The 126,509-nt window shown below is 47.2% G+C and overlaps 2 protein-coding genes across 2 annotated transcripts; both read right to left on the reverse strand.

Moving 5' to 3' along the window:
• Positions 1-25,348: 25,348 nt before the first annotated feature.
• On the reverse strand, positions 25,349-28,260 carry LOC120921630 (protein ANTAGONIST OF LIKE HETEROCHROMATIN PROTEIN 1-like). The gene is made up of 3 exons (XM_040334144.1): positions 28,064-28,260; positions 27,877-27,978; positions 25,349-26,225 (listed from the first exon to the last, which is right to left on the reverse strand). Exons 1-3 carry the CDS (start codon positions 28,258-28,260, stop codon positions 25,349-25,351), a joined length of 1,176 nt encoding a protein of 391 aa, XP_040190078.1.
• Positions 28,261-54,690: 26,430 nt separating this feature from the next.
• Positions 54,691-98,017, reverse strand: LOC120921618. Its single transcript, XM_040334126.1, has 10 exons — positions 97,970-98,017; positions 95,781-95,825; positions 93,377-93,422; positions 85,049-85,285; positions 79,578-79,673; positions 76,380-76,463; positions 71,535-71,588; positions 69,606-69,677; positions 63,551-63,613; positions 54,691-55,407 (listed from the first exon to the last, which is right to left on the reverse strand). Exons 2-9 carry the CDS (start codon positions 95,793-95,795, stop codon positions 63,582-63,584), a joined length of 636 nt encoding a protein of 211 aa, XP_040190060.1. The 5' UTR covers positions 95,796-95,825; positions 97,970-98,017; the 3' UTR covers positions 54,691-55,407; positions 63,551-63,581.
• Between the last annotated feature and the right edge of the window lie 28,492 nt (positions 98,018-126,509).

Consider the following 126,509-nt stretch of genomic DNA (forward strand, 5'->3'; position numbering starts at 1 on the left):
GACCTGGGACTTTGCTACTAAGGATGAGCCGAACGTCCCAGGGTTCCGTTCGCACCAGAACTTGCGAACAGGCAAAAAATGTGTTCGAACACGCAAACACCGTTAAAGTCTATGGGACACAAACATGAAAAATCAAAAGTGCTATTTTTAAAGGCTTATATGCAAGTTATTGTCATAAAAAGTGTTTGGGGACCTGGGTCCTGCCCCAGGGGACATGTATCAATGCAATTTTTTTTTTTTAAACTGACATTTTTCGGGAGCAGTGATTTTAATAATGCTTAAAGTGAAACAATAAAAGTGAAATATTCCTTTAAATTCCGTCTATCGTATGCCTGTAAAGTGGCGCATGTTTCCCGTGTTTAGAACTGTCCCTGCACAAAATGTAATTTCTAAAGGAAAAAAAGTAATTTAAAACTACTTGCGGTTGTAAACGTTATGGGTTCCCCCCAGTCCATTACCAGGGCCTTTGGGTCTGGTATAGATTTTAAAATAAAAAAAATGGCGTAGGGGTCCCCCCAAAAATCCATACCAAACCCTTAACCGAGCATGCAACCTGGCCGGCCACAGCAAAAGAGAGGGGGACGAGAGAGCTCCCCCTCCAGAACTGTACCAGGCCACATGCCCTGAACATCAGAATCTGGAAGCCCCCTTTAACAAGAGGACCCCTAGATGCTGGCCCCCCCATGTGAATTGGTAGCGGGGTACATTGTACCCCTACCATTTCACCCAAAATGTCAAAAATTTAAAAAAATACCAGCTTGGGACAAGTCCTTTATTAAAAAAAAAAAAAAAAGTCCAGCAATGTAATCTATTCTCGACCCGATACCGAAAAAAAAAGACACTACTGATGCCTCCATAGGAACCTCCCCATGGAGTGACCCTACTCCCGGTCTGACATCTCTTATATAGCTGAGGGCGGGGCCACCTGTGACGTACACGGGTGACCCTGCCCCATCTGACCCCACAGTAAAACCGCAGGAAACCCCTGTGGCATCAGAGGGGGGCAGGGTCACCCACGTACATAACCGGGTGCCCCGCCCTCAGCTATATAAGAGCTGTCACGCAATGGTGTGAAATGGTATGAGGACTATGTACACCGTTACCAATTCAAATAGGGGGTGGGATCTGGGTATCCCCTTGCTAAAGGGGGCTTCCAGATTCCGATAAGCCCCCCGCCTGCATACAACCACAACCACTGGGCAAGGGTTGTGGGGATGAGGCCCTTGTTCCTATCAACATGGGGACATGGTGCTTTGGGGTCCAGACCCCATGCATCCACCCCATGCTGAGGGCATGTGGCCTGGTACAGTTCAGGAGGGAGTGCGCTCTCTCATCCCCTCTCTTTTCCGCCAGGTTGCATGCTTGGATAAGGGTCTGGTATAGATTTTGGGGGGACCCCTATGCCAATTAAAAAAAAATGGTGCAGGGTTCCCCTTAATATCCATACCAGACCTGAAGGGTCTGGTATGGAAATTGGGGGGACCCCCATGCAATTTTTATTTTGGTTTGGGGGTTCCCTTAATATTCATACCAGACCTAAGGGGCCTGGTAATGGACTGGGGGGACCCATGCCATTTGTTTTCAATGAATTGTATCTGTATTGCCCCGGACCCGACAATTCATTATATCCGCGAGTAGTTTTAAATTACCTTTTTTCCTTTAGAAATGTCATTTTGTGCAGAGACTTTTCTAAACACAGAAAAAATGCGCCACTTTACAGGCATACTATAGAAATACGAAATTTAAAGGAATATTTCACTTTAAGCATTATTAAAATTAATGCTCCCCAAAAAAATGCAGTTTTTAAAACTTTTTTGCATTATACATGTCCCCTGGGGCAGGACCCGGGTCCCCAAACACTTTTTATCACAATAACTTGCATAGTTTCACAATAACTTCTATAGTGTCCCATAGATTTTAACGGGGTTCTTCGGCTTAAACATTTTCCCCAAACTCAGCAAATTGTTCAGTGTTTGACAGAACATCCGAACAACCAAAGTTCGGCCCGAACCTATGCTCCATGTCCATACTGGGTAGCATTTCCTGCTCTGATCCAGCATTCAGGGCACAGTCATCAGCAAAAAGGAACTCTCAGGCCTCGTACACACGGCAGAGGAACTCGACGTGCCAAACACATCGAGTTCCTTGGCCAGTTCAGCCCTGAAGCCGCCAAGGAGCTCGGCGGGCCGAGAGCTCCCATAGAACAACGAGAAAATAGAGAACATGTTCTCTATTTTCTCGACGAGTTCCTCGGCGGCTCCATCGGGCTGAAAGTGTACACACGACAGAGTTTCTCGGCAGAATCAGGCTCTGACCGAGTTTCTCGCCGAATTCTGCCGAGAAACTCTGTCGTGTGTACGAGGCCTCATAGCACAATCTCCTTTATCTTGGTGACATCTTGGAGTCTTCGCAGGTTGAACAGTTTCCCATCAGTTCTGTATCTCAGGTAGGGATGAGCTTCGAGTTCGAGTCAAACTCATGTTTGACTTTGGGGTGTTAGCGGCAAATTCAAAAAGCCGCGGAACACCCTGTTAAAGTCTATGGGAGAAATCTAAAGTGCTAATTTTAAAGGCTAATATGCAAGTTATTGTCCTAAAAAGTGTTTGGGGAACCGGGTCCTGTCCCAGGGGACAAGTATCAATGCAAAAAAAGTTTTAAAAACTGATGTTTTTTCGGGAGCAGTGATTTTAATAATGCCAAAAGTGAAACAATAAAAGTGAAATATTCCTTTAAATTTCGTACCTAGGGGGGGTGTAAAGTATGCCTGTGAAAAAGCGCATGTTTCCTGTACTTAGAACTGTCCCTGCACAAAGTGTCATTTCTGAAAGAAAAAAATACATTTGAAACCGGACTTGCGGCAATAATGAATTGCCGGCTCTGGCAATTCAGAGCGAATTCATTCATAAATAAAATAAAAATAGCGTGGGGGTCCCCCCAAATTTAATTACCAGGCCCTTCAGGTCTGGAATGGATATTAAGGGGAACCCCATCGTCAATTTAAAAAAAAATTACGTGGGGTTCCCCTCAAATATCCATTCCAAACCCTTTAGGTCTGGTGTGGATTTTAAGGGGAACTCCACCCCAAATTTAAAAAACAAATGGCGTGGAGTTCCCCCAAAAATCCACACCAGACCCCTTATCTGAGCACGTTAACCTGGCCGGCCGCAGAAAAGAGGGGGGGACAGAGTGCGGCCCCCCCTCTCCTGAACCATACCAGGCCACATGCCCTCAACATGGGGAGGATGTCCCCATGTTAATGGGGACAAGGGCCTCATCCCCACAACCTTTGCCCGGTGGTTGTGGGGGTCTGCGGGCGGGGGCTTATCAGAATCTGGAAGACCCCTTTAACAAAGGGGACCCCCAGATCCTGCCCCCCATGTGAATTGGTAATGGGGTACATTGTACCCCTACCATTTCACGAAGGAAGTGTAAATAGTTGGAAAAAACACACACACCGTAGAAAAAAGTCCTTTATTAATAAAAAGAAATAAAAAAAATACAGCGGTGGTAATCCACTCTCGGTCCGGCTTCCTGCTCCAACGTTGTCTGTATCCAGCGACGGGTGATCTCCTCTCCGGTCCAGTGATGAGAAGATCTTCCAGCATCCAGAGCTCCAGAGCACAGCATCGGAGGCCACCTCTCTCCGCCGGACACAGCCCCGCGGAATGACACGGCTGGAGCTTTGACATTTCTTATATAGGGGAGGCTGGGCCACCCGTCACGTGACTCTGCCACCTCTGACGCAAGGGGGAAGACTGGGCTTTCCCAGTGACGTAGCAGAGGTTGCATCAGAGGGTGCAGGGTCACGTGACAGGTGGCCCCGCCTCCCCTATATAAGAAATGTCAAAGCTCCAGCCGCGTCATTCCGCTGGGCTGTGTCCAGCGGAGAGAGAAGGTTGGCGTGGCTGCGCTCTGGATGGATGGATCTTCTCATCGCTGGACCGAAGATCACCCGTCGCTGGATACAGACAATGTTGGAGCAGGAAGCCAGGACCGAGTGGATTACCACCGCTGGATTTTTTTTCTTTTTTTTGTATTAATAAAGGACTTTTTTCTACGGTGTGTGTGTGTTTTTTAACTATTTACACTTCCTTCGTGAAATGGTAGGGGTACAATGTACCTCATTACCAATTCGCATAGGGGGGGCCAGGATCTGAGGGTCCCCTTTGTTAAAGGGGTCTTCCAGATTCTGATAAGCCCCCCACCTGCAGACCCCCACAACCACCGGGCAAGGGTTGTGGGGATGAGGCCCTTGTTCCCATCAACAGGAAAGGATTAAAGGCTAATATGCAAGTTATTGTCCTAAAAAGTGTTTGGGGACCCGGGTCCTGTCCCAGGGGACATGTATCAGTTGTACCATCCTCACCATGTTGAGGGCATGTGGCTAAGGTTAACGTGCTCGGATAAGGGGTCTGGTGTGGATTTTTGGGGGAACTCCACGCCATTTTTTTTTACATTTGGGGTGGAGTTCCCCTTAAAATCCACGGGAAACATGCAATATTTCACATGCTAACTTTACCCCCCCCCCCCCCCCAGGTACGAAATTTAAAGGAATATTTCACTTTTATTGTTTCACTTTTAGCATTATTAAATTCACTGCTCCCGAAAAAACATCAGTTTTTAAAACTTTTTTTTGCATTGATACATGTCCCCTGGGACAGGACCCGGGTCCCCAAACACTTTTTAGGACAATAACTTGCATATTAGCCTTTAAAATTAGCACTTTAGATTTCAAACGTTCGAGTCCCATAGACTTTAATAGGGTTCTAAAGTTCACACGAACATTTGGTGTGTTCGCAAGTTCTGGTGCGAACCGAACAGCGGGGTGTTTGGCTCATCCCTAATCTCAGGCTGACTCCCAAGGAACTGTTCTTAAAGGTGTCTGACAGCATGGCTGAAAACATTATGCTGAACAGGGTCGGTGCTCGCACACACTCTTGCTTGACACCGTTTGTGACGGGAAAGGCCTCTAAAGCTTCTCCGGATGAATCTGTCAGGGCGCTCAAACTTCGACTTGATACGCCACAGACTTTCGCAACTGACAGTGACTTGTGAAAGCCACATTGTGTCTTGGGCAGTAGACCCTGTTCCAGGTGGTCAATCAGGCGATTCAGCAACATTCGTGCAAGGATCTTGCCTGCGGTGGAAAGCAGTGATATTCCTCTATTCCTCTATGATTATCGCAGTGAGCATACCTCCCAACATTTAAAAAGTCCACTGCGGGACAGTTGTTGAGGGGGGGGATAGAAGTTGTTGAGCGGGGGGCGGTCGAAGTTGTTGAGTGAGGAGGGGGTCGAAGTTGTTGAGCGGGGGGGGGGTCGAGGTTGTTGAGCGGGGGGGTCTAGGTTGTTGAGCGGGGGGGACTTGTTGTTGAGCGGAGGGTACGAAGTGGATGCCTCTCACCTTTGCACAGAATGTCTCCTCCCTCAGCAGTCATCGATGCGCCGCTACGGTTCCTCCTCCAGCAGTACTGCCCATTCAGCCCGCCTCCTCCAATAGTACGGCTGCCGTTCAGCTCCGCCTGCCTCCTCCTATAGTACGGCTGCCATTCAGCTCCGCCCGCCTCCTCCTATAGGCTGCCATTCAGCTCCACCCGCCTCCTCCAGCAGTACTGCCCATTCAGCTCCGCCCACCTCCTCCTACAGTACTGAGCGGGGGGAGCTCTGATCCTCTCAGTGCGGGAAATTTAACCCTTTTGCGGGACTGCAGGAATATGCAGTCAGTGCGGGAAAATCACGCAGAATCTGTGCTTCTTGGGAGGTATGCAGGGAGTAACTTATATAGCGCTAACAAATGCGAACTAAATCGCCTCAAGGCGATTGTATCCAGAGTCGTCCTTGTCTATGATTATTGCAGACTTGTCGATTTCCTTTCATCTTGTAGAGATGTACAATAGACGCGTCTTTTAGTTCCTGAGGAGTGGATCCTTGATTCCAGAATGACTGGAACAGCTGAGTAAGTTTGTCGACAATCACTGCGCCTCCAGCCTTATAGATTAACTCTGCAATCACATCAGATCGTGGGGCCTTGCCTCTGGACAGCTGGCTGATGGCCTGTAAGGTGATGGTGGGATTTCCAGGCTGTAGTTGATATCCGCCTGGGGAATTCTGTCAATCGCCTCATAATTGGTGGAGAATAGGCGGGTCAGTGCGGATTGAAGGTGCTCAACCCAACTCTGTAGAATCAGAGTCTTCTCAGTAAGGAGAGTTGCACCATCTAAGTCCGATAGAGGGGAGCTCCTTGAGGGCTGAGGTCCATACAAGGATCTGAGGGCTTTCTAGAACCATTTGGCAGTGTTTCCATCAGCAAACCTCTGGATTTCATCTGCTTTGCAATTCATCCAGGAGTCCTGCATCCTGCGAAGCTTGCTCTGTATGATCCTGCGTAGCTACGAGTAAGCATCAGACGATGTGAAACATGTCAGCCACCTTTTTCCTTTTGTTCACTTTATTTTGACTGCATTTGCAATAAAGACATCGTTTTAAGCAGTGTGGCAGTCCAGGACCTTTTTCTATCCACTGATTGCTGTATAAATGTCAATGGTCCCAAAAATGTGTCAAAAGTGTCCAATGAGTCCGCCATAATGTCGCAGTACCGCTAAAAATCGCAGATCACTGCCATTACTGGTAAAAAATTCCATAAACCTATGCCCTATTTTGTAGACTCTATGGCCCAGATACACAGAGAGCAGGGCGCACATTATGCCACCGTAGGGCAAACAATGTACGCTACGCCAACGCAGCGCAGATAGGCAAGCACTGCATTCAGCAAGCCAGTGCTCCTAGCTGTGCGCCAGCGTGGCGTGGGTTTTGAAGGCGTATATCGGCGTAGGTGGAAGTGGGCATGAACCCATGCAAATAAGGCGTGACCCCATGCAAATGATGGGCCGAGCGCCAGACAGGTACGTATTACGAACTGCGCATGCTCTGTGACGACAGCACCCCCCCATGCGCCTGCTCACAACCACGCCGGCACAACTGCCTAAGCTACGCCGGATCACTGCGTACGCCGTGAACATAAAGTACCCCCAGCCAGACACACGTCTAACGCAAAATACGTCGGCTTGTGTTCCCTGGTGCAGACCTGTGCATGTCTGCTGCCGGGTTGCACCTCCTTTGGGGCATAACTTTACGCCGGACGTACAACTTACGCGCATCTCGCGTAGCATGCGCCGGGCACATGCACGTTCGTGAAACGCTGTATTTCCCTCATTTGCATATTTGAATGCCTGATCAATGGGAGCGCCACCATGCGTCCAGCCTAAATGTGCGCCCACCCTACGCCGGCGTAGGGAAGTTACGTTGGCGGGGTGAAGCCTGTTTTTAGGCGCATATTAGTTTGTGGGTCTGGCGCACAGATATGACGGCGCACATTTGCACTTGTGTCGGCGTAACTTGTTATACGTCGGCGTAAGTGCTTTGTGAATCTGGGCCTATAACTTTTGCCCAAACCAATCAACAGTTTTATTACCAAAAATATGTAGAAGAATACATATCGGCCTAAACTGAGAAAAAAACTTGCTTTTGTAAAAAACAAAATTGGGGCTATTTATTATAGCAAAAAGTACATGTTGGTATATTTATATCACCCTTGATAGGGATGTTGGTACCTCTTGTATCAGACAGTCAGATCCCCTCCTGAGGTCTTAATCTCTTACAATAGAAAATAACAGATCAGATTTGAGATGTTCAGAGCTGTGAGAAGCCGAGAACTCAACTCTTCAGTATCTACCAGACAGAGAAGTATTGGTTGTGGGTGTACAGTATTGACACATCAATATGCGTGTAAAGAAAAGGAAACACAAGTCATACAATGCAGAATCTTCTTCCTCTTTTATTATTTTCTACAAATTCTCAGTCTTCCTCCACACAGACCAGACACCCCGACTGCAGCGATGGGCCCCCTCCATGTCCTCCTCCTGTGTCCCCTCCGTGTCCTCCTCCTGTGTCCCCTCCGTGTCCTCCTCCTGTGGACTCTTCTCTGTCCATGCACAGGTATGTAAGAACATTATACAGAGGTAATGACAGAGTATTATTTTCTTTTTTTCTTTTATTTCACTATTAATACGTGGCCTTTTTCCATTATTTGTATAATATTCTATAAGTTGAAACATTCTCCTTTATCATTGATACAAATATAAATATCTTGGCCAGAGTACATATTCAAGATACCCCCGACTACAGCAATGTGTCCCCTCTGTGTCCTCCTCCTGTGTCCCCTCCGTGTCCTCCTCCTGTGTCCCCTCTGTGTCCTCCTCCTGTGTCCCCTCCGTGTCCTCCTCCTGTGTCCCCTCCGTGTCCTCCTCATGTGTCCCCTCTGTGTCCTCCTCCTGTGTCCCCTCCGTGTCCTCCTCCTGTATCCCCTCCGTGTCCCCCTCCTGTGTTACCTCCTTGTCCTCCTCCTGTGTCCCCTCCGTGTTCTCCTCCTGTGTCCCCTCCGTGTTCTCCTCCTGTGTCCCCTCCGTGTCCTCCTCCTGTGTCCCCTCCGTGTCCCCCTCCTGTGTACCCTCCTTGTCCTCCTCCTGTGTCCCCTCCGTGTCCTCCTCCTGTGTCCCCTCCGTGTCCTCCTCCTGTATCCCCTCCGTGTCCCCCTCCTGTGTCCCCTCAGTGTCCTCCTCCTGTATCCCCTCCGTGTCCCCCTCCTGTGTCCCCTCCTTGTCCTCCTCCTGTGTCCCCTCCGTGTCCTCCTCCTGTGTCCCCTCCGTGTCCTCCTCCTGTATCCTCCTCCTGTGTCCCCTCCGTGTCCTCCTCCTGTATCCCCTCCGTGTCCTCCTCCTGTGTCCTCCTCCTGTGTCCCCTCCTTGTCCTCCTCCTGTGTCCCCTCCGTGTCCTCCTCCTGTGTCCCCTCCGTGTCCTCCTCCTGTGTCCCCTTCGTGTCCTCCTCCTGTGTCCCCTCCGTGTCCTCCTCCTGTATCCCCTCCGTGTCCTCCTCCTGTGTCCTCCTCCTGTGTCCCCTCCTTGTCCTCCTCCTGTGTCCCCTCCGTGTCCTCCTCCTGTGTCCCCTCCGTGTCCTCCTCCTGTGTCCCCTCCGTGTCCTCCTCCTGTATCCCCTCTGTGTCCTCCTCCTGTGTCCCCTCCGTGTCCTCCTCCTGTGTCCCCTCTGTGTCCTCCTCCTGTGGATTCATTATAAAGAGGTGATGATGGTGTATTGTTATCTACAGTATTTTTATTTCTCCATCATTTCATTAATAATAGTTTAGACTTTTCCATGTTTGTAGTGTAATCTTGGGAATCTTCTTATAGCCTAGGTCAGGGATATGCAATTAGCGGACCTCCAGCTGTTGCAAAACTACAAGTCCCATCATGCCTCTGCCTCTGGATGTCATGCTCGTGGCTGTCAGAGTCTTGCTATGCCTCATGGGATTTGTAGTTCTGCAACAGCTGGAGGTCCGCTAATTGCATATCACTGGCCTAGGCTATCTTTATGTAGAGCAACAATTCTTCTTTTTGAGATCCTGTTAGCCCTGCTATATGAGGCGTACTCAATGTTAAGTATGGACGCGGGATTTGCGTAGAATGACGTCACCGTCGTAAGCATTGGCTTGTTCCGGTTTAATTTCGAGCATGCCGTTCAAAAAAAACGTCATTTACGTCGGGTCACGACGAATTTACATAAAACACGCCCCAATCACATCGATTTGAATTGTGCGCCCTTACGCCGCCAAAATTACACTACGCCGCCGTAACTTACGGCGCAACTTCTTTGAGGATAAGGAAAATACGCTGTAAGTTACAGCGGCGTAGTGTATCAGAGATACGCTACGCCGGACGTAGGAATGCGCTGCGCTACGAGGATCTGGCCCTCAATGTGCACCTCCATCCCTGTTCATTGAGATACAATGGGAGAGGTTGGGACTTTAAATGATGCAAGTAATAACCAAATAGGTGAAAAGTATGAATGTATTTATTAGTATAAACAATGGAAAGACATTGCGTTGGGTACATAAATAACGGTCATTTCTTGTATGTAAGACGCGTCATAAAAGGTTGTTACCTGAATATAGAAAATACACATTGCAATTGGCCGTATGGTAAGACATAAAATAAATAGGGATGTGAACAGACAAAGAATTTGTTCAAACACACAAACACCATTAAAGTCTATGGGACTCGAACATGAAAAATCAAAAGTGCTAATTTTAAAGATTAATATGCAAATTATTGTCATAAAAAGGGTCTGGGGACCCGGGTCCTGCCCCAGGGGACATGTATCAATGCAAAAAAAGTTTTTTCGGGAGCAGTGAATTTAAAAATGCTTAATGTGAAAAAATAAAAGTGAAATATTAATTTAAATTTCATACCTGCTGGGTGTCTATAGTATGCCTTAAAGTAGTACATGTTTCCTGTGGTTAGAACTGTCCCTGCACAAAATGACATTTCTAAAGGAAAAAAAGTAATTCAAAACTACTTGCAGCTATAATGAATTGTCGGGTCCCGGCAATACAGATCAAAGTCATTGAAAAAAACAGCAGGGGTCCCCCCCCCAGTCCATTACAAGGCCCTTTTGGTCTGGTATGATTATTAAGGGGAACCCCGAGCCAAAATACGCGTGGGGGTACCCCTCAAATTCCATATCAGGCCATTCAGGTCTGGTATAGATTTTAAAGGGCACCCTGCACCAAAAAAGGGAAAAAAATGGCATGGGGTCCTTCCCAAAAATCCATACCAGACCCTTATCCGAGCACGCAACCTGGCAGGCCTCAGGAAAAGAGAGAGGGGGAAGAGAGAGCGCCCCCTCCTGAACCGCACCAGGCCACATGCCCTCACACATGGGGAGGATGTCACCATGTTGATGGGGACAAGGGCCTCATCCCCACAACCCTTGCCCGGTGGTGGCGGGGGTCTGCGGGCGGGGGGGCTTATCGGAATCTGGAAGCCCCCTTTAACAACCAGCATCATCCCCCGGGTAGACCTGTGCGCTTCGTTTCATTCCAAATTTAAATTTGGATGAATTTACATTTTTCAGAAATTCGGATGTATCTGAATTTCCGGATTACAATTGTACCGAATTTAACCACTTAAGACCAGAAGAATTTTCCCCCTTCATGACCAGAGCATTTTTTGCGATTCGGCACTGTGTCAATTTAACTGACAATTGCGCGGTCGTGCGACGTGGCTCCCAAACAAAATTGACGTCCTTTTTTTCCCACACAAATAGAGCTTTCTTTTGGTGGTATTTGATCACCTCTGCGTTTTTTATTATTTGCGCTATAAACAAAAATAGAGCGACAATTTTGAAAAAAATTCAATATTTTTTGCTTTTTGCTATAATAAATATCCCCTCCCCCAAAAAAAATATTTCCCCAGTTTAGGTCGATACGTGTTCTTGTTCATATTTTTGATAACAAATCGCAATAAGCGTTTATTGATTGGTTTGCGAAAAAGTTATAGCGTCTACCAAATAGGGGATAGTTTTATGGCATTTTTTTTATTATTGTTATTTTTTTACTAGTAATGGCGGCGATCAGCGATTCTTAGTGGGATTGCGACATTGCGGCGGTCACATCGGACACTTTTGACACTTTTTTTTGGGACCGTTGTCATTTATACAGCGATCAGAGCTAAAAATATCCACAGATTACTGTATAAATGTCACTGGCAGGGAAGGGGATAACACTAGGGGGCGATCAAGGGGTTAAATGTGTGTCCTAGGGAGTGATTCTAACTGTGGGGGGAGGGGACTGCCTGAGGGAGGAGACCGATCATTGTTCATACTTAGTATGAACAACAGATCTGTCTCCTCTCTCCTGACAAAAAGAGATCTGTCTGTTTACATTGACCGATCTCCGCTCTGTCTCTCTCAGGAGCGATCGCGGGTGCCCTGCGGACATCGTGGCTGCCGTGCACGCGCATCGGCTCTGTTGTCATTCCGCGGTTGTGCGCACGCGGTTGGTCTTAAAGCGTCCGCCGTATAGCTACGCTGGTTTGCCCAAGAGAGCCAATCCGCCGCAGAATAACTAGTGGTTAAACAAATCCGAAATAACAAAAAAATTCGAATTGTAATCATTTTCAAATTCAAAATGTTTTCACATTTCCAAAGAGAATAAAATTGAATAGAAAATAAAGGAATAAAGTAGAAAAAAAGAATAGAATAGAAAATGTTATAACAGAAAGTAAAATAATAGATTATAATAGTGTAAAATAGAAAAAAATAAAATACAAAAAAAAAACAAAAAACAGAACAGAATAGACTTGAATATCATAGCTACAAATAGAATAGAAAATAACCTTCTGAATTTCAATTTTAAATAGAATAAATGTAAATAAGAGAAGAATATAGCCATGATTAAGCACTAGCTCAGTGCGAAACGCGTCGGCTATCTACCTGTTCATTTGTTGCACCTTGTGAAGTGATGTACTTGCTGTGTTTATTTTAATAAAAGACAACCGTTTGGTCATTGGAGTGCGGCTATCCATCCTCTTTCTTTGTATCTTATGCAAGAGAAGAATATTATAGAATAAAAAATAGAATGGAAAAAATAATAGAATAGACTACAATAGAATAGTAAAGGAAATTATTAAAAAAACAAAACAATAGAATAGAATGATTATAACCATTTCCCAAAATTTAAAGAGAATCAATTTTGAATTTGAATATAAAAAAATAGATTAGAATAGAATAGAAAATAACAGAATAGTATAGAAAAAAACAACAGAATAGAAATAATATAACCATCTTCCAAAATTTGAATTGTAAATAAAATTTGAACGTAAAATAATAAAATAGACTACAATAGAATAGTAAAGGAAATTATTAAAAAAACAAAACAATAGAATAGAATGAATATAACTATTTCCCAAAATTTAAAGAGAATCAATTTTGAATTTCAATAGAAAAGATTAGATTAGAATAGAATAGAAAATAACAGAATAGTATAGAAAAACAACAGAATAGAAAGAATATAACCATCTTCCAAAAGTTGAATTGTAAATAAAATTTGAACGTAAAATAATAAAATAGAATATTAAAAAAAAGAATAGCATAGCAAAGAATAGAATAAACAAATAGAAAAACAATACAATTAAAAAAAACAATAAAATCGAAAGAATATAACTATTTCCAAAAATGTAAATAGAAAATAATAGATTAGAATAGGAAGATGGTTATATTCATTCTATTCTATTATGTTATTTTTCTTTACTATTGTGTTATGTTCTATTCTACTCTACTCTACTCTATTCTTTTCTATTCTATTCAAATTGATTATATTTGAATTTTGTAAAATGGTTATATTATGTCTATTCTATTTTATTCTATGCTATTGTTTTTTTTTTATTATTATTTTCTTTTTTATTCTCTTCGAATTTCAAAAGAAGACTATAATCTTTCTATTTAATTCTATTTTTTATTCTATTCTATTCCATTCTGTTCTTTTATTTTCTATCCTATTATATTCTGTTTCACTCTATTATATTCTATGTTATTTTCTATTATATTCTATTTTTTTAATCATATTCCTTTATTTTCTATGCCATTTTATTCTCTTTGGAAATTGGAAAAAATTTGAATCGTATCAAAGTGAGTTTTGAAAACGGATTAAACAATCTAAACAAAACTATTTTATGTAAACAACAAATCAAAACAAAAACAAAACACAACAAATATGTTAGTTCTTCACATGTCTACCCCCCCCCGGGCCTCTCCCAGCGTCACGCCGGCATGATAAATAGTGGCAGGCGTCTGGCGCCAAGGAATTGGCGCCAAAACCTCCCCCCACACATGAATCAGCCAAGATGGCAGAAAGCGCGCCAGCACAGTGACGCTGAAGAATGATGTCACACGTGCGCCCTCATGTGTGGCACCGATGTGCATGAGGACGCCAGCCCGCCCGATCCCCCCCCACGCCAAGAGGGCGGACAAGGAGGGATAGGGGGCGGGGTCTGGTGCCCATCGCAGCTCCTGGGTTCTAGACAACAAGCCCCTCCCACTGATCCAGATGTTGGATTTTTTATTGATTAGTCTCCTGGGATTCCAGATGGTTCTTCATCAATGTGTGTTATATGAGGGGGGAGGGGAGTACACTGTGACCTGACTGGGATCTGTATTCTGTCTGTACAGGAGATGTCTGGAGTGTTCAGGAGGAAATATTCACCGGGCCGGGATCTGATCTTCTCCTCCCCATCAGACTCAATCTCACCCTCAACCATCCAGATACAAGGAGATGTGACGGGATTGAATGGAGATTTACAGGCCCAACCAGACATGATTACACCAGAATATTTATACACAGGAGCTGTACATTGCGTAAATATGAGAACGCACTCTTCCCCAATATGAAGATATCAGAGAATGGAAGTCTCATCATATCCAATGTGACTCCGGAGAATGACGGGAGATACAGGGTGTATATAGAGAACTCTGCAGGATACATTATACAGAGATATGATTACAGCGTCCATGTAGAAGGTAAGTCCTCCCAACCCCCACCTCCAGTCCTAGCAGTGTCCTCCCCGGTCTGTGTCTTTATATCCATACATTATATAGGAGAAGATCTGGGAGAGACGTATGTACAATGTCCTCTGATTACTGCCCCATCCTCACCATTCCCTGTGGATTCAGATCTGCAGTGCTCAGCCCTCCTGAAGTTGCTGTGATCTGAACTGTGCTGTGCCTTCTGCTCGGGGTCCCCATGTGGTAGATGTGACCATTGATGGGGTGTGACAGATCCCCAATACACACACTGACAATGGAGGGCGGAGCTTCTGCCAACAGCAACCAATCAGGAAAGAGAAGTTTCTAATAGGAGTTTCTGTCATATTTCAGGTTGTCAGTAATATAATGGGCTTCTTCAGTAAATTCTAAATGTTTTGTCAGTAGAAAAAAAGTCATGTGGGGGTGACAACCCTGATGGGGGTCACATGACTGAAGAAAATGGGTGTAATGTTAGTGGGGGAGGGGATTTAGTGTGTGGGGGAGGGGTGCACACAATCTATCTCCTCCAGTCTCCAGGAAGATGTCTGCACACCTGTTTATAGGTAAGGATGGGGGAGGGGCATGCTGTGTATATATTGGACCTTATCAATGGAAATGATTGTCTCTCTCAGTTCCAGTATCGGTTCCGCTCCTCCATGTCTCATGTCTCCGGAATGGCAGCGCTGAGATCTCCTGCAGGGTGGAGGCGGGGACTAAGCCGAATATCAGCCTATCTGTGATTGGAGGATCCCAGGAGAGATATTCCGCATCTGCCAGTAACATTACAGCCATTGTGGGGTCACCGGGGCCCTGGAACATCACCTGTACTGTGGAGAATGGGGTCAGCCGGTCGGAGGAGAGCAGAGCCGGGGTCACCTGTCCAGGTGAGGAGACATCAGAAGTGGGTGAGAAATGTCTGTAGATGACAATATAAAAGGATGTTTTTTATCTAAGAGACACAGGTGCAGATACCCCCCTCCAAGTCACCCATTGTCTCCACCACCTACCCACCTTGGGGCGCCATGTAATTTGTATCAGTGGCGTCACTAGGGGTTGTGTCACCTAGTGCGGTAAAACATGGTGTCAATCCCCACGCCCTGAGGTACTGAGTAGGCTATTGCATCAATGGGGCCTTCCCCCCAGCCTGCCACAGTGGATGGAGCCAGAAATATGATTGGGGCTGTGGATGAAGCTGGTGGGATCGGGGGTTGGATGGGGCTGGGATGGGATCAGGGTGGTGAATTGAGCTGAGATGGGATTAAGGTAGTGGATGGAGCTGAGATGGGATGGGATCATGGGGGGAGGATGGAGCTGAGATGGGATCAGGGGAGGGGGGGAAAGGTACCAGGATAGGATTTTTTTGTAGTGGATGGAATCGGAATAGAATCAGGGGGAGGGGGGTGGATGGGGCCGGGATGGGATTGGGGTAGTGGCTAGAGCTGGGATGGGATCGGGGTGGTGGATGGAGCTGAGATTGGATCGGGGAGGTGGGTGAAACTAAGATGGAATGGTATCAGGGGGGGAAGGATGGAGCTGGGATGGAATCAGGGTGGTGGATGGACCCGGGATGGGATTGGGGGCAGGGATGGGATTGGGGTAGTGGATGGAGCCAGGATGGGATCAGGGTGGTGGATGGAGCTGAGATGGGTTTGGGGTGGTGAATGGAGCCGGGATGGGATGGGATCAGGGGGAGGGGGTGGATGGGGAAGAGATGGGATTGTGGTAGTGGATGTAGCCGGGACGGGATCAGTGTGGTGGATGCAGAAGGGATGGGATCGGATCAGAGTGAAGGATGGAGCAGGGATGGTATCGGAGTGGAAATAGAGTCGGGATAGGATCTTTTTTCTAGGAGGTGCTTTGGGAGGAGAGAGGAATTGTGCTGGGGGAGGTGGAAGGTTCAAATCTGCCCCCCTCCTTCCAGCGCAAGTCATCTCTAAACCAAAACAAAGCACCCCTAGCACATATCTTCTTGATCCTGTGGAAGGATCAATACCTTCCTTACTGGCAGAACGGCAATCTGCCTTGTCTACATGGCTGGTGTTTTTCTTCATCTTTAGCTCACATAACTGAAAATAAAGGGGCTCCCCAACTACCATTTTCGCTCCGGAGTCTGCTGTATCTACAAAATTGTGTAATCCAAAAAATAAATATGAAAACAGCAGTAGAGACTGCCCCAGAGAATCCAGTACAAAAACATATCACTTATCCAAAAATAATTATATACAATTATCACACAGCCATATAAATAGAAAAAAAAAACTTACATAGAAAACTAAAGAACATACCATGGTATCAGAAAACCCAATAAAACATAACCCACCATGCCGTATGTGGGACCCGGCTATAGCTTAGAACATACAGTATACTATTGGTAGTGTTTGGTGAATTTGATGGCCGGTGACTCTCTCACATGGTCATCTCCTCACCAGTTTAATTTCATCCTGTAAAGGGTCACATGTCTGTCAATTCCCCCCCCCCCCCCTTCTCGTAAAGTCACTCTTTCCTGCAATATCCAATCCAATATCTTAAAGTGCCCCTCCTCATCAACTTCAACTATAAGGCCCCGTACTCACGACCAAACATGTCTGCTGAAACTGGTCCGCGGACCAGTTTCAGCAGACATGTTTGGCCGTGTGTAGGCCCGAGCGGACCATTTTCGGGCGGATCGGACAGGTTTCCAGCGGACAACTGTTTCCTAGACTTGCTTTAAAACAGTCCACTGGAAACCTGTCCACCCGGACATGTACGGTCGTCTGTACAGACCTACCGTACATGTCCTGCCGCCCGCCATCCCTCGCATGCGTCGAATGACTTCGACGCATGCGTGGAAGCCTTTTAAAGGCAGGCCGCCCACGTCGCCGCGTCATTGTCATTGTCATCGACGCGTATTGTTTACGCGCGGACCTCTGTTCGATGGTGTGTACGGCCATCGAACAGAAGTCCCCGGGCAGTCCCCGGGCAGACATGTCTGATGAAAACGGTCCGCGGACCGGTTTCATCGGACATGTTTGATCGTGAGTACTCGGCATTAAAGAGAATCATTCTATTCACCATTTTCAAAAGTGATGGCACCTTTTCACTACACACCAACACAAGGGCCCCAACTAAGGGTTCATATACTATTGGCAGTGTTTGTTGGGGTGATGTGATGGCTGGCTGGTGACTCTCTCACATGGTCATGTCTTCACCCAACCCGCTGTCATTGTGTGATGATAATCTGACCTTCTTCTATTCTCCATGTTTACTGGAAAAGTTATTAAATGGCCGGCTACGTTCTTATCAAGACAACCAGAATCTCTGCCCTGTTACCAGAGTGACTGTCCTGTTATGCTGACACTGCTGAACTGAAGATCTGACTGGGTTTGATATATAATATTACTCTTCTGTACAACTCTCTCATTGTTTTCCCATATTTTCTCTCTACTTAGAAGACAGTCGGTCTGGGATGTGGTCAGGTTGGGGTCACCTCCTGTCCCATGGTGTGATGTGTGTCCTCAACACTGCGCTCCTCATCTATATAGTCACTGACCTGTGGAAGATGAAGAATGAGAAGAAACGGAGTGTGAGAAAGACGAGGAGAAGGGATCAGAAGAAGATGAAAATGGAACCAACTTACTACAATTAAAGTGAAACATTCCCGAGATTGTCAGCCTGGAAATTGTAAGAGAATAATAACATGGAGTATGTAAAGAAAATCAAAAATAGGCTGCAACCATGGTCTGATCTGATTCAGTCAACCATGTTCTGCCATCTTCAGCTTTAGCTTTGAGCAGGCAGGTTTCTCTGTCTCAGCTACTGGAACACAAGGAAAAAATTGCACCTTCAGTCACCCTTATGCCCCCTATCTCAATACCACCTTGGTAAAATTGCTGGCTTTACGGCTTCTGACATTTCAGCAGGTGGATATAGCTCTCTTCTATCAATTTGTAGCTTTTGCTGTACCACAGGGCCAGGTAAGCTCAACCCATAAAGGCATCGCTATCCTCCACCAATATGTTGAAGGTAATTTTTCCATGTCGCTGGACCATGTGGTTAGCTGCAGGGGGACCACATAACCACAGACAGGGACATTGCTATTTGCCCATATTTGGTCAGTAATGTCATTCACACCTTTGTTTACATGTTTGGGGATTACAGGGTGGCGTCATTGGTTGTTAAGGACATGGCAGGTGCCAACACCTACCACTTCCTCAGTCACAACTGACAGATATGGAGTTTTGATATATATTAGCAGGCCCGTCGGAACCCGACAGGCAAAGCAGGCATTTGCCTGGGGCCCCCGAGCTGGCCAGGGGCCCCAGCAACGAGGGCCCTTGCCGCACCGCTGCGTCCTCCTGCAGTCCGGTCGGCCGTGTACCATAACCGCGCGGTACAGGAGAATCAGGTTCCTGTTCCCGGCCGGACTGACAGGAAGTGCACACACGGAGTGTTCACTTCCTTTCAGTCCGGCCCCGGGAACAGCAAACTGAAACTCCTGTACTGCGTGGTTATGGTACACGGCCGACCGGACTGCAGGAGGACGCAGCAATGCCCTCCCTGCTGGGGCCCTTGTGCGGACACCAACATATGCCGGCGTGTGCGTGTGAGGCGGGGCGGAGGATAGAGGTAAGACAAACCCCCACCCCCCGCTTCTCAACCTGAAATGTTATTTTTTTTTTGCTTGGGGCCCCCAAATGTCTTCGAACGGCCCTGTATATTAGTGGTAGAAATACAACTACTATATAGGATGTTCATCTCCCACCAAACGGCTAAAAGATGAGAACCCCAACAGCCAAAGTTTGTTATTGCAAAAAAATACTCCAAACCAAATTTTTCTGTTGCCGTTTCACAGTGTTAAAATTGGTTCTATTTGTTTTGCTGGGTAAATTATGCATGGACCATTCATGTTTGTGTTGCTTATTACAGTGCATTGTCATTAAAATTGGACAACACTCTTTGCTTCCTCATGCTGCTTCTGAGTTGGCAACATTTTTTTTTGCTTTGATACAAGTTACATCATGATTTTAATATTTTCCGTTGGTCCTATTTGAGTGCACTGGCCTCCTGAACTGTTTTGGATACAGACGTAGTAGTGCAGACTAATATTGATCTCTTAAATAGAAATTGCCTGATTTCACTCTGTACCTGTACAAGTTATGGCCTATGAAAAATCTATGCTGGTACTTTGTATGCCATTTGTCACAAAAGAAAAAAAAACAGAGTCTGCCTGCTCTCTGCCTCTTGAATTGCCTCCTATATAAAGGAATTCAATCTTGTGTGTCCTTTGTGTGATGGCTGAAATAAAACTTCTCCCTGCTTCTACAGTTAAATCCTATTTGAAAGGATGAGATTATGTGTATGAAACAGTTTTATGCTTTTATATTCTCTCAGAAAAATGACGTATATACATGTTTCTGGCTGAAACATACCCAACCTCTGCCTCTAAAATTGCCTCCTATTATAACAGATGAGCTTCTGTGTAGCAAAGTAGTATACTTTTAATATAGTGTCTGAGACAAACATCAGTCTCAATGATTCTTAGTGGCCGAGATATGACTTCACCCTACTTCTCATCTTGCCTTCTATTAAAAAACATTCAACTTTTTTAAATCTGTTAAATTTGTATATAGCGTCTCGGCACAAATACATTTTCATTTAATATTTTAGGCTATTCAATATGTATACCTAATTAAAAAACGTGATGCTGAATTAAGCTTTCATTCGAGATCTTCCCATTTATTTTCTCAATGTCTATACCACCAAGAGCAGGAACAGGTCCTTTTCAAAGCATCAATGGCCCAGTGACCAAGATATGGATGACATATCTGTTTGTTAAACTTTGAAGGAAATGATCTTACAAATTGATGCCCTTGGGACTCTACCCTTTACAAACCTCCCAGGGCACTTCCTCAGACAGTCGTAAGGTACTTACTTCCATAGTCTCAGTCATGGACTACCTTTATTTTCCATTTTCAGTGCCACCAGCATTCAGTTTTATTAGATGACTTGATATGGGTGCATTTTCATGCATTTTTGTTGTTACGGTTTACTTTTCCTTTCTCTTTTTCTTAGCAAGAGGTTAATAAATCAGCTTGTCATGTCTCCAAATCCTCCCTTCTCAAAGAGCTTTAAAACAACAAACTTTCTGTGTTTTCGAAATGTGATTACAAAAGCTCTGCTATTTGAATTCATGTATAATGAACAGCGATGAATGTTTTTTTTCACCACCTCTATTTTATTTTGTCTAAATGTGAGCCTGATCACATCTTATTTTTCTCTTGAACTATGACAATGTTTATATGTAAAAATTGTTTCAATAAAATATGATTTGAAAAAATAATTCTGAAAAATATGTTTCTTCTCTCTGTCTCCACAATTGCTTTACCTCAAAAAGGATGAGATTCTGTTCAACAAATCTTAACAATTTTTTTTATGTCTTTGAAAAAATACAGCTTAATTTGATATTTCTGGCTACAGAAAAGCTGTCCCTGTGCTTCCAAATGTTCCTGTTAATAAAAAGAATGATATTTTTTTCAGAAAATCTTTTTATAATCTGTGTTTGAAAAATATAGTTTAATTTAATATTTTTAGCTGTAATAGGCCTACTGTCTGCCTACAAATTTGCCTCTTATTAATAATTGGGATCAGATTCTTGGTAACAAATCAGTATTGTTGTTCTGTCTCTGCAAAAATACAGTCTAATTTCATATCTGTTGATGAAATCTGCCTGCTCTCCTTTAGAAATTGTGGCCTATCCAAATAGGTTTAACGCAAGGAATGCAATTCTGTAAATTTAGCCTGTATAAAATGTAAAATAACAAAAAAAAATAGTTAGGTATAGATGCAATCTGCCTGTTATCCAAAAGGCTTAAAGTAACATTAAACCTTCCTTTTTTTTAAATGACAATAACAAACATGGAATACGTACGTGCTCTGCAAAGAGCAGCCCTGATCCTCCTCTTCTTAGATCCCTGTCAGCACTCCCGTTCCCTCCACTTCAGCAAGTGCCCCCCTGGAAAGCTGCTTTCCATTGGGGCATGTGTGTGGGCTCACTCCTGAGCCACCCTCCTTACATTTTTTGACACGGACTGGACAACTAGACCCCACCCCTGCTCCCTCATCATAGCATTTTTTTGAGAGCAGCAGGAACCAATGGCTCCCGCTGTTATCAATCTGCCCAATGAGGAGGGAGACAGTGGTAAGAGCTTCTGCTCTCTTGCTTGTCACTGGATCGGTTTGTCCTCAGGTAAGTATACGGGGAGGGGGGGGATCCTGCAGCAGAAAAGCTTTTTTTTACCAGAAAAGGTAAACCACTTTGAGGCTTTAAACCAACTTTAAAAGGTACACTCTCTAAAAAAAATTCTATTACAGTTAAAATACAAATAAGGTCTAAGAAGGCTGAGGCCTGGTACACACGAGAGGATTTATCCGCGGATACGGTCCACCGGACCGTTTCCGCGGGTAAATCCTCACGAGGATTTGCGAGGATTTTGATCCGATGGAGTGTACTCACCATCGGATCGAAATCCGCGCCGAAATCCCATCGCGATGACGTGTCGCGCCGTCGCCGTGATGATGACGCGGCGACGTGCGCGACGCTGTCATATAAGGAATTCCACGCATGCGTCGAATCATTACGACGCATGCGGGGGATTGATTCGGACGGATTGATCCGGTGAGTCTGTACAGACCAGCGGATCAATCCGTTGGGATGGATTCAAGCGGATAGATTTTAAAGCATGTCTTCAAATTTTTATCCGCTGGAAATCCATCCCAGGGGATAAAAATCCGCGGAAACAGATCCGCTGGATTGAACACACCAGGGGATCTATCCGCTGGAGCCGGTCCGCGGATCAATTCCAGTGGATGGATCCTCTCGTGTGTACGGGGCCTTAGAAGCTGTGGTGCAAATGTGTGAAACTTTTCCATCTTCAGTCTCTGAAAAAAGACACTGGGCCGGATTCAGATAGGAGATACGACGGCGTATCTCTGAGTGCCGGCCATCGTATCTATGCGCCTGATTCAGAGATTCAGTTACGCATAGATATCCCTAAGATCCGACTGGTGTAAGTGTCTTACACCGATGCATCTTAGGCTGCATATTCACGCTGGCCGCTAGGTGGCGCTTCCATATAGTTACGCGAGGATAATGCTAATTAGGTATTTACGCCGATTCAGAAACGTACGTCCGGCCGGCGCTTTTTTTAACATCGTTTGCGTTAGGCTTTTTCCGGCGTAAAGTTACCCCTGCTATATGAGGGGTATGTGCGGCGTATCCTATGTTAAGTATAGCCGTCGTTCCCGTGTCGAATTTTGAAAAGTAAGTAAGTAAGTCGTTCGCGAATAGGGCTTTGCGTAAGTTACGTTCACGTCGAAACCAATGAGGCTTTGCGGCGTAATTTCGAGCATGCGCACTGGGATTCTTTCATGAACAGCGCATGCGCCGTTCACAAAAAGCGTAAAATACGCGGGGTCAAGTGTAATTTAAATATAACACACCCACAACATCCCCATTTGAATTACGCAGGCTTACGCCGGACGAGATACGTTACGCCGCCGTAACTAAGGGCGCAAGTTCTTTCTGAATACGGAACTTGCGCCCAAAATTACGGCGGCGTAACGTTACGCCCGCACATGGATAGAGGAATCTATCTGAATCCAGCCCACTCAATTTCCAGGAGCAATCCGTTTGCTCTCTCCTTCAGAAATTGCAGCCTATCCAATCAATTTTTCAAAGTCATGCTGCAAATCTCTACTTTTTTTTTCTCTTTTTAATCTAATATATAAAAAAAAAAACATTTGCAATATGTCCACTCAGTCACTCGGAACTTGCAGCCTGTCTTTGTAGGTTTAATAGTTGTCGTGCAAATGTGTGACATTTTCTATCTGCAGTCTGCAAGACAAGACACTCATTTCTCATTTCCAGAAGCAATATGACCGCTCAATTGCTGAGAAAAAAAGGAACTAATAGCTGTGGTACAAATGTGTGAGTTCTTTTATGTTTCCAAATTTAATTCAATAAAATGCACATTTTTCATTTCCAGATGTACAGTAATATGTATGAAACTGTGAAATTCGGAAATTGTGGCCGGATAATTTTCTCATAATAATATGAAGATCATAATTCAGAGCTTAACTATGATGGGATTCTGGTTTCTATTTGAAAAAAACAAAAAAACAAAAAAGTGAAAAAACAAAAAGCAAAATACCTCTTTCTTGCTATGCATTGTACTGAAGCGAAACTCATATCTGCAATATGCTCCTGAACAAAATGTTTTGCAAAATTGTTGAGTTTATTTTTTCAATATCTTTTAAATGGTCCCCTATCCTTTTTGTTGAGACTTCTAGATGTTCTATCAACATAATAAATTCCACATGCTTTACACGTCATAAGATAAACAATATTTCTTATTTTACAATTTAGCCAAACTTCCAAATTTTTGTCCTGAGGAGGTGGAAATAATTCATCTCCTCTACTCAGAAATATTAATTTCAAGTCTTTTACCTGCAAGTTAAAGTTAGATGGTTTAATACAGGGTTTGACAAACTTGCTTGGAATCTAGAAGCCAGCTAAAAAAGTTAGGAGCCAGAAGCGCGCCCCGTCCCACCGAGCTTGTGCGCAGAAGCGAATGCATACGTGAGTAGCGCCCGAATATGTTCAAAACACACATGTGAGGTATTCCCACGATTGGTAGAGCGAGAGAAATACTTCTAGCCCTAGACCTCCTCTGTAACTCAAAACATGAAACCTGTAGAATTTTTAAAACGTCCCCTATGGAGATTTTGAGGCTAGGTTCACACCTAAGCGAATTGAGTGCGGTTTCAACCACATCCAAATCGCAGGACATTTTAAAATACATTGTTTTCAATGAGGCTGGTTCACATATGTGCGATGCATCCGCACTGCGCATTGCCTCCAAACCGCGTGCGGTTTTTATGTCTTGCGGTGCGGCTCAGGTGCGAATTCAGTCCCATTATCTTCTATGGGTACGCATCTAAATCGCAGGTGTGTTGCGGTTTGAACGGAAGTTTTTTTTCCTCCTCCACCACCTCCCCCTTTTCCTAGTTCCTCCTCTGTCTGTTTCATGCTGCTGAGGTAGCCATGTCCAAAAAACGGAGCAAAAAAGTCACTGCTAAGGTGAAGGACTGTGTGGATTCCGAGGAGCTTATCCGCCTTGTCAGGGAGAACCCACAAATCTATGACACCCGGCATCCTAAATATAAGGACAATGTTTTGAAAAAAACTACCTGGGTTGAAATTACCAAAAGCCTTTTGCCAGAGTGGAGCATGTGCTCATCCCAAGTTCAAGCTGACAAAGGTAAGTTTGATTTATTTTTTCATTCCCTAACTTCTTAAATTAGAATTATAAGTAGACCCCAATAACTACAGTGCGTACCGCCCACAAATCCAGAGCAGGCCTTTATCCAAGCATGCATTCTGTGTGGACATGTAAAGTCTGCTAACCCATACCATGCCACATGTTTTCTATCTTGGCATGGTGTTCCTAATGCACCCTGTCCCCGTGTTGCTGGTGGCACGTGACTAATTCCCACACCCTTGGTCATTGTTTGTATGAGTCTGCGTGTGTGTCTATCACCAAAATATGTAAACTCACTTTACCAAGTATGTTTGCAGATCTTTGGGGGAGTGACTATCTGTATTTGTCATCCTATTGTGACGTTATTGGCCATGGTGGTCTTACAAAGACATCATCCTCTGTACAATGACACCCAGCAGAACACACATAACAGTGTCACCAAGCCAATTTTTGGTGTTTTTGTCCAATTTCAGGTAGAGAATAACTTCGGAGTCCTTAATATTCTGCCAAAAAATAACTTTAATATTTTTTTTTCAAGCTGCATTCAAATTACACATAGTGACATTTTTAGCTTAGTATTTTATGTTTTAATATTTAAAGGGCCATATATTTTGATGACAACACCACATTTTTTGGTTTTAAATTGCCTGCAGCTGCCAAGGTAACTCGCCAGCTGGCGATAGAAAGTAATTAAGAAATTGATCTCGAATCAATTTCCCACTGCTAGTGCCCCTAGTCAAACTCCACTGTGCCGCCTCCATGTTATGCATCATGGAATCCTCATAATCAATTCCATCACGTTCTCGCACATAGTTGTGCAGTGCACACGCAGTTTTGACAGCAGAGACAGCATGCTCCAAACTGAGATTGATGGCGGTGTGTAATATTCTCCATTTATTGGCAAGAATTCCAAATGCACACTCTACTACTCGACGTGCCCTAGTGAGCCGATAATTAAATATTCTTTTATCATTGCTCAGCGCTCTACTTGAGAATGGTCGAAGATTTTTACCAAGGGCAAACGCTTCGTCCCCTACAAAAACAAATGGGAGGGCTGGCTCATTTGTTCCGGGCAAGGAGGAATCGTTAGGTAAATCCAGACTATTCGCCCTTATCATTCTCCCAAATGTGGAATGATTAAATACACCAGAATCAGAGCTGCTACCATAAGCACCCACATCAATATAAATGAAATTATATTTGGCATCTACCACTGCCATTAATACAAACGAAAAATATTTTTTATAATTAAAAAACTGACTCCCACTATCAAATGGCCTCAGGATGCGTATGTGCTTGCCATCGATGGCTCCCACACAGTTTGGAAAATTACATCTCTCCCAGAATTCATCTGATATCTTCAACCAATCTTCTTTTGTAGGCTTTTTGAAGACCAATGGTTTTAGTACATTCCATAAAACAAGGCATGTTTCATGTACAATGCCAGATATAGTTGATTTTCCAACCTTGAACTCATAGTGGAGACTTCCAAATGAATTTCCTGTAGCTAGGTACCTTCAACAAATAAGAAATATTAAATAATTAGTATCTTCTCTTTTTTTCAGTGGTATACATCAAGAATCGTTGGCGAAGCATGCGTGATGCCTTCAAGAAATACAACAAACATCTAAGAGAAGTGAGGAGTGGCTCGGGGGCACCAGCTAGAGTACCCTATATGTATGCAGAGGACCTTGCCTTCTTGAAACCACTCATAGAGATGAGAGAGTAAGTTATCCTCTACATCATCTATGTATCGTGACTATATATTTTGCATTAGTAATGTTTCTCTTTTTTAATAAAAACAGGACCGAAGCAAGTTGGGACGAACAGGATGTCCTGGAGGATCAACCAGAGAGCCAATCTGAGGCCCAATCCGTGCCAGCAGTTTTCATTGATCCAAATGAGGAAATACCTGAAATGCCACTTGGGTCAGATCTATGGGTCACAAACCCAGAGACTGATTCTGGATTGCCTGAGCCTATGCCTGGACCCTCCTCAGCTCCGACAACCATTGCGCGGCCTGCCAAAGTGGCACGTAAGCGAACGCCAGTATCGCAGATGGACATAAGCGAGCGTCTTCTAGAGATGTTACAACAAATGGCTGGAAAGGTGGATGCTTTCTTATGTCCAGCTACAATACTGGCGCTTAATTTTGTACCATTGATCAAAAAAGTTCTACCTGAGAGATATTTAGAAATGCAAACCACAGTAGAACACGTTCTGCAGTCATTTACAGTGCCAAGCGAGCAACCAACATTGGAAAGGCCATATGTAACAAAAGAAACAATACACTTACCAATGTCAGGCCAGGACCCAGGAAACCAACCTTACCCCTATGTTCCTCCATCCTACACTTCAAGCTTTCAGGAGCCAACTTCAATATATGAGGTACAACAGAGGCGAACTCCATATCACATCCCCAATCCCTTCAATTATGCCACAAACACAAATGCAGGGGATGTATGTGCCACAGCAACATTGGCCACAGCACCATGGGCCTCAGACACATGGGCCACATCAACATGGGCCTCAGACACATGGGCCACAGCAACATGGGCCTCAGACACATGGGCCACAGCACCATGGGCCTCAGACACATGGGCCACAGCAACATGGGCCTCAGACACATGGGCCACAGCAACATGGGCCTCAGACACATGGGCCACAGCACCATGGGCCTCAGACACATGGGCCACAGCAACATGGCCCACAGCACCATGGCCCACAGCACCATGGCCCACAGCACCATGGCCCACAGCACCATGGCCCACAGCACCATGGCGAGTCTAGCCATGCTTCAAGCACCGAGATTGATGAATCTACTTCAGCAAGTCAATACTCCTCAGACACACCATTATTTCCCAAAACATATCAACATCTCTAAAGTTTACGTTATGCCCACAGTAAACAAGCATGTGTGCATATTTTGAATCAAAGTTTAATCCAGAGGTAAACTTGAAGGCAAAATTTTTATTTTTTATATTAGTCCAAGCAAATATATGTTGTCTATTTCTTTATTTTGGGCAGAAAAGTAAAAAATAAATATATTTTTGGGCATCTTATGTCTGGTTGTTCATTTCTAAGTACAGATGTTGGATAGTTGAACCCAAAAAAGAATACATGCTTCAACATCAATTTGAAAATGCACATAGGTGTGGAAAAGTACCTTAATGTGATTAATAATCTTTGTGCAGGCTGGATGCTTGCTCTGAAGCATGTGTTCTGGCGCTCCAAACTATGGTACGTTAGTCCTAACAATTCATCAAAACTTCAAAAAAAAAAAAAATTATTAAAAAATTTAATATGGAACAATGGAGAAAGAAAATGTTTAGCAAAATTAAATAAAAAATCACCTGGTTATTGACATGCGTGTATAATTAAAAAACTTGTCCTCATGCCCACGGAGATCTTCATATAATATCATGAACTGCCCTCTTTCATCCCTATTTGCAATGATAGGATGAACCCAGTATCTTCTTCTTCTCCTCCTCCTTCTCCTCCTCTGAACTTCCAGCAAGATTGCTGCTGTTGCAGCAACAACTGTAGGCATGATCATGGGCAGGGCAGCACACATTTCCTCTGAAATCCAAATCCAATTCCACACTATACTGAATGCTCGTGAAAAAGGAAGAGTCCAAGAAAGGTCACTCCCTTTTATTACCTACATCATCACACAGCTAACAATGATTGGCCCTCACCAAAAACGCAGCTCAGATAATTATTTCTTCTAAATCGCACCCGATCCGCAGCTAAACCGCAGTTGATCCGCAGAACACCCTCTAGAGAAATTCGCAACGGGAACGCAGCTCAAAAACGCAACGCACTAGTGTGATTCCGGCCTAAAGGGTAAAAGTTTGTCGCCATTCCACGACCCTGGGAGCTTACAATTTCCTGGTGCTGGACAACATGTTGCTGAGGCTTCGTTCAGTCAGAGAAAGAGCGGTGGAGAAGGTGTCCGGCTGACCGATGCCTTCAGACAATTTTTCAGTTCTCAGCGCCAAAGTTTGATCGGTTCAAGCAACCATCGCCAGCATCTGCATTACATGGTGCAGGAATATCTAGAGACAAGAGCAGACCTGGAGACCTTTACAGCAGAGCATCCACTGGGTCTTGAGGATGGACCACTGGCCAGAGCTTGCTCAATATGCAATTGAGTTACTGGCCTGTCCTGCATCCCGCGTTCTTTCTGAATGCACATTCAGTGCTGCTGGATGGTTTGTAACGGATCATAGAGTGCGCCTGTCCACAGACTCCAGTGATAGGCTCACATTCATAAAAATTAATCAGTCTTGGATCAGCAGCTATCAAGCACCTGATGCTGATGTAACCAATTGAATTTTCTATGCTGAGTGACTATCCTATTCCTCCTCAATCTTCATGATGCTAGCTAATAACAATATTTTTGGTTTAGGACACCACCACCACTGCCCAAGGCCCAATTTTTCTGCCCCCGTTTAACAGTGGCATGTAATTACAATTTTTGATCTAATATTCACAGCAGGGCCCATTCCTGCACTCAACAAAAGTATCTGTGAGACGTTACAGTGTTGTGGCACCACCACAACCACCACCAAAAGCCCAATTTATTTGCCTCTGTTTAACAGTGGCATATTATTAAAATTTTTGATCTAATAATTCACAACAGGGCCCGTTCCTGCATCCAACAAGATTAACTGTGAGGACTTACAGTGTTCTGGCACCACAAAAACCAAAGGCCCAATTATTCTGCCCCTGTTTAACAGAGCCATGAAATAAAATGTTTTGATCTAATATTTCACAGCAGGGCCCATTCCTATGCCCAACAAGAGTATCTGTGAGGGGTTACAGTGTTCTGGTACCACCAACACCTAAGGCCCAATTTTCTGCAGAGTATATAGGGCAGGCCATATAGTATATATACTGCTGTTCAGTATATATAGGACCTGGGGGACCCCCACGCCTTTTTTTATTTGAGTGATGGGTTAATATCCAAACTAGACACAAGGGGGCAGATTCACATGGAATTAGATAGGCGCAGCATATCAGAGATACGCTACGCCGCTGTAACTTACTTTTGGCTGTTTCAAATCCACAACGAATTTGCGCCGTAAGTTACGGCGGCGTAGTGTATCTCTGGCGGCGGAATTCAAATCGGTGATTAGGGGGCGTGATTCATTTAAATGAAGCGCGTCCCCGCGCCAAATGAACTGTGCATGCTCCATTTAGAAATTTCCCGCCGTGCTTTGCGCTTTGAACAGCAATGTAATTAGATGATCAATATAAAAATGAAATAAATAATTTTTATTATTATAATGATAATGACATATTCAGATTAAAACAGAAAGTACTGGCTATATTATGAGACACAATGTTCAATGGTGTGAGGTGAAGACACCAACGTAAACAGTATTACAGAAATTGTTGTAACCATGAAAAATCACTGACCCGTTTCGACCATATGTGGTCATCTTCAGGGGGAAGGTTAACTGTAAATATATATGAAAATATTTATGTAACTTGAAACATTTCAAAGCATACATAATGTGTGGCTCCTTGTAAGCCCACTCCATTGTCGGGTCCCCTGTCCCTTTGGGGAGCTGGGAATCTCAGAATTCTCCTGATCCTGCACCTGGCCTACCTTCCTGGCTATGAGATTATCCATCTCTTTCTTCAGTGGTAATTATCAGTGTTTCTATTTTACAAACTTACCCGATGTATGCTTTGAAATGTTTCAAGTTACATAAATCTTTTCATATATATTTACAGTTAACCTTCCCCCTGAAGATGACCGCATATGGTCGAAACTCGTCAGAGATTTTTCATGGTTACAACAATTTCTGTAATAATGTTTACGTTGGTGTCTTCACCTCACACCATTGAACATTGGGCCTGATTTACTATGCTCTGTGCGCTGCGCTGGTTCATGCGTTAATTAGTACTCCGGGTGGAGGCTTAATTGGGCGCATGAACCAGCGTAGCAGCCAGCGCATTGAAAGTAATATGTAAAGCCGCGCCAAACTCCCTATAGAAGTCTATGGGAGAAATCAAAAGTGTTAATTTTAAAGGCTAATCTGCAAGTTTTGTCCTAAAAAGTGTTTGGGGACCTCAGTCCTGTCCCAGGGAACATGTATCAATGATTTTTTTATTTTTTAAAACGGCCGTTTTTTCGGGAGCAGTGAAATTAATAATTCTTAAAGTGAAACAATAAAAGTGAAATATTCCTTTAAATTTCGTACCTAGGGGGGGTGTAATGTCAGCATGTGAAATAGCGCATTTTTCCCGCACTTATAACTGCCCCTGCACAAAGTGACATTCAGAAGGAAAAAAGTCATTTAAAAAATCACACGCGGCTATAATGAATTGTCGGCTCTGACAATTCTAAAGGGATTCATTCATAAAACAAAAAAAATGTGTAGGGGTTCCCCCAAATTAAATTACCAGGCCCTTCAGGTCTGGAATGGATATTAAGGGGAACCCCGCCGTAAAAACCCCAAAAAAAAAGACGTGCGGTTCCCGGCAAATATCCATTCCAGGCCCTTCAGGTCTGGTGTGGATTTTAAGGGGAACTCCACCCCAAATTGAAAAAAAAAAATGGCGTGGAGTCCCCCTAAAAATCCACACCAGACCCTTATCTGAGCACGTTGACCTGGCCGGCCGCAGAAAAGAGGGGGGGACAGAGTGCGGCCCCCCCCTCTCCTGAACCGCACCAGGCCACATGCCCTCAACATGGGGAGGATGTCCCCATGTTGATGGGGACAAGGGCCTCATCCCCACAACCCTTGCCCGGTGGTTGTGGGGGTCTGCGGGCGGGGGGCTTATCAGAATCTGGAAGACCCCTTTAACAAAGGGGACCCCCAGATCCTGGCCCCCCCCCTATGTGAAATGGTAATGGGGTACATTGTACCTCTACCATTTCACCCCAAAAAAATGTCAAAAGTGTTAAAAATGACAGTAGCCGGTTTTTGACAAATCTTTTAATAAAATCTTCTTTTCTTCTTTCCTTCGGGTTTCTTCCGCTGCTTCTTTCTTGGGTCTTCTCGTCCACATCTTGCTCGACGTGTTCTTCTATCTTCTCCATCCGTCCTTCAGCCTTCTGGTCCCGCATCTTGCCCGTTGTCTTCTCCTGTTTTCTTCTCCGTCCGTCCGCCAGCCTCAATGGCTCTTCCTGTTTACATCGTGATCAGCCATGATTGGACACGGCTGATCACGTGGTAAAGAGTCTCCGTCTCCGTGAGAGACTCTTTACCGAGATCGGAGATGCAGGGTGTCAGACTGACACCCCGCATCACCGATCGCCGCGCTGCGTGCCCCCACAGGCGCGCGCGGCATGAAATCCTGCAGGACGTCCTGTCAGGATTGTGTAACCACTTCCCGGACGTAAATCGGCCATAGGCTGGGCGGGAAGTGGTTAATTTGCATAGTTTTTCTCTCACTTCCTGTTTGGCTATGGGGCAGGAAGTGAAGGTAAATCTCCCCAATTGGACACAGATAATACAAAATAAACTGACTATAACCCTCCCTCACTCTATCCAAAATTAAAGAAAATAAAAAGTGTTGATTATAGTTCTAGTCAGGGGCGGACTGACCATTGAGTCACTCGGGCACTGCCCGAGGGCCCAATGCCACTAGGGGGCCCCATCCGGGTTGCCAGGATCAGTAAAACCAGGGACAGTATGTAAAAATCTGTGTTTTTTTTAGATCTGTCCCCAAAATGTCCGAAAATGACATGCTTTTAATGTGAATATCCCAAGATTTTAGCTGCCCGCCTCTGCACTACCTCCTGGCGTGGTGGCCATCTGTAAGCCAGAGGGGCCCCATAATATTCTATTGCCCGGGGGCCCCATGAGTTGTCAGTCCGCCCCTGGTTCTAGTTTAAGCACAAATTTCATAGAGTTTTATTTTTTTTTTTTTCACAAAGAGTCTTTATTGGGTGAATAATAAAGCATAATACATTGTACATTTACAGAAGCACAATAAATGTGAAGGATTGTATACATCGAAAAAAAATGAACAATCATAAAGAAGATGCAGATAATCAGTTTCATATAAGCATATATGTTGCAAAAGTGCCTTCATTTTAGAACTAAGATGAGAGAATATGATTGCTTGGTCAAGCAAAGTTGTGAAAGGGGGGGGGGGAATGGGGACAGGAGGGGGAGGGGGGGAGGGAAAGAGAAAAGAAAAAAAAAAAAAAAAAAATTATCAGTCCTGAAATATGTCAATATCAGCTCCTATCTATACCTTTATTTTATAATAGATTTGTAGTGATGAGAGTCTTTGAATGTTGACCAGCTAGACCAGGTCGCAAAGAATTTAGTAATTCTTTCTTGGGAAATACTAATGAGTTCCTCAACTTTTTCCATGCTATTTATTCTCCTAAACCACTCAGCCTTCGTTGGAGTATTAGAAGACCGCCAGTGACAAGGGATACAGTGCCGCGCTGCATTAATCATGAACATGGGGAGTGTTTTCAAATACTGATTTTTAGGTAAAGAACTGAAATGTAATAGATACTGGGCAGGGGTAAAGCTTAGGTTTAACGATGTAACTAATTTAACTGTTTCATGTACCGATACCCAGAAGGACTGAATTAGAGGACAAGACCACCAAACGTGTAACATAGAGCCCTCCTCTCTTTTACATCTCCAACATCTGTCGGACATCAGGGGTGAAATTTTATGAAGAATTGTAGGGGTTCTATACCATCTGGTGATGATCTTGAAGCCACTTTCTTGTGTGGCCACATTTAGTGAACCCTTGTGTGCGTAAAGATAAATTGTCTCCCAGTCATCTTCAGTCAATTCTATGTCTAGATCTCTTTCCCATGCTTTACAGGATGAGCTGGAGAAATCATTGTCGTCTTCAAACAGCGAGTTGTATACAGTCGAAATAATATGTCTGTGTGGGGATGTTTTAGTGCAGAGATTTTCTAACGAAGTGAGGGGCCTTTTCCAGTGGAGGACGTTATCGTTATTGGTTAAAAAGTGTCTAATTTGTATATAGTTCCAGTGAGATAGGAGGCACGGTTTGATTTCTTTTAGGATGTCCTCTCTAGAGAGGAATTTCCCATTTTTAATGAAGTGTTTTGCCAGGATCTCTTTGTGTGGCCATTGATGTGTTGGAAACGATTTTTCCATGCCTGGGGGGAAGTCAGGGTTGTGTCGTAGCGGTGTAAGAGGGCTGAGCCATGGAGACTGATTTTTGACTTTAAAGGTATTACGGAAGCTTTCGAGTGTAGGTCCTATAAGGGGATGTGTTTTTATGAAGTTTGGGTGATACTTAGGATTGATCCATGGTAGAGTTTTTAGCTCATGAGGGTATTGCGCTTGTTCTAGGGAGACCCAGTCTTTCACTGTGTGATGTATATTCCAGTCTACAATTCTCGTCAGTAGGGCAGCTTGATGGTACTTCCTAAGGTCGGGAAGGGCTATTCCACCTCTGCTCTTGGGTAAAATTAGTCGCGAGAATTTGATTCTAGGGGGTTTACCCCTCCAGATTAATGAGGAGCAAGCTTTTCTGAAAGCAGCGAAAAATGATAAGGGGATTTTGATTGGGATTGTCTGCATAATATAGAGAAACCGTGGTAGGATGGTCATTTTAATCAGGGAGGCTCGACCGAACCAGGATACATTTAGGGCGTTCCATCTCTTCAAATCTTCCTGTGTTTCTCTCAGAACGGATTCGAAATTGAGACGGAAGAGATCTTTCAGGTTTGATGAGATTTCAATTCCTAAGTATGTGATACTGTGGTTGGCCCATTTAAATGGGAAGTTTTTCTTGCATAGTTCTACCTTATCGTTGGGTAAGGAGATGTTGAGGGCGTTGGATTTGGAGTGATTGATTTTGAAATTTGACAGTAAATGGAAGTGTTCTAGATCTTTTAGAAGGTTGGGTATGGAAATATGAGGATTCGAGAGAAAAAGAAGCATATCGTCAGCGAAGGCTGCTATTTTATATGTTTTGTCATGAATCTCGATTCCCACAATGTCTCTATTTGATCTAATTTTATTGAGCAGGGGTTCAAGTGTCAGAACAAATAATAGCGGGGATAGGGGACAACCCTGTCTGGTTCCATTTCGAAGGTTGAAGGCGCTCGATAGGTGACCATTAACTCTGACTCTTGCTGTTGGATTTGAATACAGGGCCTTAATATATGATCTCATTTGGGGCAAAAAGCCTATATGTTTTAGTACTGCATCGATAAAGTCCCAGGCCACTCTATCGAACGCCTTTTCGGCGTCTAGGGACAAGAAGAAGCCTTGTTTCCGCTTAGAGGTTAGCCAATGGTTTATGTTAAGAGCTTTTATTGTATTGTCACGCCCCTCCCTACCCGGGATAAATCCCACTTGATCTAGGGAAACCAAAGAAGTTAATAAGGGGAGGATCCTATTTGCCAGGATTTTAGCGTAAATTTTCACGTCTACGTTTATTAAGGAGATCGGCCTGTAATTGGTAACCTGGGTCGCGTCTTTACCCTCTTTGGGTATCACCGTAATATGGGCTTCTAAAAGTTGTTTGGGGGGGTGTTGTTCTGAGTGAAGGGACCGGAATGTCTTCAAGAACCTTGGTTTCAGTATTTCGGTGAAAGTCTTATAATATTGTAGGGGTAGGCCGTCCGGGCCTGGGGCCTTGCCTATCTTCATTTCTTTGATAGCTCTGTCGAATTCGGGGCCTGAGATGGGATTTTCCAGTTCTTTAGCAGCGTTCCCTGAAATTTGGGGTGGGCCGTATTGTTCTAGGAAGTCTTATATAAGTTTCGCTCTTTTATCTGAGTTCTGTGGGCATTTAGGATTGGAAGGAATGTTATAGAGGTTTTGGTAATAAAGTTCGAACTGTTTTGCAATCTCATCATTCGAGGAATGCATCTCGCCTTGCTTGTCCCCTATCTGATGAATGGTGTGAGCGGTTTTCTTGTTTTGAACTGCTTTTGCAAGTAATCTGCCACATTTATTTCCTTGCTCGTAGTATATCCTATGTCTCAATATATACTGTCTTTTAATTTTCATGTTTAGCTCATCAGATAGGAGTGCCCTAGTGTGCGTTAGCTCATCGAGTGTAGAGATTGCCAAAGTTCGTTTGTGTGAAAGTTCTAACTGGTGGATGCGTTCTAACAGGGATTTTATTTTGGATTGTTGTTCTTTTTTTATGCTGGTCAGTTTTTTAATAAACTCTCCCCTTATGACACATTTGTGAGCTTCCCATTGCGTAGTCAGTGAAGTATCGTCATTTTCGTTGCGCAAAAAATAATCGTTTAATGTCTCCTTAAACTCTAATGTGTCAGAGGGGTTTTTCAGTACCGCCGTGTTGAGTCTCCAGGTCTTAGTTATGTTGTTCTTTTCTGGGAAAGTCAAAGTCATGGTTACTGGATGATGGTCCGAAAGAGTCATAGGTTCAATTTTTGAGTCCGTCAGGAGTGGAAGGTCAGGCTGTGAGAGGAGGAGGTAGTCAATTCTGGAATATTTTTGGTGTATATTGGAGAAGTATGTGTAATCCTTAGTCTGAGGGTTCAGGATTCTCCATGCGTCATGAAGCATGAGGTCCTGGAATTGAATCTTGATTTGTTTTAGGGCCCTAAATGGTAAGCTCGATGAACCATTCGAGGTATCTATAAGAGGATTCAAAGGAGTGTTAAAATCCCCTCCAAAAATGAGGGTTCCTGAGGCAAACGTTGTTAAGAGATCTTTGATTTTGCGGAAGAAGGCTACCTGTCTCACGTTTGGGGCATAGACATTGACAATAGTAATGGGGTGTTGATTCAACTTCCCTTTCAGAAAGATATATCGACCTTCGGGGTCAATCAAAGTGTCCACAATTTGAAATGGGGTCTGTCTGGATATCAATACCGAAACGCCTTTTGTCTTGCCTATTGGATTGGTAGCATGAAATGAAGTTGGAAATCTTTTATCTCTTATTATTGGAATCTTATCAGATTTGAAGTGGGTTTCCTGTATAAGAATGATGTTGGTTTTTCGTCTGGAAAATTCGTTGATAAGTTTAGTTCTTTTTTCAGGGATGTTGAGCCCTTTTGCATTTATGGATGATATTTTAAGCGATAAAGGAACAGAGTGAGCTTTGTCAGGAGGCATTTTGTTGACTTATGAATAACTAGCTAGGTTGTCTGAGAGACAGACAAAAAAAAAAAGAAAAAAAAAAAAAAAAAAAAAAAAAAAAAGGGGAGAGGGGGGGGAAGGGGATAAAAGCAGAGGGGTAAGAAGTGGAGGGGGAAGAACCGGGGATAGATGTAGTCTCACTAATCTATCCTAATTTTGAGGGTCCGGTTGGATCAAAGGGTGAAGTGGTAGTCACCCTTTGTGTGGGTGCGAGGGCTGTACAGAACCCGATGGAGCTATATTAAAGATCGTTTGTAGTTTGTTTTTATCCTTTCCTCTCTTTTTCTCTCTACCTTTTCTTCTCAAATTATATTTTCCTTTCCTTTTCTATAATTCCTGAGTAGTCTGGTAGTAAATACAGGCACTTTGGAGCTGCAAGCATATATAAAGCAATTGGCCGTTAAGTAAACATCTGGGGCACATATAAAGAAGATGTATTAGTAAATATTCCCGTAACCTATTTATATTCTTTATCTGCGTTTTTAATTGCAGGTCCTGGCGGAAACTCATGTTTAAGGTGTGAGGTACATATGTATCCTATTATTGTGCAAACATTTCAATAACTTGGGAGATAACTGAATTGAAATTAACTATGAAGAGAAAGAAGATCCGCCACTAGATGGCAGTATTGTAACAGAGACAGCAAACGTATCTATAAGTATGTGAACACCAAAGCTTATACTATGGATTGAGTGAAGCTGCATTACGCTTTCCCTGTTCTGTATATATCTAAATAATCTAAACAATTGAACAGAATGGGCCCCTGGTGACCTTCCATACCTTGTGTCAAAAAAAGGGGATACATGCAACACATAGAACTATATCTGGCTTCAAATCCTGGATAAAGCAAGAAGAATATAACAATAAAAAAGAAAAAAAAACATACCAAAACAAAACTGGTCCTTCGTTCCCTTTGGAGCTAAGTGGTTAGGGAAAGAAAAAAAAACGGGGGGGGGGGAGGACATATCTGGGACCAAGCCCACTGAAGCCGGGTCCAAGAGTTACCACGCCTCACCAGTTGGCTTCACAGTATGTTACGATTATATATGTTAAAGATAGTAATATTGCTGAGAGCATAGGGAGGTTCTAACCACCCATCAGTGTTTCCCGTAGTGGTAGTAAAAGTTCTCCACATGGTGCAACATATTATTATCCAAGACATCTTGTATGTATGGGACTTGCAGTCTCATATAGTCATACCTAAGCAATGGAGTCCTCCAGCATGTCGTGGTGGACGAGTTAAGAGCCTTGTTGGATACGCATCATATCCTGTCTTTTCCAAAAATTGCCCCTCCTCCAGCTCAATTAGATACAGTATATAGTCCCTGTAAGTGAAACAGTAAAAATATAAAAACAACACTACCTGAGATTGTGGAGGAGGAGGAGGCTTGTATCAGTAGGCGAGGTGGTATGTCCTGGCGCTGTTCTGCATGTATCTGGCGAAAACTTTGTAAGTAACTGTGTTTCAAACAAACTGAAAAACTTTGGAAGAAAGTTGGGTAGGCCCATGTAATTCGATTAGAGCAAACAGGAATCATGTGTCCATGTGATCTTGGCGATCCATGCGATCTCTGCGTCTGGGTGGTGAGTCACCTTGATTTCCCCTGGCGTCATTTCTTTTGTTGCGTTGAGGAGTTGGTGATCTGCGTCGACGGTCTCTAATTCTTTGAGCTCTTGGCGTGTCGTTGCCGGAAACTGCAATCCAGGAATCATTCGTCATGAAGGAGTCGTACCATTCCGGAACCTCCACCACCGGTATATTCAACATATCGCAGAATGGTCTGATGTCTTCAGGTGTGCGCAAGAGCGCGGTATGTCCCCTCCATGTTGCAGATAGGCAAAAAGGAAATTTCCATCTGTATGGAATTCCCCTGGTGCGAAGCTGTTCCGTCATCGGGCGCAGAGCCCTGCGTTGTCGCAGCGTGATATTTGATAAGTCTTGAAATAATTTTATTTCAATCCCATTAAAGATGATTCTGTTCTTTTCTCTTGCTTTTTTGAGGATAGCTTCCTTCAGCGGAAAGTTCACTAGACAGCATATTATGTCTCTTGGCGGGTCATTATCTCTTCCCCTGGGTCTCAGGGCTCTGTGGATCCGCTCATATTCAATGGGGGATTCTAGGGGCCTGTCAAGCACGTCATTGAATATTGCTGTAGCCGTTTGTTCAACGGGGTTCTGGTCTGCCATTTCAGGGACCCCCCTAATTCTTATATTGTGGCGCCTCCCCCTATTATCCAAATCTTCTAGATGGCGGGTGATTTCTATCAGGTGGGTCAGATGTATGTCAGTGTGCCTTTGTACCTGCTTAATAGCCTCAGCGTTTCTCATTGTGGCCTGTTCAGTCGCCCCTGTCCTTGCAGCAATGCCCTGTATGTCAGCCCTGATCTCTGTAATGGCTGCAGAAAATGAGGCCTTAATGTCCACTGCCATGGCCTGCAGGTTTGCCTGCAGGTCGGTGAGGCTGAGGGCTTGTGGGGGCTGCAGGGAATGAGGATGGAGGCTCTGTGTACCGCTAGCGGCGATCGCGCCGCTCGTATTCAGGCCTGGAGCGCCGTGCGGGCCGGGAGATTTAGGCGAGACCGCGGCTTTTGGGCCTTCTCCCGGATGGGTCCGGAACATCGCCGGAATAGTGGCTGCGGGCGGATGGTTTGGCTCCATCTGAAGCTGGGGCTATGGGGAGTCTGTCTCACCTCCTTTCCTGTGCCCTGGAGCTCGTTTTAGCGGCCGATGGCGGATGATTGCAGCTCCTTGTGCCGGAGGTCTCAGATCAGGCGTCCATCACGGTCCGGTGCCAGGCCACGCCCCCCATAGAGTTTTATTGAGAGCCCTAAGAAAATATAACCATGCCAATAGGCCAGGATACAGCTTGGCTAATATGTATGAATGTGTGTGTTAGAGCACCCCACCCAATGTTAACTAAAAAATTATTAATTTGCAAATAAGTATTATCTGCTCATTTTTTTGGGGATGTCTGCACCCCTGATAGTGACAACATTTGTGAGGTGTCTTCACCCTTTCTAATTCATTCACTTCCTGTCACATAGCCAAACAGGAAGTGAGGGTAAAACCTTACTAATATCTTTTCTTGGGGACACAGAGATCAATCTAAATAGTTTCCCATTATGTAAATTGCACTCTAGCATTTTGCTGCGTACACCCCAAATTATTAGGGATCTTGGACTTTGGGGGCCATTTACTAAAGGCAAATCCACTTTGCACTACAAGTGCAAAGCAAGGAAGAAAACAAAACAACTTTGCTTCTAGAGGATTGGATGTTAAAACCATCAGTGCTTCCTCTCTGATTTTCAGCAACTATGCTTGTACTGCAGAGTGGCTTTGCCTTTACTAAACCCCAAACTAAATAATCATTTGGGGCAGGGATCCTCAAACTACGGCCCTCCAGCTGTTGTAGAACTACACATCCCATGAGGCCTTGTAATGCACTGACATTCACAGACATGACTAGGCATGATGGGAATTGTAGTTCCTGAACAACTGGAGGGCCGTAGTTTGAAGACCCATGATTTGGGGTGTACACAGCAGTGCTGGAGTGCAATTTGCTTAATGGGGACACTAGTTAGATTGACCTGTGTCCCCAAGAAAAGACACTGGTAGGGTTTTAACCTCACTTCCTGTTCAGCTGTGTGACAGGAAGTGAAGCCAATTTTAAGAAAAGGGACACAAAGCTCAACACCAAAAAAAAAAACACAAGCAGGGGTTCTAACACTCACTTGGCTTCCCTCAAACACCCACAATTAGAATAGGATTGCCTTGCGCTAGATTTAAGCACAGTGCTGTAAATCAGCACTTCAAGCCTGTCCACCAATAGCAACCCCCCCCCCCAGGCCATGTTTGCAGGTTTTCCTTCATCTTGCACATGTGCTTTAAAAGACAGTCTGGACAGCAATTCTTAAGAGAAATCCACAAAACATGTCCTGTCAGGGGTACTTGAGGGCTGAGGACCACTACAGTTAAAAGAAAATACTTACCAGTTTTTGTCTTTAAAGTCATGGAGAATAAACATGGCAAACATTTCATGATTACACACCAGGAAAGAAGCTTAGACAAAAATCACACCTAATTTGTTAGGCCCTAACCTAGTTCAGCTGCAGCTGTCAAAATATGTTGCATGAAAAAGTAACAAAAAACAAACTTCAACATTTTAAAGTAATTTTTATTGGTCAACAAAACAAGGAAAGAAAAAAAACAAACACACACAAACAAAAATACATTTCAAAACTCAAAATAAACAGATTTAAAGTCGCAACATCTTCACACTTTTTTCATAAAATAAGGCAGCAGAGACAAATACATCAAAGTGAACATCATTTAAAAATAAACAAAAACCATTGGCAAAATAAAAACCCATGCAACAAACCACATTTGTGTTCCACAACAGCATTTCTGCCTGCCCATATGAGGGCAGCTGAGGACTGATCGATGCACGGTTTTTATAACATGTGCTAGTAATGAAGCAATTGAAATCACATGAACAAATTGCAGTCTCTAGTGTGGGTGAGCTTACACCTGGTTAATTAACCCAACCCACGCTCTATGACCATCCAAGAGATTTTCACCTTTTAAAAAGAAAGGATTTTTTCTAAGTGTTTGAGCATGCTCAGTTCATCACACATGTAGGAACCAAGCTGCAATGGCATGAGTTTTTTTTTTCCCCCCTGATCTCATGCTTTCCAGCCTGGCCTGGTCATTGACCAGCAATATGGTCCAGGGCTCAAGTGGTTAAAAATTAACAAAACACAAAAGTTAGCCCAATTTTTGGGGATAATGTGAAAGATGATGTTAGACCGAGTAAATAGATACCTTACATGTCACGCTTTACTATTGGAAACACTCCTGCAATGGGGCCAAAATTAATTCCGTGAATATCCCCATAGGCGACCTTTTTCTTTTTTTTCAGGTTACCAGTTTATAGTTACAAAGAAGGTCTAGTGGTAAAAGTATTGCTCTCGCTCTAACGCACGCGTCAATACCTCACATGTGTGGTTTGAACGATGTTTATATATGTGGGTGGGACTTGCGTAAGTCCCGCCCACATATGTAAAAAAAAAATTACTTTTTGCTATAATAAATATCCCCAAAAATATATATTCTAAAAAAGAAAAAAACCCTCAGTTTAGGCCGATACGTATTCTACATCTTTTTGGTTCCAAAAAATCGCAAATAGCGTTTAGTGTTTGGTTTTGGCAAAAGTTATAGCGTCTACAAAATATTTTTTTTTTTTGTTTTAACTAGTTATTGCGGCGATCAGCGATTTTTATCAGTACTGTGACATTATGGCGGACACATCGAACACTTTTTTGGAACCATTGGCATTTTTCTAGCGATCAGTGCTGTAAAAATGCATTGCTTACTCTAAAAATGCCACTGGCAGGGAAGGGGTTAACACTAGGTGCGAGGGAGGGGTTAAATATGTTCCCTGGGTGTGTTCTAACTGTAGGGGGGGGGTGGGACTGACATGTGTAAATGACAGATCGCTGTTCATGAAGGGGAACTCCAGACCCCCAAAAAAAAAAAGAAGGTGGGTTCCCTCCAGGTGCATACCAGGCTCTTAGGCTTGGTCTGGAACATAAGGGGCAAAAAAAAACAGCGTGGGGTCCCCCCCAAGATCCAAACCAAGCCCTTATCCCAGGCACGCAGTCTGGTCAGACAGGAATGGGGGTGGGGACGAGCAAGCGCCCCCTCCCTCCTGAGCCATACCAGACCACATGCCCTCAACATGGGGGAGTGTGTGCTGTGGGGGAGGGGGGCACTGCCCCCCCACCCCAAAGCACTCTTGTCCCCATGTCGATAGGGACAAGAGCCTCTTCCCGACAACCCTGGCCGTTGGTTGTCGGGGTATGCGGGCGGGGGGCTTATCAGAATCTGAGAGGCCCTTTTAATAAGGTGGCCCCCAGATTCCGGCCCCTCACCCTATGTGAAGGAGTATGGGGGTACATCGTACCCCTACCCATTCACCTGGGGAAAAAAATGTAAAGAAATAAAACACCACACATGAATAAATTAATTTATTAGTCTGCCGGGGGTCTTCTGCCGGGGCCCCCCACCACCACCCCATTAGGCCCCCTGCTTCGCCGTCTTTCACCGGGACCCCCTTCACCAGTGAGGCTCCTGCCTTTGGGGGAGGGTCCCGGGCTTCCACAACGGTTTCTGCGGGGGGGGTGCACTGGCACCCCACCCCCGTCTTCAGCGACGTAATTCACTGGGACCCCCTTCACCAGTGAGGCTCCTGCCTTTGGGGGAGGGTCCCGGGCTTCCACGACGGTTTCTGCGGGGGGGGTGCACTGGCACCCCACCCCCGTCTTTAGCGACGTAATTCACCGGGACCTCCTTCACCAGTGAGGCTCCTGCCTTTGGGGGAGGGTCCCGGGCTTGTACGGTGTCTTCCGCCGGGGGGCGACACCCGCGTGCTTCTGCGATGCCTTCCGCTTCTGCCTGTCTCCTCCGCGGAGCACAGGGCTTGTCTCCGCTGTCTTCTCCCTTCTCTTCCATTCGATGTTGACACGACGAGGTCCGGCGCTGGAATGCCGTCTGAGCAGCGGGCATGGACTTATATAGGGCAATGCCACCATCTGACCTCAACCCATGTGACATCACATTCCCATCATGCCCAGGGAATGTGATGTCACATGGGTTGAGGTCACATGGTGGCATTACCCTATATAAGTCCATGCCCGCCGCTGACACGGCATGTCAGCGCGGAACCTCGTCGTGTCAACATCCAATGGAAGAGAAGGAAGAAGACAGCGGAGACAAGCCCTGGGCTCCCGGAGGAGACAGGCAGAAGAAGGAAGAGAGAAGAAAGAAGACGGAAGAAAGCCCTGGCTCCGCGGGGGAGCCAGGCAGAAGAGGGAGAAGAGAAAAGACCGGGGAGTTGGCGCACCCCCGGCAGAAGACCAGGAAGACCGGAACCCTGGCGGAAGGCACCGGAAAGACCGGGGGATAGGCGCCATCCCCCGGCAGAAGACCCCGAAGTCCGGATTCCCCTCCCTAATGAAAAGAGCTTAAATGGGGTGGGGGCATCCGGTGGAAGGCTCCGGAGAGGACCGAGGGATGGCGCCCTCCCCCGGCAGAAATCACCGAAGCCCAGGGTCCCGGCAGAAGATCGGGAGAGAAGAAACCCCCCCTTGTAAGAGAGCTAAAGAAGAAAGGGGGGGCTCCGGAGCAGATCAATAAAATATTTTATTCTATGTGGTGTTTTATTTTACTTTACATTTCCCCCATGTGAATGGGTAGAGGTACGATGTACCCCATACTCATTCACATAGGGTGGGGGGCCGGCATCTGGGGGCCCCCTTATTAAAGGGAGCTCGCAGATTCCGATTAGCCCCGCCCGCATACCCCGACAACCAATGGCAAGGGTTGTCGGGAAGAGGCTCTTGTCCCTATCGACATGGGGGCAAGAGTGCTGTGGGGTGGGGGGGCAGTGCCCCCCTCCCCCACAGCACACACTCCCCCATGTTGAGGGCATGCGGTCTGGTACGGCTCAGGAGGGGGGGGGGGCGCTCGCTCGTCCTCGCCCCCATTCCTGCCCGGGCCAGACTGCATGCTTGGGATGAGGGCTTGGTTTGGATCTGGGGGGGACCCCCGCGCCGAATCGGCGCAGGTTTAATCCCTCACGTTCCGGACCAAGCCTAAGAGCCTAATGTAGCCCTGGAGGGGGACCCGCGCCGATTTCAAGTTTGAAATTTGGCGCGGAGTTCCCCTTCATGGCTGAAAACAGCTCGGAGATTCCCGTGCGCCGCGTCACGCAGCGCATTCACGGGTACGCCGCTTGGTATTTACCAAGATTTTCACGGCGTACTGACAAGGCGCACGGGAAGCGCCGAAATTTCTCTCTGCGCATGCCCAGTATGCAAATGAACCTCCCGAGGTTCAGGCGCACTGTGCAAGCGTACGGGGATCTGTTTTCAAAAAACACTTTCCCTTTCAATTCGGCCCGCCAAACACTTCAAAACACATGTCACTTCACTTCACCCTGCATCCCCCCACCTCCCCCCCTAATAAACTCCCGCCCAAACCCCCGCAATTTACAGTTCAATGTGCCGTGCGCCAGGTCTGTACTGGTGCACAATGCACCCTCTCCTGGGCGCACGGAGCACATTAGTAACTAGGGAAATACACTGCACTAGCAGCGTATTTCTTTAGTAAATGGCCAAACGGCTGCTACTCCTGCTTTTACTCCATGAGTCATGGAGTAAAGGCTTGGTAAATCAGCCCCAAAGTGTCATTTCTTCAGTGTTGTCACATGAAAAGATAGAAGATAAGATTTACAAAAATGTGAGGGGTGTACTTACTTTTGTGAGATACTGTACCACCAAGAAAAGACATCCCAATACAAAACTGATGTAGCACCCTCCTAGTAAAAGAAGCAAGGTACATTTTGCTTTTGAACTCCTGAAAAATGTGTTACGCTATCTAATAAAGTGCATAGAGTGGAACCTTCGATTACGAGTATAATCCGTTCGAGGAGAATGCTTGTAATCCAAAGCACTCGCATATCAAAGCGAGTTTCCCCATTGAAGTCAATGGAAACAAAAATTATTCGTTCCGCATTGACTTCAATGGGATGCAATACCACATGCAGCCAGAGGCAAGGGGCGCCGGAGAGCCTTGGAAAAGGCCCTAGGACACTTTGGCTGACCTTGGGAAAACCTTAGAAAGACTACCCGTGATTTTCCGAGGTCAGCCGTGCTGTCCTTGGGCCTTTCCGTGCATTTCCGAACTGCGGCGATTGCTGTGAACGGCAACGTTGGGCTCTGCTTTGGCCACCTCAGGCCAAAAGCGATACTGCACACTGATTTGGCCTGAATTGTGCTCGTTTTGCGAGACAACACTCGCAAACCGAGTCGCGATTTTTTAAAATATAGCGCTCGTATTGTGAAACGCTTGTTAACCGCGTTACTCGCAAATCCGAGGTTCCACTGTATACAGTGATCACTAGAGGGATATTAAAGCCTCTTACCAGATTGTAAGCAGGGCTCAAGTCCTGCGGGAACGCATGGGAACGGAGTTCCTGCACTTTTTCACAGCAGGAACGCAGTTCCCTTTGCAGGACTAGAGCAGCCTCGAGCAGCCGAGCCGCCCGAGCCAATCCTTCACTAACTGGCGATGCCCAGCTCAAGTCACTGTCAGGGGCAGGCGAACCTTAGTAATCCTTTATGTTACTGCCTGCCTCCTGTATATGGATTCATCGGGTAGTGTGCGGGTATTCCGTCACTTCCTCGATGCCGCAATGTCTCCTGGGAGCTTTTGTCATTGTTCCCAGGAGACATTGCGGAGGTCTGCCGCGAGTTATCGTGGGATTTAGAAAGAACTTGCTTAAGTGGATCTTGGGTGGGAGTTCCCACACTTTTTCCCCCAGGACTTGACCCCTGATTGTAAGACCTTTAGGAATAAGGTCTAAGTGCACTTGATGGAGAAAGCCCTTCAATGGATGGACGGATGGAATGCAGCTCTGCTCTGGTCTATTGTCAGCTAGTGTGCCACACAGTCACACAAATGCTCATTAGGTGCTCCGCCTTCAAATGTTAGAGGAAATGTACTGTCAAACCAGATGGATCCAAAGAATCATATGCAAAGAGAGGAGTGACATAATTGACCAAATATAGCCGTGACCCTACTTGGGTTGTGATGTCACCATTATCCTCGCCCCTCTGCTTACGTGGCTGAAGATTCCTGGCCAGGTAAGCCAATGTGTCGGTGAAGTTGGCGGTTGCTAGGGACAAAATAAGTGCTAGCACCCACTGTTTCCTTGGGAACCATTAACCACGGAAGGCTGTCATACCTAGAAGCAGTAAAGAATATCACTTCTATATATGTTGTCGAGTTTCCGCTAAACAGGGGCCCGAATGGGAAAAAGTTTGGCCACTTGATCAAACACACCAGTCAAAGTTTGGTCAGAACCAAGGTTCAGACCAAACCATTGACTCATCCCTAATGTCAGGTCACCTGAGGCCAGATGACAGATGCACACTGTTGGGGTCAGGAGTGCACTGCTAAGGTAGTGGACCCTACGGCTGACTGCTGCGGACAGAACTCAGGGTGGCTAAGGAAGGCAGGTCCACTGGAGCACTAACAGGGATCCCAAAGGGAGCTAGAGCCTAAGATTCCCCAGGGCGCGGAGTCTAAGATCCAGCAGCTGTTCACCAGAGCCTCTAGTGGTGAGGATGGACTGGGCTTCAACTGGATCAAGAGTCCCCCAGCTCACGCTCACAGTAGGCTATAAAGGATAGAGAGGAAGCAGCAGCTCAGGATACAAGAGATAGTAAGGGGATAAGCCAAAGGTCAGAGCGACTAGCAGACAAGGATAAACAAAGGACACGCCAAAGGTCAAGGTCACAAGCAGACATGGATAGTCGAGAACAATCCAAGATCGGTAAAACAGAGACAGATGTAGAGCACACGGCAAGCAGGAACTCAAACACACAATAGCTTAACAAACACTGTTGATCAGCACGGCTGGCTTGCAGTGCACAGTTTAATATAGAGTTCCCTGATAGGGCCTGGGGTGGAGCCATGCTAGAGGAGAGATTACTTAAGCAGCCAGGTGAGAGTGGCTGGCCTCTAAGGTGAACACATGGAGGAGGTAAGCTGACAGACAAACATTACTGCATAACCATGACACCGAGATAGACAAAGATTGGGCAGTCTTTAAACTAAGGAAACAAATATGGCACTAATGGAGTGGAAAGGAATATTACAAAGTTTATTAACCGGTTCCCATCTGGCCTATAGACAAATGACGGCCAAAACGGACATTCACCATCTGGGAGGACATCATATGACATGACTGGAAACGGCGGATGACAGATCAGTGTACCAGCCGCTGCCGGTACCATGTGATCGCCGTGGCCAATCACAGCAGATCACATGACAATTGTACACAATAGATGGCTTTCATCCATGCCATCCATTGTGTACTATTGTGTTGATGTCTGTGATTGGTCACAGTGATCACATGGTACAGGCAGGGCCAATCACAGCCCATCTGTACCATGTGATTAGCTGTGGCCAATCACAGCTAACTGCAATAGTAAACACTGACTAAATTGATTTAAAATTGACATATAATCACACACATATAGGTTGGACTTGATTGACTTTTTTTTTTTCAACCTCACCTACTATGTAACTATGTATGTAACTATGATTTCATTCAGTAAAAATTGGTGCTTATAACAGTGAAATTCACTGATAAAAGCAATGATAATGTATTAATAAAAAGCCTGATCACTTCCCCAGAGTAGTACAGTGTTACTATGGTAACACTGTATTGATCTGGTCACAGTATGTAAAAACAAGTAATACAAAATAATTTAAATTTTATTTTTTTACATACTGTCATCAGTCAGTGTCCCTGATCACTGCAACACCAGTCATCTGATAATGCTGTCCTCCTGCACTGGTGACAGTATTTTTTCTTAAAAATGTGCAAAAATCTTTTTTGTAAAATGTCTTAATTTTCAAAAAAAAAAATTGGCAAAAATGTACATCTTTAAAAAACTTGCCATGCCTCTTACTAAATACCTTGGACTAGCTACTTTTTATAAAATTGGTAATTTTGGGGGTATTTTTACTGTCCTGCCATTTTCGGACCTTAAAGCGGGGGTTCACCCAAAAATAAATTTTTAACATTACATTCAGCCGAGTTGTCCTAATGACAATCGGCTGTTTTTTTTTTTCCCGTACATGCCGTATTTTCACCGCCGCTTCCGGGTATGTCTTCTGCGGGACTGGGCGTTCCTAATTGATTGACAGGCTTCCGACCGTCGCATACAGCGCGTCACGAGTTGCCGAAAGAAGCTGAACATCGGTGCGGCTCTATACGGCACCTGCGCACCGAAGTTCGGCTTCTTTCGGCAACTCGTGACGCGTTGTATGCGATGGTCGGAAACGCCTGTCAATCAATTAGGAACGCCCAGTCCCGCAGAAGACATACCCGGAAGCGGCGGTGAAAATACGTGTAATGTTAAAAATTTATTTTTTGGGTGAACCTACACTTTAAGAAATTAGATCAGTCGTCAGTACATCAGGATTGATCAATTTTCAGATACTGTATATATCCCATAGTTTGTAGACTCTATAACTTTCCTACAGACTAAATAATATAAAATAATTAGGTTTATTTTCACCAAAGAAATGTAGCAGTATACAACTTGGCCTAAATCAGTGATGGCGAACGCGTGGCACGCGTGCCGCTCCTGGCACGGCAAGCTGTTTCGGTGGGCACGCCACACGCCATGAAAAATTGAAAAGAACACACTAAAATCCATTTGTCCCCACCGCACCGCAAACTACAACTCCCACAGTTCTCTAGGGCTATTGATGACGTGTCTGAGTGGGAGTGACAAAGAAGAAACTCCCGGGAGTGATGTGCGTGCGTGTGTGCGCACGCACTCTGATCCAATCAAAGAAGCTGTCTCATCCACACCGCACAAATCAGCGGTGACGTGACTGGGAGCACACACGGCTGGAATCAGAGGAGCCTTTCGGCGGGAATAATGAGCTGCTGGAGCAAGGTCAGACACTGGGAGACAGGAGTTAATGTGCAGTGTACGGTACAGTTATCTTGTTAGTCCTAAGCCTGCCCCACTCTCAGATATCAGGTGCTAGCTCAGCAAATAATCAATTGTGCAAAAAGAACAGCCTCATTACTGTCATTGGGAAACATGTGTCATCATTGGTGTTATTCAGCCTCATTATTGGTTTCATTAGGAAACATTGTGCCCCATCATTGTTGTCGTCATTGGTGTCATTGTGCCTCATTATTGGTGTCATTGCCTCATTATTGGTGTCATTGCCTCATTATTGGTGTCATTGTGCCTCATTATTGGTGTCATTAGGGAACATTGTACCTAATTATTGGTGTCATTGTGCCTCATTATTGGTGTCATTGTGCCTCATTATTGGTGTCATTGCCTCATTATTGGTGTCATTGGAAAACATTGTGCTCTCCCATTTTTTGTCATTATTGGTGTCATTGTGCCTCATTATTGGTGTCATTAGGGAACATTGTGCCTCATTATTGGTGTCATTGCCTCATTATTGGTGTCATTGTGCCTCATTATTGGTGTCATTAGGGAACATTGTACCTAATTATTGGTGTCATTGTGCCTCATTATTGGTGTCATTGTGCCTCATTATTGGTGTCATTGCCTCATTATTGGTGTCATTGGAAAACATTGTGCTCTCCCATTTTTTGTCATTATTGGTGTCATTGTGCCTCATTATTGGTGTCATTAGGGAACATTGTGCCTCATTATTGGTGTCATTGCCTCATTATTGGTGTCATTGCCTCATTATTGGTGTCATTGTGCCTCATTATTGGTGTCATTAGGGAACATTGTGCCTCATTATTGGTGTCATTGGAAAACATTGTGCCTCATTATTGGTGTCATTGCATGTGTCAGGTAGGTGAGTGTAATAGTCGGGTAAGTGAGTGTAATGGTCAGGTAAGTGAGTGTAATGGTCAGGTAAGTGAGTGTAATGGTCAGGTAAGTGAGTGTAATGGTCAGGTAAGTGAGTGTAATGGTCAGGTAAGTGAGTGTAATGGTCAGGTAAGTGAGTGTAATGGTCAGGTAAGTGAGTGTAATGGTCAGGTAAGTGAGTGTAATGGTCAGGTAAGTGAGTGTAATGGTCAGGTAAGTGAGTGTTATGGTCAGGTAAGTGAGTGTTATGGTCAGGTAAGTGAGTGTAATGGTCAGGTAAGTGAGTGTTATGGTCAGGTAAGTGAGTGTAATGGTCAGGTAAGTGAGTGTAATGGTCAGGTAAGTGAGTGTAATGGTCAGGTAAGTGTTATGGTCAGGTAAGTGAGTGTAATGGTCAGGTAAGTGAGTGTTATGGTCAGGTAAGTGAGTGTTATGGTCAGGTAAGTGAGTGTTATGGTCAGGTAAGTGAGTGTAATGGTCAGGTAAGTGTTATGGTCAGGTAAGTGAGTGTAATGGTCAGGTAAGTGAGTGTAATGGTCAGGTAAGTGAGTGTAATGGTCAGGTAAGTGAGTGTAATGGTCAGGTAAGTGTTATGGTCAGGTAAGTGAGTGTAATGGTCAGGTAAGTGAGTGTTATGGTCAGGTAAGTGAGTGTTATGGTCAGGTAAGTGAGTGTTATGGTCAGGTAAGTGAGTGTAATGGTCAGGTAAGTGAGTGTAATGGTCAGGTAAGTGTTATGGTCAGGTAAGTGAGTGTTATGGTCAGGTAGGTGAGTGTAATGGTCAGGTAGGTGAGTGTAATGGTCAGGTAAGTGAGTGTAATGGTCAGGTAAGTGAGTGTTATGGTCAGGTAGGTGAGTGTAATGGTCAGGTAGGTGAGTGTAATGGTCAGGTAGGTGAGTGTAATGGTCAGTGTATGTTGCACAATGCATTCCTAATCCCTGCAGTCTGAGCGAATCTGGCAGAATCGTCCATTTCTAGTCCCTTGGGGCTCATTTAGATAAGTCCCAACCTCTGTACAGAGCCGCTGGAAGGTTTAATTCTGTGTTGGCACTTTGCAAGAAATAAATTGCTCTTGTGTCGCGGTTTGGGCACTCGGGCTCAAAAAGGTTCGCCATCACTGGCCTAAATGTATAAAGAAAGATTATTTATTAACAACATTTTATAACAGAAACAAAGTAAAAACACTTTTTTTCAAAATTTTCAGTCTTTTTTTATTTATTTAGCAAAAAAATGAAAACCCCAGTGGTGAATAAATACCACCAAAAGAAATCTTTGGTTGTGTAAATAAAAAATAAAATATGTCATATGGGTACAGTATAGCATGGCTATGCAATTGTCATTCAAAATGTGATAGCGCTGAAAGCTAAAAATTGGCCTGGGCAGGAAGGGAGTAAAAGTGCCCTGTATTGAAGGGGTTAAAGTAAATCAGCGTGTTTTGGATGAACTTGTGGAAAATGTCTGAGATATTATCTCCCATAAATTGACAAGCTCTATTGCTCAAAATTATCATAAAAGTATCATAATCCCAATCCCCGGGGTTTAAAAATGTAAGGAATCTATCATCAAAAAAAAAGTAGCTAGAAGAGAGGGATCTGACCATGATCTATGGAGAAAAGAAACAACATGAATTTAAACATTGGAAACTGTAACCCCAAAGGGTCTAAATATGAACTTTTGGCAGTATTAAACCCAGAAGCAAACATTTATTATATTTCAATCCTTAGATGTGACGGTGTCAGTAGGGCAGTAGATGGTGTCAGTAGGGCAGTGAATGGTGTCAACAGGACAGTAGAAGGTGTCAGTAGAGCAGTAGATGGTGCTCCCACCTCCCCCCATCATCCAGGTCTTCCCTGCCTCTCCCCCCCAATCATCCTGGACTCCTCTATCTCTTCCCCCATTTTTATTATACAGGATTTATACGGTGCCAACAGTTTGTGCAGCAGTTTACAACATGAGGGCAGACAGTACAGATACAATACAATTCAATACATTAGATGGTGTCAGTAGAGCAGTGGGCGGTGTCAGTAGGGCAGTGGGCGATGTCAGTAGAGCAGTGGACGGTGTCACTAGAGAAGTGGATGGTGTCAGTAGAGCAGTTAACGGTGTCATTAGAGCAGTGGACGGTGTTAGTAGAGCAGTGGACGGTGTCAGTAAAGCAGTGGACGGTGTCAGTAGGGCAGTGGACAGTGTCAGTAGGGCAGTGGACAGTGTCAGTTGAGCAGTGGACAGTGTCAGTAGAGCAGTGGACGGTGTCAGTAGGGCAGTGGACAGTGTCAGTTGAGCAGTGGACAGTGTCAGTAGAGCAGTGGACAGTGTCAGTAGAGCAGTGGACGGTGTCAGTAGGGCAGTGGGCGGTGTCAGTAGAGCAGTGGACGATGTCAGTAGGGCAGTGGGCGGTGTCAGTAGGGCAGTGGGCGGTGTCAGTAGAGCAGTGGACGATGTCAGTAGGGCAGTGGACGGTGTCAGTAGACTAGTGGACAGTGTCTGTAAAGCAGACGTTGGTTTCAATAGGGCAGAGGATGGTGTGAGTATCTTTTTATTTTATAATTTTTTTAAAATTTTTAATTTTTTCAGTAGGGCAGTGGGCAGTGTCAGTAGAGCAGTGGACGGTGTCAGTAGGGTAGTGGACAGTGTCAGTAGAGCAGTGGGCGGTGTCAGTAGAGCAGTGGACGATGTCAGTAGGGCAGTGGACGATGTCAGTAGGGCAGTGGACAGTGTCAGTAGAGCAGTGGACAGTGTCAGTAGAGCAGTGGGCGGTGTCAGTAGAGCAGTGGACGATGTCAGTAGGGCAGTGGATGATGTCAGTAGGGCAGTGGACAGTGTCAGTAGACTAGTGGACAGTATCAGTAAAGCAGAGGTTGGTTTCAATAGGGCAGAGGATGGTGTGAGTATTTTTTTATTTTTTTTTATTTTTTACAATTTTATTCTATTTATTTAATGTTTTACTTTTACAGTTTTTTTAGGAGCCCCATTGGGGGGCTTTGGTGAAACATATCAGGGTTCTGAAAAGACCCACAATGTCTCATGTTTGGCCACTGAATGCCGGTGGGAGGGAGAGGAGAAGAAGCTGTCTTTCAGCTCCTGCAGGAGTAAAATGGAGAGGATACTTTCCTGTATATGCTGCCCCACTGCCCCTCCTGTCCAGAGCAACCCCTGACGCTATGCCAGGGACTGTGGGTGGGATACACTCTATTAGGCAGCAAGTGTCCCTGAAGTTGATGTGAAAAAAAAGCAGAAATGGAGTGTAAGGATTTGAGGACTTTGACCAGAGCCAAATTTTAATGTCTAGATGACTGGGTCAGAGCAACTACAAAACTGCAGCTCTTGTGGGATGTTCCCAGTCTGCAGTGGTCAGGACCGACCAAAAGTGGTCCAAGGAAGGAGAACGGGTGACAGGGTCATGGGTGGCCAAGGCTCATTGATGAGCAGCGAAGGTTGGCCCATGTAGTCCAATAGAAGAGCTACTGTCGCCCACATTTTTCAAAATGTGAATGCTGGTTCTGATAAAAAGGTGTCAGAACACACAGAGCAATGCAGTTTGTCGTGGATGGGGGCTGGGTAGCCGCAGACCGGTCAGGGTGCCCATGCTGATCGTGTCCACAGCCAAATGAGCCTACAATGGGCATGTGAGCATCAGAACTGGACCACAAAGCGATGGAAGAAGGTGGCCTGGTCTGATGAATTCAAGAATGGTTTGAGGAACACAAAAACAAGTTTGAGGTGTTGACCAAAATTCTCCAGATCTCAATGAAATTGAGCATCTGTGGAATGTTCCTCTTATCCTGCATTCTCTCTGCTGTAACAGCGCCACCTATGTAGGGAGGGTGAGCTACACCTACCTACAAGCTTCCAGCAGAGATGTTTTCCTATAGGCCAACTCATTTCCTCAGAGATGGTGGTTTTTATGACTCTGAGGGGTCGGACAGCCAACAGTATTATACTACCCCAGGCTGAAACCATGAAATGGCCTACTTGGTTTCTCAGACAAGGCCCCACATCCCAACTTACTGGACTTAAAGTATCTGCTACTGACCGCTTGGTGGCAGATACCAGAGCATACCTTCAGAGGTCTACTGGAGTCCATGCCATGATGGGTTATAGTGCGTGGTCATAACGATATGACTGATCGGTTATACGTAGTGGGAAATGGATAGAGAGGAGATACACTGGGGAAGGTATGAAGTGCTAGATAGGGGGATGATACAGGGAGGCCCGGAACGGAAAAGACACAAGGAACAAGTAGTGGAGGGCCGGGCATGACTAGGTGGAAAGGAGAGTCAGCAGAGGGTTATGTTGCAAAGGTTGAAGGGGAGTATTCAGGAGTAAAGTTCTAAAGGGGGAGGAGTGGTATAAGAGGTGGAGGCGGGGACTTCCGGAGGCAGTCGGTTGGTGAGAAACACAGAAGGAGGCAGTTTTCCCACCCACCCTCCCTATTGTTGTGTCTTTGTGTGTTTTTCATTTGTTTTCTGTATTTCAGAATCAATGGATTTCGGATCGTCATGGCAGTGGTGTAACGGCGGTGTCTTTGGTCTTTGATGGTGGCAGAAAACAGATGTGATGGAAGGTTATGGGGGGCTCATCAGTGGTATGGGCCCCTCTGGGGTATTCCAGTGGAACGGTGTCTGCTGGAATACAGTATTGGTTACACTGCGGAAAAAGGGGTTGTCTCCGAGCTGGGTCGGCTGGAGGCCTGGTATGGTAAAAAGGTCACGCAGTGTGGTGGTGGAAAATGTTAAGTTCGGAGGGCCGTCAAAGACCAACAGGCTGTGTGTTTAAAGTTGTCGTTACAAAGGTTAATTTGGAAATTATTAAAATATTTTGGTTAATAAAAAAAGGCTGCCATGGCCATTTATACTCCAAACTCTTGTCTGGTCTTATTATTTGATGGTGGTATGGGTATGTAAGGTGGGTGGTAAGAAGTTGGGGATATGGGACTACTATCTTGACTACACTGGTAAGGTGTCATCATGGAGCTGTGAAGCAATTTTCCAGGTTCTTGGTGGGTTTGGTCTTTGCGATTGGTGCCGGATATCTGGAATTATAATGGAGATTCATCACAGGACAGAAGATGATGGAGGAGTTCATATCCACAGTTCGTCCTTCAGGCTCCAGACTGTGAAATGAGGATATTGCTGGAATTCGGGGAGATGTCACATCGCTAAGAAGAAAAACAAGAGAAAAGTTAGATTTCATACTGAGCAGCAATTATCAGACTGTCCCGGCCAGTAGTGTATTTAGGTTTTGTGCTGCCCTAGGCCTGACTAAACTCGTGCACCTCCTAATTTAAATATGTCCCACCCCTTCCTGTCAAAGCCACACCCATTTCTGTTTAAGACCCACTCTGACATTTTCAAGTGGGGACACTAGTTCTTTTGGTCGGGGGGTCGGGGACATTGCATTCCCTTAATTTGCATAGATTTCCTCTCACTTCCTGTTTGGCTATGAAGCAGGACGTGAAGGGAAATCTCTGCAATGGGACAGGGATAGTAAAAAATAAACTGACTGGGGCTATAACCCTCCCTTACTCCAGGGGTCTTCAAACTACAGCCCTCCAGGTGTTCAGGAACTACAATTCCCATCATGCCTAGACATGTCTGTGAATGTCAGTGTGTTACAATGGGATGTGTAGTTCTACAACAGCTGGAGGGCCGTAGTTTGAGGATCCCTGCCTTACTCTATCCAAAATGAAAAAAAAAGTGTTGCCTATAGTTCTACTTTAACCAAAAGTTTCTGATAATCTCATGGAGAGGACTAAAGATATAACCATGCCAATGGTGCAGCAGAAAACATAGAGCACAGTGAGGAAGGTTTGTGGTCCAGGATGATAGGACAGTCAAAATTAGAAGCAGGTGTAGTGCAAGCCGGCGAGGACGCTTTACGTGCTGCCCCCTGCAAAGTGCTGCCCTAGGCCTGGGCCTTGTTGGCCTAGGCCAGGATACAGCGTTGGTCCCGGCACTGGAAGGAACCTCTTGGCCTTGCTTGGGTTCTGAAACTGTCATCTCAGTCATTGACTACAGATACATTTCCTGTCATTCACTGGGGTATCTATAACAGTGTTGCCAACCGTCAGTATTTTTACTGGCAGCCAGTAAAAAACAGGCAATTTTCTCCTGCCAGTAAAAGCAAAAAGTTGCCAGTAAAATATATGGCTGTGACACTCAGCTTGGTCTGGAGCTGAGAGCCTACTACAGTGTGATCAGAGGGTCTGGCGGAGGCGGTGACTTAGCATGTTGCGTGACGTCATGGTGCAATGGAGCTAAGCAGAGCGGTCAGAGCCTCGTGTGTGGGTCTGCGGTATGGGAGCAAGGCAGGCTGGGACCGGGACCGCCAGTGCTGTTTAGACTGGAGGGGACTGAAGGGACCACTAGGCTTGGAGAGAGACCGTCACTGTGACTCAGGAGGGGACGTGTTGTGTCAGTGAAGTCTCATCATCATCTGTGCTATTACACATTGATGTCAGTGTCACTGTGAGAGTCAATTTTATGTGTGTGTGTGCCGCCCATTCTAATTTCTTGCCCTCCTGGGCCCGGTCCCTGAGTTACTTACTTATCAAAAATAAAATAGGAAATACATTTTTTTGCCTTATTATCTACCTTAAATCATATTGCTAAATGCATATTTTATTTGTTTGTAGCCTAAATACAGTAATTTGCACTTAAAACTGTAATTTTGTAACTTTTGGAAATGCCAGTAAAAACTTGGCTGTTGTGTCAGTAAATTTCAATCTGGTAGGTTGGCAACACTGATCTATACCTGTAATATAGCACAGGGAAAGACTTGCTTAGGAGGTAATTGCACAAAGTTTTGTCACACACTGCCCTCTATGGGAGTCCACCCTTATGTGCTTTACGTCTAGAGGAAAAACAATTTCATCTCCAAATACAAAAAGGTTTCTTCACAGTAAGAGATGTGAAAATGTGGAACAGACTCCCTCCAGAGGTGGTTCTGGCCAGATCAGTAGATTGCTATAAGAAAGTCCTGGATTCTTTCCTAAATGTACAGAATATAACTGAGTACTGACATTTGTAGGTAAAGTTGATCCAAGGAAAATCTGATTGCCTCTCGGGGGATCAGGAAGGAATTTTTTCTCCTGCTGTAGCAAATTGGATCTCATGTGGGTATAGAGTTGGGTATATGGGATCGTATGATAATTTTTTTATTTTTTTTTATGGTTGAACTGGATGGACTTGTGTCTTTTTTCCAACCTGACTAACTATGTAACTATGTAATACAGGACCCAAGTGGTCCATGGGCTCCTCTCTGCTCTATCCTTGCCTCGCCACACTTATGGACCGCATGTCACACATCTGCTACTCTCTATAGATCTCCTGAGGGGGAACTCAACGTGTTCTAAAGAGAAGGTAGCCAGACCTGGTCACCTTCACCCCTGGATGCCTGGTCCCTGCTGCTCCATAGGTGGCTCTGACCCTCTTTCTTCTCTGGACCTCTCTGTAGTCCATGGGTTCCTCATCACTCTATCCTTGCCTCACCACATGGACAGCATGTGACTCACCTGTCACTCACTCTAGATCTCAAGAGGATGCATCTTTTAATGGGAAGGTAACCAGATCTGGTCACCTTCACCCCTGGTTAGGGATGAGCCGAACACCCCCCTGTTCGGTTCGCACCAGAACTTGCGAACACACCAAACGTTTGTGTGAACTTTAGAACCTTATTAAAGTCTATGGGACTCGAACATTTGAAATCTAAAGTGTTAATTTTAAAGGCTAATATGCAAGTTATTGTCCTAAAAAGTGTTTGGGGACCCGGGTCCTGTCCCAGGAAACATGTATCAATGCAAAAAAAGTTTTAAAAACGGTTGTTTTTTCAGGAGCAGTGAATTTAATAATGCTAAAAGTGAAAAAATAAAAGTGAAATATTACTTTAAACTTCGTACCTAGGGGGGGTGTAAAGTTAGCATGTAAAATATCGCATGTTTCCCGTACATAGAACTACATAGAACTGTCCCTGCACAAAGTGTCATTTCTGAAAGGAAAAAAAGTATTTTAAAACTGACTTGCGGCTCTAATGAATTGTCGGCTCTGGCAATTCACAGAGAATTCATTCATAAAAAATAAAATAAAAATAGCGTGGGGGTCCCCCCAAATTCCATTACCAGGCCCTTCAGGTCTGGAATGGATATTAAGGGGAACCCCACCGTCAATTTAAAAAAAAATCACGTGGGGTTCCCCCCAAATATCAATTCCAGACCCTTAAGGTCTGGTGTGGATTTTAAGGGGAACTCCACCCCAAATAAAAAAAAAAAATGGCGTGGAGTTCCCCCAAAAATCCACACCAGACCCCTTATCCGAGCAGGTTAACCTGGCCGGCCACAGAAAAGAGGGGGGAGCAGAGTGCGCCCCCCTCTCCTGAACCGTACCAGGCCACATGCCCTCAACATGGGGAGGATGTCCCCATGTTGATGGGGACAAGGGCCTCATCCCCCTTAGGCCTAGTACACACGAGAGGATTTATCCGCGGATACGGCCAAAATCCCCTCGCGATGACGTGTCGCGCCGTCGCCGCGGCGACGAGCGCGACGCTGTCATATAAGGAATTCCACGCATGCGTCGAATCATTACGACGCATGCGGGGGATCCCTTCGGACGGATTGATCCGGTGAGTCTGTACAGACCAGCGGATCAATCCGTTGGGATCGATTCAAGCGGATAGATTTGTAGACATGTCTACAAATTTTTATCTGCTGGAATCGTGAAATTCCCGCGGATAAATATCCGCAGGAATGTACACACCATAGAATCTATCCGCTGAAACCGATCCGCTGAGATTTTTCAGTGGATGGATTCTATGGTGTGTACGGGGCCTGACCCGGTGGTTGTGGGGGTCTGCGGGCGGGGGGATTATCAGAATCTGGAAGACCCCCTTTAAAAAAAGGGAAACCCCAGATCCCCCCCTATGTGAATTGGTAATGGGGTACATTGTACCGCTACCATTTCACGAAGGAAGTGTAAATAGTTGGAAAAAACACACACACACCGTAGAAAAAAGTCCTTTATTAATAAAAAAAAAAAATCCAGAGGTGGTAATCCACTCTCGGTCCCGGCTTCCTGCTCCAACGTTGTCTGTTTCCAGCGATGGGCGATCTCCGGTCCAGCGATGAGAAGATCCATCCATCCAGAGCGCAGCATCGCCGACCTCCTCTCACCGCTGGACACAGCCCAGCGAATGACGCGGGTGAAGCGTTGACATTTCTTATATAGGGGAGGCGGGGCCACCTGTCACGTGACCCCGCACCCTCTGACGCACACTCTGCTACGTCACTGGGAAAGCCGGTCTTCCCCCTTGCGTCAGAGGTGCACAAGACGGGTTGCCCGCCTCCCCTATATAAGAAATGTCACAGCTTCAGCCGCGTCATTCGTGTCCAGCGGTGAGAGGAAGTCGGCGTGGCTGCGCTCTGGATGGATGGGTCTTCTCATCGCTGGAGCGGAGATCACCCGCACCCGTCGCTGGATCAGGACAACGTTGGAGCAGGAAGCCGCGACCGAAAGTGGATTACCACCGCTGGATTTTTTTTTTTTTTTATTAATAAAGGACTTTTTCCTACGGTGCGTGTGTGTGTTTTTTCCAACTATTTACACTTCCTTCGTGAAATGGTAGGGGTACGATGTACCCCATTACCAATTCACATAGGGGGGGGCCCCTTTGTTTATTTCACATGCTAACTTTACACCCCCCCAGGTACGAAATTTAAAGGAATATTTCACTTTTATTGTTTCACTTTTAGCATTATTAAAATCACTGCTCCCGAAAAAACGTCCGTTTTTTAAACTTTTTTTGCATTGATACATGTCCCCTGGGACAGGACCCGGGTCCCCAAACACTTTTTAGGACAATAAATTGCATATTAGCCTTTAAAATTAGCACTTTAGATTTCTCCCATAGACTTTAACAGGGTGTTCCGCGGCTTTTCGAATTTGCCGGGAACACCCCAGGCAATGTTCAAGTCGAACATGAGTTCGACTCGAACTCGAAGCTCATCCCTAGCCCTGGTTGCTTGGTCCTTGCTGCTTCTTAGGTGACCCTGACCCTCTCTCTACTCTGGACCTCTATGTAGTCCATGGGCTCCTCATCTCTCTATCCTTGCCTCACCACATGGATAGCATGCCACACATCTGCTACCCTCTATAGATCTTCTGAGGAGGAACTCAACATTTTTTAATGGGAAGGTAGCCAGACCTGGTCACCTTGATCCCTGGTTCCCTGGTCCCTGCTGCTTCGTAGATGGCCCTGGCCCCCTCTCTACCCTACTCGTAAGCGACATACAATGAAATGGTAACTTCACAGAATATGTGGTACAAACATAGTAACATACATATGATCGCTAATTAGTGGTATCTGAACTAAAGGTAAGTAATCTGAGAATTATGACACAGGAACAACTCTGTAAATATACAAGGTACCCAGATACCTAGGGGGTGTGAGACTAGGGCTTTGCCTTGACGGGTCAACTGATCACTTACAGTACAATTCGGTTTACCCCCGGTACCCTTGGAGAATTTGGGTATACGTACATGGGGAAAGAGTACTGCAGGGTGGCCAATTTGGGTTGAAACATACCAGATTTTGAGTTTAAATGGAAGAAAATGGGCATAGGAGAAAAAGGAAAGAAAGAGAGAGATTGGGGGGAGGGAATGGGGGGAGGGAGGGGGTTAAGGTGAAGTGGGGGGGTAGAAGTCCACCTAGAGAGCGAGGGCCACTCTCAGTCCGCCAAACCGTCTGATGGCCATGGTTTGAAACAAGAGCCTCTGGCAGTCAATAGGGCCAGACTATGTATCGCGGAGGCATTGCTCTGAGAAGCGGAACTGGGTCCTCTGCAGTCAGGTTTAGCCTCTCCTTTCCTCCCGAAGTATTAACATTCCTTTCAGGTAGATATTCTTTAATGGAGTGATCAGTGTACACGGTTGTCATCAACTGTTGAACTCTTTACTGAGCTCTTATTGCAACCAAATAAACAACAGAAATGCTCAATTCCAATATTCAGGTGGTGGTCTCTCATATCGTTATCAGCTTGTGAGTGGAGACAGGTATTTGCTACCCAACTTGGAATAAATGCACATGGAGACCATGGAATGCAGCACAATATATCACCACAAAGTTCCAACAAGGTGGCAACAGGACCTGAAGCACTCAGCTGAACAATTCTGTGGTTCCTTACAGAGGGACCCAAGGACACATTAGTAAGCTTACGACACCCGACAGCATCTGGCGAAGGAGGCGGCTGGTAGGTAGTGCCGCCACAAGGCAAAAGAAGGTCCTGGATGGAGGTCTCAGGCATGAGGTCCCTACTCTGTCCCTCCTCCACTCAAACCATTCCTTATGCTAGACTCTCACCAGTGGGTATCTGCCCCTGCCCCAGTGGGTATCTGCCCCTGCCCCAGTGGGTATCTGCCCTTGACCAATGCGCAGTGGCATCAAAGTGGAAGGCTTCTTCTCTGATGACGGCTACAGAGGCCTTAGAGGAACAAGAGTTGCTCTTATCCTGCATTCTCTCTGCTGTAACAGCGCCACCTATGTAGGGGGGGCTGAACTACACCTACCTACAAGCTTCCAGCAGAGATGTTTTCCTATAGGCCAACTCATTTCCTCAGATATGGTGGTTTTTATGACTCTGAGGGGTTGGACAGCCAACAGCATTATACTACCCCAGGCTGGAGGAACCATGAAATGGTCTACTTGGTTTCTCTCATTCACCAACTCTCTGAGGAGACACAAGACATGACCTCTTACCCATCATTCATTATTAGTATAACTTTTTATTTTTGTTTTAAGGACTTACGAGATTCACTATTTCATTTTATTTTATTTTTCACTAGGGCTGGGGAAAAAATCGATTTGAATCTTGAATCGAGTTGCGAGAGCAAATCGATTAAGATTTTGACCGAAAGGAGTATTTTTTGGGGTATTTTTTTCTCCATAGGACCGGCGCTCCACGGACTAGGCCGATGCCACGGCCTCGCCTAAAAAATCATACCCGCAGCTCGCCGTGATCCTGGCAAAAGGCTGCGAGGATGGACGCCATTTGTGGGCTTTTCCCAGGATTGCGGCGAGCTGCGGGCAGGATTTTTTAGGCGAGGCCGCGGCTTCGGCCTAGTCCGCGGCCTTTCCCAGGATCGTGGAGGACTGGGCCGAAGCCGTGGCCTCACCTAAAAAATCCTGCCCGCAGCTCGCCGCAATCCTGGAAAAAGGCTGCGAGGGGCGTCCAACCTAAAAACGTAGGACCCGGTGTCCATCGGGAAAAAAAAACTTGGTTCGAATCATGAATCAAGTTTTTTTTTTTAAATCACCGATTTTTTGGGGGCCAAAATCACCCAGCTCTATTTTTCACATATTAGTCAACAGGGCAGCCATCACAAAATGTGGGGCCCCTTACAAAGCTTCAGGCAGGGCCCCCCTGGAGCAGAGATCCCGGGGGGGGGGGGGGGGGGTGACGAAAAAAACAAAGTGTAATTTTTTCTCTCCTTCTCTGCTGACGCAAGATAATAAGTGGGGGGGGGGGGGGTGGGCCCTGGGGTGTAATGCAAAAAAATAAACAGGAGGTGGGCCAGCTGGGCCTGTGAGGGGACCACCGGGTCCCTTACAGGTGTAATGCAAATTTTTTTTTTTTTTAATAGTAATAAAAAAAAGGGAGGAGGCCAGCCGGGCCTGTAAGGGCCCCTGGGGACCATCGGGTCCCTTACAGGTGTAATGCAAAAAAAATCAAATAAATGGAAAAACAAATTAAAAAATTATTAAAATTAAAAAAAACGGGAGGTGGGCCAGCTGGGCCTGTAAGGGGCCCTGGGGACCATTGGGGACCTTACAGGTGTAATGCAAAAAAATAAACAGGAGGTGGGCCAGCCGGGCCTGTAAGGGACCCTGGGTACCATTGGGGACCTTACAGGTGTAATGCAAAAACAATCTAAATAATAATAAAAAAAAATTAAATGGGAGGGGGGCCATCGGGCCCCTTACAGGTGTAATGCCTGTACCCCCCTGATGGATGTGTCCATCCTTTTAGCTTCTACATTTGGAAGCCATGACTGGAAACCAGTATACTGAAAGCTGGGAAGGGTTAGATGGGCTCACGTATATTTTTTCTTATAAGCTCCACCAAAAAAGTTTACCGGGTTGAGATAAATCTGTCTCCCAACTGGTTTTATTTATGAAGGTGTCTGCGGGAAGAAGTGTTGTGAGTGGTCTGTGCTGTGCCACCGAGCAGCCAATCAGATTCTCAGACTGCAAAGGGAGAATAAGGCAACAAATATGGGCTCTCCAATAACCTACCTTCCCCCGGCACTCACCTTTTGCTCTCCGCTCCGACAAATTGACCGTCTACTCCTTCTCTACTCCATCCCTGCTTCTTCCTAAAAGTTCAAACAAAAGAAAGAAGAAATGTTAGTAAATAGCAGAGTGTGCAGAGATGTGTTTACAGAAATATACCCGCAGAAGCGTAAGCATTTTCCCAAGTACTTGTACTCGGGGAAAATGCTCCGATACTTCACCCGATACCTGACTTTCCCTGTATCCTCCTTCAGTTCCCCCCATCCATTCTGCTCTCCCCCTCCACGCTCCGTGTCCCCCCTCCATGCCACTGCTATCCTCCTGGGTTCTGCTCTCCCCCACCATGCTCTGTGTCCCCCCTTCTGTACCGCTGCTATCCTCCTTGGCTCTGCGCTCCCCCTCCATGCTTTATGTCCCCCCTCCGTGCCGCTGCTCTCCCCCTCCGTGCCGCTGCTCTCCCCCTCCGTGCCTCTGCTGTCCCATTCCGTGCTGCTGCTGTCCCCCACTGTCCCGCTGCTGTCACCACCCTCCGTGCCGCTCCTCTCCCCCTCCGTGCCTCTGCTGTCCCATTCCGTGCCGCTGTTGTCCCCCACTGTCCCGCTGCTGTCACCCTCCGTGCCGCTCCTCTCCCCCTCCGTGCCTCTGCTGTCCCATTCCATGCCGCTGTTGTCCCCCACTGTCCCGCTGCTGTCACCCTCCGTGCCGCTGCTCTCCCCCTCCGTGCCTCTGCTGTCCCATTCCGTGCCGCTGCTGTCCCCCACTGTCCCGCTGCTGTCACCCTCCATGCCGCTCCTCTCCTCCTCCGTGCCTCTGCTGTCCCATTCCGTGCCGCTGTTGTCCCCCACTGTCCCGCTGCTGTCACCGTCCGTGCCGCTCCTCTCCCCCTCCGTGCCTCTGCTGTCCCATTCCGTGCCGCTGTTGTCCCCCACTGTCCCGCTGCTGTCACCCTCCGTGCCGCTCCTCTCCCCCTCCGTGCCTCTGCTGTCCCATTCCATGCCGCTGTTGTCCCCCACTGTCCCGCTGCTGTCACCCTCCGTGCAGCTGCTCTCCCCCTCCGTGCCTCTGCTGTCCCATTCCGTGCCGCTGCTGTCCCCCACTGTCCCGCTGCTGTCACCCTCCATGCCGCTCCTCTCCTCCTCCGTGCCTCTGCTGTCCCATTCCGTGCCGCTGTTGTCCCCCACTGTCCCGCTGCTGTCACCCTCCATGCCGCTCCTCTCCCCCTCCATGCCTCTGCTGTTCCATTCGGTGCCGCTGTTGTCCCCCACTATCCCGCTGTTGTCACCCTCCATGCTGCTCCTCTCCGCCTCCGTGCCTCTGCTGTCCTATTCCGTGCTGCTGTTGTCCCCCACTGTCCCGCTGCTGTCACCCTCCGTGCCGCTCCTCTCCCCCTCCGTGCCTCTGCTGTCCCATTCCATGCCGCTGTTGTCCCCCACTGTCCCGCTGCTGTCACCCTCCGTGCCGCTGCTCTCCCCCTCCGTGCCTCTGCTGTCCCATTCCGTGCCGCTGCTGTCCCCCACTGTCCCGCTGCTGTCACCCTCCATGCCGCTCCTCTCCCCCTCCATGCCTCTGCTGTCCCATTCCGTGCCGCTGTTGTCCCCCACTGTCCCGCTGCTGTCACCCTCTGTGCCGCTCCTCTCCCCCTCCATGCCTCTGCCCTTCCATTCGGTGCCGCTGTTGTCCCCCACTATCCCGCTGTTGTCACCCTCCATGCCGCTCCTCTCCCCCTCCGTGCCTCTGCTGTCCCATTCCGTGCTGCTGTTGCCCCCCACTGTCCCGCTGCTGTCACCCTCCGTGCCGCTCCTCTCCCCCTCCGTGCCTCTGCTTTCCCATTCCGTGCCGCTGTTGTCCCCCACTGTCCCGCTGCTGTCACCCTCCGTGCCGCTCCTCTCCCCCTCCGTGCCTCTGCTGTCCCATTCCATGCCGCTGTTGTCCCCCACTGTCCCGTTGTTGTCACCCTCCGTGCTGCTCCTCTCCCCCTCTGTGCCTCTGCTGTGCCATTCCGTGCCGCTGTTGTCCCCCACTGTCCCGCTGCAGTCACCCTCCGTGCTGCTCCTCTCCCCCTCCGTGCCTCTCCTCTCCCCCTCCGTGCCTCTGCTGTCCCATTTCGTGCCGCTGTTGTCCCCCACTGTCCCGCTGTTGTCACCCTCCGTGCCGCTGCTGTCACCCTCCGTGCCGCAGCTGTCCCCCTCCGTGTCGCAGCTGTCCCCCTCCGTGCGGCAGCTGTCCCCCTCCGTGCTGCAGCTGTCCTCCTTCATGTTCCGCTCTCCCCCTCCGTGCCGCAGCTGTCCCCCCTCTGTGGTGTCACTCTCCATGTCCTCCTCCTCCACCCCCTCTGTCAGGATGGAGAGCGGCGGTAGGCGCCGCTGAACCCAGCTCCTACCTTTTCCGAATGAACAGTGATCACTGACTCTGTTCATTCATATAACTGAAACATCGTAACCTGTGTTTACAATGTTTCAGTTTATGAATGGAGAGGAGCCTCTGTCTTCTCTCCATTCATTTTCAGTGCAGTTGAGAAAGGGACTGTCCTTAGTCCCTTTCTCTGTCTCAAAGGGGAGATATCATCGGTCTGTTAAGACCCTTGATATCTCACCAACAGGGCTGAGTAAAAAAAAAATTCCAATAAATAATTAAAAAATTAAAATGTAATTAATAATAATAATAAAAAAACACTGGCCTAGATTCAAGAAGCAATTGCGCCTGTGTAACCATAGGTTACACAGTGCAATTGCTTACTTGCCCCGGCGTTACGAATGCTCCTGATTCAGGAACCTCGTTACGCCGACTGCAGCCTAAGATATGCGCGGCATAAGGCTCTTATGCCCTCATATCTTAGGCTGCATTCTTGCGATGGCCGCTAGGTGGCGTTGCCGTTGTGCTCAGCGTATAGTATGCAAATTGCATACTAACGCCGATTCACAACGTTGCGCGAGCCCTGCGTACGCAATTTACGTCGTTTCCGTATGGCGGTTTTTGCGTAAGGCTTCCCCTGCTATTAGCAGGGGCAGCCAATGTTACGTATACCCGTCGTTCCCGCGTCGCGAAATTTGAATTTTACGTAGTTTGCGTAATTGATTAGTGAATGGCGTTGGACGCCATTCACGTTCACTTTGAAGCAAATGACGTCCTTGCGACGTCATTTGCCGCAATGCACGTCGGGAAAGTTTCCAGACGGAGCATGCGCTCTACGATCGGCGCGGGAGCGCGCCTAATTTAAATGATTCCCGCCCCCTACGGGATGATTTAAATTGCGCGCGCTTACGCCGGGCTTCTGCTCCGTGAATCGAGGGCAAAAACGTTGCCCTGCGCCTCCGTAAAAAAAACGCAATTCTTACTGAATCCGGGCCACTGACACTACCCCCCCCCCCTAAAAAAAATAAAAAAATCACTGTAAAAAAAATATAGTAAAAAAAAAAATTGTGTAAAAAAAATAAAAAAAACTGCCACTGTCACATGACATTTAAAAAAAAGTATCGGTATTCGGTATCGGCGAGTACTTGAAAAAAAGTATCGGTACTCGTACTCGGTCTCAAAAAAGAGTAGTGTGAAGTATACAATGTACAACACAGCGTACTAGACATGTGCAGAACAAAAACATTTGTTTAGCTTTGTTTTTATTCATCATTTGCATAAATTAGTTTAGTTACATTAGTTTCATTTGTTTTATTCGTTTTCAGGATTCGTTTTGTTTATTCGTTTTTTTTAAATCGATTTTTCTAATAGTTTTCGAATTTGGATAGTTTTCAAATCAATTTCTAATACTTTTCGAATTCAAATATTTTTCCAATTTCCAAAAAGAGTAAAATAGTATAGAAAATAAAGGAATAGAATAGGAGACTTTTTTTTTTCTATTGTATTCCTTAATTTTCTATTCTATTTTATTCTCTTTGGCCCAGATTCTCAAAGGGCTTACGACGGCGCAACGCCATTTGCGCCGTCGTAAGTCCTAATCTGGGCCGTCGTATCTATGCGCCCGATTCTTAGAATCAGTTACGCATAGATATCCCTTAGATCTGACAGGCGTAAGGCTCTTACGCTGTCGGATCTTAAATGCAATTTTTTTTCCCGCCGCTAGGTGTCGCCTCCGTCGTTTTCTCCGTCGTCTATGCAAATTAGCTATTTACGCAAGATTCCCCGAACGTACGCGCGGACGACGCAGTGAATTTACGACGTTTACGTAAGCGTAAACTTGCCCCTGCTATATGAGGGGCAAGTTTACGAAGGTCCGTCGTATGCCATGTTAAGTATGGCGTCGGGTCCGCGTCGGCTTTTTCCGCCGCTTACGTCGTTTTCCTAAGTCGTCCGCGAATACGAGTTTACGTCAATGACGCTCACGTCGGCGTCATTGACGTTTTCCGTCGTGAGCTGGAGCATGCGCACTGGGCTATTTTTCAGCCCGGCGCATGCGCAGTTCGATCGGCGCGGGGGCGCGCTTAATTTAAATACAAGCCGCCCCCTTTGAATTACGCGGCCTTAGGCCGGGCCATTTACACTACGCCGCCGCAAATTACGGAGCAAGTGCTTGGAGAATACGGCACTTGCCCCAGTAATTTGCGGCGGCGTAGTGTAAATAGCTTACGCTACGCCGCCGCAGATTCTACCAGAATCTGGCCCATAGAGAATTGCAAAACTATTTGAATTCCCTGTAAGTATTCGAAAACAATATTCAAACTCAAAAACTATTTGGATTCAAATTTTGTCTGAATTAGAATTTCGTTATTTCTGATTCCTTGAGGCCGGGTTCACACCTATGCCAATTGGTTGCGGCTTAAACCACATCCAATTCGCATAACATTATAAAAAAACATTGGCCCGGATTCAGATACGAGTTACAACGTCGTAACTCTGAGTGCGCGAGTCGTCGTATCTATGCACCTGATTCTTAGAATATATTTCCCTAAGATCCGACCGGCGTAAGTCTCCTACGCCGTCGTATCTTAGTTGCATATTTACACTGGACGCTAGGTGGCGCTTCTGTAGATTTAAGCGAGGAATAAGCAAATTAGGTAGATACGCCGATTCAGAAACCTATGTCCGCCCGGCGCATTTTTTTACGTCATTTGCGTAAGGCTTTTTCCGGCGTAAAGTTACCCCTCACAAAGCAGGGGTAAGTCATGTTAGGTATGGACGTCGGAAACGTACGAACAGCGTCGTATTTTACATCGTTTGCGTAAGTCATTCCCGAATAGGGCTGTATGTAAGTTACGTTCACGTCGAAAGCATTGAGAGCTTGCGGCGTAATTTGGAGCATGCGCACTTGGAAACGTTCACGGACGGCGCATGCGCCGTTCGTAAGGAACGTCAATTACGTGGGGTCACAAGTAATTTAAATAAAAAACGTCCACATCATCCACATTTGAATTAGGCGGGCTTACGCCGACACATTTACACTACGCCGCCGTAACTTAGGGCGCAAGTTCTTTCTGAATATGGGACTTGCGCCCTAAGTTGCGGCGGCGTAGTGTATCTGAGATACGCTACGCCCGCCGATAGATACGAAAATGTATCTGAATCCGGGCCATTGATTTTAATGAGGCTGGTTCACATATGTGCGATGCATTCGCACTGCGCATTGACGAAAAAATGTGTGCGTTTTCTAGGCATTGCGGTGCGGCTCAGGTGCGAATTCAGGCCCGTTATCTTCTATGACCACGCATCTGATTCGCACATGTGTTGCGTTCTGAACAGGGATCATGAGGGGGAACTCCACGCCAAATTATAAATAAAAAAAATGGCATGGGTTCCCTTCCATGAGCACACCAGGCCCTTAGGTCTGGCATGGAATTTAACGGGAACCCCTACGCCCCCAAAATCCATACCAGACCCTTACCTGAGCACGGAGCCTAGGCCGGTCAGGAAAGGGGGTGACCTACTAGTATGAATATCGCCCCCCCAAAAAAATGTCCCCTCTGAGCAAAAACCTCCTCCCCCGTCTACCATCACCTCTTCTAGCACAAACCCCCCAAATATCCCTCCTAGAACAAATCCTCTTCCCCCCCATCCCCCCAACTCAAATCTCCTCTCCCCAATATCCTTGTGGTCCCCCCCCTTGTCCCGGCCCTGCTGGGCACCCACCTTCTGATTTCTCATCCACTGGACTCATGCGTTCTCCTTTTTCAGCGTCATCCGCACCTCCGATATTCTTTTCTGAAAGTGTTTTATGAGATATCAGATAATAATAAATAATAAATACTTACAAAATGTCCTGGTATTAGTAGGACGAATAGTGCCCCGACGTTGATATCAGTACAAGGAATAGTGTCCCATCATTGGTGTCAGTGGGAGGAATAGTGTCCCATCATTGGTATCAGTGGGGGGAATAGTGTCCCATCATTGGTGTCAGTGGGAGGAATAGTGTCCCATCATTGGTGTCAGTGGGAGGAATAGTGTCCCATCATTGGTGTCAGTGGGAGGAATAGTGTCCCATCATTGGTATCAGTGGGGGGAATAGTGTCCCATCATTGGTATCAGTGGGGGGAATAGTGTCCCATCATTGGTGTCAGTGGGAGGAATAGTGTCCCATCATTGGTATCAGTGGGAGGAATAGTGTCCCATAATTGGTGTCAGTGGGAGGAATAGTGTCCCATCATTGGTGTCAGTGGGAGGAATAGTGTCCCATCATTGGTATCAGTGGGAGGAATAGTGTCCCATCATTGGTGTCAGTGGGAGGAATAGTGTCCCATCATTGGTGTCAGTGGGAGGAATAGTGTCCCATCATTGGTGTCAGTGGGAGGAATAGTGTCCCATCATTGGTGTCAGTGGGAGGAATAGTGTCCCATCATTGGTGTCAGTGGGAGGAATAGTGTCCCATCATTGGTGTCAGTGGGAGGAATAGTGCCCCATCATTGGTGTCAGTGGGAGGAATAGTGTCCCATCATTGTTGTCAGTAGGAGGAATAGTGTCCCATCATTGGTATCAGTGGGAGGAATAGTGCCCCATCATTGGTGTCAGTGGGAGGAATAGTGTCCCATCATTGGTATCAGTGGGAGGAATAGTGTCCCATCATTGGTATCAGTGGGAGGAATAGTGTCCCATCATTGGTATCAGTGGGAGGAATAGTGTCCCATCATTGGTATCAGTGGGAGGAATAGTGTCCCATCATTGGTATCAGTGGGAGGAATAGTGTCCCATCATTGGTGTCAGTAGGAGGAATAGTGTCCCATCATTGGTGTCAGTGGGAGGAATAGTGCCCCATCATTGGTGTCAGTGGGAGGAATAGTGTCCCATCATTGGTGTCAGTGGGAGGAAGAGTGTCCCATCATTGGTGTCAATGGGAGGAATAGTGTCCCATCATTGGTGTCAGTGGGAGGAATAGTGTCCCATCATTGGTGTCAGTGGGAGGAAGAGTGTCCCATCATTGGTGTCAGTGGGAGGAATAGTGTCCCATCATTGGTGTCAGTGGGAGGAATAGTGTCCCATCATTGGTGTCAGTGGGAGAAATAGTGCCCCATTGTGCCTCACCCCCTTCTGGCTGAGATATGGGCATAATCTATGAACTCTCTCCTGCATACATTAAGCACCTGAAAAGTCAGAGGAAGAGGAGGAGGAGGAGGAAAAGGAGGAGGAAGAAGAGGAAGAGGAGGAGGAAAAGGAGGAGGAAGAAGAGGAAGAGGAGGAGGAAAGGAGGAGGAAGAGGAGGAGGAAAAGGAGGAGGAAGAATAGGAAGTGGAGGAAGAAGAGGAAGAAGAGGAGGAAAAGGAAGAGGAGGAGGAAGAAGAGGAAGAGGGGGAAGAAGAGGAAGAGGAGAAGGAAAAGGAAGAGGAGGAGGAAGAGGAGAAGGAAAAGGAAGAGGAGGAGGAAGAGGAAGAAGAGGAAGAGGAGAAGGAAAAGGAAGAGGAGGAGGAAGAAGAGGAAGAGGAGGAGGAAAAGGAGGAGGAAGAAGAGGAGAAGGAGGAGAAGGAGGAGGAGGAGGAGGAGGAAAATGAGGAGGAAGAAGAGGAGGAGAAGAAGAAGGAGGAGGAGGAGAAGGAGGAGGAGGAGGAGGAGGAGGAATGTTTGTCTCACCAATGAGGGGGAGGACAGCATGGACAAGGTTATTAAGCCCTTTCTTCCAGTTTCCTAGGAAATAATATAAGTATAAGGTAAGGATTAGGATTATTATGGGCTGTCAGACCTCCCTGAAGGACAATACAATGTTATTATATCATGTACGGCAATATTCAACAATTATCAGTCCATCATGAATGCCGCTGCCAGACTCATCCACATTACCAACCACTCCGTATCCTCCGCCCCTCTCTGCCAATCCCTTCACTGGCTTCCGCTCCGTATCCTCCTCCCCTCTCTTCCAATCCCTCCACTGGCTTCCGCTCCGTATCCTCCTCCCCTCTCTGCCAATCCCTCCACTGGCTTCCGCTCCGTATCCTCCACCCCTCTCTGCCAATCCTTGCACTAGCTTCCGCTCCGTATGCTCTGCCCCTCGCTGCCAATCCCTCCACTGGCTTCTGCTCCGTATCCTCCTCCCTTCTCTGCCAATCCCTCCACTGGCTTCCGCTCCGTATCCTCTGCCCCTACCTGCCAATCCCTCCACTGGCTTCTGCTCCGTATCCTCCTCCCCTCGCTGCCAATCCCTCCACTGGCTTCTGCTCCGTATCCTCCTCCCTTCTCTGCCAATCCCTCCACTGGCTTCCGCTCCGTATCCTCTGCCCCTCTCTGCCAATCCCTCCACTGGCTTCTGCTCCGTATCCTCCTCCCCTCTCTGCCAATCCCTCCACTGGCTTCCGCTCCGTATCCTCTGCCCCTCTCTTCCAATCCCTGAACTTGATTCCGCTCCGTGTCCTCCGCCCCTCTCTACCAATCCCTCCACTGGCTTCCGCTCCGTATCCTCCGCCCCTCTCTGCCAATCCCTTCACTGGCTTCCGCTCCGTATCCTCCGCCCCTATCTGCCAATCCCTCCACTAGCTTCCGCTCCGTATCCTCCACCCCTCTCTTCCAATCCCTGAACTTGATTCCGCTCCGTGTCCTCCGCCCCTCTCTTCCAATCCCTCCACTGGCTTCCCCCCTTGTATCCTCCTCCCCTCTCTTCCAATCCCTCCACTGGTTTCCACTCCGTATCCTCAACCCCTCTCTGCCAATCCCTGCACTGGCTTCCGCTCCGTATCCTCTGCCCGTCTCTTTCACTCCCTTCACTGGCTTCCGCTCCGTATCCTCCGCCCCTCTCTGCCAATCCTTGAACTGGCTTCCGCTCCATATCCTCCACCCCTCTCAGCCAATCCCTGCACTGGCTTCCGCTCCGTGCACTTCGCCCCTCTCTGCCAATCCCTGCACTGGCTTCCGCTCCGTGCACTTCGCCCCTCTCTGCCAATCCCTGCACTGGCTTCCGCTCCATGTCCTCCGCCCCTCTCTGCCAATCCCTGCACTGGCTTCCGCTCTGTATCCTTCGTCCCTCTCTGCCAATCCCTCCACTGGCTTCCGCTCTGTATCCTCCACCCCTCTCTTCCAATCCCTCCACTGGCTTCTGCTCCGTTTCCTCCACCCCTCTCTTCCAATCCCTCCACTGGCTTCTGCTCCGTATCCTCCACCCCTCTCTGCCAATCCCTGCACTGGCTTCCGCTCCGTATCCTCCACCCCTCTTCTCCAATCCCTCCACTAGCATCCGCTCCTTATCCTCCGACCCTCTCTGACAATCCCTCCACTGGCTTTAGCTCCGTATCCTCCGCCCCTCTCTTCCAATCCCTCCACTGGCTTCAGCTCCTTATCCTCCACCCCTCTCTGCCAATCCCTCCACTGGCTTCAGCTCCTTATCCTCCACCCCTCTCTGCCAATCCCTCCACTGGCTTCAGCTCCGTATCCTCCGTCCCTCTCTGCCAATCCCTCCACTGGCTTCCGCTCCTTATCCTCCACCCCTCTCTGCCAATCCCTCCACTGGCTTTAGCTCCGTATCCTCCGCCCCTCTCTTCCAATCCCTCCACTGGCTTCAGCTCCGTATCCTCCGCCCCTCTCTGCCAATCCCTCCACTGGCTTCAGCTCCGTATCCTCCGCCCCTCTCTGCCAATCCCTCCACTGGCTTCAGCTCCGTATCCTCCGTCCCTCTCTGCCAGTCCCGCCACTGGCTTCTTCTCCGTATCCTCCGCCCCTCTCTGCCAATCCCTCCACTGGCTTCCGATCCGTATCCTCCATCCCTCTCTGCCAATCCCTGCACTGGCTTCCGCTCCGTATCCTCCACCCCTCTCTGCCAATCCTTGCACTGGCTTCCACTCACCCAACAAATTAAATTCAAAATACAAACAACAACTTACATCTACACCTCAGCCCCCAGCTACATCACTAACCTAGTCTCAAAATACCAACCTCGCCTCCAGGACTTCTCCCGAGCCTCTCCCATCCTCTGAAACTCCCTACCCCAATCTGTCCAGCTATCTCCTACTCTGTTTGCTGAAAATTATCGCTGAAAACCCTCCTCCTCAGAGAAGCCTATTCTGCCCCACCTAACGACAGACATGTGCATTAGTAGAAAATCCGAATGAATTAAAGTCGAATCTGTCATTGAAGGCTTATGGTGTCTGTTGGATGTTCTAAGAAGATTCGACGGAGCAGCTAAAATGTATGACGCCGCGATCATACATTTCAGGTTGAATGCTCCGCTCACAAGCTATAGTTTAATTCTAATGTTGTATGACTAGTAATAATCTTTTCTCTCTATAATGTCAAATCTTTTCTCTCTATGTCAAAACTTTTTTCTCTGTCAAATCTTTTCCATGTACAATCTTTTCTCTCTATGTCAAAACTTTTCTCTCTGCGTCAAATCTTTTCTCTCTATAATGTTGAATCTTTTCTCTCTATAATGTTGAATTTTTTTTCTCTATAATGTTGAATCTTTTCTCTCTATAATGTCGAATCTTTTCTCTCTATGTAGCGCCCCCTTACTTTCAGTATGGTCACTACGCTAAAGTTAGTGGGGAACGGGAGAGTTATTTTGCTCCCATTCATAATTTGAAAATTTGGGCTGCTGTCATTCCTGAACTGTCCTCCCCTGGGCGACAGGTGGCGCTAGAGGGGTTCTGGCAGAGCCACTTTTCCCCAGCAGCCAATTAGAGGAGTTTTCCCTTGCGGGGCATGCTGGGGGAGGGTATATCTGTGGCAGACGCCATTTTTGTTTGTTCTTCGCGGGTTCCAGGTTCCAGGTGCTGCACCCACCTTTAGGGTGTGAGCATCCAACAGACCCCGGCGATATGGCCTTGCAGGCCGGGGTCGCATGCTACGCAGAGCTCCATGTTGCTAAAAGGGGCCCCAGTGACTTGCTGGGTCCCCGACTCTATTGAAGAGATCCCGGGCTGTATGCCGTTCGGTGGGGGGACGGCTTGAGGAGAACCCGGAGACAGGTTGTCCAATAGGGCTTGGATGAACCATCGGGGATCTGGTGACCGGGACATTGACAGGTACACTTCCACTGTCACCCGGTGACCCTGACCTAATTTACTGGGAGGATTCGCTCAACCCATTCAGCTCATCCAAGTACTAGGCCTGTGGCAGAGGTCCCTAGAGCCGGGTCTGTGGCAGAGACCTGTTCCTCCCAGCGACCTTAAAGTAGCGATTCGGTTGCCAAACTTGTGGCAGGAGTCTGTCCGGGGGCACTTCACCCACTCTGGCTAGAGCGGCGACGAACTGTATCTACTACTACTGAGAGCAGGATTGCTTGCTTCATATCCAGGCCTGATACTGCAAAGTTCTCTATCGCTTCATCAACCTTTCCTCTCTACCTCATGTTGATGTTGGTCATGTTGGGCCGAGAACAAAGCATTCAGAAAACCTTTATTTACTGACTGGACATTCGCTCACTGATCTACTCATCAACTTCACCCCTAGACAACGGTAAGAGGTAACTTAAAGCGGGAGTTCAACCATTTCTTTTTTTTTTTTCCTTAGCTTCCTGCTCGTTCGGTCTAGGGGAATCGGCTATTTGTATTAAAATATGATCCGTACTTACCCGTTTTCGAGCTGCATCTTCTTCCGTCGCTTCCGGGTATGGGTCTTCGGGAGCGGGCGTTCCTTCTTGAGTGACAGTCTTCCGAGAGGCTTCCGACGGTCGCATCCATCGCGTCACTCGTAGCCGAAAGAAGCCGAACGTCGGTGCGGCTCTATACTGCGCCTGCGCACCGACGTTCGGCTTCTTTCGGAAAATCGTGACGCGATGGATGCGACCGTGGGAAGCCTCTCGGAAGACTGTCAATCAAGAAGGAACGCCCATTCCCGCAGCCCATACCCGGAAGCGACGGAGAGGATGCATCTCGTAAACAGGTAAGTAATGCTCATATTTTAAAACAAATAGCCGATTCCCCTAGTAAAAACGAGCAGGAATCTAAGGGGGAAAAATGCCCTCTAAGGGTGAACCACCGCTTTAATACGCCGATCCCGAAACAACCAGCGGCTCCTGAGGGGGTAGCGCTACATCTATAATGTCAAATCTTTTCTCTCTATGTAGAATAATCTCGGACTAATAGAGTTAGGTTAGGTACATTCAACCACAGGTTCGATAGACACAGATCACTATGGTCACCGTCATGTCGAATCTTCTATCTATATCGAACTGTTGTCGCAACCAAACGAAAATAAAGCATTTTTTATGTCGGATCTTTCGGATTTTCGGCACATTCGTTATCATTTGTTCAATGCTCACAGTTTATCTGTTGGACTTTTACTCACAATGTTAACGTTATTGTTTTCTGTTTTAATGGATTAAGTATTTTGGTGCATTAAAGTTGTGATCTCGCCCTTACCAGCATAATCTTACGTTGGAGACATTTTGAATGAGGCTCCTCTTTGGATTATTTTATTACGTATGCTCCTCAGCAGCCATACTTGCTGTATACAGAGTTGTGAAATCAAAGGAAGAACCCCAATAATACTCACGCCTGCAACAGAAGCAACAACCAGCGCCGCACAGGATCCCGCTCGCCATAAATGCGTTCACACATCCGCCTAAAAACCTGGACACTGAAGGGTAAAACAGAAGAGGTTTTGGATGTTCGGTGTTCGTAGTTTAGTCATTGTTTATACAATAAGTGATACAAAGTAATCATTTGGCTGGAAGTTGATACAAATTCTGAAAGACCCTCCTCATATTTTACAAAGGAATGATTGGATAATTCAGGGGTGTCTGGCTTTACCCCCCCTCCAGCGCTGTCTTAATGAGAGGGCACACCTGGGCACTGCCCAGGGGCCCCATCTGCATAGGGGGGCCCTGCCCCTTCCCCAAAGCAGCTGGTCCTTGAGCCTAGGCTGCCCCTCTACACTCCAGATATCCCCCCCAGCACTCTGACCCCTCTACACCCCAGATATCCCCCCAGCACTCTGGCCCCTCTACACCCCAGATATCCCCCCCAGCACTCTGACCCCTCTACATCCCAGATATCCCCCCCAACACTCTGGCCCCTCTACACCCCAGATATCCCCCCCAACACTCTGGCCCCTCTACACCCCAGATATCCCCCCCAGCACTCTGACCCCTCTACACCCCAGATATCCCCCCAGCACTCTGACCCCTCTACACCCCAGATATCCCCCCAGCACTCTGACCCCTCTACACCCCAGATATCCCCCCAGCACTCTGACCCATCTACACCCCAGATATCCCCCAGCACTCTGACCCCTCTACACCCCAGATATCCCCCCAGCACTCTGACCCCTCTACACCCCAGATATCCCCCAGCACTCTGACCCCTCTACACCCCAGATATCCCTCCAGCACTCTGACCCCTCTACATCCCAGATATCCCCCCAGCACTCTGACCCCTCTACACCCCAGATATCCCCCCAGCACTCTGACCCCTCTACACCCCAGATATCTCCCCAGCACTCTGACCCCTCCACACCCCAGATATCCCCCCAGCACTCTGACCCCTCTACACCCCAGATATCCCCCCAGCACTCTGACCCCTCCACACCCCAGATATCCCCCCAGCACTCTGACCCCTCTACACCCCAGATATCCCCCCAGCACTCTGACCCCTCTACACCCCAGATATCCCCCCAGCACTCTGACCCCTCTACACCCCAGATATCCCCCAGCACTCTGACCCCTCTACACCCCAGATATCCCCCCCAGCACTCTGACCCCTCTACATCCCAGATATCCCCCCAGCACTCTGACCCCTCTACACCCCAGATATCCCCCAGCACCCTGACCCCCCTACACCCCAGATATCCCCCCAGCACTCTGACCCCTCTACATCCCAGATATCCCCCCAGCACTCTGACCCCTCTACACCCTAGATATCCCCTACCTCCTACCTACTTGATTTCTGTTTACCTGCACTGTTTCCATCGTAGGGGCCCCAGAGTATTACTTTGCCCAGGGGCCCATGATGCTATTAAGATGGCCCTGCCCCCCACAAGTGGAAATTTTTTAGTCCCAATTTGAACTCTTGGAAGATATGAAAGTCACAAATTGATTGGGGCTCTGAAACCAGTGTTTAGAACAGTTGTGGTAGGTATCGGTAAATAGTACTGCCATTGGTATTGGAACTTGGAGTTGCACTTGTAGAAAAATTGGCATCGGTCAGTGGCGTCACTAGGGGGTGGCTACTGGGGCTATAGCCCCGAATCTGGGGCCCATAGCCCTAAATCTCTTACCTAGGGTTGGCTCTGGTCTCCATCTGTGTGTTTGTGTGTGTGTATATATATATATATATATATATATATATAGTGGGGTAGATTCAACAAGCAATTGCGTCTGCGTAACAATAGTTACGCAGCGCAATTGCTTAGTTGCGCTGGCGTATCGACTGCTCCTGATTCAGGAACCTCGATACGCCGACTGCAGCCTAAGATATGACTAGCATAAGGCTCCAGTCATATCGTAGGCTGCATTCTTACGATGGCCGCTAGGGGGCGTTCCCGTAGTGGTCAGCGTATAGTATGCAAATTGCATACTAACACCGATTCACAACGTTACGCGAGCCCTGCGTACGCAGTTTACGTCGTTTCCGTTCGTCGGGTTCCGCGTAAGGCCCCATACACACGAGAGGATCCATCCGCTGGAATTGATCCGCGGACCGGCTCCAGCGGATAGATCCCCTGGTGTGTACAATCCAGCGGATCTGTTTCCGCGGATTTTTATCCCCTGGGATGGATTTCCAGCGGATAAAAATTTGAAGACATGCTTTCAAATCTATCCGCTTGAATCCATCCCAACGGATGGATCCGCTGGTCTGTACAGACTCACCGGATCAATCCGTCCGAATCAATCCCCCGCATGCGTCGTAATGATTCGACGCATGCGTGGAATTCCTTATATGACAGCGTCGCGCACGTCGCCGCATCATCATCGCGGCGACGGCGCGACACGTCATCGCGATGGGATTTCGGCGCGGATTTCGATCCGATGGTGAGTACACTCCATCGGATCAAAATCCTCGCAAATCCTCAAGAGGATTTATCCGCGGAAACGGTCCGGTGGACCGTATCCGCGGATAAATCCTCTCGTGTGTACTAGGCCTAAGGCTGCTCCTGCTATTAGCAGGGGCAGCCAATGCTACTTATACCCGTCGTTCCCGCGTCGCGAATTTAAAATGTAACGTCGTTTGCGTAAGTGAATCGTGAATGGCGCTGGACGCCATTTACGTTCACTTTGAAGCAAATGACGTCCTTGCGAAGGTCATTTGCCGCAATGCACGTCGGGAAAGTTTCCCGACGGAGCATGCGCACTACGTTCGGCGCCTAATTTAAATGATCCACGCCCCCTACGGGTTCATTTAAATTACCGCCGGGCATTTTTCAGGAGCGCCCACGTAAATTACGGAGCTACTGCTCAGTGAATCAAGCGTAGCGCAGGAAATTTACGGAGGCGCAGTGTTAAAACGGTACACTGCGCCTCCGTAAGAAATGGGCAAGTCGTACCTGAATCTGGGCCAGTGTTGTTTTATTTCTTGTGGTTGAACGTGATGGACTTATACGCACAGATACATACATATTATATTATATACATGTGTATGCCCGCCCAAGCGTATGACTTTTTTTTACTTCACTGCTATGGGCTCTATCTAGCCCCAGATCTTTTGTAGACCTAGCAACAGCCCCGGTGCGTCCCTAGTTACTATAAATACTTACATATGCCTAAGATGCAGAGATACAAGAGTACCACGACTCCGACAATGACTCCGACCACTATCCAAGCAATGACACATCCACTTAAGCCTTTGCGTTCTGAAAGATAAAACAGAAGGGAGATTACTATGAGAGATCAGATCTGAGGTCGTCATTTATCACCATAATAAGCTATGAACCCCCTTCAGGGGCAGATATAAGTCTACAGTAGATGAATAGACCAAAATCAGCAGAATCCATATTCACTGGTTAATGTGACAATAATTCTGTGAATACCTACCAAATACGGCTTTTATTTGGCATACTGTTTTAACCACTTCCCGACCGCCGCATGTACATATACGTCGGCAGAATGGCACGGACACGCACATTGGCGTACCTGTACGTCCCTGCCTTTACGCGGGTCGGGGGTCCGATCGGGACCCCCCCCGGTACATGCGGCGGTCGGGTCCCCTCGGGGAGCGATCCGGAACGACATCGCGGCTATTCGTTTATAGCCGCTCCGTCGCGATCGCTCCCCGGAGCTGAAGAACGGGGAGAGCCGTATGTAAACACGGCTTCCCCGTGCTTCACTGTGGCGGCGCATCGATCGAGTGATCCCTTTTATTAGGGAGACTCGATCGATGACGTCACTCCTACAGCCACACCCCCCTACAGTTGTAAACACACACAAGTTGAACCCTAAATGTTACAGCACCCCCTGTGTTTAACTCCCAAACTGCAACTGTCATTTTCACAATAAACAATGCAATTTAAATGCATTTTTTGCTGTGAAAATGACAATTGTCCCAAAAATGTGTCAAAAGTGTCCGAAGTGTCCGCCATAATGTCGCAGTCACGAAAAAATGGTTAGTAGTAAAAAAAATTAAAAAAATAATAAAACTATCCCCTATTTTGTAAACGCTATAAATTTTGCGCAAACCAACCGATAAACGCTTATTGCGATTTTTTTTTTACCAAAAATAGGTAGAAGAATACGTATCGGCCTAAACTGAGGGAAAAAAAATTATATATGTTTTTGGGGATATTTATTATAGCAAAAAGTAAAAAATATTGCATTTTTTTCAAAATGGTCGCTCTATTTTTGTTTATAGCGCAAAAACTAAAAACCGCAGAGGTGATCAAATACCACCAAAAGAAATCTCTATTTGTGGGGAAAAAAGGACGCCAATTTTGTTTGGGAGCCACGTCGCACGACGCGCAATTGTCTGTTAAAGTGACGCAGTCCCGAACTGTAAAAACACCTTGGGTCTTTAGGCAGCATGTTGGTCCGGTCCTTGTGGTTAAAGTGACAATAATTCTGTGAATAATTTACCTACCAAATATGGCTTTTATTTGGCATACTGTTTTAACCACTTAAGGACCGTGTCCTGTACATATACGTCGGCAGAAATGTCACGGACAGGCAAATCGACGTAAATTTACATCAGTTTAAATTTGCCGCCGTGTGGGCCCCTGCCTCGAGCTCTGTGATTAAGCCCGTGGGACCCGATGTCCGCCGGTGTCCCGCGATCGTGCGTCACGGAGCTGCAGAACGGGGAGAGGCCTGTGTAAACAAGCATCTCCCTGTTCTGCCTAGTGACAGGACAATGATTATCTGCTCTCTCTCATCAGGAGCAGTGATCAGTGACGTGTCACTCGTAGCCACACCCACGCACAGTTAGAATCACTCCCTAGGAAACACTTAAAGGGGTTGTAAAGGTAAAAAAAAATCCTAAATATCTTCCTTTACCTTAGTGCCGTCCTCCTTCACTTACCTCATCCTTCCATTTTGCTCTTAAATGTCCTTATTTCTTCTGAGAAATCCTCACTTCCTGTTCTTCTGTCTGTAACTCCACACAGTAATGCAAGGCTTTCTCCCTGGTGTGGAGACAGAGCCAGATTCACGTAGATGGTCGTATTTGTGGGCGGGCGTAACGTATTTGATTTACGTTACACCGCCGCAAGTTTATCAGGCAAGTGCTTTATTCACAAAGCACTTGCCTGTAAAGTTGCGGCGGCGTAGCGTAAATCACCTGGCGCAAGCCCGCCTAATTCAAATTAGCCGGGTAGGGGGTGTGGAGCATTTAAATTAAGCGCGTTCCCGCGCCGAACGTACTGCGCATGCGCCGTCCGGAAAATATCCCAGGGTGCATTGCTCTAAATGACGTTGCAAGGCCCCATTCACGGACGAGTTACGCAAACAACGTAAAATTTTCAAATTGCGACGCGGGAACGACGGCCATACTTAACATTGGATACGCCACGTAGGGGGCATGTTTATCTTTACGCCGCGTATCTCTTACAGAAACGGCGTATCTTTACTGCGACGGGCAAGCGTACGTTCGTGAATCGGCGTAACGACTAATTTGCATATTCTACGCCGAACTTAATGGAAGCGCCACCTAGCGGCCAGCGTAAATATTGCACCCTAAGATACGACGGCGCAGGCCATCGTATCTTAGGCATGTTTAAGTGTATCTCAGTTTGAGAATACACTTAAACATACGACGGGCTTAGATTCTGAGTTACGCCGCTGTATCTACTGATACGCCGGCGTAACTCTTTGTGAATCTGGGCCAAAGCCTCTTGAGGGGGAGGGGCAAGCAGGCAAGTCAGGACACTCTCTACGTTGCAGATAGAGAAAGGAGCTGTGTGTTAGTGAGCGTCCTGACACTCCTGCTCGCCCCCTCCCCCTCAAGAGGCTTTCTCCACACCAGGGAGAAAGCCTCGCATTACGGTGTGGAGTTACAGACAGAAGAACAGGAAGTGAGGATTTCTCAGAAGAAATAAGGACATTTAAAAGCAAAATGGAAGTATGAGGTAAGTGAAGAAGGACGGCACTAAGGTAAAGGAAGATATTTAGGGGGAAAAAAAGTTACCTTTACAACCTCTTTAACCCCTTCCTCGCCCCCTAGTGGTTAACCCCTTCCCTGCCAGTCACATTTGCACAGTAACCAGTGCATTTTTATAGCACTGATCGCTGTATAAATGTGAATGGTCCCAAAATAGCGTTAAAAGCGTCCGATGTGTCCGCCATAATGTCGCAGTCCCGATAAAAATCGCAGATCGCCGCCATTACTAATAAAAAATAATAATAATAAAATGCCATAAAACTATCCCCTATTTTGTAAACGCTATAACTTTTGCGCAAACCAATCAATAAACGCTTATTTCGATTTTTTTAAACAAAAATATGCAGAAGAATACGTATCGTCCTAAACTGAGGATTTTTTTATATATATATATATATATATTTATTACAGCAAAAAGTAAAAAATATAGTTTTTTTCAAAATTGTCGCTCTATTTTTGTTTATAGCAAAAAAAAAAAAAAAACACAGATTTGATCAAATACCACCAAAATAAATCTCTATTTGTGGGGAAAAAAGGACTCAAATTTTGTTTGGGAGCCACGTCGCACGACCGCGCAATTGTCAGTTAAAGCGACGCAGTGTCGAATCGCAAAAAGTGCTCTGGTCTTTGGGCAGCAATATGGTCCGGGGCTGAAGTGGTTAATAAATGTCCTGATTATGTTTTGTTTTTACAAACTGACAAAGGGAAACATTTTTTTTTTTTTGACATTTGCGGTTATTTCACTCTTAACAATTTTAATCAAAAAGCTTTTCAATGCATTTTTTTTTACACATTGACTTGTAAAGTGACAGCCAGAGGGTTTGTTTGTAAACAGATCTCATGTGATCCCCATGATTGGCTATAGCAGTGATCACATGACCGGCTCAGGATCTCTAGTCTGAGACCAAGCAGTTGTCAGGGGCAGTGCGACCGCAGGACTAGGAGTGCGCACAGCTGCACGCTTCTAGGTATTAAAAGAAATGAAGGTCAACCACTTCCTGACTGCCCCATAGCAGGCATATTGCTGTAGGGCAGGGATATGCAATTAGCGGACCTCCAGCTGTTGCCAAACTACAAGTCCCATCATGCCTCTGTCTCTGGGTGTCATGCTTGATGCTGTCAGAGTTTCGCTTTGCCTCATGGGACTTGTAGTTTGGCAACAGCTGGAGGTCCGCTAATTGCATATCCCTGCTGTAGGGAGTCACTCCTATATACAGTATCTCAAAAAAGTAAGTACAACCAACAAAAGTGGGATAGGGTTATCATTAGGGTCCAGTAGCGGTGCGTCTATAGAGGGCGCTGGAGCACCGCCCCCTCTGGCTCTCGCACCGCCACTGATTACAATAACATAGATTCATGCATTGCACAGTGGCGACAATGGGCACAGCGGCATCAATTGGCACAGTAGCGACAATTAAAGGGCACAGTGGCGAGAAAGGGCACAGTGGCTGCGTTTGATGGCATGAAACAGTGACTGCGTTTTATGGCATGGCACAGTGACTGCGTTTTATGGCATGGCACAGTGGTGACAATTGATGGCACAGTGACTGCGTTTGATGGCATGGCACAGTGGTGACAATTGATGGCACAGTGACTGCGTTTGATGGCATGGCACAGTGGTGACAATTGATTGCACAGTGGCTGTGTTTGATGGCATGGCACAGTGGCTGTGTTTGATGGCATGGCACAGTGGTGACAACTGATGGCACAGTGGTGACAATTGATGGCACAGTGGCTGCGTTTGATGGCATGGCACAGTGGTGACAATTGATGGCACATTGGCTGCGTTTGATGGCATGGCACAGTGGTGATAATTGTATGGAATTAGGGATAGGGTCAGTACTGGGGTTAGATATGGAATTAGGGATAGGGTTAGCATTAGGGTCAGTATTGGGGTTAGGTGTGGAATTAGGGATAGGGTTAGCATTGTGGTCAGTATTGGGGTTAGGTATGGAATTAGGGATAGGGTCAGTATCGGGGTCAGTATTGGGGTTAGGTATGGAATTAGGGATAGGGTTAGCATTAGGGTCAGTATTGGGGTTAGGTATGGAATTAGGGATAGGGTTAGCATTGTGGTCAGTATTGGGGTTAGGTATGGAATTAGGGATAGGGTCAGTATCGGGGTCAGTATTGGGGTTAGGTATGGAATTAGGGATAGGGTTAGCATTAGGGTCAGTATTGGGGTTAGGTATGGAATTAGGGATAGGGTCAGTATTGGGGTCAGTATTGGGGTTAGGTATGGAATTAGGGATAGGGTCAATATTGGGGTCAGTATTGGGGTTAGGTATGGAATTAGGGATAGGGTTAGCATTAGGATTAGTATTGGGTTACAGATAGCATTAGGCCTCCATTGTTTCAAACAAATAAAGTTTAAAATATTTGACACAAGAACACTTTAGGGTGATGTAAATGAGCTCTCATAATCCCTTGGAGTCATGTAGAGTCTATTGGACCCTTAAAAACTCTTCATTGTTTTTCTTCCTCATTGACTCCAATGGGTTTTGACAGATTGAAAACTCTTGATATTTCTAATTTCTAGTCAGTAGACACTCTCTATATAGGTGGGGTTAGTAGTCCGGTAAGGTGTCAGTCTAATTGATGATGACGGTCATTGTCTGGCCATTGTGGAGTGTCACTCACCCGTCCTGTAGGGAATTGTAATATTCTGGCTTTCCTTAGACAGTCTGTTGTCCACAGTGCAGGTCAGGGTGATGTCCTCTTTGGGTCTGGGTACAATGTATCTCTGTTGGGTGGATAGAGATCGCCCCTCGCTGTCCACCCATTCATAGGTCACATTAGTGATAGAAGAAGGCGCACAGTCCAGGATGATCTGCTCCTTGGTACTCCGGTCATGGATGGTTGGGTTTAGCACTTGGCCTGCAAGAAAAACATAAGAACATCACATAGAAATACATCTTATATACAATATAAACTGATTCATATTATCCACATCAACCAATTGGATCTTCGCTTTTACTGTGGATCTTGCCTTTGAGAGAGAAGAAAACTAAGGGCCAGATTCACGTAGAATTGCGGCGGCGTAACGTATCCTAGATTTTTTATCGCAAGTGCCTGATTCACCAAGCACTTGCGATGAAAACTACGCCGGCGGCCTCCGGCGCAAGGCGGGCCAATTCCAATGGGCGTGTGCTATTTAAATTAGGCACGCTCCCGCGCCGGACCTACTGCGCATGCTCCGTTTCTTAACTCCCGCCGTGCTTTGCGCGCCGTGACGTCATTTTTTTGAACGACGACGCGCGTAGCGTACTTCCGTATTCCCAGACGGCTTACACAAACAACGTTAAATTTTGAATTTCGACGCGGGAACGATGGCCATACTTTAGACAGCAATACACTTGCTGACTAAAGTTAGGGCACCAAAAAAAACGACTAACTTTGCGACGGGAAACTAGACTAGCGGCGACGTAGCGAACGCGAAAAACCGTTGTGGATCCGCCGTAACTCCTAATTTGCATACCCGACGCTGGTTTACGACGCAAACTCCCCCCAGCGGCGGCCGCGGTACTGCATCCTAAGATCCCACAGTGTAAAACTATTACACCTGTCAGATCTAAGGGATATCTATGCGTAACTGATTCTATGAACCAGCCGCATAGATACGACCAGAGATAAGACGGAGTATCAGGAGAAACGCTGTCGTATCTCATTTGTGAATCTGGCCCTAAGGGCCAAATCCTCAAAAGAGATACGACGGAGTAACTGCTGTTACTCCGTCGTATCCCTGTTCCTAACTATGGAACTGATCCACAGAATCAGTTTTCCATAGTTAGGCAGAAGATCCGACATGTGTAATTGAATTACACTGCCGGATCTTAGGATGCAGTACCGCAGCCGGCGCTGGGGGCATTACGTGTCGAAATGCCGCCTCGGGTATGCAAATTAGCACTTACGGAGATCCACGAAGCTTTTCTGCTTCGTTTTTTCTCCGTAAGTATTAAGTTGCATACACAAAATTAGGGCTGCTTTTACATGGTGTAAAGTTAGTACACCATGTAAAAGCAGACCCTTCTGTCTAGCGACTAGTGTTGAGCAGAATACGCCATATTCGATTTCGCGATATATCACGAATATATAGCCGAATATTCGAGAAATATTCGCTAAATTCGAATATTCGTGATATTTTATCGAAATTAAATTTTTGCGAAATTTCGCTATTGCGAATGCGAAAATAATTGCGAAATTTCGACAACAGCGGAAGGAGCACTCTGATTGGCTCAGAATATTTGTGATATTTTGCACTCTGATTGGCTCAGAATATTCGCGATATTGTATCGAAATTTCGCAAAATGCGAATGCGAAAATAATTGCGAAATTTCGACAACAGCGGGAAGGAGCACTCTGATTGGCTCAGAATATTCGTGATATTTTGCACTCTGATTGGCTCAGAATATTCGTGATATTGTATCGAAATTTCGCATAATGCGAATGCGATATTGATGGCGAAATTTCGACAACAGCGGAAGGAGCACTCTGATTGGCTCAGAATATTCGTGATATTTTGCACTCTGATTGGCTCCGAATATTCGTGATATTGTATCGAAATTTCGCAAAATGCGAATGCGATATTGATTGCGGAATTTCGACAACTGCTGGCTCTGATGCAAAAGAAGGGCGGAGAAAATAATCGCGCAATATTCCTATTGCCGAATAATCGCAATGCGAATTTTCGGCAATATAAAATGATGGCTTCAGCTACTCGGCCCAAGGTCTCTAATCATACCAGCAATGCTTTTAGACGTCTATGGAGATCTCTAGGATGTGATCTGTTCTAAAAATAAAATTGAATCGAATATTCGGAATAGCGAATATTGACCGCGAAATTCGAAATATTCGCGAATACTCGAATATGCCATATTCGAGCCGAATATTCGCAATACGAATATTCGTGAGCAACACTACTAGCGACGTTTTTTTTTTTCGAATTTGAATTTTTTTTTTCGCGCAGTATCTTTTTTTTTTTTTCGACGCAACTTTATTGACCCGTCGCAATCCACAAAGCCCGGCGTAACGTAATTTTGCGCTATGCATGTCGGGAAAATTACGTCACGAGCATGCGCAGTACGGCCGGCGCGGGAGCGCGCCTCATTTAAATGGGAATCGCCCCCATGAAATGAGGAACGCCTTGCGCCGGCGGAATTTAAGTTACACGGCCAGAAATTTCTAGGTAAGTGCTTTGTGGATCGGGCACTTAGGTAGAAATTCGAAGGCAGTGTAACTTAAATTAGAATTTCGCCGTTACGCCGGGTCTTTGTGGATTTGGCCCTAAGTTCTCCCTTCCTGAGTCTCCACTTAAATTTTTTTTTTTTTTTACGTTTCACCAAGAACGAGGCTTTGCTTTCCACCAATGATCTTCTCCCACTCTACTCTGTCCTCTTTACCTTTAGTGGTCTGTAGACATGTGCAATTCATTTAGCTCCGAATTCATTTTTTAACAAATTTGGACAAATTTGTTCATTTGGAAATTTCTGAATTTTTCAATTTCCGAATTCTCGGATTTCTGAAATTTATAATTTCCGAAATTTATAATTTCCGAATTCCCGAATTCCAAATTTCCGAATTCCGGGTTTAGAATTTTCAAATTGACAGAATTTCCAAAAAAAACGAATGTAGCAAAAACTTCGGAAATTTTGGAAATTCTGAAATTCGAAGTTTAGACAATTGGAATTTCTGAATATTAAAATTTCGGAAATTCCAAAATTTTAAAATGTAAAAAATTACAAAATCTCAAAATTCGGAAATTTGAAAATTTAATTGGCTCTCGTCTAAATTGGCCCTAGTCAAGCGCGTTGGGATCCTTCGGGGTAAATGGCCGCGCTATATCAAGATGCCACTGAACTCAGAAACATCTCATATTGTTACATCAGTAATCTCTATCTAGATCAACTCCTTAACCACTTCCCGCCCAAGGACGTCATATGACGTCCTGGACTTTCAGTGGGGATATCTGAATGATGGGGCAGCTACAGGCATCATTCAGATATCCATCTCTTCAGCCGGCGATCCTGTGCACCATAAGAACGATCATAGCGGCAGTTCCGCCGCTTGATCGTTCTTATGGGCGGTGGGAGGGGACGTCCCCCCCTCCCGCCGCCATCCGGTGCTTCTCCGGGCCCTCTCTTGCCATCGGAGACCCGGAGAAACGATACGCCGGTGTCGGATGGAAAGCATAGAGATGACTGGTGACCAGATGGTCACCAGTCATCTCTATGATCGTCGGAGGCCCGGGCGCGATGTTATGATGTCACGCCCGTGTACCGGAATGTAAACACAGCCGCAATCGCAGCTGAAAGCATTAGATCTGTGAATTTTTTTCACGACCTAATGCTTTCCAGCCTGGAGGAGAGATGTGGGGTCTTATTGACCATCTCTCCATGAAGAGTACCTGTCACACACTATTCCTATTACAAGGGATGTTTACATTCCTTGTAATAGGAATAAAAGTGATCAAATTTTTTTTTTTTTTTTAAAAGTGTAAAAATAAAATAAATTGAGTAAAATAAAAAATAAAATAATAATAAAAACATTTTTAAATGCCCCTATCCCCGGTAGCTCGCGCTCGTACGTCACTGGGAAAGACCGGGCTTTCCCAGTGGTAATCCACTCTCGATTCGGCTCCCTGCTCCAACGTTGTCTTCTATCCAGCGACGGGTGAGCCGCAAAGCCAGTTTTAAATGCCTTTTTTTCTTTCAGAAATGACACTTTGTGCAGGGACAGTTCTATGTAGGGGAAACATGCGCTTTTTCACATGCTGACTTTACACCCCCCCTCCCCCTAGGTACGAAATTTAAAGTAATATTTCACTTTTATTGTTTCACTTTTAGCATTATTAAATTCACTGCTCCTGAAAAAATGGCCGTTTTTAAAACTTTTTTTTGCATTGATACATGTCCCCTGGGACAGGACCCGGGTCCCCAAACACTTTTTAGGACAATAACTTGCATATTAGCCTTTAAAATTAACACTTTAGATTTCAAATGTTCGAGTCCCATAGACTTTAACAGGGTTCTAGAGTTCACATGAACATTTGGTGTGTTCGCAAGTTCTGATGCGAACCGAACAGGGGGGGTGTTCGGCTCATCCTTACTCACGAGAAAAATAGAGAACATGTTCTCTATTTTTCTCGTCTAGATTCTGGGCAGTTTACTTGTCAAGAAACTGGAAAGCCTCGCACACACGCTTGATTTACTCGGCAAGAAAGCTCTGCCAGCAGTTTTCTTGCTGGTTCTTGCCGAGTAAACCGAGCGTGTGTACAAGGCTGAGGCCCCGTACACACGACCGAGTTTCTCGGCAGAATTCAGCCAGAAACTCGCTCGGAGCTGGATTCTGCCGAGAAACTCGGTCGTGTGTACACTTTTCAGCGAGGAAGCCGACGAGGAACTCGTCGGGACGAATAGAGAACATGTTCTCTATTTCCTCGTTGTTCAATGAGGAAAGTCGGCTCGCCGAGATCCTCGGCGGCTTCAACACTGAACTCGACGAGGAACTCGATGTGTTTGGCACGTCGAGTTCCTCGGACGTGTGTACGGGGCTTTATACTTGAGTCACCTTTTTGGCCCCTGATCTCCCGGATTTGGGGACCCGGTCCTGGCCGGTCAAAGGTTCCCTGGTCCCCAATCTTGGCACACATGTAGCCCCCACTCTTCCTCTACAAGTGTGCAAAGTTTGTTGTCCGGGGGACCCAAGGCCAGGGAGCACCGATTTTTCAAAGCCGGGGGCCCCTTCCATTGACTCCCATGTTAAACGGTAATTTCTCCGGTGACTTTGGGTACTGGCCGGTCGTAGCCTAAACTTGGCACACATGTAGCCCCACTCTTCAAGACCCACTTCCTGATTGACCGGGAGAAGAATCAGGAAGACAATAGTGAATATTAATTTGCTATTGTCACACAACTGGGTGGGCTCAGGGCGCAGTGCTCTGCGCCCCAAGCCCCCCATTTTATGAAGCCAATTAGAGCCTCAGGTTCTAATCACGTGCTTCAAAAAAAACATTGAAAACCATGTGTCCGGCGCCCTGCATGTAGATTAGGGGCTGGGCACATGGATTAGGGGGGTGGCGCCCCTAATGGAGCTGCCATCACTGATCCGATCTGAATTCATTGTGTAGGATAGCTGGTTGTCAAGGAGCGGGCGGCTGCTGCATCCTTACCAACCATGACTCATGTGCTGTCAGCAGGATTCCCCACTGACAGCAGAATGTAAATAATCAAATGCTGGAATTAAATACAAACAAAACAATAAAACAGCGTGGGGGTCCTCTCCAATCCATACTGGGCCCTTCGGTATCCTTAACAATCATTGAGAGCGGGAAACTGTTCTGAGTAATATCAGAGGTAATATTGCTATTACACACGACATTCAGCTCCCTCCAAACCGGTGCGTCTGAACGTCCCGAATAGCCAAAGTTCAGCCCAGACTTGTGTCCGGACCAAACCTTGATCTCATCCCTGATCATAATCATAAGTCACCGCTTTATAACCCCGTCCTGAACCGGAGTCAGCTGATGACCGAGGTATGGAATTTAGATTTCACTGCTTGCTGACCAGCCGCTCTGCTGGGCGAGATCACGTAGCTATACGTCACCTCGCCCAGAAGCCCCCGGCTCCCGTGCGCGTGCTTGGCAGTAAACACACAGGTCCTGTCAGGGAGAGAAATGCTGATCTTCTGTTCTTACAATGTATGAACAGAAGATCAGTAATTTCCCCATGTCAGTCCCACCCCCCCTACAGTTAGAACACACCCAGGGAACATACTTAACCCCTTCCCTGCCCCCTAGTGTTAACCCCTTCCCTGCCAGTGACATTTTTATAGTAATCCAATGCATTTTTATAGCACTGATCGCTATAAAAATGACAATGGTCCCAAAAATGTGTCAAAAGTGTCCGAAGTGTCCGCCATAATGTCGCAGTACCGAAAAAAAAATCGCTGATCGCCGCCATTACTAGTAAAAAAAAAAAATATTTACAAAAATGCCATAAAAATACCCCCTATTTTGTAAACGCTATAACTTTTGCGCAAACCAATCAATAAACGCTTTTTGCGATTTTTTTTTTCACGAAAAACATGTAGAAGAATACGTATCGGCCTAAACTGAGGAAAAAAAATGTTTTTTATATATTTTTTGGGGGATATTTATTACAGCAAAAAGTAAAAAATATTGAATTTTTTTTCAAAATTGTCGCTCTTTTTTGGTTTATAGCGCAAAAACTAAAAACTGCCGAGGTGATGAAATACCACCAAAAGAAAGCTCTATTTGTGGGGAAAAAAAAGACGCCAATTTTGTTTGGGAGCCACGTCGCACGACCGCGCAATTGTCAGTTAAAGCGACGCAGTGCCGAATCGCAAAAAGTGCTCTGGTCTTTGGGCAGCAATATGGTCCGGGGCTCAAGTGGTTGAAGATGAGTTCCAGGTAGAGCATTTTTCTATATAGTTACACTAGCTGAATACCCGGCGTTGCCCGGTCTTCCTATCTTAACCTTTTGGGGAGGAAAATCATAGTAATCTAAATATACCCATCTTTTATATAAGGGTGTAGGTAAGGGTTAATGTAACTGTCATATATTTGTATTTGGCATATAAGTAATATGTGTAGCAGGTATTATTGAAATATCTCCAGGTGTACAGAAGTTATGTGGGAACATACATTTCCCATTGATTTGCATGGGACTTTAAACAAAAACCCCGACCCTCACAAATGGGGGTAGTTAAGGGATAAATGAACTATCCTATAGTGTAAGTGGACATATAAGTAACATGTGACCAAGTGTTATGGAAATATCTACAGCCGTTTGGAAGTTATGAAGTAACATGTATTTCCCATAGAGTAGAATGGGACTTTAAAGAAAAACCCCGACCATGGCAAATGGGGGTGGGTAAGGGTTAAACCACCTATCCTATGTTTGTTGCTGACATATAAGTAACATGTGTGCCAAGTTTCATGTTAATATCTTTAGCCGTTTGGACGTGATGCTGGAACATACACACATACATACATACATACATACATACACACACATACATACACACACACACACATACATACATACATACATACACACACACATACACACATACATACATACACACACACATACATACATACACACACACATACATACATACATACATACATACACACACACATACACACATACATACATACATACACACACACATACACACATACATACATACATACACACACACATACACACATACATACATACATACACACACACACGTTGAGTTTTATATATATAGATATAGATTGGTCGTGGCACGGGCAACCGCAATTTGCCATAATGTGCAAATATGAAAAGCACAATTGTACATTATGATGCACTTACCTCCAACATACCTACCTGTCTGCATCCATCCCCATCACTGCCATTATATATTCATTTTCCTGGTCCGCCATCGTCTTGATTTGCAGGTACTAGTGATGTAACACCCGTGCATGCATGCAGCAATTACATTATATCGGCACCGTACCCTGTACCTGCCATCTGTGTCAGGAATGGGCTAATACAATGCGCTGTGCATGCACTGCAGTTGGTGTAAAGATTGATGCCAGGTAAGTAAAAGAGTCATTTTTTATTTTTTTCAGAAAATAAATGTAATTCTCTTTGACCAAAATTTAGATTGCGTTTTAAAGCTTTACTTCCTCTTTAAACCAAAGTAAATAAAACAGTACTGGAAAACATGTAAAAAATGAGCCTGCAGCACCACCTGCTGGTCCAAAATAATAAAAAAAAATACATGATATTGATAGGTAGTATTTTAGATTTCTCTAAATTCTAAATACAAATATAAATATTTTGGACCTGAACATTAAACATGGAGTACAGAACCCCCCCACAGCCCCCTAGTAGATGAAGAAAGGACATCTGTGTGTTTTTAGGGGTCTCGTTGGGATTTTAAAATGTCTGTTTGGAAACTCCCGGCACTCACCTGATGAAGAGGCAATCAGGAATCCTGTACAGAGCAAGGCCAGAATCTGGGGGGGGAAAAGATCAGAACAATTGTGTAATACACAGTCTGTATAAAGATCCTAATGAGGGAATTGTAGATATTGTAGATTAACCCCCCCTTCCCCTAGCTTAAATCCTCTCCCTCCCCAAATTCCCCCTCCCAACTCAAATCCCCTCCCTCCCCAAATCCCCCCTCCCAGCTCAAATCCCTCCTCCTAGCTCAAATCCCCTCCCTCCCAGCTCAAGTCCCTCCTCCTAGCTCAAATCCCCTCCCTCCCCTAATCCCCCCTCCCAGCTCAAATCCTCCCTCCCCAAATTCCTCCTCCCTCCCCAAAATCCCTCCTCCCAGCTCAAATCCCCCCTCCCAGCTCAAATTCTCTCCCTCCCCAAATCCCCCTCCCCAAATCCTCTCCCTCCCCAAATCCCCCTCCCAGATCAAATCATCTCCCTCCTCAAACCCCCTCTCCCTCCACAAATCCTCCCTCCCCAAATCCTCCCTCCTAACTCAAATTCACTCCCTCCCCAAATTCATCTTCCCAGCTCAGATCCTCTCCCTCCTCAAACCCCTCTCCCAGCTCAAATCCTGTCCCTCCCCAAATTCCCCCTCCCAGATAAAATCCTCTCCCTCCCCAAATTCCCCCTCCCAACTCAAATTCTCTCCCTCCCCAAATCCCTCCTCCCAGATCAAATCCTCTCCCTCCCCAAATCCTTCCTCCCAGCTCCAATCACCTCCCGGCTCAACTCCTCTCTCTCTCACTCCCCAAATCCTCCCTCCCAGTGGAAATCCTCTCCCTCCCCAAATTCCCCCTCCCAACTCAAATTCTCTCCCTCCCCAAATCCCTCCTCCCAGATCAAATTCTCTCCCTCCCCAAATTCCCCCTCCCAGATCAAATCCTCTCCCTCCCCAAATCCTTCCTCCCAGCTCAAATCCTCTCCCTCCCCAAATCCCCCCTCCCAGCTCCAATCACCTCCCGGCTCAACTCCTCTCTCTCTCACTCCCCAAATCCTCCCTCCCAGTGGAAATCCTCTCCCTCCCCAAATTCCCCCTCCCAACTCAAATTCTCTCCCTCCCCAAATCCCTCCTCCCAGATCAAATTCTCTCCCTCCCCAAATTCCCCCTCCCAGATCAAATCCTCTCCCTCCCCAAATCCTTCCTCCCAGCTCAAATCCTCTCCCTCCCCAAATCTCCCCTCCCAGCTCCAATCACCTCCCGGCTCAACTCCTCTCTCTCTCACTCCCCAAATCCTCCCTCCCAGTGGAAATCCTCTGCCTCCCAAAATTCCCCCTCCCTGCTCAAATCCTCTCCCACCCCAAATCCCCCCTCCCAGCTCAAATCCTCCTCCTCTCCAAACTCCCCTCCCAGCTGAAATCCTCTTCCTCCCCAAATCCTCCCTCCCTGCTCAAATCCTGTCCCTCCCCAAATTCCCCCTCCCAGATAAAATCGTCTCCCTCCCCAAATTCACCCTCCCAGATCAAATCCTCTCCCTCCCCAAATTCACCTTCCCTGCTCAAATCCCCCCTCCCAGATCAAATCCTCTCCCTCCCCAAATCCCCCCTCCCAGCTCAAATCCTCTCCCTCCCCAAATCTCCCCTCCCAGCTCAAATCCTCTCCCTCCCCAAATCCCCCCTCCCAGATCAAATCCTCTCCCTCCCCAAATCTCCCCTCCCAGCTCAAATCCTCTCCCTCCCCAAATCTCCCCTCCCAGATCAAATCCTCTCCCTCCCCAAATCCTCCCTCCCAGATCAAATCCTCTCCCTCCCCAAATCCTCCCTCCCAGATCAAATCCTCTCCCTCCCCAAATCTCCCCTCCCAGCTCAAATCCTCTCCCTCCCCAAATCTCCCCTCCCAGATCAAATCCTCTCCCTCCCCAAATCCTCCCTCCCAGATCAAATCCTCTCCCTCCCCAAATCCTCCCTCCCAACTCAAATTCACTCCCTCCCCTATATTCACCTTCCCGGCTCCCTCCCAGTGGAAATCCTCTGCCTCCCCAAATTCCTCCTCCCCCTCCCAGCTCACCCCCCCCCCCCACTGCAAATTTCATTCTCCCAGCACAAATAACCCCAAATTTTCCCTCCAAGTACAAATCTCCAATTCATCCGTACTAGCACAAATCCCCCCCCCCCCCAACCCCCCTCCTAACACAATCCCCCTTCCAAATCTCCCCTTCTAGCAAAATGCCCCAAATGCCCACTGTGCCCTGGGCAGCCTCCCCTCCTGCCCACCCCTTGACTTGGCCCCGGACTGTATACCTTGTTGGTTGCAGAAGACAATAGGAAACTAGGAAGAGGTGACATGAGGCCGGTAGAGAAGATCAGTGCTATTCCAGAGATGGAGGAAATGCTTCTCCATTCATACCTCCAACCCGTTCCCATAAAGGACTTACCAAGATCCTCGGCATGGTGTCACCGGGCAGCTGGAAACTCTTCACCTGGAAGGAAAGCACAAGAGTCAGAGCCTGGGGGGTAATAGATCCGTATCCTCCGCATTCCATTCTGTATGTTTACTTCTGTAGATCACACAGATAGATGGGAACTTTCTCTATGACTCAACTGGAGGACACAAAAGGGGAAGCTCTGCTCACCCGTCCCTCCACAGAGACGTTACCAGAGACTCTGAGCTTCTGATAACGAAAAGGGAACAGTCATTTGGTCACAAAACAACTGGGCAGGGCTTCCCTGTATGATGGAGGGGTCCCTGTATGATGGGGGGTCCCTGTATGATGGGGGTCCCTGTATGATGGAGGGGTCCCTGTATGATGGAGGGGTCCCTGTATGGTGGAGGGGTCCCTGTATGATGAATTGATCCCCTACACCTCCAACATAGAGGGACACCTTCACCATACCCCACATTCATTCCACTGAATAGTGGAGGGGTCCCTGTATGATGGAGAGGTCCCTGAATAGTGGAGGGGTTCAGGAATGGTGGAGAGGTCCCTGTATGGTGGAGAGGTCCCTGAATAGTGGAGGGGTCCTGGAATGGTGGAGAGGTCCCTGTATGGTGGAGGGGTCCTTGTATGATGGAGGGGTCCCTGTAGAATGGAGGGGAACCTGATTGGTGGAGGGGTCCCTGTATGATGGAAGGATCCCTGTAGCATGGAGGGGGTCCCTGTATGGTAGAAGGGTCCCTTTAGAATGTAGGGGCCCTGTATGGTGGAGGGGTCCCTGTATGATGGAAGGGTCCTCGTATGGTGGAGGGGTCCCTGTATGATGGAAGGGTCCTCGTATGGTGGAGGGGTCCTGTATGATGGAAGGGTCCTCGTATGGTGGAGGGGTCCTGTATGGTGGAGGGGTCCTGTATGGTGAAGGGGTCCCTATATGATGGAGGGGTCCCTGTATGGTGGAGGGGTCCTGTATGGTGGAGGGGTCCCTGTATGATGGAAGGGTCCTCGTATGGTGGAGGGGTCCCTGTATGATGGAAGGGTCCTCGTATGGTGGAGGGGTCCTGTATGATGGAAGGGTCCTCGTATGGTGGAGGGGTCCCTGTATGATGGAAGGGTCCTCGTATGGTGGAGGGGTCCTGTATGATGGAAGGGTCCTCGTATGGTGGAGGGGTCCCTGTATGATGGAAGGGTCCTCGTATGGTGGAGGGGTCCTGTATGATGGAAGGGTCCTCGTATGGTGGAGGGGTCCCTGTATGATGGAAGGGTCCTCGTATGGTGGAGGGGTCCCTGTATGATGGAAGGGTCCTCGTATGGTGGAGGGGTCCTGTATGATGGAAGGGTCCTCGTATGGTGGAGGGGTCCTGTATGGTGGAGGGGTCCTGTATGGTGGAGGGGTCCCTATATGATGGAGGGGTCCCTGTATGGTGGAGGGGTCCTGTATGGTGGAGGGGTCCTGTATGGTGGAGGGGTCCCTATATGATGGAGGGGTCCCTGTATGGTGGAGGGGTCCTGTATGGTGGAGGGGTCCCTATATGATGGAGTAGGGTGAACACATTTCCAAACTGCCATTCAGGGACACACCCCCGGCCCTCCCCCTTCCTAATTTTTTTTTATTTTGTATACCTTTTTTTGTGACCCCATAGATTCCACTGGTTCATCCTGGTACCTGTAGTTCTTCATTGGTTGGGGGTCACATCTTCATCTCTGAGGGATTCATGGTGGGACCTGTAGTCCTTCACTTTTGGGGTCACATCCTCCCAAAAGTGAAGGACTACAAGTCCCAGCATGAACTCCTAATATCTAAAGATGTGATCCCCTCCCCTCCAAATTTGAAGGACTACAACACCCAGCATGAACCCCCTGAGATCTAAGGGTGTGATCCCATAGATTTCACAGATCTATGCTGGGACCTGTAGTTCTTCACTAGTTGGGGAGGGGTGTCACATCTTTAGCTCTGAGGGGTTCATGCTGGGACCTGTGTCAGTTTCATTCCCGGGACACTGTATTGTCCCAGAGTGAAGCTGCCCGGGACAGACCTGCAGAATGCGGGACTGTCCCGGGCAATCTGGGACACGTGGTCACCCTATGATGGAGGGGTCCCTGTATGATGGAGCTGTGAAGGGTTAATAAGAGATTGGAGGGTCTCTCTGTATTGGGTGATGATTATTATGGGATGTGGGGTCTCCACTCACCGTCCAGCGACTCTCCCGTCCAAAGTCTCCCTGTATATGAGGAGGTGAGCGCTCTGCACACCCGGGGTCATTGTCCCCTCCCCTCCCCCTCCCAATACACAAGTCACAGGAGTTCTATACATGGATATTTCATACACATCACTTCTATCACTTCTATCACTTCTATTACTTCTATCACTTCTATCACTTCTATCACTTCTATCACAACTTCTATCACTTCTATCACTTCTATCACTTCTATCACTTCTATCACTTCTATCACAACTTCTATCACTTCTATTACTTCTATCACTTCTATCACTTCTATCACTTCTATCACTTATATCACTTATATCACTTATATCACTTCTATCACTTCTATCACTTCTATTACTTCTATCACTTCTATCACTTCTATCACTTCTATCACTTCTATCACAACTTCTATCACTTCTATCACTTCTATCACTTCTATCACTTCTATCACTTCTATCACTTCTATCACAACTTCTATCACTTCTATCACTTCTATCACTTCTATCACTTCTATCACAACTTCTATCACTTCTATTACTTCTATCACTTCTATCACTTCTATCACTTATATCACTTATATCACTTCTATCACTTCTATCACTTCTATCACTTCTATCACTTCTATTACTTCTATCACTTCTATCACTTCTATTACTTCTATCACTTCTATCACTTCTATCACTTCTATCACTTCTATCACTTCTATTACTTCTATCACTTCTATCACTTCTATCACTTCTATCACTTCTATCACTTCTATCACTTCTATCACTTCTATCACTTCTATCACTTCTATCACTTCTATCACTTCTATCACTTCTATCACTTCTATTACTTCTATCACTTCTATCACTTCTATTACTTCTATCACTTCTATCACTTCTATCACTTCTATCACAACTTCTATCACTTCTATTACTTCTATCACTTCTATCACTTCTATCACTTCTATCACTTCTATTACTTCTATCACTTCTATCACTTCTATCACTTCTATCACAACTTCTATCACTTCTATTACTTCTATCACTTCTATCACTTCTATCACTTCTATCACTTCTATCACTTATATCACTTCTATCACTTATATCACTTCTATCACTTCTATCACTTCTATTACTTCTATCACTTCTATCACTTCTATTACTTCTATCACTTCTATCACTTCTATTACTTCTATCACTTCTATCACTTCTATCACTTCTATCACTTCTATCACTTCTATCACTTCTATCACAACTTCTATCACTTCTATTACTTCTATCACTTCTATCACTTCTATCACTTCTATCACTTCTATTACTTCTATCACTTCTATCACTTCTATCACTTCTATCACAACTTCTATCACTTCTATTACTTCTATCACTTCTATCACTTCTATCACTTCTATCACTTCTATCACTTATATCACTTCTATCACTTATATCACTTCTATCACTTCTATCACTTCTATTACTTCTATCACTTCTATCACTTCTATTACTTCTATCACTTCTATCACTTCTATTACTTCTATCACTTCTATCACTTCTATCACTTCTATCACTTCTATCACTTATATCACTTCTATCACTTCTATCACTTCTATCACTTCTATCACTTCTATTACTTCTATTACTTCTATCACTTCTATCACTTCTATCACTTCTATCACTTCTATCACTTCTATCACAACTTCTATCACTTCTATTACTTCTATCACTTCTATCACTTCTATCACTTCTATCACTTCTATCACTTCTATCACTTCTATCACTTCTATTACTTCTATCACTTCTATCACTTCTATCACTTCTATCACTTCTATTACTCAGAAAAGATACAATGGAAGCAGATCTGCTCATCACACAGCAAGAGAAATCTTCCCCCCGGGGGGGTCGGAGAAATTTCCTTTAAAACTTTAGGAGCTAAAAAATTAGAGACCGTCTCACCCAACTATACATCCTACATCGCTCATACCTGACACCTCATCGAATCGCAAAGTTTAGACCGGGGAGTGACCCCAACTGCCCGGGCTGTGGCTGTTCCAACGCCTCCTTCTATCATCTCCTCTGGGAATGCCCCTGTGTGCGAGGTTTCTGGACACAGGTGGTCCAGTTCCTTCACGACCGTATGGGGTCACCATGGTCCCTATGCCCCCGCCAATGCTTACTCGGGCTTCTTTCACTGTCTGAGGCCGAGAAATACCTCAACATCTTTGTAGTATTTATTTGTATTGTATATTATTATTATTATTAGTAGTAGTAGTAGTAGTAGTGGCAGTGGTAGTAGTAGTGTAGTAGTAGTAGTAGTGGTAGTAGTATTTATTTGTATTGTATATTAATATTAGTAGTAGTAGCAGTGGTAGCAGTAGTAGTAGTAGTAGTAATCAGTGCTGAGACACGGTCATTCAGTGTCCAGGGCAAAGATGCCCTGTGTGATACATTTGCCTATATGTCTCAGTTTACTGCTCCCTGCTAGCCAGGTTATTGATGTGCTAATGTCCCCTCACTATTTCTAAAGGTTAATTGATCTATTGTGTTGTGTGAAGGAGAGCTTGGTTTAAGTGGCTTGGGTTAATTATTCTGATTGCTTCATTGTGGTAATTATCTCTCTATATGCGGGGTCGAGCGGTCTGGTTGATGTATTCAGTACAGCTAGTGCTCAGCGTCATTGATGTCATTGTCTAAAGAAAATGTGTTTTCAGCATCGGCCCCGTCGTGTCTGCCTATAATCTGTATGGAAGCCCCAGTGTGAGGGGGGCGGAGATTTGTCATTGTAACAGTTTTGGAAATGACATATAAGCTGTGTGTGTTATAACATTAAAGTCTGTGTTGTTCAAGCAGTAAGCTGGTCTCATGTGTGGCTTTCTGGGCGATTCCAGGGATATCCCTCCTCGTGGAATATTGGGGTGATTTTCGTTATGGGAAGAAGGGAACGTTGACGGGGATATCATACCGATACCGTCACAAATTGGTTGGCAGCGGTGGGATTTTTCCCTTCTATTCCCCTTCACACCCGGATTCCAAGCAGACACTGGAAGAACTACTGGAAGTTCGTGGAAGGATTGCTAGCAACAAAACCAAGCGGGTCATCATGGCAGAATTAATGGAGCTAGACCAGGAGGACGGGATTGCAGCAACGCCAGCAGTACAAGAGATGGAGACACCAGTGATTCAGGAGGAGGAATCGCCAGCCAACAAGCTAATGAGAGAGAAGCTAGCGTGGTTCGGCCCGAACCCAACGCCAGATGTGGTACTGAAAGTGATGGACATGTTAGTAAACGCAGAGCTACAGAAGGATAAACAAATAAGGGACGCAGAGCTACAGTTAAAACTGGCAGCAGTCCAACAAGCAGCCGCACCTTCTACGAACAGTGAGTACAGCACAGCAGACGCAAGGAAGATTCCGTTTAGCGCTTTTAAAGCTTTTGATGAAAAGGACTGTGAGATTGATAACTTCCTGGCGGATTTTGAGCGACAATGTAACCTGCACCGAATAGCTAGAGGAGACTGGGTTGCAATATTGTCAGGCAAACTGTCAGGCAAAGCTTCTGATGCTTTCCGGACCGTGCCAGATCAGGATATTCATAGCTACGCCCGGGTTAAAGAAGTGCTCCTGGCTCGTTATGCAGTAACCCCAGAGTCCCACCGACAGAAGTTCAGGGACTCACGCAAAACCACGAAAGACTCTTATGCGGAATGGGCATGCCAATTGTCCCGGTCGGCCTCTAACTGGGCTAACAGCAGCCAGGCCACCACCGCAGAGGACATTTTGCAACTAATGCTCCTGGAGCAATTTTACAATCACATCCAGACGGACGTCAAGGATTGGGTGAGAGATCGCAGGCCCATGACTCTACCAGAGGCCGCGAAGTTGGCGGATGAATATGCAGATACTCGCAAGACGAACCAGGTCACACCACAGGAACAACCTCCACCACAAACGGTGCCCTCACACCCACCAACCGCTAGATACCAACCTCCTAACAGACCGGTGACATCTAGCCCTCGCTATCATCGCCAGGAGGGCAACGAACAACGCTGCTTCCGGTGCAAACAGCTGGGTCACTTCAAGCAGAATTGCCCCATGAATGACAACACCAGGTCAAATTGGTCTCAACCTGGGTACCGCCCACCAGCAGCAGCCCATTGTGTAGACTCGGCTTGGGATCCAAAGGAGCTGGGTCAGGAAGAACCATTGGGCACCCCTTACGAAGCCCTCATGGTACAATCTGTTATTACGGACAACAGGGAACACCATTGTCAGCTGGTCATGGGCGACAGCCCTGAGCCGGAGGGGCCCTGGAGGGAGCTGGGCAGAAAGAGGCACCGCCGGCCACCCTTCAAGAAGAAGAGGTCCTGGAAGCCGTATAATAAGCTGACCTGGGAGGAGAAGAAGCGACTGGAGGAGAGGGAGTCGCAGCGGGCGTCCCAGATGCGTGCCGAGATGTTCGCCAAGGGCCCACCGGTGGCCCCTTACACCACCACCCAGTTCCTGATGATGAAGGACCACGTGGAGAGCCTGCAGGACATGAGCAAGCAGGAGCTGATCCGTGAGTACATAGAGCTGGAGGAGTGCATAAGCCGCATGGAGGAGGAGAACAACCACCTGAGGTCACAGCAGCATGAACTGGAGATGGAGCTGGAGAAGCTCCAAGAGGAGAACCGGCGGCTGCGGAGGGAGCAGGGGGTGGCTGACCTTATGGGGCTCTGATTCCCCTCCCCCCCCCCCCCCGGACTCTGAGCACCAGTGCTACAGCATTTCAACAAATATAACTTTTTCTTTTTATGAATCTCCTGGGATTGTCACTTCAGAGCCATAACCTGCCCCCTCCCATAGCGGGACACCTAGACGGCGGCGCACAGACCCATTCGCTGTCTTCACACTGACTTCTGGTGACTTTGCAGATCGCACAAAGACTTGGGGACTGACCGGCGTGTGATCTGACGACCCGGTGACATACCTGAGTCTGAAGCAGTTGCCAAGGGAGGTCAGTCATGCCAAACGGAGTTAACCTCTGACTAATAGCTCTGAACCCGTCAACCCTACTGGACCAGGGAAGGTCCAACCGGGTTTGCCGGAGCAGGGAGCAAAAGGGGGGCCATTGTGATACATTTGCCTATATGTCTCAGTTTACTGCTCCCTGCTAGCCAGGTTATTGATGTGCTAATGTCCCCTCACTATTTCTAAAGGTTAATTGATCTATTGTGTTGTGTGAAGGAGAGCTGGGTTTAAGTGGCTTGGGTTAATTATTCTGATTGCTTCATTGTGGTAATTATCTCTCTATATGCGGGGTCGAGCGGTCTGGTTGATGTATTCAGTACAGCTAGTGCTCAGCGTCATTGATGTCATTGTCTAAAGAAAATGTGTTTCAGCATCGGCCCCGTCGTGTCTACCTACTCATCTGTATGGAAGCCCCAGTGTGAGGGGGGCGGAGATTTGTCATTGTAACAGTTTTGGAAATGACATATAAGCTGTGTGTTATAACATTAAAGTCTGTGTTGTTCAAGCAGTAAGCTGGTCTCATGTGTGGCTTTCTGGGCGATTCCAGGGATATCCCTCCTCGTGGAATATTGGGGTGATTTTCGTTATGGGAAGAAGGGAACGTTGACGGGGATATCATACCGATACCGTCACACCCTGGATGCCTTTGCACCCAGGGCAGCCGCTCCTTCTGCCCACCCCGGGCCCTGGTAGTAGTAGTAGTAGTAGTAGTAGTAGTATCTATTTGTATGTGTTGTATTATTATCATCAGTCATTATTATTCTTATATTACGACCACCTAGAACTTCAAGGCTCCATGGAAATGGAAATGTTCCGCTGGTTCCTGGGTGTCATTAGTGACGCAATACTTATCATGAACGATCTAATAAACCAATCATGACAAGACCAGGAATTATTATTATTATTATTATACAGAATTTACTGTATATGGTGCCAACAGTTTGCTCAGCACTTTACAACATTCAGAAAGACAGTACAATACAATTAGATACAGGAGGGATCATTGGAGATTACACTCTAATCAGACTGGAGGTTGTCCGGGAGTCACATGATGACATGGGGAGTCAGTGACAGAAATTAAGGATATCTGGGGGGGGGGGGGTCACTAAAAATGCTAAATTATGGGGGGGGTTAGGAATGAAGGGAGGCGTTAGGAATAATAGGCGGTGTCAGGAATGATGGAGTGGTCAGGAATGATGGGAGGCGTTAGGAATGATGGGAGGGGTTAGGAATGATGGAGGTGTTAGGAATGATGGAGGTGTTAGGAATGATGGGAGGTGTTAGGAATAATGGGAGGTGTTAGGAATGATGGGAGGCGTCAGGAAAGATGGGAGGGGTCAGGAAAGATGGGAGGGGTCAGGAATGATGGGAGTGGTCAGGAATGATAGGAGGGGTTAGGAATAATAGGAGGGGTTAGGAATAATAGGAGGGGTTAGGAATAATAGTAGGTGTTAGGAATGATGGGAGGTGTTAGGAATGATAGGAGGGGTTAGGAATAATAGGAGGGGTCAGGAATGATGGGAGGGGTTAGGAATGATGGGAGGTGTTAGGAATGATGGGAGGTGTTATGAATGATGGGAGGGGTTAGGAATGATGGGAGGTGTTAGGAATGATGGGAGTGGTCAGGAATACTGGGAGGTGTTAGGGATGATGGGAGGGGTTAGGAATGATGGGTGGTGTCAGGAATGATGGGAGGGGTCGGGAATGATGGGAGGTGTTAGGAATGATGGGAGGGGTTAGGAATGATGGGAGGGGTTAGGAATGATGGGAATGGTCAGGGATGATGGAGGGGTTAGGAATGATTGGAGGTGTTAGGAATGATGGGAGGTGTTAGGAATGATAGGAGGTGTTGGGAATGATGGGAGGGGTTGGGAATGATGGGAGGGGTCATATAATGGACATGAATGTCCTTTTCACCCAATGTTCTATCACTACTTGTCCTTCCTGAGCCAAGAACATCTAAACAACGAGGCCCCTCCCTCTGGAAGATTTCGGAGTTCTCCTGGAAGAGCTCCAATGTCACCGCCCCGTAATATTTCCACATCAACAATTCTTTACTCTACTGAAAATGTGCACATTGATGGCCTAAAATGACCCTCCGAGAGACTTTCCACCTCCCCACCCAGATACAATGTGACTTTTACTTCATAGTAACTGTTCCTGAATGTAAATGAAAATTTCCGTCTACTACTCCCCGGGCCCCCATCAGGGGGGTACAGGCATTTCACCTGTAAGGGGCCCGATGGTCCCCAGGGTTTTTTATTTATTATTTATTTATTGCATTATACCTGTAAGGGGCCCCAGCCCCCCCCCCCCCCCGCTTATTTTGCTCCAGGGGGGCCCCTGCCTAATTTGTGATGGCTGACCTGACTACTCCATGGAGTCCAGTGATGTCCTTCCTCCTGGCCAGAGTTCTCCTTGATGGCTCTTATTCCATGCCGCCATCTTGGATCCATCTATCCATCTCCCATACATGTGTGATATTCATATAGCCATCCTCCCATCCATCCATCCCATCCCATCCATCCATCCTCCCATCCATCCATCCATCCATCCTCCCATCCATCCTCCCACCCGTTCACCTATCCTTCCTTCCTTCCCTCCTTCCATAGCTGTCTGTCTGTCTGTCTGTCTATCTATCTATCTATCTATCTATCTATCTATCTATCTATCTATCTATCTATCTATCTATCCATTCATCCATCCTTCCTTCTTTCCATATCCATCTATCTACCCATTTTCCCACCTATCCTTCTTTCCTTTGTTCTTTCCTTCCTCCATTCTTTCTTTTCTATTTGTTTAACCATCATCATTTCAATCTATCCCTTCTACCATCTATCTATTGTATGGGATGGAAGGATTGGATCCTGGATGGCAGTTTTATTTCCCAGCTGTTCAGGTTGTGGTTCCTTTAAGGGGGACAGTTTGAAGGTAATGTTGTGCACTCAAGGGTTCTTCCATCCATCCTTTCATCCTTCCTATCTATTTATCCATCTTCCCGTCTATCAATCCACCTATTCACTCATCCGTCTATCTATCTATCTATTTATCCGTCTTCCCGTCTATCAATCCACCTATTCACTCATCCGTCTATCTATCTATTTATCCGTCTTGCCGTCTGTCTGTCTGTCTTCCCGTCAGTCTGTCTGTCTGTCTGTCTTCCCGTCTGTCTGTCTTCCCGTCTGTCTGTCTGTCTGTCTTCTCGTCTGTCTGTCTGTCTTCCTGTCTGTCTGTCTTCCCGTCTGTCTGTCTTCCCGTCTGTCTGTCTGTTTGTCTTCCCGTCTGTCTGTCTGTCTTCCCGTCTGTCTGTCTGTCTGTCTGTCTTCCCGTCTGTCTGTCTGTCTTCCCGTCTGTCTGTCTGTCTTCCCGTCTGTCTGTCTGTCTTCCCGTCTGTCTGTCTGTCTTCCCGTCTGTCTGTCTTCCCGTCTGTCTGTCTTCCCGTCTGTCTGTCTTCCCGTCTGTCTGTCTTCCCGTCTGTCTGTCTTCCCGTCTGTCTTCCCGTCTGTCTGTCTTTCCGTCTGTCTTCCCGTCTGTCTGTCTTCCCGTCTGTCTTCCCGTCTGTCTGTCTGTCTTCCCGTCTGTCTGTCTGTCTTCCCGTCTGTCTTCCTGTCTGTCTGTCTTCCCGTCTGTCTGTCTGTCTTCCCGTCTGTCTGTCTGTCTGTCTTCCCGTCTGTCTGTCTGTCTTCCCGTCTGTCTTCCTGTCTGTCTGTCTTCCCGTCTGTCTGTCTGTCTTCCCGTCTGTCTGTCTGTCTGTCTTCCTGTCTGTCTGTCTTCCCGTCTGTCTGTCTGTCTTCCCGTCTGTCTGTCTGTCTGTCTTCCTGTCTGTCTGTCTTCCCGTCTGTCTGTCTGTCTTCCCGTCTGTCTGTCTGTCTTCCCGTCTGTCTGTCTGTCTTCCCGTCTGTCTTCCCATCTGTCTTCCCGTCTGTCTATCTGTCTTCCCGTCTGTCTGTCTGTCTGTCTTCCCGTCTGTCTGTCTGTCTTCCCGTCTGTCTTCCTGTCTGTCTATATAGCTGGTTTATCTCTCTCTATCTATCTATCTATCTATCTATCTATCTATCTATCTATCTATCTATCTATCTATCTATCTATCTCTCTATCTGTCTATCTATCCCCCAAGGTTCAAGGAGACAACCCTCATCCCCATCCACTTACAGTTATTCCTGAGTGTTGTAATGTAGAGATGGACACAAGGCGCCGGTCACTTTTAATTGTAGGAGGTTGGCTGATATCCAATCAGAACATCCCAATGTAGCATCCAGTCCAGGCAGGTAGTCTCACTCCTCATGCAGTACTGATCCCCCTGCAGGGAAGATCCGTTCTCTTCCACTATCACCCTTCATATGATGATTTGCTCTTCTCTATAGACGTGTTCAGTAATAAATGTTTTTCTATCTTCTCCAGCTGTATATAGAGGGGACACACCTCTGCCCCGGACCGAAGGGCCTCATATCATGGCTGCCGGCCAGGACACACCTCGGCCCCGGACCGAAGGGCCTCATATCATGGCTGCCGGCCAGGACACTCTCCCTGAAACATTCCTGAAACATCACAATACATCCAAGTATCGGCTCCCAGGCATGACCCCGAGGGCCACAAGGACAGGGAACGTCTGGAAACATAAATATTCGCAGTGCAGTTCACAAGGAACATAGATCCGGATCTATTGTTGTGAAATATTTGACTTTCACCTGGAGGTATTGGATCCCATTCAGAGGATTCCGAGTATGTTGGGCTGATCCGGGATTATTGGGCCTGGTCACAGATCTCCATGTTTATACAGAATCCTTCTACTGGTGGGATCCAAAAATATTTAACCCCTTCCTTACCGGGCACTTAAACCCCTCTCCTGCCCAGGCCAATTTTCAGCTTTCAGCGCTGATGCACTTTGAATGACAATTGATCGGTCATGCAACACTGTACACATAGGAGATTTTTATCGATTGATTGGCACCACTGGTGGGCATTGATAGGTGGCACTCGTGGGCATTGATAGGTGGCACTCGTGGGCATTGATGGTGGGCACTGGCAGGGGGTATGTATTGCACTGATGAGGCGGATGTGCCTCTTCCTCTTCGGGACCGATGTCCCTTGCACACAAGCCGGCAATCGGCTTTTTTTTTTCTCCTCACGCTGTCAGCGGGCCCCCCTTTTGAACACAAGGGCCCGGATTCACGTAGGAGAGTGCATCTTTGTGCGGGCGTAACGTATCCTATTTACGTTACGCCTCCGCAACTTTGACAGGCAAGTGCCGTATTCTCAAACCAAAGTTGCGGCGGCGTAGCGTAAATAGGCCGGCGTAAGCCCGCCTAATTCAAATGTGGAAGATGTGGGCGTGTGTTATGTAAATTTTATCGTGACCCCACGTAAATGACGCTTTTTACGAACGGCGCATGCGCCTTCCGTGAAAGTATCCCAGTGCGCATTCTACAAATTAACCCGCAGGAAGCCATTGCTTTCGACGTGAACGTAAATGACGCCCAGCCCTATTCGCGAAAAACGTACGCAAATGACGTAAAACGTGAAAAATTTTACGCTGTTCCGACGTCCATACTTAACATTGGTACGCCTCATATAGCAGGGGTAACTTTACGCCGGGAAAAGCCTAATGTAAACGGCGTATCTGTAATGCGACGGCCGGGCGTACGTTCGTGAATTGGCGTATCTAGCTGATTTACAAATTTCTAGGCATAAATCAGCGTACACGCCCCTAGCGGCCAGCGTAAATATGCAGTTAAGATACGACGGCGTAGGAGACTTACGCTGGTCGTATCTTATACAAATTCTGGCGTATCTGATTCTTTGAATCAGGCGCCAAGAAACGACGCCTCAGACTCAGAGATACGACGGCGTATCTCCTACGAGAATCTGGGCCAAGGACACAGACTCCAACTCCCTCCAGACTCCCCAACTTCCTCCAACTCCCTACAGACTCCCCAACTTCCTCCAACTCCCTCCAGGCTCCCCAACTCCCTCCAGACTCCCCAACTTTCTCCAACTCCCTCCAGACTCTCCAACTTTCTCCAACTCCCTCCAGACTCTCCAACTCCCTCCAGACTCTCCAACTCCCTCCAGACTCTCCAACTCCCTCCAGACTCTCCAACTCCCTCCAGACTCTCCAACTCCCTCCAGACTCCCCAACTTCCTCCAGACTCTCCAACTCCCTCCAGACTCCCCAACTCCCTCCATACTCCCTCCAGACTTCCCAACTTCCTCCAACTCCCTACAGACTCCTCAACTTCCTCCAGACTCCCCAACTTCTTCCAACTCCCTCCAGACTCCCCAACTTCCTCCAGACTCCCCAACTTCCTCCAGACTCTCCAACTCCCTCCAGACTCCCCAACTCCCTCCATACTCCCTCCAGACTTCCCAACTTCCTCCAACTCCCTACAGACTCCCCAACTTCCTCCAACTCCCTCCAGACTCCCCAACTTTCTCCAACACCCTCCAGACTCTCCAACTCCCTCCAGACTCTCCAACACCCTCCAGACTCTCCAACACCCTCCAGACTCTCCAACACCCTCCAGACTCTCCAACACCCTCCAGACTCTCCAACACCCTCCAGACTCCCCAACTTCCTCCAGACTTCCCAACTCCCTCAAGACTCCCCAACTCCCTCCAGACTCCCCAACTCCCTCCAGACTCCCCAACTCCCTCCAGACTTCCCAACTCCCTCCAGACTCCCCAACTTCCTCCAACTCCCTCCAGACTCCCCAACTCCCTCCGGACTTCCCAACTTCCTCCCGGTACAGGAAGGCAGGCTGTACTGCCTTATTATCTGCTCTTGTGATCAGTGCAATTAGGGTGTGCCCAGGCACACCCAGCACACCCCCTGCACACACGCCTATGATAGTGAGCCGAATGACCTATGTGAGAGTTTGGTGGGCTGCAAAGTGTTTATTTGTTGTATTGCTCCTCCAGCTATCGCGTTTCATCTAGAGAGTGGTATGACGATGGTTGGAGCATCACCCAACCACGAGGGATTTGGATATTTCATCAGCACAAACCTGAGCAATCTCCTGGCAAATCCATCTGGAACACAACAGAGGCTGGTTAGAGACTTTGGTCATTTAGATTTTAGAGGAATTTTCTAAATTCCATGTCAGGGTGAGCTCAATCCGCATTCACCAAATCCTTGAGATGAAGGCATACAGGTAAAGACTGAGAACCTTGTGGCTGCCATGAACCCGGGGGTGGCACCTTCAGAGATGCAGACTCAGGAAGTGGCAACTTCATATCAGTGCGGACTACGGCAGCTAGAAATCTCACCAAGGCCTTTTATGGTCTGGGTTACACTCTGACTCAAGAGGGCTCCTCGGGGGCTGGAGGAATGTAGTAATACAGTAAAACCTTGGTTTGAGAGTAACTTGGTTTGAGAGCATTTTTTTTTTTTTTTTACACTTTTAGTATATACACAATAAGGGGAAACTATTCCCCCTATAATATTTTTTTATTTTGTTCACTTCTCACAATATTGGGGAACTTGATCCCCCTTCTATTATATAGGTTTTTTTTTCTTCTTTTTTTCTTTTTTTCTGTGTGCGCACTTTTATTATATTCACAATAGGGGAAAATTATTTCCCCTATAATTGTTTTTTTTTTAACTTTTTATATTATAGGGGAACTCGACTCCCCTTCTATTATATAGTTTTTTTTATACTCCTTTTTTTTCACTTTTTATATTATAGGGGAACTCGACTCCCCTTCTATTCTATAGTTTTTTGTTTTGTTTTTTTCACTTTTTATATTATAGGGGAACTCGACTCCCCTTCTATTGTATAGTTTTTTGTTTTGTTTTTTTTCACTTTTTATATTATAGGGGAACTCGACTCCCCTTCTATTATATATATATTTTTTTTTTGTTCACTTTTTATATTAATGGGGAACTCGACTCCCCTTCTATTATATAGTTTTTTTTTTTGTTTTTGTTTTTTTTTTTCTCATTTTTTTTTTCACTTTTTATATTATAGGGGAACTTGACTCCCCTTCTATTATATAGTTTTTTTTTGTTTGTTTTTCTCCTTTTTTTTTTTTTTTTTATTATTCTTACACTTTTAGTATATACACAATAAGGGGAAATTATTCCCCCAATAATAATTGTATTTTTTCTCACTTCTCACAATATAGGGGAACCTGATCCCCCTTCTATTATCTATTATACAGTCTTTTTTTTTTTCCCCCTCTTCTTCCTCTCCCTTCTCTCCGGGTCTCTTTGCCCTCTCCCTGTGTCCCCCCCTGAGAATATGCAGGAAGTATTGGCCTGGGGGCGAATTGGGAGAGAGAAAACCCAGAAGTAGTAATGGTAGAAGATGTCTCCTTTCTCTTTTCGTTCTTGTAAGGGGTACTTATTGAGACCAGTTATGTTGTATGTCTGTATGGGTATTGTATGTTGTATTTATTGTACTGTTGGAAAAAAATGAATAAAATAATTTTGTAAAAAAGAGAGCATTTTGCAAGAAAAGCAGCATTTTTTTTTTATAATTTTTCACTTGACATACGGGTAGCGTCATGTCACAATGGAGTATAAAATGGAAGAGAAGCGCCTCTAAAGCTGCGTACACACGATCGAAAAATCCGACAAGAAAACCGGAATTGAAGGAATGTTGGCTCAACTTGTGTTGCATACACGCGCTCACGCGAAATTCCGGCCGTCAAGAACGCGGTGATGTACAAGACGACAACGCGCTGAGAAAAAATTAAGTTCAATGATTCCGAGCATGCGTCAAATTAATTCTGAGCATGCGTGCTTTTCTGCGCGTTGTAATTGCATACAGACGATCGGAATTTCCGACAAGAACTTTCCTTGACGGAAAAATTGAGAACCAGCTCTCAAATTTTTGTTGGCGGGAAATTCCGACAGAAAAAGTCCGATGGAGCCCTACACACGCACGCTCGGAATTTCCAACCAAAAGCTCACTTCGAACTTTTCTTGTCGGAATTTCCGACGGTGTGTGCCTCAGAGGCGCCTCTCTTCTCTTTTATACTCTGGAGCTCCTGCTGGATTTTCCTTCTAATTCCCTTTGTGGAGGCTTCTATCTGTGGACGGACATTTTATGGTCACACAACCAATCACATCGCTAGAATCTTTTTATATGGACTACTACTGAAGGATTTATGAATAAATGGTTGTGGAACTAATCATTTGAGTTTCCATTATTTCTGAATGAATGACTTGTATAGCGCTACTCATGCGAACTGAATCGCCTCTGGGCGCTTTTTCCAGCCAGTGTCTGCTTGGCTGGTGCGGTCATTTACCCCGTAGGATCGTGACCCGCTTGGGGCACACAGTTTTACACACAGATAGATATATATATACCGTATTTATCGGCGTATACCGCGCACTTTTTTGCCCTGAAAATCAGGGCAAAATCGTGGGTGCGCGATATACGCCGATACCCGCTTTCCCGCGCCGAGTTTGAATACTGCGCCGGGATATACCGAGCACAGTACACTTGTGTATATGCGGGCATTCTCGGTTCCTCTCGCGCTCACGTCCTGGACGTACAGGACGTGAGCGCGAGAGTAGCCGAGCCTGCCCGACTATACACGAGTGTACTGTGCTCGGAATATGCCGGCGCAGTATTCAAACTCGGCGCGGGAAAGCGGGAAACGAGCAGGGAGGACACCGCAGAAGGACGCCGGACCCGACGACGAGGACACCCGAAACCAGATACGCTTAAATTAGGCTAAGATACGAGCGGCGTAAGTCTCCTACGCCGTCGTATCTTAGGGTGCATATTTACGCTGGCCGCTAGGTGGCGCGTCCGTCGATTTCAGCGTAGAATATGCAAATGAGCTGGATACGCCGATTCAGAAACGTACGTGCGCCCGGCGCATTTTTTTACGTCGTTTACGTAAGGCTTTTTCCGGCGTAAAGTTAGTCAAACAAAAAGCTGGCCTAGCCAATGTTACGTATGGACGTCGTTCCCCGCGTAAAATTTTGAAATTTTTACGTCGTTTGCGTAAGTCGTCCGTGAATGGGGCTGGACGTAATTTACGTTCACGTCGAAACCAATACGTCCTTGCGGCGTACTTTGGAGCAATGCACACTGGGATATGTACACGGACGGCGTCAATCACGTCGGGTCACCAGTCATTAACATAAAACACGCCCCCCTGTTCCACATTTGAATTAGGCGTGCTTAGGCCGGCCCCATTTACGCTATACCGCCGTAACTTAGGAGGCAAGTGCTTTGTGAATACAGCACTTGCCTCTCTGACTTACGGCGGCGTAGCGTAAATACGATACGCTACGCCGCCTCAAAGTTATGCCAGTCTTTCTGAATCCAGCTAAAAGTGTCATTTCTTCAGTGTTGTCACATGAAAAGATACAAGAAAAGATTTACAAAAATTAAAGGGGTGTACTTACTTTTGTGAGATACTGTGTGCTATATTGTGCAAATATGTTGAACACACACTTCATTACAGTAAGAGGCCTGGGGGGGCCCAAAAAGTGAATTTCCTGCCATGTTTTCCTCAATCGATTCTCTGTTCTGCATCGGGGATGGAGCCTTGCAGTACAAACAGCAGACACCAGAGGGACCCCCAGAGACAGAAATCTTCTATTTATATAAGAGCCGCATAGTCTGCAGCACTGTACACAGTACATAGAGGGGGATATGGATACAATGTATCATGTGTTTCTATTTCTGACATAACAATGGATCTACACACAAAGAAACAACTGGAAATACACATTGTATCCTTTTCTAGGCATTCAGATACAGTGGAACCTCGGGTTGCGAGTAACGTGGTTAACGAGCGTTTCGCAATACGAGGCGCTGTATTTAAAAAAAATCCTTGTGTTGTCTCACAAAACGAGCAGGATTCAGGCCAAAGCAGTGCGCAGTACCGCGTTTGGCCTGAGGTGGGAGGGCACCGGAGCCGAAACGGCCGACCAGCGCCGTTCGGGAATGCTCAAAAAGACTCTCTGGGCCATATTCTTGTACACATCCGGCGGCGTAACGTATGTCCTTTACGTTACTCCGCCGCAAGTTTAACGGGCAAGTGCCTGATTCCCAAACCACTTACCTGTAAACTTGCGGCGGCGTCGCGTAAAGTCCACCCGCGCAAGCACTCCTAATTCAAATGATCCTGGTAGGGGGCGTGGATCATTTAAATTAGGCGCGCTCCCGCGCCGATCGTAATGCGCATGCTCCGTCTGGTAAATGACCCGACGTGCATTGCGCTAAATGACGTCTCAAGGACGTCATTTGTTTTGACGGTAATGTAAATGGCGTCCAGCGCCATTCACGGACGACTTACGCAAACTACGTTAAATTTTCAAATTTCGACGCGGGAACGACGGCCATACTTAACATTGAGTACGCCACCTAGGGGGCATGTTTATCTTTACGCCGCGTATCGCTTACCGAAACTACGTAAAATCACTACGACGGGCAAGCGTACGTTCGAGAATCGGCGTGACTAGTCATTTGCATATTCTACGCTGACGGCAAAGAAAACGCCACCTAGCGGTCAGCGTAGATATTGCACCCTAAAATACAACGGCGCTGGCCGTCGTATCTTAGGCATGTTTAAGTGTATCTCAGTTTGAGAATACACTTAAACATAGGGCGGCCTTAGAATCGGACTTACGTTGGAGTATCTGCTGATACGCCGGCGTAATTCTACGAGAATATGCCCTCTGTTCCCAAGCCTTTCTGAGGTTTGCCGAGCTGTCCCCAGGTCTTTCCGGACGTTTCCGAGGCTCTCCATCACCCCCACCTCCACCTCTGGCCGCATGCGGTATTGCATGCCATAGAAGTCAATGCGGAACAAATTATTTTCGTTTCCATTGACTTCTATGGGGAAACTCGCTTTGATATGCGAGCGCTTTGGATTACAAGCATTCTCCTGGAACAGATTATCCTTGTAACCCGAGGTTTCACTGTATGGTCATTACATTTACCAGAAGATCACTTTTTCATATTAGTTGTTTTGATTCACGTTTTCGATGTTGTATTTCATAATTCGTATACCGTGTATGCCCACTCGCTGACCACGCCTTTTCTGGTACTTTTTTTTAACAGATTAAAATTCTTTATTTTTTTGCTAGAAAATAATTTTGCAATATTTTATGTAACGCGGTTTTCCAAACGCAATTTTTTTTTTTAAAGAAAAATACACTTTAACCACTAGGTGACCTCTGCACGCCGATATACGTCGGCAGAATGGCAGCGGTGGGCAAATGGACGTAACTGTATGTCCCCTTTAAGAATCAGTGCAGCGGGCACCCCCCGGCCACACTCTCTGTGACCCGCGGACTCAATGTTCGCCGGCTGTCCGTGATCGTGTCACGGAGCTGCAGATCGGGGAGATGTCTATGTAAACAAGGCATTTCCCTGTTCTGCCTAGTGACAGGACACTGATCTACTGTTCCCTGTGATCGGAAGCAGTGTCACTTGTAGCCCATCCCCACACAGTTAGAATCACTCCCTAGGACACACTCATCCCCTTCCTCGCCCCCTAGTGTTTAACCCCCTTCCCTGCCAGTGTCATTTACACAGTAATCAGTGCATTTTTATAGCTCTGATTGCTGTATAAATGAAATGGTCCAAAAATGTTCGAAACTAGTGGGACCAAGGTACCCCCATCTATTGTTTGGAGAAGTCTGGAGGAAACCAGTGGGACCCAGGTACCCCCATCTACTGTCCAGGGAAGTCTGGAGGAAACCAGTGGGACCCAGGTACCCCCATCTACTGTCCGGAGAAGTCTGGAAGAAACCAGTGGGACCCAGGTACCCCCATCTACTGACCGGAGAAGTCTGGAGGAAACCAGTGGGACCCAGGTACCCCCATCTACTGTCCGGAGAAGTCTGGAAGAAACCAGTGGGACCCAGGTACACCCATCTACTGTCCGGAGAAGTCTGGAGGAAACCAGTGGGACCCAGGTACCCCCATCTATTGTTTTGAGAAGTCTGGTGGAAACCAGTGGGACCCAGGTACCCCCATCTACTGTCCGGAGAAGTCTGGAGGAAACCAGTGGGACCCAGGTACACCCATCTACTGTCCGGAGAAGTCTGGAGGAAACCAGTGGGACCCAGGTACACCCATCTACTGTCCGGAGAAGTCTGGTGGAAACCAGTGGGACCCAGGTACCCCCATCTATTGTTTTGAGAAGTCTGGAGGAAACCAGCGGGACCCAGGTACACCCATCTACTGTCCGGAGAAGTCTGGAGGAAACCAGCGGAACCCAGGTACACCCATCTACTGTCCGGAGAAGTCTGGAAGAAACCAGTGGGACCCAGGTACCCCCATCTACTGACCGGAGAAGTCTGGAGGAAACCAGTGGGACCCAGGTACCCCCATCTACTGTCCGGAGAAGTCTGGAAGAAACCAGTGGGACCCAGGTACACCCATCTACTGTCCGGAGAAGTCTGGAGGAAACCAGTGGGACCCAGGTACCCCCATCTATTGTTTTGAGAAGTCTGGTGGAAACCAGTGGGACCCAGGTACCCCCATCTACTGTCCGGGGAAGTCTGGAGGAAACCAGTGGGACCCAGGTACACCCATCTACTGTCCGGAGAAGTCTGGAGGAAACCAGTGGGACCCAGGTACCCCCATCTATTGTTTTGAGAAGTCTGGAAGAAACCAGTGGGACCCAGGTACACCCATCTACTGTCCGGAGAAGTCTGGAAGAAACCAGTGGGACCCAGGTACCCCCATCTGTTGTTCAGAGAAGTCTGGAGGAAACCAGTGGGACCCAGGTACACCCATCTACTGTCCGGAGAAATCTGGTGGAAACCAGTGGGACCCAGGTACACCCATCTACTGTCCGGAGAAGTCTGGAGGAAACCAGTGGGACCCAGGTACACCCATCTACAGTCCGGAGAAGTCTGGAGGAAACCAGTGGGACCCAGGTACACCCATCTACTGTCCGGAGAAGTCTGGAGGAAACCAGTGGGACCCAGGTACCCCCATCTACTGTCCGGAGAAGTCTGGAGGAAACCAGTGGGACCCAGGTACCCCCATCTACTGTCCGGAGAAGTCTGGAGGAAACCAGTGGGACCCAGGTACCCCCATCTACTGTCCGGAGAAGTCTGGAAGAAACCAGTGGGACCCAGGTACACCCATCTACTGTCCAGAGAAGTCTGGTGGAAACCCGTGGGACCCAGGTACACCCATCTATTGTTCAGAGAAGTCTGGAGGAAACCAGCGGGACCCAGGTACCCCCATCTACTGTCCGGAGAAGTCTGGAGGAAACCAGTGGGACCCAGGTACCCCCATCTACTGTCCGGAGAAGTCTGGAAGAAACCAGTGGGACCCAGGTACACCCATCTACTGTCCGGAGAAGTCTGGAAGAAACCAGTGGGACCCAGGTACACCCATCTACTGTCCGGAGAAGTCTGGAAGAAACCAGTGGGACCCAGGTACACCCATCTACTGTCCGGAGAAGTCTGGAGGAAACCAGTGAGACCCAGGAACCCTCATCTACTGTGCGGAGAAGTCTGGAAGAAACCAGTGGGACCCAGGTACACCCATCTATTGTTCAGAGAAGTCTGGAGGAAACCAGTGGGACCCAGGTACACCCATCTACTGTCCGGAGATGTCTGGAGGAAACCAGTGGGACCCAGGTACACCCATCTACTGTCCGGAGAAGTCTGGAGGAAACCAGTGGGACCCAGGTACCCCCATCTACTGTCCGGAGAAGTCTGGAAGAAACCAGTGGGACCCAGGTACACCCATCTATTGTTCAGAGAAGTCTGGAGGAAACCAGTGGGACCCAGGTACACCCATCTACTGTCCGGAGATGTCTGGAGGAAACCAGTGGGACCCAGGTACACCCATCTACTGTCCGGAGAAGTCTGGAGGAAACCAGTGGGACCCAGGTACCCCCATCTACTGTCCAGAGATGTCTGGATGTAACCAGTGGGACCCAGGTACGCTCATCTACTGTCTGGAGAAGTCTGGAGGAAACCAGTGGGTCCCAGGTACCCCCATCTACTGTCCGGAGAAGTCTGGAGAAACCAGTGGGACCCAGGTACCCCCATCTACTGTCCGGAGAAGTCTGGAAGAAACCAGTGGGACCCAGGTACCCCCATCTACTGTCCAGAGAAGTCTGGAGGAAACCAGTGGGACCCAGGTACCCCCATCTACTGTCCGGAGAAGTCTGAAGGAAACCAGTGGGACCCAGGTACCCCCATCTACTGTCCGGAGAAGTCTGAAGGAAACCAGTGGGACCCAGGTACCCCCATCTACTGTCCGGAGAAGTCTGGAGGAAACCAGTGGGACCCAGGTACCCCCATCTACTGTCCAGGGGAAGTCTGGAGGAAACCAGTGGGACACAGGTACCCCCATCTACGGTCCGGAGAAGTCTGGAAGAAACCAGTGGGACCCAGGTACCCCCATCTACTGTACAGAGAAGTCTGGAGGAAACCAGTGGGACCCAGGTACACCCATCTACTGTCCGGAGAAGTCTGGAAGAAACCAGTGGGACCCAGGTACCCCCATCTACGGTCTGAAGAAGTCTGGAAGAAACCAGTGGGACCCAGGTACCCCCATCTACTGTCCGGAGAAGTCTGGAAGAAACCAGTGGGACCCAGGTACCCCCATCTACGGTCTGGAGAAGTCTGGAAGAAACCAGTGGGACCCAGGTACCCCCATCTACTGTCCGGAGAAGTCTGGAGGAAACCAGTGGGACCCAGGTACCCCCATCTACTGTCCGGAAAAGTCTGGAGGAAACCAGTGGGACCCAGGTACACCCATCTACTGTGCGGAAAAGTCTGGAGGAAACCAGTGGGACCCAGGTACACCCATCTACTGTCCGGAGAAGTCTGGAAGAACCAGTGGGACCCAGGTACCCCCATCTACTGTGCAGAGAAGTCTGGAGGAAACCAGTGGGACCCAGGTACACCCATCTACTGTCCGGAGAAGTCTGGAAGAAACCAGTGGGACCCAGGTACCCCCATCTACGGTCTGGAGAAGTCTGGAAGAAACCAGTGGGACCCAGGTACCCCCATCTACTGTCCGGAGAAGTCTGAAGGAAACCAGTGGGACCCAGGTACCCCCATCTATTGTTTGGAGAAGTCTGGAGGAAACCAGTGGGACCCAGGTACCCCCATCTACTGTCCGGAGAAGTCTGGAGGAAACCAGTGGGACCCAGGTACACCCATCTACTGTCCGGAGAAGTCTGGAGGAAACCAGTGGGACCCAGGTACACCCATCTACTGTCCGGAGAAGTCTGGTGGAAACCAGTGGGACCCAGGTACCCCCATCTACTGTCCGGGGGAAGTCTGGAGGAAACCAGTGGGACCCAGGTACCCCCATCTATTGTCCGGAGAAGTCTAGAAGAAACCAGTGGGACCCAGGTACCCCATCTACTGTCCGGAGAAGTCTGTTGGAAACCAGTGGGACCCAGGTACACCCATCTACTGTCCGGAGAAGTCTGGTGGAAACCAGTGGGACCCAGGTACCCCCATCTACTGTCCGGGGGAAGTCTGGAGGAAACCAGTGGGACCCAGGTACCCCCATCTATTGTCCGGAGAAGTCTGGTGGAAACCAGTGGGACCCAGGTACACCCATCTACTGTCCGGAGAAGTCTGGAGGAAACCAGTGGGACCCAGGTACACCCATCTACTGTCCGGAGAATTCTGGAAGAAACCAGTGGGACCCAGGTACCCCCATCTACTGTCCGGGGGAAGTCTGGAGGAAACCAGTGGGACCCAGGTACCCCCATCTACTGTCCGGGGGAAGTCTGGAGGACACAAGTGGGACCCAGGTACCCCCATCTACTGTCCGGAGAAGTCTGGTGGAAACCAGTGGGACCCAGGTACATCCATCTACTGTCCGGAGAAGTCTGGAGGAAACCAGTGGGACCCAGGTACATCCATCTACTGTCCGGAGAAGTCTGGAGGAAACCAGTGGGACCCAGGTACACCCATCTACTGTCCGGGGGAAGTCTGGAAGAAACCAGTGGGACCCAGGTACCCCCATCTACTGTCCGGAGAAGTCTGGAAGAAACCAGTGGGACCCAGGTACCCCCATCTACTGTCCGGAGAAGTCTGGAAGAAACCAGTGGGACCCAGGTACACCCATCTACTGTCCGGAGAAGTCTGTTGGAAACCAGTGGGACCCAGGTACCCCCATCTACTGTCCAGAGAAGTCTGGAAGAAACCAGTGGGACCCAGGTACCCCCATCTACTGTCCGGAGAAGTCTGGAAGAAACCAGTGGGACCCAGGTACCCCCATCTACTGTCCGGAGAAGTCTGGAAGAAACCAGTGGGACCCAGGTACCCCCATCTACGGTCTGGAGAAGTCTGGAAGAAACCAGTGGGACCCAGGTACCCCCATCTACTGTCCGGAGAAGTCTGAAGGAAACCAGTGGGACCCAGGTACCCCCATCTATTGTTTGGAGAAGTCTGGAGGAAACCAGTGGGACCCAGGTACCCCCATCTACTGTCCGGAGAAGTCTGGAGGAAACCAGTGGGACCCAGGTACACCCATCTACTGTCCGGAGAAGTCTGGAGGAAACCAGTGGGACCCAGGTACACCCATCTACTGTCCGGAGAAGTCTGGTGGAAACCAGTGGGACCCAGGTACCCCCATCTACTGTCCGGGGGAAGTCTGGAGGAAACCAGTGGGACCCAGGTACCCCCATCTATTGTCCGGAGAAGTCTAGAAGAAACCAGTGGGACCCAGGTACCCCATCTACTGTCCGGAGAAGTCTGTTGGAAACCAGTGGGACCCAGGTACACCCATCTACTGTCCGGAGAAGTCTGGTGGAAACCAGTGGGACCCAGGTACCCCATCTACTGTCCGGGGGAAGTCTGGAGGAAACCAGTGGGACCCAGGTACCCCCATCTATTGTCCGGAGAAGTCTGGTGGAAACCAGTGGGACCCAGGTACACCCATCTACTGTCCGGAGAAGTCTGGAGGAAACCAGTGGGACCCAGGTACACCCATCTACTGTCCGGAGAAGTCTGGAAGAAACCAGTGGGACCCAGGTACCCCCATCTACTGTCCGGGGGAAGTCTGGAGGAAACCAGTGGGACCCAGGTACCCCCATCTACTGTCCGGGGGAAGTCTGGAGGACACCAGTGGGACCCAGGTACCCCCATCTACTGTCCGGAGAAGTCTGGTGGAAACCAGTGGGACCCAGGTACATCCATCTACTGTCCGGAGAAGTCTGGAGGAAACCAGTGGGACCCAGGTACATCCATCTACTGTCCGGAGAAGTCTGGAGGAAACCAGTGGGACCCAGGTACACCCATCTACTGTCCGGGGGAAGTCTGGAAGAAACCAGTGGGACCCAGGTACCCCCATCTACTGTCCGGAGAAGTCTGGAAGAAACCAGTGGGACCCAGGTACCCCCATCTACTGTCCGGAGAAGTCTGGAAGAAACCAGTGGGACCCAGGTACACCCATCTACTGTCCGGAGAAGTCTGTTGGAAACCAGTGGGACCCAGGTACCCCCATCTACTGTCCAGAGAAGTCTGGCCAGAAGTGGTCTTCATAGAAGAATTGCAGCCAAAAGCCAAACCTCCGACATGGAAACAAGGCTAAGGGACTGAACTATACAGGAAAGCAGAGGAACTGGGTGCACAAAAATGGTGGCCGGTGCTCTGGACTGATGAGTCAAAATGTGAAGTTTGTTGGGGGAAGGGCTGGAAAGCAGTACAGTGACAGCCACTAACAGCTTCCTTCCAGGCAGTACTGGGACAGGGTTGTCCAGAGTCCAGGGCAAGAAACCAAAATTGTGCCCCCTCTGCACTGGTATACATGCCATAGAATGGGTGTTTGCCAAATTGCTTCACTGCACCCAAAGGGCAGCTTCCCCTCCTGCCCAGCCCTTGTCCCGGCGCTGCTTCCAGGTTTGGTTAAACAGGGATTTGGACCAAACCTCAGCACATCCTTAGTGCAGCGTACAGCAGCCTGTCAAGATCAATGACAGGCTGAAATACTTGTCAGATGCACATGGCTGTGTTCTGTTCCTGAGTGGCACTTGTGTTCCGAGCTGAATTGGTTCACTGACAAGCTCAGAAAGTGGCATTCCTGCAGTTAGGGCATACATCCAGGGCCGTCTTTAATGTTGATTGGACCCTGGGCAAAAATTGTCTTGGGGGGGGCATGCAATTTTTCCCTCCACCTGCTCTGAGACATACAATAAATATCAGCTAGACTTAAAATCAGTTTACTGTATCAGATCAGGCAGTGATTGGTTGCCAGAGGTTACAGCATATCATTGCCATTTACTGACTGGTTTCTAGAGGTTACAGCACACATTACGGCTCACTGATTAGTTGCTGGAGGTTGCAGCACATGATTTCTTCTTGTTAATTGGTTGCTAGAGGTTACTGTATAGTAATACTGCTCACTAATTGGTTGCTAGAGATTACTGTATAGTAATACTGCTCACTAATTGGTTGCTAGAGGTTACTGCACACTGGTTGCTAGAGGTTACTGCACATCTTTACTGCTCACTGATTGGTTGCTAGAGCTTACTGCACATCTTTACTGCTCGCTGATTGGTTGCTAGAGGTTACAGCACATCATTACTGCTCGCTGATTGGTTACTAGAGGTTACAGCACATCAGCTCTTGTATTTACATATGAATGCTGCCACTATTTACGTATGAATGCTCCTGTTATTTACATATTAATGACAGTTATTAACAAGTAAAGGGTCTGCAGGTGAGTCATCTTTACACAACAATAGGGCAGAGCTGGGCAGCATTAGTAGCAGCACTTCACACTGAGATATCAGGACACAGCACAGGACTAACACTTCAAGGGACAAGGGAATTTAAAGTGGAGGTTCCCTAAAGTGGACCTAGTTGATTGACGTTCCTCCGACCGGCGCATACTGCGCGTCACGACTTTCCGACAGAAGCCGAACGTCATTGCGCAGGCGCCGTATAGAGTCGGCTCTATACGGCGCCTGCGCAGCGACGTTCGGCTTCTTTCGGAAAGTCGTGACGTCAAGTATGCGTCGGTCAGGGGAACGTCAATCAACTAGGAACGCCCAGACCCAAAAGAATCATACCCGGAAGCCGAGGAATGAAACGGCGATAACGAGGTATGTACGGGAAAAAAAAAAAAAAAAAACAACATACCCGCAGTGTAATCAGTCTTCTCAATGTATTGTTAGAATTTTTTTTAGGGGGAACCTCCACTTTAAACTGGGATAGTTGGCAAGTATGAGGCAGCTGCTTTGGGCCCCACAACGATATCATGGACCAGGGCAGCTTCCCCTTTTGCCCTGCCTTTTAAGCCAGCCCTGCATACATCACACACGTGGCATTAAATGTACATAATGCTCGGAGCCACAGGCAACCACCTTGTGCCAGGCTGAGGTCACCAGGCTGGACGCTGCACCTGTGCCTCCCAGTGCCCAAAAAATGCCCAATGTAGACCAAACCACCACCAAACAGGGCAGAGAAGGGGGTTAATGATATCCAAAAATGAAATAAGAAATAGAAGACGTGATCCACTCACATGTAAAACTTGATAAAAGCCGGAGAAATGAAGCTTCGGGATGTCGCCAGCCTTAGTCTTGAGTCTCACTGCAGAGAGATCTCAGCTCAGATCTTCACACTGGCTGGCAGCGGGAGACGCGGGTACTGGTGCCCTGGAGGGTCTGATGACTCACATGGGAACTAAGTGATAACAGCCTGGAGGGGATCAACCAGACTACACACATCAAGGTAAGGGGGGGAGGGGGGAGCGTCAGTGCGTTTCAGAGCCGATACGCCCCTTTCTGGCTGCACAGGGAATAACAGGACGCAGTGTTAGGAGGACTACAAGGCCCAGCATGGAGCTGCTCCAGGAACCAGTTCATAACTTTTTCCATGAGTGGTGTTAATAAGAAGTGAATAGCACAGTGGGGGCCGTATGGTAATAAAGCAACAACTGCTCCCCCATTGGAGGCGACGCCACCATTACCGCCACCGGTGTCAGGAATCAGCAGCAGGGGAGGCCATACACTGGGGGGCTACACTCAGGATACTTGGACCAGACTGTGTACGTTTTAACCGCTTGCCGACTTACTCACGCACTCATACATTGGCAGAATGGTACGGGCAGGCAAAGCAACGTATATATATATATACTGGCCCAGATTCAAGAAGCAATTGCGCCTGTGTAACGCCTAATTGAAATGATTCCCGCCCCCTACGGGATCATTTACATTAGGCGCCCTTACGCAGGGCAAGTTTACACAGCGCACACGCAATTTACGGAGCTACTGCTCCACGAATCGCGGGTAGCGCAGTAAATTTGCGGGGGCGCAGGGCAAAAACGCTACCCTGCGCCTCCGTAAATAAGGGGCAAATCTACCTGAATCCGGGCCACTGTACATATATATATATATGTGCGCGCGCCACGGTCTCCGTGACCGTGCCCGCGGGACACGCGGATTCAATGTACGCCGGTGTCCCGCGATCAGGTCACAGATTTGCAGACTGGAGGGCTGCCTTTGTAAACAAGGCATCTCCCTGTTCTGCCTAGTGACAGGACACTGATCGTCATCTCCCTCTTATCGGGAGCAGTGATCAGTGTCATGTCACAGTAAGCCACGCCCCCTAACAGTTAGAATCACTCCCTAGGACACACTTAACCCCTTCCCTGTCCCCTACTGGTTAACCCCCTAACCTGCCGGTATCATTTACACACTAATCAGTGGGGTAGATTCAGTAAGATATGCGCTTTTTTTATGTAGGCGCAGGGCACCGTTTTTGTAGCTCCGTAAATTGCGTGGGCGCTCCGGCAAAATGCCCGGCGTAAGCGCGGGCAATTTAAATGATCCCGTAGGGGGCGGGAATCATTTAAATTAGGCGCGTTCCCGCGCCGATCGTAGAGCGCATGCTCCGTCGGGAAACTTTCCCGACGTGCATTGCGGCAAATGACGTCGCAAGGACGTCATCTGCTTCAAAGTCGACGTGAATGGCGTCCAGCGCCATTCACGAATCACTTACGCAAACTACGTAAAGTTCAAATTTTGCGACGCGGGAACGACGGGTAGGGGCAGCCTAACGCGAAAACCGCTGTACGCAAACGACGTAAACTGCGTACGCAGGGCTCGCGCAACGTTGTGAATCGGCGTTAGTATGCAATTTGCATACTATACGCAGAGCACAACGGGAACGCCACCTAGCGGCCATCGCAAGAATGCAGCCTAAGATATGCGGGCATAAGAGCCTTATGCCATGCATATCTTAGGCTGCAGTCGGCGTAACGAGGTTCCTGAATCAGGAGCATTCGTTACGGCGGCGCAAGTAAGCAATTGCGCTGCGTAACTATGGTTACGCAGGCGCAATTGCTCTCTGAATCCGGGCCAGTGCATTTTTATAGCACTGATTGCTGTATAATGCCGCGTACACACGGTCGGAAATTTCCGACAACAAACGTTCGATGTGAGCTTGTTGTGGGAAAATCTGACCGTGTAGTGGGCTCCATCGGACATTTGCTGTTGGAATTTCCGACAACAAATGTTTAAAGGGTTGGTTCTCAATTTTTCCGACAACAAAAGTTCTTGTCGGAAATTCCGATCGCGTGTAGCCAATTCCAACGCACAAAAATCCTACACATGCTCGGAATCAATTTGACGCATGCTCGGGATCATTGTACTACATTTTTCTCGGCTCATCGTATGTTGTACGCAGGGCCGGCCTTTGGGGTGTGCGAGCTGTGCGGCTGCACAGGGCGCCATGGGCAACAGGGGGCGCTGTGTGGCACACACAGCTCACAGAATACGAGTCACATGAGGGCCGATCCTAGATGGGGTGCAGTTCACCCAGGCGCCACAGAGGTGGGGGCGCTCAAGCCCCAGCCTGCCCTATACCACCCCAGCATGCCCTATACCACCGCAACCTGCCCTATATCACCGCAACCTGCCCTATGCCACCGCAAACCTGCCCTATGCCACCGCAACCTGCCCTATATCACCCCAACCTGACCTATGCCACCACACCCTGCTCTATACCACACCATCCTGCCCTATGCCACCCCAGCCTGCCCTATATCACCCCAGCGGTCCCAATACCACCCTATACTTTAATTTACAGGGGCCATTGGGGGGGGGGCACCACAGGATTATCTCGCACAGGGCGCCTGAACACCTAAGGCCGGCCCTGGTTGTACGCCACCATGTTCTTGTCGTTCGGAAATTTCCGACAACATTTGCGTGACCGTGTGTATGCAACACAAGTTTGAGGCCAAATTCCGTCGGAAAAAAATCCCCGGTTTTGTTGTCGGAATGTCCGATTGTGTGTCCGCGGCATAAGAGTCAAGGGTCCCAAAATAGCGTCAGAAGTGTCTGATGTGTCCGCCGCAATATCACAGTCACGATACAAATCGCAGATCGCCGCCATAACTAGTAAAAAAAAAAATATTAATAAAAATGCTATAAAACTATCCCCTATTTTGTAGACGCTTAGGGCCAGATTCTTGTAGAATCTGCGGCGGCGTAGCGTAAGCCATTTACACTACGCCGCCGCAACTTACTGGAGCAAGTGCCGTATTCTCCAAGCAATTGCTCCATAATTTGCGTCAGCGTAGTGTAATTGGCCCGGCGCAAGGCCCGCGTAATTCAAAGGGCGTGG

Source organism: Rana temporaria, assembly GCF_905171775.1.
Source record: "Rana temporaria chromosome 2 unlocalized genomic scaffold, aRanTem1.1 chr2j, whole genome shotgun sequence".
Classification (NCBI taxonomy): Eukaryota; Metazoa; Chordata; class Amphibia; order Anura; family Ranidae; genus Rana; species Rana temporaria.

Bases quoted from the DNA above. Each gene is read 5' to 3' on its own strand.
- LOC120921630 (XM_040334144.1), bottom strand. From the start codon at position 28,260: ATGCCTACAGTTGTTGCTGCAACAGCAGCAATCTTGCTGGAAGTTCAG. The intron at 27,979-28,063 runs GTGATTTTTTAT...TTTTTTTTGAAG, and splicing joins ACACGCATGTCAATAACCAG to TTTTGATGAATTGTTAGGAC. The intron at 26,226-27,876 runs GTACTTTTCCAC...TATTTGTTGAAG, and splicing joins AGATTATTAATCACATTAAG to GTACCTAGCTACAGGAAATT.
- LOC120921618 (XM_040334126.1), bottom strand. The intron at 79,674-85,048 runs GTGAGTGACACT...TTTATCTTTCAG, and splicing joins TACAATTCCCTACAGGACGG to AACGCAAAGGCTTAAGTGGA. The intron at 63,614-69,605 runs GTGGGTGCCCAG...TTGAACTTTTAG, and splicing joins AGTGGATGAGAAATCAGAAG to GAAGAAGCAGGGATGGAGTA.